Consider the following 140,454-nt stretch of genomic DNA (forward strand, 5'->3'; position numbering starts at 1 on the left):
GCGGCCGGCAGGGCTCACAGACGTGGGGCCACAGGACGGCTGCGGGGCTCGTGGCCGCGGGCAGGGCAGAGACGGGAACAACCGTGCACCCCCCGAGGAGGTGACGGGAACGGCGAGGTCCAGAGAAGCACCGTAACCCACGGAGGACGGTCACTGTGAAAAGGGCAGGAAACACTTGAAACGGCGGCCCTTGTGACACGGTTAGATGGCGATTTTCATACCAGATTAGAAAATGCAACTCCTTTGTCTTCTTCTCTGTGTGTGTTTCTGTATCGCCTAAGACAGACGTCTGAGAGCTAATGACGCGGACAGGTCGCGCGGGGCAAAGGCGTGGGGAGAGTCCTGCCGGACACACGGACGGCCGCTCCCTCCGGGGCCTCCCGTGAGGAGCCAGCAGCGGCGTTAGAGCAGCGAAGGGCTTCATGCGTCCAGAAGGCCTCCCGCTCGGGGACTGTGACCCACCCTGCGGTGCTGGGCAGCTTTTTACATATATAAAGGAAACCTGACAGAAATTCAAGGAGAAATTGGCGAGTCCACAGTGATATTTGAGATATTTTCTCAGAAATCAGGGAATCAAGAACAAAAGGAAAACAGGGCAGGTTTTGAATAACGCAAGCGGTGAGACCGAGGTCCTTCTGTGCCTGCGCACCTTCGCACGCGCGTGTGTCTGTACAGGAACACCCGTGCGCACATCGCAGGACGCACGCGGGCACACCAACATGACATGCGCTGACATAGTGTGGTCACAGAGTGAGGAGCCGTGAGTCTGCGCACAGAGTGCAACACCCATTTGTAGTCGTGCGCGGAGTCGTGTGACGTGTGCGCAGACACAGCGCCCGCACAGGCACGCACTGTTCGCGCTCGTGTGTGTCTGACCGGCAGCGGGAACCAGAGGCCGCGAGGAGACACATGGGACAGGCGTAAAAACCTAGCGTGTGTCACCACATCAAGGACACCTCAGCAGCTCTGCGAAGGCCACCCCAGGACAGAGCCACACTCCCCGGCCATAGCACGGGGACAGGAACGTGAGGGGGCGCCAGGGGGGCTCAGTCGGTGAAACACCTGCCTTCGGCTCAGGCCGTGATCTCGGGGTCCTGGGATCGAGTCCCTCATCGGGCTCTCTGCTCCGCGGGGAGCCTGCTTCTCCCTCTCCCTCTGCCCCCTTCTCCCATTCATGATCTCTCTCTAAATAAATAAATACAATCTTAAAAACAAAACAAAACAGTGATGTTAGAACAAGAACATACGCCAGAAGGGACAGAAACTATATTCAGTGGTTCCCGGGGCCTGCGCTTGGGACGGTGAGTGACCGGTCCCCTGACCAGCTTGGAGGGACAGAAGGTGGCATCCAGGGCTGGGCACTGCTGGGTGATGCTGCCCTCTGCCCTCCACCCTCCCTGGAGGGGCTTCTGTCCCGTTTCCCTGGCAAGAGCACAGTGAGGAAGGCAGTGCCTCTGTCGGGAGAGGAGACGCTGTCCTTCAGGCTCTGGTCAGTGCTCGGTCCCAGGGCCACCCCAGTTGCTCGGGGAAGGACAAGCAAGGACCGTGAGCTGGGCGTTGTCCAGGGAAAGCCCGGGGGGCCACTGTGCCGGCCACCTCCCTGCCTGCCCTTAAGTGGGGAGCGAACCAACGCAAGACAGCGGGGGGGGGGATGTCGCAGTGCGTGGGGAGCGGCTGGACAGTCTCGAGAGAAGCCTGTTCGACCTTAGATGCCCTTATTTGGAGATCAAAGACCGAAAGTGAATTATCCGAGCCTCTAACTGCAGAAGCCGGAGAGCGGCTATGACATAAACGCAGGGCGGGGGAGTCAGGATGTACGGAGGAGGGAAAACAGAGTCGCCACGATGATTACATTAAACAGTGGTTCTTGGAAAAGACAACAAAGCCGTCGGCACGCGGCACCGCGGCTCCTGTTCCGTGTGGTCCCGGTCCTGCCCCTCCGGCTCCCATTAGCCGCCTCGTCCTCTCCCTCTGTGCTGCTCCAGCCCCTCCTGGGCGGGCGTGGGGCTCTGTCTGGGGGTCCCCATGGTTGGGCAGGAGCTGGGGGCGCCCGGGGCCGGTGTGGAGGCCAGGGCAGAGAGGGCGGACCGTGCACCAGGAAGGCGGGGCGGGTTGGCACAGCGTCGAGAGCCGCCCAGACACCCGGAGGAGGGGCAGTCTCCCCGGGGGAGGGCAGCACGCTGGCCTCACCGAGATGTTTTATTCACAGGCCTGGTTTCATCCTGGCCCCTGTGGATGCCACAGGCTTGGCTCCTCTGTGCTGGTCCCCAGAGAGATGCGCTCGGACCTCGCCTTGCAAAACCACCTTCCTGGTGGGGAAGCAATTAGCCTGCCTGAGCAGCTGTCTTGCACCCCTGGGGCCTCCCAGCCTGGGTTCCGGGCAGATAAACGGGTGAGGTAATCGGCCCAGAGCCCAATTCCGGTCGGAAGGGCAGCTACAGCGGGCAGACCACGTGGCCAGAAGGGCCGTAGAAGGCTTCTGGTGTTTCTGCACGCACAGGTCTCATGGTCTGGAGTGGACAGAGAGCCAGACTCTCGCAGGGGTCTGTGGCCTGGGCCTGGCCGGCGGCCAGCGGCCCCCGTGAGACCGGCCATGTGACCGGGGAGACGGCTCACCACACAGCTTTCCACGAGCACTGGGAATCGATCTGTCTGTCCGTGCATCGGTGTGGAATCGCCCGAGAACGGCAAACCTTGCAGCACGTTGCAATTTCCTGTTGTTGAGGCAGAGCACACTCGGCATCCGGGCAAATGGGATCCGCGAGCCGCCAGCGCGCAGACCAGCTCCGCGACCTGCAGCCTGCAGCGCCCCCGCCCCATCCCGTCGCTGCCCTGCGGAGCTTTCCGTGCACAAAACCGCTCCGCGGCAGCTTGGCGCGTCCGCCCTCCCGCTCCGCGCTGTCCGTGGTTGCCCTGCACCGGCGCTGTGGCTCGGGATGGCAACCCCGCCGAGTCCGGTCACTTTGAACATTGAACTATTCCCCAGTCCGGGGGCTCCTTCTGGGCCTCTGTTTGCTTTGTCACGTCCTGACGTGCCCGCAGCTTCAAGGCGCGCGTTATTTTAATCTCTAAAGAGAGAGCTGGCTGTTGAACGCAGTCAGGGTGGTGCGATTCCTGCACCTGAGGATGTACACCCTGGCGCGGTCCTCAAGGACCACTGCAGTCAGCAGCCACAGCGGGAAGATGCCGGAGTCGCACGGTCAAGAGTCACCGCTGGGGGGGCAACTCAGAGCAGAAGGCGGGATCAGAAAAAAAGCACTTGCTCCAAAAGAAGGCAGGGAAGGGGGAGGGGGGCAGAGCCGAGGAAGGCGGACTGGAGCCCAAGAGCGGAGTCGGGGTTCTCACAGCCAGGACCGCACCACCAGCAGACGGTGTGGCCCGGGTCTCATCCCGCAACCACCCCCTGCCCGCCCCCGTGCCTGGGCTTTGTCCATCTGGGACCCACCCGCGGTGAGCCCTGCTGTCTTCCCAGTCAGCTCCGGTCTGCGGCACCGACCCAGCCTTCCCTGAACTGCCCCCATCAGTCCCTTGTAACGGGTCTCTCAGCTTGGGTGTGTCTGAAGAGCTCTCACCACTGGAGTGAGATTATGCGTTTTCGGCAAGAACGGCACAGAAATGCTGCTGGGTGTGTCTCGTGGCATCCAGGGCCAAGGACACTCGTTGCTTATTACGGATGCTATTTGCCTTCGTCCCGTGGGGAGGGTGGTTTCTGCTTGCTCCTCCACTGTAAAATGATAATTTTTCTTATATATTTTATTTATTTATTTGTCAGAGAGACAGACAGAGGGCAAAAGCAGGGGAGCGGCAGGCAGAAGGAGAAGCAGCCTCCCCACAGAGCAGAGAGCCCGATGCGGGACTCGATCCCAGGACCCCGAGATCATGACCTGAGCTGAAGACAGATGCTTCACTGACTGAGCCCCCCAGGCATCCCTCCACTGTAAAATTATCACTTTTCCCTCTGTAGCTAATAAATATATGGAGGAAGATACTCTGGTGCTATGGATACCTGATAAAGACACAAGCGTGCGGAAGGAATTGCACACCCACGCGGATGTAACCGCAAGGCGGCTGCCGCGGCCAAGCTAGCATCAGACAAAACTGAGATCAAAGCAAACTGTCTGGGGGTAAAGAGGGTTATCTCGTAACGATACAGGGCCAATTTATAAAGAAGACATATTAATCTGAATAAAGGACTTCAAAATACAGGAAGCAAAAGCTGATAGAATTGCCAGGAGCAGCAGACAAGTCTACAATCGCAGTCAGAGACATCGACACCCTCTCTCAGTAATTAATAGAGCAACGAGAAGATCAGCGATAATGTAAAATTCTAGACTCACATTGTCAGCAGTCTCGACCTCATCAACGCTTCTAGAACAGTCCACGGAGCAACCGTACAACACATTTAAGTACACACATAACAATTATTCACACAGGTCACTTTATGCACCATGAAATGAGTTCGTAAGTTTAAAAGGACCCAAAGCATACAGAGTATGCTCTCTGACAAGGAATTTAAATTAATCATCAAAACCAGAAAGAGCTCTGGAAAATCCCCAAATATCTGGAAACAACGCAAAACACTTCTAAACCCATGACTCAAAAAAGAAATCAAAAGGTAAATTAGAAAGCATTGCGAACTTGATGAATTTCATCAAGCATGTCTGGGATGCAGTTAAAGCAGGACTGGGAGGGAAAGTTATAGCACGAAAATGCCTGTATGAGGGAAGAAGGAAAGCGTTAAACCAGTGAGCTCAGCTTTCACCTTAAGAAACCAAAACAATGAGGAAAAATTAAACCCAATGTAAGCAAAAGATCAGTTGGGACATGAAAAAAGAAAGGCAATAAAGAAATCAATGGAACTAAAAACTGGCTCTTTGAAGATGTGAGTAAAATTGGTAGACTTCTATCCTGACTCCTCGCAGCAGAAGAAAGAACATGCAGATTACCCACGCCGGGAACGAACTGACATCACTCCCCATTCCCTATTGAAAAGATAACTGGCAGACATTATGGATAACTTTATACTGATAAATTCAACAGTTTAAATGAGACGGACAATTTCCTTTTTTATTTATTTAAATTCAATTAGCTAACACACAGTGTATTGTTAGTCTCAGAGGTAGAGGTCAGGGATTCACCAGCCTCATGTGACACTCAGTGTTCATCCCATCATGTGCCCTCCTGAATGCCCGGCCCCCAGTTCCAACCCCCCAACCCCCTTCCCTCCAGCAACCCTCAGTTCATTTCCTATGAATAAGAGTCTCTTATGGTTTGTCTCGCTCTCTGATTTCATCCTGTTTTATGTTTCCCTCCCTTCCCCTATGCTCCTCTGCTATGTACGAGTGATAACATGATCATTGTCTTTCTCTGACTGACTTATTTCACTTGGCATAATACCCTCCAGCTCCAGCTGCCTCGTTGCAAATGGCAAGATTTCATCCTTTCTGATGGCTGAGTCATATTCCATTGTGTGTGTGTGTGTGTGTGTGTGTGTGTACATACACAGTCTGGCTATTGTGGACATTGCTGCTATAAACATTTGGGTGCACGTGCCCCTCGGATCACTACGTTTGTATCTTTAGGGTAAAAACCCAGTAGTGCAATTGCTGGGTCATAGGGTAGTTCTATTTGTAACATTTTGAGGAACCTCCATGCTGTTTCTAGAGTGGCTGCACCAGCTTGCATTCCCACCAACCGTGCACAAGGTCTCCCCTTTCTCCACATCTTCACCAACACCAGTTATTTCCAGACTTGTTAATTGTAGCCATTCTGACTGGTGTGAGGTGGGATCTCATTGTGGTTTTGATTTGTATTTCCCTGATGTCGAGTGACGTGGAGCACTTTTTCATGTGTCTGTTGGCCATGTGGATGTCTTCTTTGCAGAAATGTCTGTTCATATCCTCTGCCCATTTCTTGATTGGATTATTTGTTTTTTGGGTCTTGAGTTTGATAACCTCTTTATAGATCTTGGATACTAGCCCTTTATCTGATATGTCGTTTGCAAACATCCTCTCCCATTCTGTTGGTTGTCTTTGGCTTTGTCAACTGTTTCCTTTGCTGTACAGAAGCTTTTTATCTTGATGAAGCCCCAGTAGTTCATTTTTGCCTTTGCTTCTCTTGCCTTTGAAGGTATGTCCAGCAAGAAGTTGCTGCGGCTGAGGTCACAGGGGTTGCTGCCTGTGTTTTCCTCTAGGATTTTGATGGATTTCTGTCTCACATTTAGGTCTTTCATCCATTTTGAGCTTATTTTTGTGTGTGGTGTAAGAAAATGGTATTTCATTCTTCTGTATGTGGCTGTCCAATTTTCCCAACATCATTTGTTGAGAGACTGTCTTTTTCCCATTGGCTATTCTTTTCTATTTTGTTTAAGATTTGTTGATCATAGAGTTGAGGGTCCATTTCTGGGTTCTCTATTCTGTTCCATTGATCTATGTGGAAACAGACATTTCCTTGAGAGAGATGAACTATCAACATTCAGTCAAGGAAAAAATATAACCTCAGTAGCTCTATCTCTTTAAATAATGTAACAACATATAAAAATGATGATACATCATAACCAAGTGGGATTTATTCCAAGGACACAAGGTTAATTCAAAATTTGCCAATCAGTTAATATAATCTTCCATAGGACATATTAATTTTTTAAAAGTTCTCAATGGGTGAAAAGACATTTGACCAAATCCAAAACACTTCCTGATTTAAAAAAAAAAACTCTCAGCAAACTAGAAATAGAAGATATCAACCTTAAAAATAAAACAACCAACTATTTTACTAGCAAAATGAGTTTATTCAGGAATAGCAGAGGAATTGCAATCTGGAGTGAGGCAAATTAAGGTGAGCCACAGGCAGTTCCAAAGAGACAAAGGGAAGGTCAGTCCTTATTTGGTTTCAGGAGAAAGTTGAGAAGGGCTGTTTTGAAGAGTTTATTGGAGAAAGCAAGAGTTCACGCTTGTGGCATTTCCTCATTGGCGGTAAGTGGTGGTTCGTTGTGTGTCATTGCTAGGGCAGGGAGGGATCTTCCTTCCTTCTTTTAAGAGCAGGAGATTAAATTCCTATGGGAAAAATGTCCTCCTTCTTCAAGATAACTCTTACCTTCTTCTCCCTGGTGGTGATGCAGGCTGCAAGGAGCGGGACGTGCGTGAGTGTGCTTCTTTGGGGCTTCCTGACTCCATTTTCAAGAGGTTTCCTCTATTTTCACAAGGAAATGTCCTCTTACTGATAAGAACAGCTACCAAAAAAAAAAAAAAAAAACCTACCACTAACATTATTTTTAAAAGACTGGACGCTCTCCAAGATTGGGATGAACAAGGAGATATGCTCTCAGTCTTCCTGTTCAGTATTGAACTAGAGGGCCTAGCCAAAGAAATTAGATAGAGATTGAAGTAAAAGTCATCCAGTCTGGGGAAAAAGAATACACTTTTTATTTACAGATAGCATGATTGTATATGCAGAAAATCCTCAGGTATCTATAGAAAAGTTACTAGAACAGATAAGCGATTTTAGCAAAGTTAAGATCAGTATACAAAAATCAGTTTTATTTCTATATATTAGCATTTAGCAAGTGGAAACTGAAATAAAGATACCATTAACATAACATGAAATTATGAGAAATAAATCTGACGGGAGATGCAAAACCACAAAACTGGGCTGAAAGAAACAAAAGCAGGTCTAAATGAATGGGAAGGTATACCATGTTCATGGAATGAAGGACTCCGGATCCTCAAGGTACCAACTCTTTCAAACTGACATTCGGATTCAGTGGGATCCCCAACAAAACGCACCAGGCTTTTTTGCTGGAAGCTGGCAAGCTGTTCTAACCCTCATGAGGAAGTGCACAGCATCTAGGATAACGAAAAAGAACTTTATGAAGGAACAAAAGTGGAGGGTTGTACTACCTGACTCGAGAACCACAAAGCTACAGCAAGGAAGACGGCTTGGAAAATTGGCATAAAAGGGGCAGATGGGGGGGCGCCCGAGTGGCTCAGTCGACTGAGCGCCTGACTGTTGATTTCTGCTCAGGTCCTGGTCTCAGGCTGGGGAGACGGAGGCCCTGGTCCAGCTCCGCGCTCAGTGGGGGTCTGCTTGGGATTCTCTCCCTCCGTCCACCCTCCCTCCCCCCACGCTCTAAATAAATGAATAAAATCCTTTAAACGACAAGCAAACAGACCAATGAAAGAGGGCGCAGAGAGAGGCGCACACAGGACCGGGCATTTTAACAGAGGCACAAAGGCCGCCCCCAGAGAAGGGTCAGTGCTGGAGCAAACAGCCGGAAACAGGGTCCCCGCAGGCAGAAACGAGCCACCGTGAGCTGCATCTCACGTGGGATCCCAAACCGACCCCAGCTGCGTGGTCAGCCGAGACGCGCAGGCACAGACCCTCGCACAGCGCGTCCGGCCGCGTCGCGCCCCGGGGCAGGTGCGGACCGACAGCGAAGCGGGACAGGACCGGACTCCGGACCTGCGAGCCGGGCGCAGTGACCCGCAGTGACCCGAGCCGCGCTCGCCTGGTCCGGGGCTGCTGGAAGGGGCCCCCGCCTGCGGCTGACCGCGGTGCCGGCCTTCGGGCGCACGGATGTCGGACGCGGCCAACGTCAGCGGGGCTTTGGGGTCACCACACCACGCGGCTCCCTGAAACCCCGAAGACGGCTCTGGCCCCGCTGAAACGCGAGAGGCCCGTCACTCCCTCCCCGCAGCGGCGGTCGGCGCCGGACGCAGCCCCGCGCCCCAACCGCACCCACCAGCCCGGGCCGGCCAGGGCAGCGGACCGCGGGGAGGCTCCGCCCCCAGCCCTTGCCGGAGGCGCACGGGCAGGGGCGGGGTCTGTGGCCGCACGGCCCGCCCTCAGCCCCGCCCACAGCCCCTGTGATCTCCACCCCGGTCCCCACCCCGCTCCCGTCCCACAGACCCCACACTTCCCCCCGGCCCCGCCCCAGGCCCGGCCCCGGGTCTTCCCGCACCGTCCTGGCCACGCCCATCCCAGACCCCGCCCACTCCCCCCGCTCCACCGCTTCAGGCCCCGCCCCATCTTGCCTCACAGCTCCGCCTCGCGCCGCGCCCCGTCCCAGATTCCGCCTCAAGCCCCGCCCCGCCCTCGCAGCCCCGCCCCCGGGCCCCGCCCCCGCCCCGCGGAGCCGCAGGCGGAGCCGCGTGTGTCCCGAGCGGCCGCCGCGGTGGGCTCAGGCCCGGGGTCGCCTCCGCTGGGGTGTGGCTCCGGTCGGGCTCCGAGTGCCGGGAGCCCCGCGCACAGCGGCCTCCGGACGCGACCGCGCAGGTAAAGCTCCCGCCGCGCCCACCCGCCGCCCGGGTCGCGGGGTCGCGGGGTCGCGGGGTCTGGGGTCTGGGGTCTGGGGTCTCGGCCCCGCCCTGCAGGCCCCGCGCGCGGCGCCGCCACTCCACGCCCCAGCGCGGCCGCGCGCCCACGGCTTGGCTCTTCTCCTTTCCCTTCCTGCTCCGGCACAACCGAGAGGCTGGGCGCCGCCCCCGGCCGCGTGCTCGCCCCCGCGGTGACAAAGAAGGGCTCAGGGTGCCGGCGGGGCAAGCGCAGGTCCCCGACAGCCGCCGCCCCGGCCACCGCCGCCCGCCCGGCCCCGAGCGCGCCCCGCGGGTCTGCGGGTCCCGCAGCCCGCGCCCCGGAGAACCCTGCGGCCTCTTCCGATTCCGGCCCGGGGCTCGAGCGGCGGCCCCTGGCCCGGGCCGGCGGCCCCTGCTCCCCTAGGTGTGCCCTGGGTGTGTCCAGCGTTCCTGGACCCAGCCGGCGGTCAGCGCGCCGGCCCCTGCTCCTCTGGGAGGCCTTGGGAATCTCTGGAAATAAGTTAGAGACCCCCCAACCCGCTGGCCAGACGCCTCAGGGTGCCCGTGACCCCCCCCCAAGTCAGAGTGTGCCCTGGGGCTCCCTGCGGGACCGCGGCCGGCGATGCTGATGGCCGCTCTCTTTTAGAGCCAGAGAACACGGAGAACACCGCTTTCCCTCCTGTGGACCGGGGGAGTGTTGATGCCTGCCCGACGGTCACCTGCACAGTGGGGCTGCGGGAGTGAGCAGGAACGCAGGTCTGCAGCCCCCAGAGGGAGGAGCCTGCCCTCTGGCCGCAGGTGTGGTCGGCATGGGCCCCGTGGGCAAGCAGAGCCCCTCATCTCTGCCGGCCCCCGCGGGAGGGTCCTGCCTCATCCTCCTGTTCTGCCTGCGCCTGGGCGCGTCCTGCCCGCAGAGCTGCCAGTGCCCCGAGCACGCGGGGGCCGTGGCCGTCCACTGCAGCGCGAGGGGCCTGCAGGAGGTCCCCAAGGACATCCCCGCCAACGCCGTGCTCCTGAAGCTTGATGCCAACCAGCTCAGCCACGTCCCCAACGGAGCCTTCCAGCACCTGCACCAGCTGAGGGAGCTGGACTTGTCCCAGAACATCATCGAGACCATCGGCCCCGCCGCCTTCTCGGGCCTGGCCGGGGGCCTGCGGCTGCTGGACCTGTCCCGTAACCGCATCCGCAGGATTCCCAAGGACGCCCTGGGCAAGCTCAGCGCCAAGATCCGCCTTTCCCACAACCCCCTGCACTGCGAGTGTGCCCTGCAGGAGGCCCTGTGGGAGCTCAAGCTGGACCCCGAGTCCGTGGACGAGATCGCCTGCCACACGGCCGCGCAGGAGGAGTTCGTGGGGCAGCCGCTGATCCAGGCTCTGGACTCCGGGGTCAGCTTCTGCAGCACCCACCGCAGGACCACGGACGTGGCCATGCTGGTCACCATGTTCGGCTGGTTCGCCATGGTGACCACCTACGTCGTGTACTATGTGCGCCAGAACCAGGAGGACGCCAGGCGGCACCTGGAGTACCTGAAGTCCCTGCCCAGCGCCCCCGTGTCCAAGGACCCCACCGGTCCCGCGCCCTAGTGCCCGCTGGACAAAGCAGAGCAGCAGCCACCTGTCCCCCGTCACTTCCGTAGCAGGTGACGGCTGACCCACGCTTTTTGGGCCCCGAGCGGTGGGTCCTCACAGCCCCCCCCCACAGAGCCCTCCCCTGTATTGCACTGAAGTCACCGCGCCCCACGGCAAGTCCAAAACGTGACCATCGGGGCCTTGCACGGGCCAGGAAGCCAGAGCTCGGAGAAGCGGCGTTGCCCACAGCCACAGTCAGGCAGTGACCCCGTAGGGACTTGAAACCAGGCCGTCTGTCGATGACATTCCACGTCCCTTGCGCTCTGCTGGCCTCATCCGTGTGGCGCCTGGAGGGTGTGAATTGCACTCTGAGAAGCAAGGCTCCGGTCCACGCGCGTGAGGTCAGCCCGCAGACGGCGGGGTGTAGACTCGTCTGCGGAAGGCAGGGCTGACTTAGCTTGTCCCCCGGGTAGTACTTCCGGAACGCATGTGACCGCAGAACTCTTTCTGGAGCAGAGTAGTAGAGACCAGGTCTTTCTCGAGAGGTAAGTGCAAAGAGCAGTTCGAACTAACCTTTGAACAACTTTGTTTGTTCTCAGAGTGTTGCCAAGAGGAACACGTGTGCCGAGATTCCAGCCCGGGGAGGGGGGCTCCCAAACCAAGGAAACCACGGATAGAGACCTGAGAAGGGTCCAGAGTGGGTCTCCGGGGAGGGAGGGGGTGTCCCTGCTCCGAGTGCCGCCGCTGTCTGTGCCTGGTCTGGGGGGAGGCCTGTCGTCCTGGGTCTGGAGCGTGCCTCCCCCTGTACTCACGGACTCGGAAAGCTGCTGCTTCTCCAGGACAGGAGGACAGCTGTTCGGCGTGTCCGGGCCGGTCAGCGGGACGCTGCCTTTCCTCCAGCAACGGGAAGTCTCTGCCTAGCTCCCTGCCCGCCTCCTCGCCTCCGTCCGTCTTCGCCTCGGCCGCCGGGAGCCTCAGAGCTAACTCACACTCCCTCCGCCGTGCCCCGTGACGCTCAGGGTACGTGTTACCTGCGCTGACGTAACGTGACCCGTCTTTTAGTTTCATTTTTTGATGTCTTTTGTAAGAGCACTTATTTTTAAATTGCTTCAGGTATGTGGGGGTAGCGCAAATCGGGATAAATTGCTTATGAACTGAAGGTATGTGCAGGTTCTGAGCCTCATGAAGCAGGTGCTTCGAAGGAATCACAAGAGAGGGTGGTTTGCACCCGGAGAGCGTCCCGTGACCTCAAGCGGGTCTTGAACGCGGATCCCATGGTGCCACGATCCAGAGATCCAGACCGCACGGCTGACGCCCAGAAGGCCCATCCACGCGAGGTCCTGGTTTTTCCAGTGATGCCCCCAAATGCCTCCCACAGGCTAGCACCCTGCTTCTGCGCCCACCCCCCAAGCCGGGGGTGCAGGGATGGAAGGCGGGGCCTTAGCTCTGGGGTGGGGGCACCTGTCCCGCTGCCTGGAAGCTCGCCATTTCCTCTGACGCCGGAATCAGCCCAGAGCCTGGGTTCCACCCCAATACGGGTTCTTCGTGGTGGGCGGGTATATGGGGAGTGGGGTGGCTCTGCGCCTTTCTGAGGACCCCGGACACACCAGGGCTGCGGGGCCCTCCTGGCCTTTCTGGGATCATCCTTCATGGGGAGGCATCCAGAGCGGACACCTCCCTCCAGGGAACCCCAGCAGGTCCCTAAACTCCAGGACCACGGAGCTCCTTCCTGCTCGTGGGAGCTCACAGCCCTGGTACGGGGGAGCCCTCTGCTCTCTCCCCTTTTCCCCTCCCTTTCTCTCCCCTTGAGGGACGCCTCAGGACAACACCCCAGCCGGGCCCAGCCCCTTCCTCACTGCCGTGTGTGGGCGCATATCCCTGGATGCCCTCGCGGGCCCTACAGCCGCCTCAGCCCGCACCCCGCCTGAAAGCTGTAGAGACTGGGGGGGCGGCCAAGCTGGCCTCGTTGACAGAATCAGTGTTGACGTGTCAGGTACAGGACAAAGGGGGTTCCCGTCTGTCGGGGTGGGGGGGTCACAGCCCTATGGGACACGGGTGGCCCCTGACTCTCACTGTGACCCGAATGGGGACTCTCAGAGCACTTTATACAGACACGCGGCCTGGGCTGCTGATGCCCTGGCCATGGGAGGTAACGCTTCACAGGTCAGGGGTCAGGGCAGCGTGACTTTGGGGCTTCCCATGGGGCAGAGAGCTGGAACAGCCACCCCTGCTTGGGGGTGACAGGGCCTCCCTTCCTTCCCATGGGGGTTGGTGGTGGCACTCTGGCTTCGAGGGAGACCTCAGGGCTGGGGGGAGGGGAAGAGGGCCGGGGAGGGGCTGGTGGAACCCGGTGGGGGCCTGGTCGCCCAGCCCAGCTGGTCTGGTTGGGCTGCTCCCTCGGTCCCCAGTCTTTCCACCGGTGCTCCTGGTATCAAGAGCCCCAACCCTGACCCTGACCCTAGGAGGGTGCCTCCTGGCACCCCAGCCTCCCTCCTCTTTGGGTTTTGGGGTCACTCCCTCGGGTGGCCTAGCGGTAGGGATGGGCCATCCTGGCACTCAGGGGCTCTCCGTGCTGGGGTGGGGGGGGCTCCCAGCTCTGGTCCTGAAGCCCTTCCCAGGCCACTCCCGGGAGCTGCCTGCGGGCTGTAGGGGGCAGGATGGGCCCCCCAGGACGGCTGCGGGGCCAGGAACAGCCCCCGCGGACATGGAACAGCTTCCCTTGTTCACCCCGACCTACAGCCTGGGACCCAGGGGCCGCCTCCCCCCGCGGGGCTGCCAGTCCCCAGCTTGGCCTGCAGCGGGGCAGGGGGGACAGTTTTAAAGTGGACGTGGGTTTGGGGAAGCCTGGCCTGGATGTGTTTCCTAGTGGACAGAGGCTGCGCGTCGGAGATGAGGGGGTTCAGGGGTTAAAGGGAGGTCGGCCACAGGCACAGCCCGGGGCGGCTTGCATTCCCACAGGGGTCTAAGGCCTGTGTACAGGGGCTGGAGTGGGGCTGGCCCGACTGCAGAGCTCCGCCAGGGCCAGCAGAAGGCCATCGGCAAAGCCAAGCCAGGGTGCAAGGCGTGCTCTCCTGGGAGTTCTGAGGGGCACAGCGGGGCCCTGGCCATGGGCACTGGGAGCCCCTCGGTGTAGCATGCACTGGCCCTGCCCCGCTGGGTGGCTCCCGGGACTCCAGCAGCATGCTCCCCACGACGCATGTACGCGAGGCTTTGATCCTGGACGGGTCCCCTGGGGAGGAGGCGGGGCTGCTCCGGCCGTGTCCCTGGCAGAGATGGAACGTTCTGGAGTGGGGGGAGCTCCTGGCGCGAGCAGGAGCCTGGCATGGTTTCTGGGGCCATCTTTCCGCAAGCTGGGTCTCCAGTCTGACCCGCTGTCCTCCCCACTGCCCCTGAGCTCTCAGTAAACCTCGTTGTGCTTAAGTTCTCTGGAGTGGACTCTGTTATCGCTCCCCCGTGGCCCGCCCGACCCAGATCCCCTCCCCCACCCGCTTCACGGCCCAACTCGCCACCTCGCAGAGCGGCCACACCCGTCAGACCCGGGAGCCCACGCGTGGAGGAGCCCTGTCGGCAGGCGGCTGCGGTGGGCCTGGGACCGGCTCGTACGGGCTCGATCCAGTCCTGGCGGCCAGTAGGTAAACCTGGGGGGGTGGAGAGGAGCCGCTTGACACCCTGATGGCCGGGGAGGTCGCTCACGGCCATCGGTAGCCGGACTCCCCTCGCCGGCCCCAGGACACTGCGCCAGGGCGCCGCGCTCCGCTGCTGGCGGAGGGCTTTCCGTCCAGCCGCGCCCGGGCTGGTGCGAGGGTCACCTGAGGTCACCGCAGTCGGTGGTAAATCTGTGACCCCAACAGCCTGTCCACCCCAGGCCCTGCCTGTGCCCGCCCACCTTCTGCCCTGGGCTGCCCAGGCCAGGTCTCGTGTTCTGGGCCCTACCTCCTGCTCTCTGCGCTGGCCCTGCCCCATAGCTCCTGGAGAGGGGGTTGGGGGAGTCTCTCTGCCGCCCGCAGGAACTGCCCCTGCCCTGCGCCCTGCCATTCCCGAAGAGCTCCCTGGTGCAAGAACCAGCGCTCTGTCCCGGTCAGTGCGGTTCTCCCTGCGGGAATGGTGCCTTTTTTTTTTTCACGTAGAAACTCGTTTTTCTGTAGTTTTACCTTTTCTAGAAGTTTCGTGTAAGTGGAATCCTTTGAACACAAAACTATTATCGCACCGAGAAATTACTGCCGCTCTCCAATGGCATTCAGCGGCCACACGTGCCTGACCGTCTAAGTTTTGGGGTTGGTTTGGGTCGGGCGCTCCATCAAGGACGGACAGCGCACCCGCCTGGCCCGGGCCGCTGGGCTCGTTGCACAGAAGGCTCCTCACCCGCCGCCTTCCCCCCCACCTCATCCCCACAGTTCCGTGGCCGTCCCGGGACCTGCCCCCATGTCTGCACTTTGCTGGGTGTCCTGCGGTGGCGTTAATTTGCTCCTCTGTCCCCCGTTCCTAGGAACCTGGTGGTTCTGTTTGCTTTTCCTGGCAAGGCCACGCCGGGGGAGGTGGTGTTCCTCCCGCGCGGGTGTGGCGTTAGCCGCCTCCACGATCAACGCCGAGGGTGGCTAACGTCCTGGGGCCACTGCCCACCGATTCTCAGCTCTGTGGTTCCTTCCCCATCTGTCAGCCGCGGCAGCCTCCCGTCACCCACTGGCTCTCGGGTGGCCGTGTTGTGTAGCAATGACAGCGTGAAAGTGCGGTTCCTTCTCAGTTTTCAAAGCAAAGCGCCGGTTCCTCAAAATGATCAGTAGTTTGGAAAGCCTCGTGATGCATGAGTTTCAACACACAGACTGGGTTTCGAACCGCTTGGCTTCCTTTCCTGGGTGAAGCTCGAATCAGCCGCCGGGCAGGCGGGACCCTCCCCATGTGGGCCAGTCTGGTGGGCTGCCCCCAGCCGGGACGGCGAGTGCTCGCCCCGCACCTCCCCCGTCCCACCCTGGGCTCAGCCGCTGCTCGGGTCATTTCTGCGTGGAAACGTTGCTAGACCCCTGTGCCCAGCGGGTCCTTGTGCCCGGGCCTGTCGGGTGGACAGAGCTGTTTGAGAGAAAGTCAGCCCTGGTTCAGACGGACGCTTCCAGCTCAAGCCGGGTGGCAAGGTCGCCCTCAATGCCTGACCCTGTGCCCCGCCCCAGCGAGCCTGCTCTGCCTTCCCCTCCTCTCCCCTCCTCGTGCAGCCACAGAGATGGCCTGCGAGGATGGAAGACGGGGCCAGGAGCTGAGGAGAGCCCGAGGGGACGCAGGCGCCTCGGGGAGCTGGAGAGGGGAAGGGGCAGACCCCCCCCCCCCCCCCCGCCGGAACCTCCAGGAGGAACCGTTCCTGCCCGCCCGGTGTTTAGCCCCGTGGAGCCCGTTCCGGACTTCTGGCCTCCAGAACTGCATCGTCTAGGCGAGTAGGTGGGGGGCACTTTGTAGAGCAGACTGGGCATGGACACAGCCCTCACTTTGAGAGGGGCCGGCGTGGCCAGAGCAGATGGCCGCCTGTGCCCGGTGGCCGCCCTACTCGCCATCTCCCCCTGGGAGTTCTCGGGGCCGGTGTGCCCTTCAGCCTGTGGCCAGGTGACCCCGGGAGCTCACGTCACCTGTTGGCCTCACTCCCTTTCCAGAGGAAGGGCCCCCAGGGAGCAGGCGGGTGGCCCCACAGACACCACACACACGACCTCACGTGTGCACCCCACGACGCAGGCACACGACGCAAACACGTTCACACACACAGTCCTACACTGCCACGTGCACGCACTCAGCTCCCTACACACACACGCCAGGCAAACACTCAGGGCGTGGTTGCACGCACAGTCCCGCGGGGTCCCGCAGCCCTCTCTCACGCACTCACCCCCGACAGGTGCGCCGTTTCCCAGAGGCCCCTCTGCCTCGGGCACACAGGCTGGAGAGAAGGGGCGCCTTGCCCCCGTCTAACCTGGGGCATCTGGGCAGATGCTGGGGACTCGGTGAGCTGGGCTCGGAGTGGGGCGGGGGGCAGGGCGGGCACACTAGCAGGGACCAGGGATTTGACCCCCCTTTGGGGCAGGCCTGGGGGCGGGAGCTGAGGACCAGAGTCAGGAGGGTGCCCAGCCTTGCAGAAAGTGGGCAGGACAGGTGCAGCAGCCCTCAGGCCCCGGTGGGCCCGGCACGAGGCTGCCTGCCAGGCGGGGGCAGCAGCGGCACGGGCACCGGCCAGCCTGCTCCCCAGCACGCCCCGCGGATTCTCCCAGGGGCCCCGCGCGGCCGAGAGCATTTCCATTTTCAGCCGGGAAACTGAGACTCCCAGGTCTGGAGGAGACCAGTGCCCAACTCGGGAGCCGCCGGGCGGGGGCCAGGCTGCGCAGGAATCTGGGCCTGGATCTGGGCCTGCCCGGGCCTGGAACTTCTCACTTGGGAGGCTGTCCACACAGAGGGGGGCCTGGGTTTCCCCTGGGGTCAAAGCACGGCGCGGGGGGAGCGGCGAGGAGAGCAGCGCCCCATCCAGGGGCCCAGCGAGGCCGGCATGCGGGGTGGCCGGAGGGAGCGCCCAGCCAGCCCCGGGGCTGGTGAGGAGGCTCAGGGAGCCCCACTGCCCCCCCTCCTCACCCTGCCCCCTCCCCTCCTCACCCTCTTCCCCTCCTTTCCTCACCCTGCCCCCTCCTAAAACAGATGCTTTCGTCAGGACAGCGAGGAGGACACCGGGCGTCTCTGAGCAGCGGTCGTCTCGGTGCTGGACTTCCCTGAGGGCCAGTTGTCCGAGCCCGTGTGGGGGGTGAGTCCCCCTGGCAGAGCTCTGAGGTGCTGCGCTGGCCAGGCCCCACGGGGCGTCCCTCCACCCACACGGGAGCTGCAACGGCCCCCTTGCGGGGGGGCACACACTGTCCGTCTCTCCTGAGCCCTCAGCCCTCCCGCGGCCTCATGCTCAGCCCGCAGCCCCTCTGCACCCACTGCGGGCCCCAGCCAGGGCGGGCCGAGCTTGGCCGGGGGCCGGGCCCTGCTGTGTCTGCGGGTTAGCGGTGTTGACCAGCGGGCGGCCGTGCGTGCCGTCGGCCCGAGCCAGGTCCCCACCAGCCTACCCTGCTCTGGGGTCTCTCCGGAGTCGGTCGCTGGAACCGCTGGGGCGAGGGCTGGGAACGGACGCCAGACCTCCTGTCCTTGCCCTGGACCGAGAATCAGAGCCCAGCGGTCGATGTCATAATAATTAGGACACTGAGCCTGAGTTTTCCAAGCCAGTAGCTCGCGTCGCCAACAGACAGGAACCACTCTGCTGAGTTTTAGCAGTGCGGCAGCCAGACGGACCGGGCAGATCCTGTCACCACGACGGGCCCCGGAGCACCTGCCCCTGGGACGCCCACGGTGACCTGGGCTGTAACTCCCCAGAATTCAAGCCTGTTTTCCTCTGCTGGGAATGTTTGCTCACGCCCTTTGCTCTGGTTCTCGCTGGGCCTCGCGTGGGCACTGGCGTGTGAGCTCCCTCCAGGCCTCGGGGAGCGAGTCAAGCCCCGCGTGGACCAGCGGGCTGGTATTTCAACTGCACGGTTCGGTATTTTTAGAAAGCGCAACATTACCTATTTGACAAATACGTACTCGTCCCTTTTCACTTACTGCCATTGTGTTTACGTCTAGAAAGTTTCCATCCAAATAGAAAACAATCTTCTGGAGTTTTTATTTCTGACATCTGTAACTTTAATGTTTCCGAATTTGTGCCAAGACCAAATCGAATTGGTCTAGTATAACTTAGTACATTCCAGAACGTTCTGTGGATCACCCATTCACCCTCACAAGTGGTAGCTTTGGGACCTGGTCGCGGCGCACGACACCCCGCAGTGACTTGGGAAACCGAGGCGGTGCTAGATGTCATGGGAGGGTCCGTCCAGATCCTGACTCACCTCCCAGAGCCTGACTTGGGGTTTCCTCAGACTTCATCTCTAAGGGGTTGGGACGGTTCCAACCGGGCTCTGTCTGCGCATGGGCGACCGTCCGTCTCTGCGTATGTCATGCTCTGTTGGGTGAGACCTCGAGGGTCCTGACTGGACACAGCCCTGCCCCTCCCCCTGCACGGGAGCCCTCTCGGGGGACACACCGGGGTCTGGGACCCAGGCAGAGGGGTCTCAGCTGTTCGTACAGTGGAAGTGGGGAGGGATCAAAGCCCCAGGGAGTGCTGTGCCCTCAAAGATGAAGCCCCAGAACCTGTCACTATGTTAGGTCCCACAGCAAGGTGGGGTTCGGGTTGCTGGCCAGGGGCCTTGGGAAAGGGACACTATCCTCTGTCGTCCAGATGGGCCTCGCGATGGTTGCCGGTGGAAGGGGGAGGCAGAAGAAAGTGATCCGGGCAGAGGGCGGCGAGCCCCCGCTGCTGGCCGTGAAGGCGGAGGAGGAGCCCCGCATGACGAAAGCAGGCGGCTTCTAGAAGCTGGAGGAGACAGGAAGGGTCTCCCTGGGGCCCCCAGAGGAGTGACGCTGCCGCCCACCCCTTGACCTTGGCCTCTAAGACCCAGCTGGGCCCTCTGAGCCCCGGCGCTGAATAATAATAATACATTCTTGTTGCTTTAGGCCACTAGTGTGTGACCGTTAGCGACAGTGGCCACAGGAGGCCACCACGGGGCCAGCCCGCTGTTCCGTGGACGTAGCAGGCAGTGCCTGTCTTTCTGGCACTCTGCTGTCCTCCCTCCATGGAAGCCGACAAGCTGGGCTTCAGCCCTTGTACGCACTTCCGGGCCAACTGAACCTGTGAAATTCTCTCACTGTTTCCACCAGGTTCCCACTGACCCCTCATGTTTTTTCCCGGGCAAAGGGCAGACTGCCTGGGCTCTGGGTACACGGCGACACGGGAGTCCCCGCCGGCCGCCAGGCTGAGCGCTCTCTCTGTTATCACGGGAACGAAAGACTTGAAAACGGCCTGGCCTTTGGAGAGCGGCTGGTGAGAAAGCTCTGCCCCTGGGCGCGCGGTTCCAGAAGTGACACCAGGTGCCATGCACGGGGCTCCGAGATGTCTGCTGCAGCCCCGGTGGGGAAACCACCCAGAGGCCGGTCGGATGGAGAACAGATACACGAGGGCCGGACTTGTCATAGGAGGGAATAAAGCAACCACAGTGAGCTGTAAAATCAGCAGTAGGAGGGCACTGGGGGGCTCCGTTGGGGAAGCGTCTGCCTTCGGCTCCGGTCAGGGTCCCGGGGTCCTAGGATCGAGTTCCGCGTCGGGCTCCCTGCTCGGCGGGAGCTTGCTTCTCCCTCTCCCTCTCCTCCTGTGCACTCTCTCTCCCCAATAAATAGGTAAAATCTTTAACGAAGTAAAATCAAGTTAGCAGTAAGAACAAAGATGTCACAACACGGACGAGTGTCCAGCTGAGGACAGAGAGCCGGGGGCCCCGGGGAGCCTGCGCCGCGGGGACCGCTCGGAGCCCGTAGTGAATGGGCCCCACACACCCACGGGCAGAGCTAGACACGAAGGAGCAAACCCGCGTGTTCCGAACCTCTCTGACTTCTGTGGTGAAGTGCCAGCAGGTGAGAGAGACGGTGTCCTGGGTGCGGTGGAGGTTCGGGCGGGGCTTCTGTTGACCTGAGTCGGGGAGGGCCTCTCGCAGGGGCCGGGTGAGGGAGAGCTGAGACAGGGACGGGACAATGCCAGCCTGGAGGGGAGCAGGCGAATGACCCGGGGGCAGGGAGGCGGGGCAGCCTGCGGGACCAGGTGGGGCCGGAGGAGAGGGGGAGACGGCGGGGTCCTGTGGGGCCTTGAGGCTCACCCTGAGGAATCCGGGTTTTAACCCCAGGAGAGTTTAGTGGTGGCTGGGCTGTGTGGTCATGTGCGTGTCCCCAGGCCCGGCAGGACAGCGGGCACATAGTGGGCCCTCAGTGCGAGCAGACGGCCGTCGCCACCCAGGCCGTCAGCCAGCAGCGGAGCCAGGCCCCGGGGTCTGCCCAAGACACAGCCCTTGGCTAGGAGGGACCGGAAGACTGTGCACACCTGTGTGTCTGTGTGTGTGCAGGCGTGGGGCATGCGTTCTTGTGCACATGTGAGCGTGTGTACGTCTGCGGGTGTGTGCGTGTGTGTGCGTAGGTGTGTGTGAGTGGGTGTGTGGAGCTGTGTGAGAGATGGGAGCTGGTGAAAGTGTGTACACGTGTGCGTGGGCACGCCTGAGCGAGTGTGTGTATGGGAGGTGTGCGTGTGTCTGTGGGTATGTCTGTAAGTGTGTGTTCAAGGGGTGCCCTTGTGTACGGGTGTGGGAGGCGTGTGCATGCGTGTGCGTGTGTGTGCATGAACGGGTGTGTTTATAGGTATGTGTGTCTGTGCGTGTGTGTGGCAGACGCTGGGGTCCGTGTTGGTGGTGGGGAGTCAAGAGGCGTCTGGAAGAGGAGCCCATCGCGCTGGGAGCGATGACCGTGGTGGACGAGGCACGTGGCCCGCAGCCCTCCCCTTCCCGACCTGACGGACTGTGAGGTCAGTCCCCTCCTGGCCAGACCGGTGGGACTGGTCGTGCTGAGCCTTGTTCCGGGGGGAGCCTGGGCCTGAGCAGGACCTGGAGAAGCTGCCACGGACAGGATTTCTCCAGGAAAGCCCGACTTCAAGACACGACCTTCTTTATCCCAGTGAAGACCCTTGGAGAGAATCCCGTGGCTTCACCGACGGTGTCCGCCCGGCAAACCCCGGAACGCCGCCCAGAGGAAGCAGCGTGGCTGCCCACGTGACAAGCTCGTGGCCCCACAGGTCACACGCAGATTCACGCGGAGCCGCCCGCCGCCCGGCAAACCTTCATCAACTGGACAGAAACCAGAGCACTCACTGGAGAAGATGTAAATATTTTAACGTTCTGCCCGTTTCCCCTCTTGTTTGCGTTCGTAACTTAAACAAACCTGGACTCACGCGGGAGCACAGGGATCCGACACCGGGCCAAGGACGCCGCGGCGCTGTTCGCTGGCAGAGCCCTGGGCGGGGACGCGGTCGCTCCCGCTGCGTGTGCTGCTGCGTCCCCGGCCGCCTTCCTCCCTGGGGGGCCGCCCTCCGGCCCCGGCCCCCGCCCCCTGGCGAGCCCCACGCCACAGCGACACCCGCCGGGCCGAGAGGAAGCTGGCTCACGTCTGTCCGGGTCTCTCCAGGGAGAGGGAAGTTGTGGGACGGCGCCAGCAGGCCCTTCCCCCACGGGTAAACCGAGGCTGGGTGACTGGGTCGTGGCACGTGGAACCAAACCCGAGGCGTCCTGGCTCCTGAGCGCTGTGTCCGTCAGCCCACTGTGCCGCCGGGCTCTGCAGAACATCGGCCCCGATGGGACGGGGCGGGAGGGACAAGGGCCTTGGCACAAGGACAAGGCGCAGAGGGTCTCGGAGGCTGTGATGGCTGCTGGCCTGGGGGACGCTGGGCAGGGCCGAAGGTGCAGCTCCCGTCTGGGGAATCCCCCTTCTCAGGAAGCCTGCTCTGTCCTTCCGACCCTGCCTCCCCCTGACTGGGGCGGGGGCTGCTTTGCGGCCAGCCCTCTGCTTTACCCGCGGTCCTCCGAGTGGGTTAGCGTCACCCCGAAGCACCCTCTGAGTCGACACACAGAGTCATCGCAGGGCGGCTGCCCTGGCCCGTCATTGCCCCTGATTTTCTTCCTTGTGTCAAATCTCAGAAAAATCAGAGCCGCCCCCAGCAGACCCTAAGAGGGGCTCGTCCGCCACCACCGCTCCGCGGGGCGCAGACAGAGGGAGCGACCGAAGCCGGACACCCACCGCGATCTGAACTTCCCGCAAAGCACAGACGTGCTCTACGGCCCGCTGCCCCGGACCTGTGGACCCACGGCCATCACCACGGCCACGTGGCCCAGACACCCTGGGGCCCCAGGACACCCCCCACCCCGCCCTTGCTGTTCTCCCTGGGAAGGGTCAGCCCCCAGTCCTCGCGGAGGCACGTGGCCGCGTATGGGCCCGAAGGGGCTCTAGAAACCCAGCTTCTGGAAATGAGGGCTCAGGTCTCCTGCAGTCCCCGTCTGGCCCAGCCTGAGATGCTGCAGACCCCTCTTTCCTTCCTGGGAGTGGGGACGCGCCCTCAGGTCTCACACGGACGTGGTCCGGGGAGCCAGACTCCGGCCGGCTGGAGTGGCACCATGTGCCTTGCTCTGGGATCCTCGGCGAAGATCACTGAGAATTTCAAGACGGAAGTGACGGAGCATTGAACCGAGTGTGGGCCCCTGAGCAGCCTGGCCCCGTGTCCCCTCCCAGGCCTTCGCTCTCCCAGAGTTGGTGGTCGTGGGTAATGGAGCAGGCCTGGCTCGACCCCACCCCTGCTCTCCCGGCCGTGTGCGGACTCCCTGGACTCCACGGGGCTCCCCAGCAGAGCTTCTGGCAAGCAGCTCTGATTTCCATCCAGGAGGCCTGCCTGGTGGTGGTGGTGCCTCCCCGCCCTCCCCGGTTCCCAGAGCAGAGGCCCTGCTGGCTGTAGGGCTGGGGCAGCAGACATGGGGGAGCTGAGTGAGTGCTGGCCCCGAGGCGGCCCTCCAGGTCCAGCCTGCATGCCCACGAGGCCAGCCGTGGTGACCAGGGAGCCAGCGGCGTGCACAGAACCGCGGGCCCCAGGGACGGGCCCTGTCCCCCACGGGTGGGACACCTGACCCGCACCCCTTGCCGTTCCTTGCCTCAACCTACCCCCACTGCCTTCCTGGGGAAACTGAGGCCAGAGGCACCAGCTCCCTGTAGAGGACAGGTGCCCTCCAGCGGGGCGACTAGAGCTTCAGGGTCACACCCCACCGCGGTGGCGGGCGCGTCCTGCCCCGTGACCTGTCCACGAAGAGCTGTCCCCCCGGACACACGCAGACACTGCCACGCTTTGGGTAGAAGCACCATAAATATATTTCTGTGTAGATAGGACACGATAAATAGTTGGTAGAAAACGACATCCGCAAGGAGCCCGCTCCGCCAGGGCTGGCCAGGGCCGCGGACGGGGGCCCCGCGGGCGCTGAGGTAAGGTCTGGTGGGAACTTTCCTCTCAAAGAGAAATCCCCGCGACCCACCTGCCAGCCGCCTGGTCCGACGCTGCGGTGCCCAGGGCAGGGGGTGGGCGGCTGTCCCCACTGGGTGTGGGCTGGGGACAGGGACCACGGGCTTCCCCAGGCCTCTGGGGGGTGCAGGGGGCCGTCAGCCCGTCCTCAGCTTCAGGACGCGGGAGCGCGGTTCCTTGGCGCTGGAGTAGACGAGGTAGGAGCCGGCCGCCGTGCGGAACGCCTCCCAGTCCCTGCAGCCGAAGGTCGGGAGGCTGTGCACGGCCACGAAGCCCTCGTAGCCCTGCCACCTGCGGAGACACAGCGTCAGCCTCCCCCCTGCACACCACCCTCGCAGCCCTGCCTCCTGCGGGAGACACAACACCAGCCTCACCCCTGCAGGTACCCTCAGAGCCCTGCCACCTGCGGAGACACAGCGTCAGCCTCCCCCCTACAGGTGTTGCCCTCCCTAGGCCTGCACCTGCCCCTCCAGCCCCGGGTGTCCCTGGGCTGTGCCATCTCCCTGTGCCATATTCAGCCTACGAGGAGGGAAACCGAGGCCCGGAAGGGGCCCCCTACCCTGTCCAACACCCCGTAGCTCCTCATGTCCAGCCTGGGCCCTGCCAGCCCAGAGTGCCCGCAGACACCCCTGTGGGCGGGGGACGTGGACGGGATCCTGGCCGTGCAGGAGGTGGGTTGTTGGGGCTGAGCTGGGACCTCGCCCTCCTGCTGGGGCCGGTGTGACCGTGAGCGTGCCCCCCACGCACGCCTGTCACCACACAGGCGTGGAGCCCCTCTGTTTTCAAAGGACGTAGCAGCTCCTGGCACAGCACCGCGGGACCCGGCCCTGACCCTGACCCCATCCGTCGGGCCACCGCAGAGTCAGGGGTTCTGGGCTCTGCCCCAACAAGGATCCGCGGGCAGGTGGAGTCCCCAGGGCAGGGCACTGGGGTCATGCGCAGGAGGGTTTTCATCTGGATACTCGTGCGGGTGACATCGCAGGGAGGCCAGGCGGCTCCTGTCCCCATGGCCCTGGGCGCCGCCCGCCAGCCCCTCCGGCTCACACGCAATCTGCATTTTCTTCCCGTCATTCCCACGCATGTCCTTGTCCCTGATCCAAATTAACACGGTCTTTTACCAACTTTTCTTTGATTCTGACTGCGATGCTTCTTCCGCAGAAACCTCGAAGGCTGGTGAGTCGCCCCGGCGGCCTCGTGTGTGGAGGCCCCCACGGCCTCCTGAGGAACCGCGCGGCCGAAGTCGTCTAAGCATTTCCGCCAGTGTTCCGTTGTTTACGTTTTTGCGTTTGGATGTTTAATCCCCGTGAAGGTTATTTCTCTCCACGACATGAGGCAGACTACGGCTTCGCACTCCTCCAGATGGACAGGAAACTACCTACAATGGCTTTGTTAAGTAACACGTCGCGCGTTCTTGTCCCGTGGACGAGGAGCACGACCCTGGTCACGTCACGTGACTGTAAGCCGCTGGCTGTCCTCTGGGCCGTGAGCCCCCCCGCGGGCCTACTTCTGGCAGAACGGCCGGCCGCCTCCACGCTGCAGGACACTCCTTCGTGAGTCTCCTTTTTTCAGAATTTTCTGGGCCACCATCGAAATCTATTCTTCCACATGAATTTAAATCTCTTTTGTCCTCTTGAAAATTCCACTTTCTAGTAAGTCTAACGAAAATCGGTGATTTTTCTAGCAAGATACGGATGGCCCGACTATCTGGAGAGGAGGTGAAAAGACGGGTTGCACCAGTTGCCGTGGGGGAAATCAGGGAAGGAGCTCGAGAGACACCCCTGAAAAGAGCCACCCAGGCGGCCTTATCGCAGGATTTAGGCTGGTCGCAGGCAGAACGGTCAGACCCTGCTGTGTGAACTAGCCCAGCCCGCGAGTGGCGGTGCAGAGCTCGGCCTGTGTGTTTACCGAGCTACGCTCCAGGTCAGACGGGGTAACGGTAAGTCCCCACGAGAAATGCGCTATCATGGACGCGAGCACTTGAAGTCAGCCCTGTGCGCTGGTAAGACCATGGCGTCCCGAGCCACGGTGCAACACGGTTCAGGGACGCTCGCGCATCGCAGGAAAGCCCGGAGATCCTCCCTGAATCGTTATGTCGGCAGGTGGGACCGGGCCACGATGGGCCACATCAGAACCACCTGGGACACTCGGACTGCTCCTATCAGACTGCGCGCAGAGCTGCAGCCGTGGCGCCCCTGGCCGAGACTGTCCTGGGATTTCTAGCTACTTCGGCAAACCAGGGAGGAGCATAAACATTAGAAATCGGGGCAAAGCTGCTTGTACTCCCGGGTGCAATTATACCCCAAGAAACTCCACGAGACTCTTCTCAAGAAAAACTAGCAGACCGGGGATGCTAATTCAGTCGGGCGTCCGGACACGGTGGTTAGATCCTGACCCACAGCTGGAAACGGGAAGAAAAGGAGCCCAGGGGTTGTGCTCACAAAACTTGAAAGCCGCCCAGAGCGGACTGCATGCTGAGGCCCCGCCCCATGTGAGGACACGCCAACCTGTGCGGACGGGGTAAAGGGGAGTCCCGCCACCGTCCCGCACGGAGCTGCTCACAGCGTAAAACACCATGACCTCTCCCGCGACGCGGTCGGAAGGCTGTGGCTCCGGCCAGAAGCCCGAGGTGCGAGCGTGACCCACGGGCCACCTGCCCTACAAGAGAGGTGAGGCCCCAGCCCCGCAGGTAGACTCAGGGGGAGGAAGGGGGCAGCCTTTGGAGGGTCTTTACCTGTAAATAATACTGTTCACAGAGAAGGTGTTTCCATCAAAGGAGTTTGCCACCACCAGGAAGTAGTCTTCTCCCACCGAGAAGAACTCCCAGTCCAGGGCGCTGCGGAGACAGGGGGGCAGGCGTGAGCAAACCCGGGCACGGGCTCTGAGCCGGCTCTCCCAATCCCGGAGCCCAGGGGCCCCATAGCCCCCCGAGATCCGGAGCAGTCTTCCTGCGCGGTGAACTGAGTGTGTTCTGGGGAAGTATGAATCAGCTGTTTGCTTTTTAAAACATTTTTAAATTTATAAACTACAACTAACATAAACTGCGTCACCTTCACCGTTTTCCGTGGTCTGAGGACGTTAATAACTCCGTGCAACCATCACCAGCGGCCGTCTCTGGGGCTCTTGCTTTCCCAAACCCAACCTCCGTCCCCGTTAGCCCTAACGGGTTCCCTGAGCCCCGGCGGCCCCATCACTCTGCGCCTCGGAGTTCGAGTGCCCGGGGGTGGCTGGAGTCACACTGTGTTTGTCCTTTGGAGGTGGCCCATCTCCCTGAGCACGATGTCCCCCAGGTCTGTGTGTGGTGGCCTGTGTCACTGTCCCTCCTTTAAGGCCGGATGGTACCGTACTACATGGAGGGCCTGCGAGCTCATCCATTCATTCGTCCGTGGCCGGTGGGCTTGCACTGTGCTGCGGTCGAATGTGGGACGGATCTTTCACTTTAAATCGGTAGAAAGAATCGGAGAAAAGGTCCCAAGCCTGTGATCATTCCAGGGGGGCGTGCAGGACTGCCCCCCGCCCCGAGGCAGGTGTTGAGGACCCTGGCCATGAGGTCACCCATTTGGCCCGTGGCTCCTTGCCTGACACCGGTTTGGGGACTGACAGAGACATGTCCTCCTACGTTCGGAAGCTGTATTTCTTACTACAGACCCACAGGCTGCATTCTTCATTCTTCTTAGACGGGGAGGCCGAGCCCCCCGTGAGCAGCAGCGGGACTCAGCCGGACGCTGGAGGCCAGGCCAGCCTGTCCGTGTCCACTGGCTCAGAGTTGCGGCCAGTCATGACTCTGCGATTCAGCCCGTGCTGTGCTCCATGAGGCATGGCCACGGGTGGCAGATGTGGGGCACTGTGGTCATCTGTCCTCCGCCGGGTCGGGGAGAAGCGAGTGGACTCACACCATGGGTACCGTGGCTCCTACCAGACGCCAGGTTTGCTCGAGTGCGGCGGAAAGCGAGCCGTCTAGCAGTACTCCCCTGCTGGGCCCCCAGAGCAGGCGTATTTCCACTCTCTGGAGCTATGGCATTTGGTCAAATGTTCCTCAGTGGGCGGTGGACGGGGCCAACAGGATGGACCCATGAGCAGGATGGAACGTCGCTGGGCCGTGAAAAGCCGTGAAACTGAGGAACCTTGAGGACCAGACCCAGGGAGGGCGGCAGGCACCAGGGGTCACCTCCCACGTGATTCCACGTGGACGAAACGTCCAGGATCGGGAACTCCGTGGAGAAAGCAGATGGCAGGTTGCCGGGACTGGGGAGGGGGAGTGACAGCTGAATGGTAGGGGTTTCCTCTTGGGGTGATGAAAATATGCTAAAACCACCTGGTGATGGTTGCACGGATCTGCGAATTTAATAAAAACCATGGAACCGCGGCAAACAAACAAGCAAAGTGCGCGGTTGGAAAGCCGTAGGGCCAAGGTGAGAGTCTGGGCCCATAGTCACTCAGCTGCCCTGGACGAGCCCCGAGAGGCCACGGCACGGCCCCACAGACGCAGACACGCTTGCGCACCAGGAGCCGCGGCGTGCCCTGCTCCGACCGTGCTGCCGGCGAGGGCAGCGTCATCACGTAAGTGATGCGGGACCTGCCCCTGCCCCTGCCCCCCGCTCCCCGCCCGGGCGCACCTGCAGGTGGGAATCTCCTGGAACTTGACGAAGGTCTGCGCGGTGACGTTCAGTTCGTAGATGACCGAGTTGATGACGTAGGAGTCGTTGCTCACGCGCATCGCCACGTCGTAGCTGTGGCTGTTGGCGACGGCGAGGAAGACCCTCTCTCCAATGTGGAAAACCTCCCAGTCCGCGGCGCCGAACGTCTGGGCAGGGCGAGAAGGTGAAGAGAGCGCCCTCTGCAGCGTCCAGGCTGGCCCCCGGACACGGCGCGGGCACCCACGGCGCAGGCACCGGACGGGCGCGCCCCCCCCAGCTTTGCTCACGCGCCCACACCCGGAGAGATCACCTGTGCCAAGTGCTTCTTAGCCTTCCGCGTCTCCTGCTCCCCCAGCCCGTGCTGCCCGTCCTGCAAGTTCCAGCCACTAAAACACCTCTTCCGGGGAGCCCTCCCTGCTTCCTCCAGTCCCCGCGCTGACCTCCGAAGCAACCTCTAGGCACTTGTGTTTCTCACGACATGCTGTCCCAGGCCTGAGGCTTTCCGTGGGTCCGATCAACAGCCCCACCTCTGGGCCTCCGTGCCTGCTGTTCCTCCATAAGTCCCTCATCGGCCTTGAGGTTGAGGTGTGCGGGGAAATGGGGCGGGCCTGGTACGCGGATGGTGCGCTGCGTAGCCTCTGCCCAGAGCTCGCGCTGCATGAGCTGACTTGCACGGGGGCCCACGAGGAGGACCTTTCTGCCCCGTTTGTGGCCAGCGTCTCGGGGATTATGGTGCCGGTGCACAAGGAAGGACGGGGCCGGAGGAGCCCAGATGCGGGCTCTGAGCCCTGAGGAGAGAGGAATGGGAGCATTTTCCTGGGGTGACGAGGGGTCCGTGCAGGGAGGGGCCCTTTGGCAACCGCATAGGAAGACTGCAGATGCAGGGGGTCAAGCCGGAGAGGGCGAGCGTGGCTCCCCGTGGCTCCCCGTGGCTCCCCATGGCTCCCGTGGCGGGTCTGTGGTGGATGGAAGAGCCCTCGGGGAGCCTAAGCCACAGCGAGTGGTCGCCGCCGGGCTCTCGGTGCCCGTGTCAGCACAACGGGGTTCCATTGACCCCGTCTGTCCCCGTGGGCCACAGAAGCTGGCATTTGCATGGACGGACTTCCCGCTCCTGGTGCAGAACGCACTGTCCCTGCTGACCAGGCGCAGACACCGCTGAGCCCGCCTCACGTGGAGGCTCTGGACAGGGCCAAGGGCAGGCCCACCCCACAGGGGCCGTGACCCCAGAACGAAGGGAATCCTGTGCACATGGCGCGCATTTGCCTGACTCCCCCTCTGAGGACCCCTCAGTCAGGGACAGGGCCCTCGGTGGTGCAGCAGGCTGGCTGGCTGGGGGTCCCCAGGGAAGAGTCTGAGCTTCTGGAGCGGCTAGAAATGAAAGGGAAAACCTGGGAGAGGAGGGAGCCCAGAAGGGGGAGCCCCAATGTCGCCACATCGACCTCTCCGGTTTTCGGGTTCTCATCCACCTCCTGAGCTCACACCTGGGGCCGGTGTCCAGGGACTCAGGGCCAGCCATCGGGAGGCTGGAGGCTTCCGCAGAAGGCAAGAGCGATGCATAATCGAGAGAAACACTGATCGGAAACGCAGCAACAGCGCAAACACCGCCGCTGCCCATGCAGACTCCGCGTGGACTCCGGGGAGAGCCGGCGGGAAACGCACACGCAGCGAGCGTGGAAGCGGACGTTCGGCGGCGTGAAGCCCGCGGGAGCTGTAGGAGCCGTGAAAACCGCGGGAGCCGAGGCGCCGTGAAAACCACGGTTGCCGAGGCGCCGTCTCTAACAGAAACGTCGTGTCTCGATTGCTCGCTCGCGGGACGGGTGGGGAAGCGCACGAAGGGGAAAAGAGGTTCTAAGACACGGACAGAGCCCATGTCCCGCGGGACCGTGTGATGTGGTCTGGCGCCTGTGAGAGGGCAAGAGGAGGAGACAGAACATTCGGAAGCACGAGGGCTGAACCGTTTCCAGACTGGATTAAAAGCACCAACCACCGATCCAAGATCAGAGACCGGCGCAGAGTAAGTGAGAGACCCGCGCCTGGACACGCCGTGTCCTGGGAGCTGACGCAGAAGACAGGCTGAGAAGCTCGAAGGCGGCGGGAGATGACACGTCCTGGACCGCAGGGCGCGGGGACAGTGGGGCAGCGACACCAGGGACGAGGGGAGCTCGGCGTCCACGGGAAAACATCCTCCGCGTCATCGAGTGGAAACAAGGGTGGGAAGGTGAGGGTGTGCGGGCGGACGCGCAGCCCCAAGGAGTGAGCTCCCTGGAACATCTGTCACGTGCTTGGGTGCCGCCGTCCCCACACGCAAATTCGGGTTGTGCGGCCCAGCCTGCCTGCTTGTCCCCTGTCCAACCCCAGCCACAGGACCAAGACCAAACTCGGTGGCTCGAGGCGGCATTCTCTCCGTGCCCAGCAGAGGGGGCCATTGTCTCCTGCTGTCCCCGAACAGGCCTTGTCCAGCGGCTCCAGAAACGGGTCTGGACCTGCCCTGAGGAGCGGAAACAGGTGAGTTTCAGCTGAAACAGTAAGACTCCTCAGGACAAGGACAAGGGGACCCGGACCCCCCGGGGGTCACTGGCTCGGTGCGGGCGCGGGGACCTGGGCTCAGGCCCTTCTGAATGAGCGAGTCTGTGGCTCCACGAGGGGCCCGGGTTCTGTCCCTGGGGTCACCTCATCCCAGCAGGTCACAGACTCCTGGGGCCGCGGAGCCGTCAGCACGGTCCCCAGGACACCTGCTGGGGGCCCACACCCGCGCGGAGAGTCTCACGGGCAGTCCTGCGGGTGCTCAGACGCGAACGGGAGCATCGGTCCGCCGGACCACAGGCCGCCTCCAGCCCCGCGCTGGGGAAGCCACACCACTGGGAGATGCACGTGTGCAAATGCACGAGCCTGCGTGCACACCCACACCGCGTGCTCCCGCGTGCACACCCGCACGTGCCTGCACACACTACACCCCCACAGCCACGCGCGCCCACACCCACACCCACACTCACGCAGGCACGCGCACACCTCCAGAACATGTGGCCAGCGGGTGGTTTAACCCCCCCCCGGGCACCAAGGCTTCTCCCCGGCTCCCAGACGCGTGACCTCAGCCCGCTCCCGCGCCTTCAGGGCCAGCAGGGAGGCGGGTACAGATGGGGGTCCGAGGGGGGCTGTGGGAGGCTCCCGGAGCGCGGGCAGAGGAGGAGCCGGGGCGCGGCGGGTGGCCGAGGGGGTGGCTGGCAGCAGAAGGCAGGGAGGAGCCCTCGGTGCGTGAGCGGTTTGGAGGGTGTCGCCTGCCCCTGGTCCACGCCCCCACACAGCAAGGACTGGGGCGCCTCATACACTTCCAAGTCAGGTAAGCAGGGGTTTTTCAGTCTGTGTGTCCTCTGCACTGCTGGGGACGGACTTTACTGAAGTTATTCATGGTTTACCCGGAACCTAAGTTGAGCTCGGCATCTGGGGCTTTATCTGGGCACAGGGAGACCAAGACCCCCAGAAGGCCTCCCGGGGCCACAGCCACTGGCCGTCGATGACGCCTTCCTCCCCACACAGGGCCGCTGGAGCCCCTTGCAGAACAAGGCCAACCCCGCACCCTCGGCTCGAAGCCAGAGTGGGGGTTGTCTCTGCCCACGGCTGCGCCGGCCTGGACGCGGGGAGCAGGGGCCTCGGGCCTGCTGTCAGGCGGCTCCTGGATCCTAGGCGCATTAGGGACTCATCCGAGACAGAAGGAATTCCCACATCAAACAGGCCTGCCAACCCCTGCCTGGCACCTGGCGAGGTGGCCGGCACCTGCTGGGCTGGGCAGGCCCCTCCCGCCATCCCTCTGCGCGGAATTCCCCTGGGCCTGTCCCGACCGCCCCCGGCATGGTGCCTGGCAGGCTGCCCGAGCGCCTTGCCAGGATGATGGGTTTTCAGGGACTTGGCAGCCAGCCGCACCTGGAGCCCCCAACGGCCTCCCTCCCGGTGGTCAGAGGGTCCGGCTGGGCCAGGAGGCCCTTGGGTTCTGGCTTCGATGGAGCGAAGAGTCAAGGTCGGGAGTGCCCGGGGGCAGGGCAGGGAGGCAGGTGTGCTGCCGAGGGAAGGCCGGAGGCCCCCAACGGGCCCCGGGGCGGGGCTGCTGCTAACCTCACGGAAGGCAGTCGGCCAGGGTGGGTGAACCCCAGTTCCGGGGTCTCCGGGGGAGCAGCACCCTCCCTGGCTGATCTCTGGGTCTCCCCGAGGCCGTCTGCCCCCGGAGCAAACAGAAGGCGCCAGGAGGCAGCCCGCGTCCCAGGGCCACCCCACGTCCCAGGGCCACCCCGCAGTGCCGACCCCAAGGGGCACCGCCACCACCCAGCTCACAGGGACGGCTCTCGACCCCGCGTTCGTGTCCGCCTCCCAGCTGCTTCTGGACTCTCACGCGCTTGGTGCGAACGGAGCCTCGGGCGAGCCCCAGCTTCACCCACCGCCCCCACACGCTAGCTGACTGCCGGCAGCCCCTCTGCCCGTCCCTCCCTCACCGGCTGCCCCGTCCCTGGCACCTGAGACTCTCCCCAGGGGGTCCTGTGGGCACTCTGCCGGCCCTCACACCCATCAGCCGTCTGCCGGGCCACAAACCCCACGTGGTCAGTTGCTCCCTCCCCTCCCCCATGCTGGGTCCACATCCGATGACCGTGACTGCCGGCCGCACAGCCCGTGAGCGCAGGAGGCTGGATTTCCCGCGGACAGAGCTGCTGCCATCCTGGACACACCCGGCCCCCGGGCTCTAAATGGGGAGGCCCGGTCATCGGAGCCCAGTGTCTGCCGCCAGCAGGAAGATTCTGGAGTTCCTGGGGGTGCTGTGAGCCGCTGGCCTCATTCACACTGGCCACCAGCCCCGCACGGCCAGGGCCTTCCTTGCGAGCTGACCTCGGGTGCCCAGCGCCCCCCAGCTCCTTGCCAGCACCGTCCGTGTGGGACGTCCGTAGACATCGTTGCCCCACGCCCCGCCCCGCCCTCTGGGAAAGGGCCCGTGACGTCTTTCAAAGCTCCGGGCCTTGCCTGCTTCAAAGCGTACGGTCACGAAAGATGTTGTAAAACTTCAAACAGGAAACACTCAGGCAATGCCAGGACCTAAGAGGATTTAAACACAATGGGGGAAACGCTGGCAAACCATGAAAGTGGGCTGCTGCGGGATTTGAGGGCTCTTGACGTGTGAGGAGATGGGGCGGGTAAGGGAAGGCCTTGGGGCAGGGCGCGAAGCCGCTGGACCCCCGGGGCCTCCCTCGGTGGCCTGCAGGGTCAGGGGACAGTGATGTCCCCAGAGTTCTGGCTCCTGGGACTCCCCGCAGACTGGGTCGGGCGCTCAGAGGCCGCCCAAAAATGCAGAACAGCGGCCGCCGTCGGCGCTGGCTGTCGACCAGAGTCGCCGGGGTTGGGGTCCTGAAACCACAGGTCGGGAGCGTCTCCCAGCTGCCTTCAGCGCAGGCTAAGACCCTGGGAGGGTCTGCCCATCAACACTCAGCCTCTCGTCCCAACCTCCGGCGGACAGAGAGCTCTCAGAGGGACGAGCCACGCTCACAGGTGCAGGCAGGACACGCATGGCCCCAGGGACCCCTCCCAGGGCCCCAGGCCAGACCCCAGGCTCCCCCGCAATGATGGGGCCTCGTTAGGATGGACGGCCCCTTCACACCACACCTGTGCCCCAGCTGGGTTCCCTCACTTCCCGCCGCAGTGTTCTCATCTGTGAACTGGGCTGAGCGAGGGCGACCGCAGATCTGCCTTCAACTCTCTACCAACAGAGGAAAGGCTTTCCGGAGGGGGAGCAAGAAAGGTTGGCCCCGTGGGAATCCCAGCGTTTCTGTCCCGAGGCCTTCAGAAACAGGAAAAACCATGCCCCAAGCACAGGGCGGGGCCCACGGGCGTCCGGGCTTGCCGGGTGGGGCGCCCGGCCTGTCGTCTGGGGCCTGGGCAGGGGCCTGGGGGCCGTGGGCGACTGTGCCTGTTAAGGGGTCCCGGGAAACACCTCTGACTCCTGGAGCTCTAGGAGGAACACATGGGCCCCCTACCGTCCTTCACCACCCCTTCGCCTTGTCCCTCTACCAAGGAGCCCCAGCAGACACTCAGTGTCGGACCCCAGACCGAGGCTGCGGGCTCTGTCCACAGGGCGACTCCAGGATCAAGATGTCCCTGTCGGCCCTTACGGTGTCCAGACCGCCTCCCAGTGTCACTCCCGCCGAGCCTTGCCCTTCTCCAGGGTTTCAGTGGTGGGAGGGGCTCCGTGCCACCCCGGGGACGGTCCCCACATGCAGGTCAAGCCGACTCTGTGGAACAGTGACCACCCTGCCTGTGGCTCCTCGCACACAGACCCGGAGTGTTGCCCGCGGCGGCTGTCCGATGAGCTGGGGATTGCCGCTGCAACCCCAACCGCCCCCGCTCCCCTCTTTTTCCTTTTCGGGGAAGAAAATCCCCATCTCTGCCATGACCTTGTGTTCCAGCCTCTCACGGGTCCTGCTCCTCCCTGGGAGCTGCTCTGTCCTGCTCTGTGACACGGGTAGCGCTCTGGGGTCGCCGCGTCCACAAGCCCCTCCCGGGGGCGTCTGCTGCGCGTCCGTCCCTCCGTCCTGTCTTCACGCCAGCCACCGCGTGTCCATGCTGTCCTCCTCTTCCCCAGCTGGCCTCCTGGACTTTCCCCGCAGGCCATCGGGACTGTCCTCACCCTGGAACTTGCCTTCACCACCATCTGGGCGGAGCCGCAGCTCCCACTCTGATTGCCGGTGTCCGGCGACTCCGGGGCATACAGGTGCGCACGTCGTGGACAGCACCCTCCACCCGGCTCCCGTGTCCCACGCAGCTGCGCCCGCCAGCCGGCGCCGACACTGGGTGGGGGCTGACGGCCGGTGGGGGCTTCCCGCCTCTCCTCGGACGGAGAGGCCACGTGGCAGAGGAGGCCCAGGGGCCCTCGTCACACTTCACCGGGTGGGGACTAACCCTCGGTGGTGGCCTGGGTTCCTTCTCCCGCCCACGGCACAGAACACAGAATTCCTACTGGAAGTGGTGTCATTCGGAACCCGGGGAGAAACCCGCGGTGTGGCAGTCTGAGCCTTGCGGATCTGGTGTCCGGGGCCAGCGTCCCCCAGCGGCCGGCACGGTCCCGGGTCCGGGAACCCCTCGTTGGCCCCATTGCTCTCCACTCCCACGTCGCTCCTTCTGGATCTCCCGGGTGGATCCCTTGGTCTATCTCGTCTTCTCATCCTGCATCTAGACGTTCCCCTGCCTCGACTTTCCAGTCTGGTTGACGAGTATCTTCCTGCAGGGCCAGCAACCGTCTTTTTAATGCCCGGAACTGTCCCTTCATGGCATTTGGTACAGACTTTGCCAAGGGGATGTCTCCTGGAGTTCTTCTGAAGGTAATTAGAATTTAAAGGGCAATTAGGGTAATTACAATTTCCCAAATCCCTCGTGTTCCTCGAGTTAGCTGGGTTTGGTCCAGCGCGGGTGCACGTCTACACGTGAGCTCGACTGTTTCGTGTCTCGGTCCTTTACCAACACCCAGAGGCCCCTCACTGTCCGTTCGTGGTCCTGGGGAGGACGGCGGCGGGTGGCTCTGTCCCTGCCAGGCGGTGGCTCCGGGAGAAGCCCTTGATGAAGAACAGGGCTCCACCGGGGCCTTCGGTTCAAGTGCAAAGAGTTGGGATCCCGGTGTTGGTAGCCATAGGACGACCATCTCCCGGACGCCCTCCCAGCCTGGCCGGAGCCTGAGTCCTACAAACGCCTGGTTTGTCGGTTCTGCTCAAGACCCGGCCAGGGTGACCACGTGGCCGCAGGCGGCTCCCTCCACGCTCATTACGGGACCCTGTTCTCGGGACACCCTGGGGCCTGCTCCCCGCCCCTGCCTGTCCGCTCCCTGGAAGCACTCATCCCGCATCACCCTTCAGAATGAAGCCTTCCGTTCCCGCGGTCGCCCCCCCACCGCTGGCTCCCGATGCACGGGCACGTGGACCCCCTCCCTCAGCTGGGCCTCCACGTGACCCCGGTGCCCTGGGAGCTCGTTTACAGCCTGCACGGTTCCCCACGAGCTGCCGTGTGCCTGTCACTGCGCACGCCCTTCCACAGTGGCTCTGGGGCCCGTCGCATCCAGGCCTCCCCTCGAGTCCCCACATGGCCGCCCAGGGTCGGCTCCCAGACACTCCGGCACCTTCCGTCTCACGGGCTGGGCTCTAGCTCCACGGGGCATGCGACGGGCAGACCCCATGCCAGCCCGTCGCTGAATGCTTTCCAAATTGGCAAACCCACGCCCAGTCCCGTTGCTGGGAACAGCTCTGCCCCCGGCCGGCCCAGCTGTCTTCTGGGGTCCTGGCCTCATGGCGATGGCGGGTACCGTGGAACTTGCTCATGCTCAACGACCCGTCCACCGCTGGACCGAGCGACGGAACCGCTGGGGCTCCCATCCCGGCTCGGCCAGGTGTCGGTCCTGGGACGCCTGTGCCTCGGCGTCCCTGGGCGTGAAGGAGACCGCGGGCAGCACTCAGCTCGCAGGGCAGCGGTGAATACGGCCGGGAGGGGGCGGGCGGAGCTCCTGGCTCCCCTACTGTCTGCCAGCCCGGCCCCGCGCTCAGCCCCTGAGGCCCGCATGGAGGCCGGTGGCTGCGATGACTCCTGCCTGCCGCCGGCCCGCTTCTTCCGGGCGCCCCGTCTCCGGAGTCGCAGCCCCAGGAACCACCTCCTCCTGCCAGGAGACTTGGGCCGTCCTCGTGCTCACCCCAGGCCGCCTTAACCCCCAGGAGCTTCAGTGTCCCTCTGCGGTTGCCCCGGACACCCCCGCGCTGGGCACACGGCCCAGCCACCACCCCCCCTGCCTGTGGCCACGGGGGCCACTCTCTTGGCTCTTCTCCGCGGCCTCCTGCGTACACATGGCAGACCGGCCGCCCTCCTGCAGCGCCCCCCCCCACCCCGTCGCGTGTCCTCACGTCCCTCCCCGAGGGAGTCGCACTGACTGCCAGACAGACAAGCAGAGGGATGTTCCGGAAGGATCAGGGAGGGAGGAGTCCTGTTGGCGGTGACGGCTGTCCATGGTGATTGCGGCGAGGAGAGGACGGGGGCCCACAGCTCCATCGGGAGCGGGGAAGGCAGCCAGCACCCCCCGGTGTCCCAAGATGGGCGGCGTGCATCCCCACCCCGTCCCGGTCCCTGCTTCCCAAGACCCTTGGTCAGCCCCGGAGCCTGGACGATGGCGTCCCAATAAATCCATGCAGCCCCTCGTTCCTCTGCACTTGGCCAGACTGCCATGGAGCGTGCAACCTGCTGAGGGACTTCACGGTCTGAAGGGACAGTGTGCAGTGTGGTCCCTGCCCCCACACTCGGGCCGGCCGGGGACCTGCTGTCCGGCTGCCCCGGGACAGGAGTCTGACGCCCACGGGCCCTTCAGACGGCTGGGGTCTGGCCAGGGGCCACGAGGCCCGCTGAGCACCCCGCGCTGCCCGGGAAACTCCGTGCCAGAGGGAGGGCAGGGCCCCCTCCCGCCTCAGTGTCGGGCTCATCTCGGGGCGGCCCGGGCTCAGCCTGAGCCTCCCACGGGGGACGGTGCCTGGCGAGGGCCTGCAGCCGGGCGCGGGTCCCGGCTCTCCGGGTCCCCTGTCTCTGGCTGCCACGCGGCAGAAGCCGGGTGACCTGACGGAGGCGGGACTCGGGGCTCCCACGGCGCCTTACCAGGAAGGCCTGGAAGAGCTGGAAGGAGCCCAGGACCCAGACGTACAGACACGAGTGCAGCCTCGTGGACGTGCCGTTGAAGGCGTTGGCCACCACCAGGAACGAGTAGGGCCCCACGGTGAAGAACTCCCAGTCGTAGGCACCGGACGTGGCGATGGTCTGGTTGGCCTCGAAGAGGCGCGTCCTTGGGTTCCACTTGTAGATGACGCTGTCGATGTTGTGGTTGTCGCCTGCGAGCCAGCGGCCGCCGTGAGGGACGCCAGGCAGACGTCCCCCCGCCGCGGTCGCTCAGGCCACCACCGCCCCAGAAACCAGGCCCCCAGCCCCGGCCAGGCCTGGCCCCCACTCTGCACCTGCTGCGTCTCAGGGTTTGTGCCCCGAAGGCACGCAGCAACGTCCCGCATCCCTCCAGCGACTGGCCGCACCGCCGTCCCTCTGCCAGCCCAGCAGCTGAGCCTCCCACCTCCCCACGAGCAGGTTCGTTAGTTGGTTAGTTAGCTGGTTAGTTCGCCGCTTAGTTTCAAATGCGGTGGTCGGGCCGCACCCCCGCACCCGCCGTGCGGACCCCCACGCGGACGGTGCACCTGTCTGTCCTCCTGCCTGGGCGGGAAGGAGGAGCTCAGGTGTGTTTGCCCAGATGTCACCGGGCCAGGTGTGATTCGTCGCGATTTGTTAACCAGGTGGAAACAGACCGGCAGGTGAGTCAGCCTCCCCCCCCCACCCCGTGGGTTCCGTCCCTGTGCGTGGCCACGGCCTACCTTCCCGGTGGTTGGCCACGGCCAGGAAGTACTCCCCAGCCACCTCGAAGGCCTCCCAGTCCCGGGCGCTGTGGGTGGGGACCCTCTGGTAAGGCGTGAACCGCAGCTTCCTCTGACTCCATTTGTAAATGACAGAGAACTCCTGACCCTTCTCATTCGGTTCGAAATTAGCCACGGCCAGGAAGACCTGAAAGAGAAAGCCCGGGACGCTGGCTCTTGCCGGGTGTGCGAGGGGCCTGGCGCTGTGGCTGCCGAGCGCCTGTGCCTCCGTGGGTCCGTCCGTCACGTCTGTGTGTCCGTCAGCCGGTTGTCCCCATTTCCACCCCCAGACTTGGGAACGGCTTCATGCGCAGACTGTCCCTCATGCCCGGCCCTCCTCCCTCCCGGAAGCGCACGCTTGTCACGTAGCGGGGTCAGACACAGGTGCTGGGCCTGTGACAGACCCGGAGGCAAGCTGGCTGGGTGTGGGGGGCTCGTCTGCTGAGCCCGGGAGCCAGCGTGCATCCAGGGAGCCCTGCGCCTGCATCAGTGACGGGACAGACCTTTCCCCCTGGTCTTTGCTGAATTTTCTGGTATTTCTTTGAGGCAAAGTTAACATCTTTTATATGAAAATGTCACCAACCCAAAGGCCAGAGCACTAGTCAGCCATTCGCCACACAGGACGGGGAGCGCGGGGATCGAGGCTAGTCTGGGGCGGACTGCGGGGACAGGAGCGCAGAGCCCTGTTCATCTTGCTCCCTGGCCCGTCTGGGGGCGGGCTGAAGTGAGGGCAGGTTGTGCCTGGCGCACAGGAGCTGTGAGTGAGCCATTCGGGGTGGGGGCAGGGCAGTGGCCCCAGGACATTGCCCCTGGAGCCAAGGGTGTAGACGGAGCTGGTAAGACAAGGCGTCGTGCTGAGGGCATCCCTCAGACCCACCGTCCGGGCCCCTGCCCACTCCGGGCCCGGCAACGAAGGAACTGCCCACGAGGGTCTCACCCCCAGCTCTGGCCCGTCCCCGGCCGGGAGTCTGGCCCCTTCCCCAGAGACTCCCACCTCATTGACCGGCTCGTCAAATGGGCCAACGAGCTTTTAGCTCAGCCCCGATGGGTCTACGTCCAGCCGGACCGCAGGGTGGGCGCGGTCGGGCCTCGGTTCTGCAAGAAGCCGAACAGACTTCACGCGCTGGGATTAGAGACGCCGCCAACTGCCCGGCAGTGAAAGCCGCGGAGAACCCAGGTAGGACTCTGAAACCACGAGGAACACTTTCCCGGATCATCAACACGAGCCGTCCCAGCCTTTGGGTTTTCCCACGAGAAGGACTGAGACGGTCTCCGGGCGCGCACTCGCCTTTTTCCCGATGGTGAAGTGTCTCCAGGACTGGGCTTGGTGCGTGCGGATGTTCTGGTACGAGGAGAACTTGCCGTCCGTCCACTTGTAGATGGCGGACGTGGCTTTGCGGTTGGCGGCCGCCACGAAGAGCCCGGCCTCGGGGATGGCGAAGACCTCCAGGCCCAGCGTCTCGGAGCCGGTGAGCAGGCTCTGGTGCTCCTCCACATAGTCCAGCTTCTCTCCGGCGGCTGCGGCGGTCGGGCCTGTTGGGGCCTCCCCGAGCGGGAGTGCGACCCCAAGGCCCCACGCCCAGACACCCTGCGTCTGCCGCCGTCGGGCATTCTGGGTGCTCTGGGCAACCTCGACTTCTCACCCCCACGAGGGAAGGCCCCGCCGGGAGCGCTTGGGGGAACCGCACGCCTCCAGGGTCCGGCATTGCCGCCTGGTGTCTGTGATCCGAGGGGCAGACAGGGCACAAGGAGGCTGCCCCCTGGGGCCACGGGGACTAGACGCGGAGGGGTGACGAGCCCAGCTCACACGACACAGGCAGGCCTGCTGGCCTGGGGGGTCGCTGCCCGCTCCCGAGTAGCGCTGGCTCGAGAAGAGCCCCAAGTCCCAGAGCCGCCTCACCTGCTAACACGGAGACCCACTCGCTGCCCACACACAGGAACAGTCCCTTCCGGCTGGCGTCGAACCAGAACTGGGCGTCCTCCTTTTCGGTGCACGGAGGCCGGGAGCCCAGGGTCACCTTCAGGTTGGTTTCTGGGGGAGACAGGGAAGGGGAGCGTCCGGGCACAGGTTCCTTGGAGGAAGACGGAGCTGGGAGGTTGCCCCCGACCCAGGCAGTCCTGCCTTTGCCTCTGCACACACGCGGGGACCATGAGGACACAGGGGTCTCCCACACAGCCCCGGGGAGGAAGTGAGGTCCCACGGCAGGACGGAGGCCGCGAGGCTCCCCAGCTGGCCTCCCTGCCCGCTGCAGAGGCCGGTCCACCGTCCTCTGGAAAAGCCTCCGTCATCACGGCCTAAGGCTAGTTTTGCTTCGTTCCCCAGCATTTGACCCCATCACTTCCGATGGCTACACCTCAGCTCGGGCCAAGTCACATGGTCCTGATGACGCTGCGAGACCGATTCACAGCGACGTGGGCGCTGCTGCCTGCGCTGGGGGCAGCTGGGCTCACATGCCTGCCTCCTGCCTCTTGTTCCGAGCTGGAACCGGACAGAAGTGAGAAATTTCCACTGGGCAGGGAAATCATTTTCCTCTGTGTCTCTTCTTCTACAATAAAAATTATTCAAAATTATACTGTTACTATAAAATTATTCAAAATGTCATGGCAATAAATGGCATCAATATGTAGACTATTTTTTCGAAAGATTTATTTATTTTAGAGCAAGAGACAGCAGCAGTGGATGGGGAGGGGCGAAGGGGGGGGAAGGAGGCTCCCTGCTGAGCACGGAGCCCAATGCGGGGCTCGATCCCATGACCCTGAGATCACGACCTGAGCTGAAATCCAGAGCCGGATGCTGAACCGACTGCGCCGCCAGGGACCCCAGTTGGTAGACTATTAAAGTGCTCCACGACGTGAACAAATAAAAAGCAGCCGGGGTGGGGGGGCGCCTGGGCGGCTCCGTCGGTGGAGTCCAGCTCTTGGTTTCCGCCCAGGTGACGGTCCCAGCGTCCTGGGATCGAGCCCCGTATCGGGCTCCCTGGTCAGCAGGAATCTGCTTCTCCCTCTGCCCGCCCTCACTCTCTCTCTCTCATTCCCTCTCTCAAACAAATAAATAACATCTTTAAAACAATGGCAGCCGACCAGCCTGTGTTGCTGGGACTTGGGAAACCCAGGCCAGGACTGGATTGTGGGGGTGATGTGCCCGGGGCTCCCCCGACTGCTGGAGTGTGACCCTGAGGCTCAGGAGGGGCGGGGCTGTCTCCCTGGCGGAGGGTGGTGGGAGGGGACGCGGCAGCTCCAGGGCAGGCGTGTGGCTTACACAAACCGCCCAGACCGGACCTTCACACCTGGAGAGCACACACGCACACACGCACACACGCACACACTAAAGAGAGCAGGGCGGGGCGGGGTCTGAGGTGTAGATGGCTGCCAGAGGCAGTCGCGGATGAAGACCCCGCATACTGGTGGGGGCAAAGCAGGAAGCAGATGGAAGTCAGAAGGCTCAAGGGAAGGAACATGACGTTAGGGAACAGCTGCCGGTGTCCCAAGCAGGACCAGTGGGACACCATCCAAGTGGGGTTTGGTGGCCACTGGGCAAGCCTCCTGGAGGAAAGGTGGATGATGCTGGCTGGTTTGACGGAGACAGTCCTCTGTTAATTTGATAATCACCCTCCTGTCTGCTCCCAGGGGACGTGGGAAAGCGACGAGGCTCGTGGGGCCACCATTGGTGAAGGAGAGTGGGTGGTGTTGACCTACTAACCATAGGGATATTTTAGCACCTCATTATCTTCTGGCTTCCCTGTGACACCCTGCAGGACAGGAGGGATGGACAGCACGGCCAGCTCGGCACTCCTGCAGGGACAGAGCCGTGGGGTGGCATCTGAGCCAGGCAGCAGGACCAGCTGCCTCACCAAGCCCTGTGGAGAGATGGATGGTGCGTTCAGAACCTCGTCACCAGAATGCCAGGACCCCTGGTCTCAGCCTGTCTGGACCCTGGGGGAGGGGTGGGAATGGGGGATGGTAGGTCCATCGACCACTAGAGCTAGGAGACAAGAGTCTGCTGATTGGCTGGGGGGCTGGGGAGCGCTGAGAGCAATGGTGGGGAATTCTATATCATTCTAAGGTAATTGAGTCATGGAAGGGGTTTTTCCTGTGAACTAACCTAGGGTGACTGGGCTGTATTGCTCATCCAACCATCTGTCCTTTTGTCTGTCCATCCACCCACCCATCCATCCATTCACCATGTGTCCATCCATCACTCAACCAACCATCCATCCATCTACACATCCACTCATCCATCCACCATCCATCCATCGCTTCCTCATCCATCCCTCCATATGTCCATCCATCACTCATCCATCCATCCATCACTCATCCATCCATCCATCTACACATCCATTCACCCATCCACCATCCATCCATCACTCCCTCATCTATCCATCCATCCATCCATCACTCGCTCATCCATCCATCCATCCATCCTTATGTCCATCCATCACTCGCTCATCCATCCATCCATCCATCCATCCATCCATCACTCATCCAACCATCCACCTACCATCCATTCATCCATCTACCATCCATCCATCACTCACTCATCCATCCATGCATCCATCCACTATGTCCATCCACCCACCCATCCATTCATCCGTCCACCCATCCACCGAAGCATGCCATCCATAAATATTCATCAAGCACCTGTCGTGTATCCGACATGGGTCTAGACACCACGCAGCACAGAACAAATCCCTTGCACTCACGGAACGAGCTCGCCGGCTGCAGTCTAGGGGAGAGGCAGGTAATGAGCACCCAGTTGGCCTGAGGGCGGTCAGGGCTGCAGGGGGTGGGTACAAGGCCCATCTTCTCTGAGGGGTGGGGGAAGGCTTCCACAGAAGAGGACACGGAGCAGGGCCCTGAGGGTAGAGGGTGTGAGCTGTGGTGGCCGTGCGGATGTGTGTGTCAGGAAGAGGGAACGCGGCAAAATGTGCCCGGCCGGTAAGGGGAACCAGTGTAGCCCTGGGCTCCCTGATCCACGTGGCACACACCCCAACCTGTCAATCGGAGCATGAGGACAGCAGGCCTGCGGGGACGGACCCTCTGTGAGCACTGGGGTTGGGAGCGGGGCGGGAAGCCGCTACCTTACTTACCGTGAACAGGCCTTTGGTCCTCTTCCTGCTGCCGATGAAGAACCGGGCTCCTCGCACTGACAGGCCGGCCGGGAAGGGCACGTCGGCCATTCTGAAAACATTGGAGGGCGGTTTTAGGGCCACGGGGTGGGGGGGGCGGTGCTACAGCCCATTTATGGAGAAAAGGGCAGGGGGAAGCCGCGCAGGTGAGACATTGGCTTCCCGGGGCGGCTGTCACAAACACCACGCACGGCTTCAACAGCAGAAGATCCCCGGCTCTGAGGCCGGAAGGGGGTTCCTCTAGCCTCTTCCAGCTGCTGGGGGCTTCTGGTATCCCTGGCTTGTAGCCCCTGCACCCCTCAGCCTCTGTCTTCGGGTGGCCTTCTCTGTGCCTCTTCTCCTCTTCTTAGAAGGACACTAGACTCTGGGCGGGAGGTTGTCCAGGACAACCGCAATTGAACTCGATCGCACCTGCAAAGACGCTGTCTCCAGGCAAGGTCCTATTCCGGGGTTCTGGCGGGCCTCCGTTGGAGGCCTTTGCCCTGGAACAAGAGTCGTCCGCAAGTGTGGCTGCAGAGTTGTCCACACAGTGGCTCCTATATCTCTCGGGAACCTACCATGGCTCCCACTGGCATTGGTCCCCAGCTTGCCCAGGCTCCCCCAAGCCTATGGGGGAGAAGATGGTGTCTGGTGGGGAGGGGTCCTTGCTGGTGACCTGGGAGATGTTGGAAACGTGGCCAGAGCTGGACTTGGATGTGGATGTGGCAGGTGAAGCTTGGGATTGGGAGGGGGAGGTGGGTGCCTGCTGGAGGGGAAGGTCTGGCTGAGCCTGCCGGGTGGACGGGTCAGGCATTCGCGCTCTCCACACTGCCTCCTGCATCTCGATGCCGTACCCTCCCTTAACACACCTGCCCCTTCCAGGCTTGCATCCGGCTACCGCGGGCCATGGTGCGGCCAGTTCCTGAGCGCCATCCCAGAACGCGCCCTGCTCCCGTCGCAGCTCCGATCACAGCGCGCCCTCCACGCACCCGCGAGGCCTGTGAGGCCCGATCCCAGGGCCCCGATTCCTCCTCGGGCACCATCGCTGCAGCCCCGGTTCCTTCTGCCCCCTTCCTTGGCCCACGCTCCTCCCCGTCACCGAGCTGTCCCCACCGCTGGGTCCCCACCGTCATTGCCCAGTAAAGGCGCTGCTCCACCTGGGGGGCGCGCGGGCCACCGGTAGTAGAGATGTATGTAAACCACGGGTGTGAATGCAGGGTTCCTTGCCTTACGGACTCAGTGTCCTCTAACAAAGCAGCGTGAGTCGACCTTTGCAAGTCATATTTGCAATAATGATAGATTTAATGCAAACAGCACAATTTATGATTAAAAAAAAAGAGTGCCCAGCGCCCCTGAGCCCTTCTGGAAGCGGAGGGTGACGGGCGTGGTCAGCAGCTGGCAGGGCTGTGGGGCCCCCTGCCTCCCTCCTTGGTCCGGCCCAGCACCCAGGGGACGGCGGGACAGGGAAGGCGCGCTGGCCTGCGAGGGCCTGGGGCCCGGGTGGCGTGGGCAGAGGGTCCGACCGCGTGTTTAGCTGGAGCTGTAGTGGCCGCACACTCCCTCGGCCCCAACCAGCAAACCGGGTCTTGGGTCGAACCATGTGCTGAGACCACAGAGCCAGAGCTGGGCTCGAGTCGGGTGCCGGAGCTCCTGGTGGGTTTGCTCTGTGGGCTTTCGCAACGGGGACATGCTCGGCAGGCGCGCCCGTCCCCCAATGCCTGCCCGGTCCAGCATACCCGGCCTGGGCTCCTGGGTCCGCCCCACCCACGCCCCCTTTCCGGGGGACGGGTTTGGTCTCCGACCCCCGATGACCCTGGGTTCCTGCCCCAGGGCGTGGTTCCCAGAGGCTGTTTGCCCACAAGCCCAAGCGCCCACGGTGCGCACTGCACAATGCCGGTGGTGCCTGGGACAGCCGCCCCGCCCCGCTGCCCTGGGCGTGTCTGGGCAGGCGGCACACAGCCCCCTCCCCGGGTGTCCTGCTACCTACACGTCCACCGGGAGGCCGCAGTCCGTGGTGAGCGAAAAGGATCCTTCGGACACCGCCAAGACCAGCGTGTGCCACTGGCTGTCCATCAGAGCGGGACTGCGGAAGGTGACCCGGGTTTGCCAGGCGCCTGCCGTGTCCTGGCTGAGGAAGAGGAAGTGCAGCCGGGTGGGCGAGTAGCGCAGGCCGAGCAGCAGCGCGTCCGGCTCCTCGGCCAGCACAGTGAGCAGGTACTCGTTCTTCTGAAAGACAGGGTGGAGCCGGCAGGTAGGACGGGGGAGTGTGGGGCGGGGGAGGCTGGACAGGAGAGGATGGGGCAGGGGAGGGGAGGGGAGGGCAGGCCAGGGGAGGGCGGTGACCAGGTCTGGGATAAAACCGAACAGCCCGGCTCCCACCTATCAGGACGGCGACTCTCGAACACGCAGGACACGTGCTGGCAAGGTGGCCGGAGACGAGAGATTGGAACGGGGAGTGCAGGCGCGCCCTGGGGGCGGGGGGTTGCCATTCACTCCCTGGAAACGCAGGACCCAGCAAGCCATCTCCGGGCCAGAGCGCGGATGGAGGGGTGAGTCCCGGGGAGAGACATGATGCGGACTGCATCGTCCACAGGCGCTCACGTGCAGAAGCGGCCCAGGGGACCCGTGGTCTGCCCGTGCGAGGCATGGTTACTCAGCCTTGGACACGTCCCAGCGTTCACACAGACGACCCCAGAGGCCGTCACACTAAGTGGAGTCAGCCTGTCCTGCAGGACACGGGTCACACGGGTCCCACTTCCCTGAGGGCCCTGAGCCGCCACGTGCAGAGACAGAGCTTAGAACGGGGCGGGGGCTGGGGGAGGCGTGGCCGTGGGGCTCCGTGGGGAGACGGGACAGTGGCACCTGGACAGGGGGACGGCCGCATGGCAGTCTGAGGGCCACATCTCGCCTCCCAGCTCCGACCACTCACACCTGAACACCCGTCCGAGGCGCTCAGGGGCCCCGGCTCCGAGGCCACCGCAGCGGGCGGCCCCAAGCTGGGCGCTCGAGCGGGCGTGGAAGCCAGACTGCGTGCTTCCCCCAAGCCTCCGTCTCCTAAAACCACGACCCCCGCCCAGGCCACGAAGCCGCGGACATAGTACAAGCCGCCACGGTCCCCATCTTCGACCTAACACCTCACCCAGGAAAATCCACTTGCCACATGTGGGTCACACGGCCTGTGGTGCTGAGGGGACATGGAGGCCCCATCGCTTTCCAGGCTGGGACGTGGCATCCGGATACCTCCACGGCAGGGGAGCCCTCTCCCATGTGGCAACTCTTAGGGAGGGGGAGGTGAAACGTGGAAGCCAAGAACCACGTCAGGACGAAATCCTCACAGTGGGGCTGGGGACATGAGACAAGGGGTCGGGAAGGGGCATTGGCGGCACAGCCACGGTCCTGCTGGGACAGGAATCACCACGTCCCTGGATTCTGACTTTGGGCATGCAGGGTCCAGCAGCCCTGACCTTCCTGGGCCGGGGCGTGCCTCCCACCCCGGGTCCCTGCCCTGCGGGATTTCTCAGTCCCCCATTCCGAGAAATGTTCCCAGATGGAGGAGACCAATGTCTGGTCAGACCCCTGGACTGCCCTCCCCCATGAGGGTCAGAGGAAAGGAAGCAGGTGCGCTGGTGAGAGTTTATTGGGGTGTCTGAGCAGGCACTGAGAGGTCGGCAGGTGAGGCCGGGGGACACGAGCCGAGAAACTGGGAGGGAAGGATGGGGACCCAGCAGCAGTGGAGGCCCCTCCTGGGAGCAGGAGCCCTGGGGAGCAGCGGGGTCAGCGTTCTGGGGAGCTTTTAGGTCAAGGTCAGGTCAGCAGAGTGGACGCATGGAAGACCTGGGTGTGGGCAGCCACCGAGCACAGGTCAGGACCAGACTGAGGGGGGCTGGGAGGACCACCATCACCGGGTGGGTCCTAGCCCAGCTGGCCCCACGGGAGACAGCCCCGTCAGCAGCAGGACGTCTGGGCCGAGGCGGGCACACAGCAGGCCTGGCGGGAGCCCACGGGGCGGCAGAGCAGGGACACGCAGGAGGCCCGGCGGCAGCAACTGGGCTGGCAGGAGGAGGCGGGGGCACAGCAGGGGGAGGCGGGCACGCAGCAGGCGGGCCTGCACACGGGGCGGCAGAGCAGGGACACGCAGGAGGACGGTCTGCAGCAGGACGAGGAGCAGGGGCTGGGCTGGCAGCAGGAGGAGGCTGAGCAGGGGGAGGGCCCAGAGCAGACAGGGGTGCAGCAGGCAGGCTTGCAGCAGACAGGGGTGCAGCAGACGGGCTTGCAGCAGACAGGGGTGCAGCAGACGGGCTTGCAGCAGACAGGGGTGCAGCAGACGGGCTTGCAGCAGACAGGGGTGCAGCAGACGGGCTTGCAGCAGACAGGGGTGCAGCAGACGGGCTTGCAGCAGACAGGGGTGCAGCAGACGGGCTTGCAGCAGACAGGGGTGCAGCAGACGGGCTGGCAGCAGACAGACACACAGCAGTCTTCCTGGCAGGGGGAGGAGCTGCAGCAGGAGGGCTGGCAGGAGCTGGTGCAGGCTGACTGGCAGGGGCTGGACCCGCAGCTCACAGGGGTGCAGATGAAGGTCAGGCAGGAGGGGGCACAGCAGGGGGGGGCGCAGCAGGGGGGCTCGCAGCAGCTCTCTGGGCAGTCGTCCACCTGCCAGGAGTCGGGGCAGGCGTCACAGGAGCCGGGCAGGCAGACGCGGCTGCTGTAGCTGCAGTCGCTGGAGCAGACGGACAGGGTGGACGCGGCCATGGTGGGGGCAGTGAGGCTGGAGGAGGCTGAGAGTGTGAGTGTGAGTGTGAGTGTGTGTGTGAGGTGCTGGGCTGTCTGTCGGCTTTTATACCCGCCGAGGTGTGTGTTGTCCAGCAAGAGGCTCGGTGAGACTTCCCCTTCCTCGTTGCTGTTTTGGCTGAGTCCTGGGAGTGCTTATTACCGCCAGTTTGTTTACCCGAGAGTGTCTGCTTGTAAAATGCCTGTTGTGGTCTAGGATGGGGTTGGCCCCTGACTTTGTTCAGGTCTTTAAGCAAACAGCATGGGGACCACCTAGTGTCCTGCAGCCCCGGGCCGGACAGCCTGCCCACCGCATCCTGCTTTCAGCTGTGGTTTGCTGGGGTGGGGGGTTGTTGGGGTGGGGCTGTGAATCCCAGTCCCGGGGAGCAGGCAGGACGCAAACCCAGGACAGGTGTGCGCGTCAGCTGCCGGTGTCCCCCACACGGAGGGCTGCATGGTGGTGATCAGGGATGAGTGGGAAGGCAGACAACATGTCTCAGCCCGGAATGACCAGCAGGAACGTGGTGAACTTCAGAGGAATGAGGATGACCTCAAGATCCCGTGTTCACCACACGAGATGTCCAGAAAGACGGATCAGCCACCGGGAACGTTTCTCAGAGCAGAGGGCAGTGGGCTCTGCCTATGTGGGATTCTGACACCGTGTGGGAGGAGATGGACAGAAATCGGTGCACGTGTCGGCGCACGGGCGAGCTCTCTCACCGACCTCAACACCCTAGATGTTTCCGGAGAGACTGGCACCGGCCTGCTGCTCAGCGCAGACGTGCGACCGGATCTCTAGAGTTGCAGGGGGAGGGGTCGGACCACGGCCTCTGTGAAACCGCCCGGTGAGCGGAAGGTACAGCCCTTCCCTCGTTAGAGCTGTTCTGGAAAACTGCCGCCCGAACACCGCCCGCGGAAGCATCCCCAGACCAGCTGGTCCAGCAGAGTCGACGCAGAAACAAAGAGAAGGAGAATGTAGAAAATAACAGGGGGAGCCTGGGGGCTCAGTGGGTGAAGCCTCTGAGCCTCTTCGGCTCAGGTCATGATCACAGGGTCCTGGAATTCAAGGATGGTTCCACTTATGAACATCAGTCAATATAAACCCCACGCTACCAGCATAAGGAGAACAGTACAGGCTCATCTCCATCAATACCGAAAAACCGTTTGACGACATTCCATGGTGAACCACTCAACAGACGAGGAAACGCAGGAACCACCACAGCATCATCAAATATCTGCGTGAAAACCCCTCAGCAAACATCGTACTCAACAGGGGAAGACTGGGAGCTTTTCCTCTAAGATCAGGAACGGGACAGGGATGCCCCCTTTGGCCACTTCTATTCATGCCGCTACTGGGGTTCCCGGAGAGCAGCTGGACAATGAAATAGGTAGAAACAGTCTTTTGCACTGTTTTGGATTGGGTTGGATTCGGACTGGAAAGGGAGAAGTAAAATCACGCCTGTTCACAGGTGTCATGACCTTATATATAGAAAATCCTAAAGACGTGTTAGCACTAGTAAACGAATTCAGAAAAATGGCAGGAGACAAGGTCAACACACAAAAATCAGTTGCGTTTCTATACACAAACAATGGACAACCTCGACAGGAAATGATAAAAATAATTCCATTCACGATTCCTTCAAGAAAGAATGAAATACAAGGAATTGGCCAAGGAGGGGGAAGTCCCGTACAACGAAAACTATGAAACGTTGGTGAAAGACGGTAAAGAAGACATAAATAGTGGAAAGGCAGTCCACGTTCACGGGCGGGAAGGCTCAGTGTTGTTAAGATGTCCAGACCACCCAAAGCAATCTACAGACGAAATGCGATCCTGGTGGAAATCACAATGACGGTGTCCCTTTGCAAGGACGTGGATGGAACTGGAGGGTATCACGCTGAGCGAAATAAGTCAGTCAGAGAAAGACAATTATCATATGACCTCTCTGATTTGAGGAATTTGAGAAACAAGACAGAGGATCACAGGGGAAGGGAGGGAAAAATTGAACAAGACGAAACCAGAGAGGGAGACAAACCCTAAGAGACTCTTAATCTCAGGAAACAAACTGAGGGTTGCTGGAGGGGAGGGGTGTGGGGGGACGGGGTGGCTGGGGGACGGACACTGGGGAGGGTAAGTGAATTGTGTGAGACTGATGGATCACAGACCTGCGCCCCTGAAGCAAATGATACATTGTATGTTAATTAGAAACAATCACAATGACGTTTTCACAGGAAGATCAAACCACTCACACTCAGTTAGAATCTTAAGGGACCTGAATAGCCGAAACAATCCCAAAAATACAAAGCTGGAGAACTCACACCTCCTGATTTTGCAAGCACAAAGCTACAGTAATCAAAGCAGGATGGTGCCCACGTGAAAACGGGGTCGGGGGACGTATAGACCAATGGAACAGACCGGAGTCCGGGAACAAACCTTCACCTTATAGGTCAGATCAGCTTTCACAAGGACACCAAGTCCATTCAACAGAGAAAGGACAGTCGTGTCTCGTCTTGTCTTTTAAAGATTTTATTTATTTATTTGGGAAGAGAATGAGTGAGATCACAAAAGGGGAGAGGTCAGAGGGAGAAGCAGACACCCCACTGCGTGGGGATCCTGATGCGGGACTCCATCCGGGGACTCCAGGATCACCACCTGAGCCGAAGGCAGTTGCTTAACCCACTGAGTCCCCAGGTGCCCCAGGGCAGTCTGTCCCACAAATGGTGCTGGGAAAACTGATGACCCACGTGCAACTGACTGAAGGGGACCCCCGACGTCACACGACACACAAAAATGAACTCAAAATGGATCCAGAACCTAAATGGAAGACCTAAAACTACAAAACTCTTGGAAGAAAACACAGGAGGAAAGATTCGCAACACTGGATTTCACGAGGATTTCCTGGATACGATACCAGCGGCACAGGCAACATAAAAAACAAAACAAAACAAAACAAAAATTGGACTTCATGTAAATTCTAAATATTTTTGCATCAAAAGACAATACCAATGGAGAATCAAAGGTAACCCAAAGACATGGGAGGAAACATGTGAGAATCACGTTCTGATCAGGGATTAATATCTGAAAGGCAAAAGAACTCCCAAACTCAGTAACAAAAAGCCAAACAACCCAATTAAAAATGAGCAAAGGATGTGAACAGACACAGAAGATGTACAAATGCTGTGACCAACGAGCACATGAAAAGATGCTCAGCGTCACTCATTATTAGGGAAACCAAATCCAGCTACAATGACAAGCGCCTTACACCCATTAGGATAGATACACAATGTATATAATACTTACGTAAAAGGAAACACAATGTGGAGATCACATACACAATGCACCTGTGCATTGTAGACATGTGTGTACATGGATATTATGTCTAATTGATATACTGTAACCAGGAGAAGATAGCGCACGTTGATGACAATGCGGCGAACTTGAAGCCCTCGTGCGTAGTGAGCGGGAGCAGGCACTGGTACAGCCGCTGTGGACGTCAATAGGCTGGTTCTTCAAAAAATCCACAGGGGAGTTACCGTACGATCCAGTAAATCTACAGGTATACGTTCAAAAGAACCGAAAGCAGGCATTTGAAGAGACACGTGTCCGGCTGCGTTCACAGCAGCGATATTCACGAGAGCAGAGTGCAGGGGCCCACCGAGGGACAGACGGACAAGCCAAACGGGGGCCGTCCACGCAGGGAGCCGCGGTCAGCGCTAAAAGGGCAGCAGGTCTGCCTTCAGCATCACTGAAGCGTGACGAGGACATCGGTCAGAGAAAGACAGCCACTCCACGATGCCACTGACGTGAGGTATTTCGGAGACAGGAGATGGAAGGGCGGGTGTGAGGCCGAGGGCAGGGGCTGGCGAGGCCATGCTCGTGGGGACAGGGATTCACCTTCCCGGGAATGAGAGGAGTCCTGGAGAGGGACGGCAGGGACGGCGGCAAGACACTGAGGATGTACTAAGCGCCGATGAACAGTGCGCTTGAAACTGGTTAGGGCGGTAGACGAGGTTATGTGTCTTTGCAATCAAGAAAAACAAACGGAAAAAAGAAAAAAGAAGAAGAAGAGGGAGCGATCAGGCCATGAAGAGACCGGGAGGAAATTCACACGCCTGTGAGTGACTGACAACAGCCAGTCTGAGAAGTCTCCGTGCTCTGTGCACGAGGAAGGACCCAGCTAGGGGACAGGAGACCAGCAGGAGCCACGGCCGCAGGGGAGGGGCAGACGGAGCACGGGGGGCTTTCAGGGTAGAGAGACCCACTGTGACGGGGTCTCTTCTCACCGCTCTGACCCCAAGCCCAGCCCCTGGCTGCCTGGGCCTCCTTCCATCTCCCAGGCCATCTGGGACGCTCGGGTGCCTAGCGTGCCACTGGGTTCCCTCCGTCGTGGGGGCTGGACACATTCTCCCACGGGTGGGAAGGCCCCCTGGGACGTGCACCTTGCTCCTTCCCCTCCCCCCACACTTCTGGGATCCTCAGGCCAGGACCTGACAGCCTGACTTCACGGTCTTAGGGCTCTCAGTGGACCTGGGGGGGAAGGTATCCAGTCCCTGTTTCCCATCTTGACCGGAGCAGTGCCTCCCCCACACACCACCTTTCTGCTAAACGGGTGTCACCCGCGGGAGGCCCCCAGGGGGACCCCGGGCCCATAGGGGCTGTGCTGCTGCAGCCCGCAGGCCGGCTCGTTGGGGGCCGGTTTGCCCAGCTGGGGCCTGGGTGGAAACGGGCCAGGGGCTGAGAACCCCCAGACCACGACCCGTGTGCAGGCAGCCAGCTTCGGGAAGCCCAGGGCACGCAGGGTCCAGCAGCCCTGACCTTCCTGGGCCAGGGCGTGCCTCCCACCCCGGGGCCCTGCCCTGCGGGATTTCTCAGTCCCCCATTCCGAGAAATATTCCCGGATGGAGGAGACCAATGTCTGGTCAGACCCCTGGACCCCCCCGCCCCCATGACGGTCGGATGAAAGGAAGCAGGTGCGCTGGTGAGAGTTTATTGGGGTGTCTGAGCAGGCGCTGAGAGGTCGGCAGGTGAGGCCGGGGGACCCGAGCCGAGAAACTGGGAGGGAAGGACGGGGACCCAGCAGCGGTGGAGGCCCCTCCTGGGAGCAGGAGCCCTGGGGAGCAGCGGGGTCAGCGTTCTGGGGAGCTTTTAGGTCAAGGTCAGGTCAGCAGAGTGGACGCATGGAAGACCTGGGTGTGGGCAGCCACCGAGCACAGGTCAGGACCAGACTGAGGGGGGCTGGGAGGACCACCATCACCGGGTGGGTCCTAGCCCAGCAGGCCCCGCGGGAGACGGCACCGTCAGCAGCAGGACTTCTGGGCCGAGGCGGGCACGCAGCAGGCCTGGCGGGAGCCCACGGGGCGGCAGAGCAGGGACACGCAGGAGGCCCGGCGGCAGCAGCTGGGCTGGCAGGAGGAGGCGGGGGCACAGCAGGGGGAGACGGGCACGCAGCAGGCAGACCTGCACACGGGGCGGCAGAGCAGGGACACGCAGGAGGACGGTCTGCAGCAGGACGAGGAGCAGGGGCTGGGCTGGCAGCAGGAGGAGGCTGAGCAGGGGGAGGGCCCAGAGCAGACAGGGGTGCAGCAGACGGGCTTGCAGCAGACAGGGGTGCAGCAGGCGGGCTTGCAGCAGACAGACACACAGCAGTCTTCCTGGCAGGGGGAGGAGCTGCAGCAGGAGGGCTGGCAGCTAGACTGCTGGCAGCATGAGGACCCTGTGCAGGGGGAGGCCTGGCAGCAGACAGGGGTGCAGCAGGCGGGCTTGCAGCAGACAGACACACAGCAGTCTTCCTGGCAGGGGGAGGAGCTGCAGCAGGAGGGCTGGCAGCTAGACTGCTGGCAGCATGAGGAGCCTGCACAGGGGGAGGCCTGGCAGCAGACAGGGGTGCAGCAGACGGGCCTGTACATGGGGCGGCAGAGCAGGGACATGCAGGAGGACGGTCTGCAGTAGGACGAGGAGCAGGGGCTGGGCTGGCCGCAGGAGGAGGGCCCAGAGCAGACAGGGGTGCAGCAGACAGGGGTGCAGCAGACGGGCTTGCAGCAGACAGGGGTGCAGCAGACGGGCTGGCAGCAGACAGACACACAGCAGTCTTCCTGGCAGGGGGAGGAGCTGCAGCAGGAGGGCTGGCAGGAGCTGGTGCAGGCTGACTGGCAGGGGCTGGACCCGCAGCTCGCAGGGGTGCAGATGAGGGTCAGGCAGGAGGGGGCACAGCAGGGGGGGGCGCAGCAGGGGGGCTCGCAGCAGCTCTCTGGGCAGTCGTCCACCTGCCAGGAGTCAGGGCAGGCGTTATAGGAGCCGGGCAGGCAGACGCGGCTGCCGTAGCTGCGGTCGCTGGAGCAGACGGACAGGGTGGACGCGGCCATGGCGGGGGTGGTGGGGCTGGAGGAGGCTGTGAGTGTGAGTGTGTGTGAGTGTGAGTGCGTGACTGTGGGAGGTGCTCAGGCTGCTGACTTTTATACCCACCGTGATGTGTATGTTGTCCCAACCGTAGGCTTAGCGAAGCCTTCCCTTCCTTGTTGGTGCTTAGTGTTGTGATGTGTTCCTGGTGCTGGTTCCCTGTGAGGCTGCTGGCCTGTGAGGCTCCTGAGTGGAGTTCAAGCCTATCCTGACCTGTGTTTGTCCCCAGAGGAAAGACAGTAGAAATGCTTTGATGCTTTTGTAGAGACCAAAGAAATCAGGTGGTTTCCTTAAAATGACCCCTTAAAATGACAAGGGGTTGCCCTTCTACCCCAAGGGAAGAGATGAGGATGGGGCGCCCTAGAGTTTGGGCTTTGAGCAAAGGGAGAGACGCTCAGCTGGGCTGGCTGTGGGGCAGGGGCACTTTGTGGGTTGGTGCTGCTGGCTGTAGCGGGTGTTGATGGGGCATGTGTCTCCCAGGAGTGAGCCCTGAGGCAGGTATGAGGAAAGTGCCCTGGGGACAGAGATGGGCTCCCAGAAGGTGCCACGATAAAGGATGCAGGCTAGCACAGTAGGAAGGACCACGGCAGGCAGTGGGTTTGCTTCACTGCTTCATGCCCCAGTACTGAGACCTGAGTACTGCGGTGGGTACACAGCTTCTGGCATGGCCCTCACGTCCTCATGGACACTTGGTCACTCTCTCCTGCCAAGTCTCTGAAGGCGCAAGGGCAGGACCCTTGGTGATGCTCTGAGCTGCGGGGCTCCATCCAGGGCTTGTTGGGGGTCAGTGGGCTGCAGGGTTGAAAGTGTCCCTGACCTCTGAGGGGTGGGGCTGGCGGCTGTCCCTGGGGCCACAGGATAATCAGTCCTCAGTGGAGCCATGTTATTCTCTCAAAGACATAATGCGTTTAAACCTTCCACATCTGTCTAAAAACTATAATGCATAGATCTGGAGAGCACAATGAACTCCAAATAAGATACACACAAAAGACCGACAAGAGTGCTCAAGGGAAAAAAAAAAAGTCAATCAAGAATCCTCCATCTGGGGCGCCTGGGTGGCTCAGTGGGTTAAGGCCTCTGCCTTTGGCTCGGGTCATGATCCCAGGGTTCCGGGATCGAGCCCCTCATCGGGCTCTCCGCTCGGCGGGGAGCCTGCTTCCTCCTCTCTCTCTGCCTGCCTCTCTGCCTACTTGTCATTCATCTCTCTGTCAGATGAATGGATAGAATCTTTTAAAAAAAAAAAAAGAATCCTCCATCCAACAAAGCTATGTTTACAAATGAGCCCGAATACAATCCCAGATAAAAAAACACTGAGGGAATTTGATGCTGGCAGTCCCACCTTATAAGACACACTGTGGGGAGTCCCTTGGGTTGGGAACTCTGACCTGCTGGGGGACTCGGAGCCCGCCAGTCAAGGTGGTGACCGATTACAACAGACGGGTGGCCCCGAGCTTTCCTCCTTTACTGAGTGTCCTGTGGTTTGCTTCTCCGACTAAAGCAGCTGCCTGCAGCAGGACGCCCAGACTGCATTGCGGGGTCTGGGGTGTGAGGAGACGAATTCAACAACAACAAAGGAGGCAGGTGGGAGCAAAGCTGCAGTGGGTGGAGGAAATGACCGCAGATGGCACCTTGGACCCACAGGGAAATGTCAAGGGAACAAGAGATGATGAAAAGGCTAGGAGAACCAAAGCTGTAAATACAACCCTTGCTTTCCTGTCTTCTCCCAGCTTCTTAGGAGTCGTAAAAGCATATTACGTAATAATTATACCAATATATCGAGAGGTTTTTAACATTGGCAGGCGGAGTGTATGTAACAGCAAGACCACGAAGGGACAAGAAGGGACGGAGCACTGTATGAAAAGGAGCCTGTGTTTACATCACTGGAATTGACTTAGTGTGAGTCGGAAGCTGAATCTGCCACGTTAAAGTAAATATATGGACGCCCCAGAGCAAAACTAGGAAAAACTAACAAAACAAAACAAAACAAACAAACAAAAAAAAACAGTGAAAAATCATTAAAGAAATAAAAACGCTGCATGCAAAAATATCTGCGAAGCACAAAAGAGCACACCAAAGAAGGACGAGAGGAACACACACATAACAGACGCGAGACACAGAGGAGGCAAGACAGAGACGTGGCTGGCAAGATCCAGCCACAGCCCATTCGCACCACTAATGGCGACATGTTACGGAACATCACTGCACGTGCTGGGTTAGCAAATATTGACCATCACTCCTAGGGGCTCTAGAGGTAGCTTCCTGTGGGCCTGGTCCCATTTTCGTCAACTGATCGATGTGTGTGCCTGGGAAAAACGCAGTGTCGTCCTTCACGCACGTGTAATGCTTCTGACACCGGGTGTGTGGGTTTTTCCCATGGACCAGCTCTCTAACACCTTCTGGGAGTCCTCAGTTCAGTTCCGTTCTGACAGTGGTGCAGAACCCCAGGTTAAGAGCCCAGACTCATGAGACCACCCGCACTTCTGAGGCCAACAGTAGAGGCCCAGTGACCCACAACCTGTGACTTGGCTACAAGGCAGAGGTTTCTATGACCTCCTCCGTGGGTTCAACACGTTGCTAGAGGAGCTCACAAAACCCTGGAAAAGAACTGACTTCCTACTGCTGACTTATTGCAAGGAATATTTTTAGGATAGAGACAAACAGCCACATGGAAGGATAGCGAGGGCGAGGTCTGCAGGGGTCCTGAGTAAAGGAGCTTCTCTCCCGGTGGAACTGGACTGTGCCAACCTCCTGGCACGTGGACACATTCAGCAAACTGGAAGTTTTCAGAGTTCCCTGCATTTGGGATTTCTATGGAGGTTTCATCATGCACACATGGTTGATTATTAACTCAATTTCTAGTTCCTCTCCTCTTTCCTGACGTTGGGGATGGGGCTGAAAGCACCAAGCTTCTAATCTAAGCTTGGTCTTTCTGGTGACTAGACCCATCCTGAGGCCAATTAAGAATCACTTCATTATAACAGAAATTGTTTCAACCACCCAAGAAATTCTAAGGGATTTAGGAGCTCAGTGTCAGAAACTGGAGTCAAAGACCAAAGGACAGCCAGAATGAGGGACAGAGACATTTATATTTTATTACACACATATATGTTGATATACATTATCATTTCACAAGGAATATTTATTATTTGTTGCTGGCCCTAACACTGAAGTCACTCCCAATAGCAATATAGCTCACCCCTGAATGAAGCTTATCTAACACAAGCATTTTCCCTGTGAGGCACATCACAGCCTTCTTGCACTTAGGAGGCCATTTCAAATCGTGACGTCACCAATAAGAAGCACAAGAGCCTGGAGAACGTGGCTTAAATAGACGCCCAGGATACTTGTTTGCAGCATGAACTGAAGCAAGAGGTGGAGTTGTTTGACCTCAGCTGGAAACATGCATGTGGGGACACCCAATATTTTGCTGACCTGTGCATGTCCAGGAATGACTGTGAAGGCACCATGAGTACTGACTTTGAGGTTACAAATCCATGTTAGTGAGTAGGTGAAGTTGCAATTGCAAAAATCCGTGAATAATGAGGATCAACTATTATCAATAAGAACATTATATGTGAATTAACTCATACAATCAAAGGGAAGATTGTTAGGATCAAATTGAGATTAAACCATACACTCATTACAGGAACACATTTACGAGTAAAAGATACAGCTAGATTGAAAGCAAAAGGACAGGAAAAGATATATCATGGAAACAGCATCCGTAAGAAAATATTCATGGTTTACTAACATCAGATAAAGTGGACGTAAAACGAAAATTGTTACTGGACACAAAGACATTTTTAATGATAAAAAGGTCAATCCATGGAGAATATATAAGAATTGTAAACATATATGCAAACAACAACAACACTGAAATACACAAAGCAAAAGCTGACAGACATAAAGGAAAAAAAAAGAATATTAGTTCAAGACCTCACTATCCCAACTTCAACAATGGATAGAACAACTGCAGAGAAGATCCACAAGGACACAAAGAACAGCGCGATAAACCGGCAAGACCGAACAGATCTGCCAGACACCTCGGCCAACAACAGCAGAATATCCTTCTTCAGAAATGCACACGGCACACCCTCTAGGATAGGACATAGGCTGTGCCATCACACAAACCCCAATACATTAAAATGGGTGGAACACAGTGGAGTGAAATTAGAATTTAGTAACAGGAAACAGATTGGGGGGATTCATAAGTTAAACAGTGCACTCCTTAATAACTATAAGGTCGAAGAAGAATCAAAAGGGAGATCATAAGATACTTTTAAATGAAAGTAAAGAACAAAATACCAGAACTTACAGGAGGCAGTTAAAACACTTCTTAGAGATTTATCGCTAATAAGTACATATATTAAGAAAGGTTTATCGCTAATAAGTACATATATTAAGAAAGGAGAAACGTCTCAAATAAATAACCTGAACTTCCACTTTAAGACACAGCAGACAAGCAGAAGGAAGGAAATAATAAGAGTTGGGCATAAATAAGTGAAATAGAGAATAGAAAAATAATAAAGAAAAATCAATAAAACAGTCTCTTTGAAAAGATGGCAAAATTGACACCACTTTAGCTACACTGATCATAAAAAAGAGAAGAAGAGAAGGAGAAAGCTCAAATGATGAGAATCAGAAACAAAGGGGTCACGGCGGTCAGCCTTACAGAAATAAAAAGAATTACAGAGAATTACTATGAACAAGTGTATGCCGATAACTAACATAAATTAGGTAAAATGAATAAATACTTAGGAACAAGATAACTGTAAAACTCGTGCTCTGAAAGCCATACAACATCATTTTTATTTCGTTAAAGAAAATCTAACTCCGTGGGAAAACATCCCTGTTCCAGGATGAGAAGAGCTGACGCTGTGAGTATGGCAGTATTCCCCCACTTATGTATTTATGTAATCCCTATCAGAATCCAAGCTGACTTCTTAGTACAAGTTGACAAACTGATGATAAAATTCATATGGAATTACCAGGAATGCAGAATAAGCCAAAGCAATCTTGAATAAGAACAAATTTGGAAGACTCACATTTCCCAATTTCAAAATTTACTACAAAGCTATAGTCATCGAGATGATGCGGTACTGGCATAAGGATAGACAGTATTGGTATTTATTCATTTATCAGTGCAATACAATTGAGAATCAAGAAATAAACCCATACCTCTATAGTCAATTGATTTCAAAAAGGGATTAGGGCCACTCAAATGGAAAGTATAGTGTCTCTTCAACAAAAGGTGCTGGGACCACTAGACATGAACATGCAAAAGAAGGCAGTGGACCCCTCTCAACATGTACAAAAATGAACTCACATGGACCAAACACCAAAATAAAATCACTAAAGCTATAATACTCTTAGAAGTGAACACTGGGGTAGATTTTCACGACCTCAGATTTGGCAATGGATTCTAAGATATGACACTAGAAGTGGAAGCAAGAAAAGAAAAAAAAAAAGATAATCTGACTTCATCAAAACTAAAAGGTTTTCTGCTTCAAAGGACACTGCCAAAATGAAAAGACAACCTACAGAATGGGAGAAAAATATTTGCAAATCACCTACGTGATAAGGGACTTCTATTTAAAATACACAGAAAATTTATAACTCCACAATAAAAAAGGAAATAATCCAATTAAAGCTGGGCAAAGAACTTGAATAGATATTTCTCCAAGAAGGTAGACAAACAGCCAAGACACAGGAAAAAACACACAACATCGCTATTCATCAGGGACTGCAAATCAAGGCCCCAGTGAGATGCCACTTGTTGCCCATGTAGACGGCTAGCATAAAAAAAATCAGGTCATACCAAGTGTTGACAAGATGTGGAGAAACTGCAAGATGGAGCAGCATAGGGGATCATCTGGGTGCCTGAGTCAGCTAAGTGTCCGACTCTTGATTTCAGCTCAGGTCATGCTCGCAGGGTTGTGAGATTGAGCCTCGTGTTGGGCTCTGTGCTGGGCACGGAGCCTGCTTAAGATTCCCTCTCCCTTTCTCTCTGCCCCCTGCTTAAAAAAGGAGCTAATCCTACAGTTACCATACAACCCAGCAATTCCAAACCTAAGTATATACCCAAGGGAATTAAAAAATATATGTCCATACCAAATCGTGTACATGAATATTTATAGCAGCACTATTCACTGTACCCAAAGGGTAGAAATGACCCAAACATCCATCAGCCGACAAATGGATGAACAAATTGTGGTTTGTCCATACAGTCGAACATTATTTAGCCATGGAAAGGAGTGAAGTGCTGATGAGCACTTTCACACAGATGAAGCCTGAAGACACATTACACAAAAGAAACCAGGAGCAAGACCATATATTTGTGAGTGCATTCCATTTATATTAAATGTCCAGAGTAGGCAAACAAATAGGACAGAAAGTAAACTAGTTGTTCCTGGTAGGAGTGTGGTAGCTTAAGGGTGCAGGGCTTTAGCCCAAAGTGATGGCAATTGCAAACTCCCCATGATGAGGGCTGCACAGAAGCTGGATACACCAAACATCACTTAATTGCACACTTCAAATAGGGAATTGTGTGGTATGTTCATTGCAGCTTAACAAAGCTCTTAGAAAATCACTGAGTGCTGCCTACAAGAGATCCACTGTAGACATAAAAACACCTGCAGAAAATGAAGGGATGGAGAAACATCCATCATGCAAATGGACGTCAAAAGAAAGTGGAGTAGCAATACTTAGGTGGGACAAGATAGGCTTTAAAACAAAGACTCAACAAGAGATGAAGAAGGACACTATGTCGTAAGAAAGGGGATGATCCATCAAGAAGATCCAGCAACTGTAAATATCTATCCCCCTAAATTGGGAGCCTCCCAATATAAACAACAATTAATAATAAACATAGGAGAGACCAGTCAAGATGGCAGAGGAGTAGGAGACTGAGAGGACATCAGGTCGAAGGAGTCCAGCAAGATAGTTATCAAACCATTCCAAACACCTGCAAACCCAAAAGGAGATCGAAGAGAAGAAGAGCAGCAATTCCAGGAACAGAAAAGCGGCCACTCTCTGAAAGGTAGGACCTGCGGGGAAGTGAATCTGAAGTGACGGGAAGATAGACTGCAGGGGGAGTGGCCGGCTCCTGGCAAGTGGTACAGCAGCAGAGCAAGAAATCCGAACTTTTAGAATCCTGCTCTACTGAAGGACATCACTTGAGAGGCTAAGTGGGGTAGCCCTCACAGAGACAGTGTGGTCTCAGGTCCCACAGATTCACCGAAGGATCGGGGGTGTCTGAGTGTAGCAGAGCCTGCAGGTATCAGCAGGGAAGCCAGCTACAAAGATGGAACCAAGGAGTGAGCTTTCAGCTCGGGGTAACCTTAAACCGGGATCTGCGGCATAGTCAGTCCAATGCTCTTTGAGCAGGGATCCCACAAGTGGCAGATCCAGGGAGATCCACTTTCCTCTGCCAGAAGAGGAGCACAGCAGTGATCTGCTTGGATTGGAAACTCCAAACGGGGCCATGCACCAGAGACAGAAAGGCTTGGTCACAGGTGGGTGAGCTTGGAGCGTGGCAGGAGACCAGGAACATGGGAGGGACTGACTGCTTTTCTCCAAGGGCGCACTGAGGAGTGGGGCTCCGAGCTCTTAGCTCCTCCTGGCTGGAGATTGGGAGGCCACCATATTCATTCCCGCCTTCCAGAGCTCTACAGAAAGTGCTCAGGGAACAAAAGCTCCCCAGCGGGAACCCAAGCAGATTACTCAGCCAGCCCCTGGCAAGGGTGATGCAATTCTGCTTCGGGCAAAGATATTTGAGAATCACTGCAACAGGCCCTTCCCTCAGAAGATCAACAAGAACTTCCAGCCAAGACCAAGCTCACTGATCAAGAAGCATAGCAGAATTCCAGAACTAGCAGAAAGCAAAGCATGGAATTCATGGCTTTCTCCCCATGATTCTTTAGTCTTGCAAAGTTAATTAACTTTAAAAAAAATTTTTTTTATAAACATATAATGTATTTTTATACCCAGGAATACTGGTCTGTGAATCGCCAGGTTTACACACTTCACAGCACTCACCATAGCACATACCCTCCCCAATGTCCATAACCCCACTCCCCATCTCCCAACCCCACCTCCCCCCAGCAACCCCCAGTTAGCTTTGTGAGATTAAGAGTCACTTATGGTTTGTCTCCCTCCCAATCCCATCTAGTTTCATTTATTCTTCTCCTATCCCCCTAATGGATGGAGATGTTGGATCTCCATGTCCTCATATCAGGGAGATCATATGATAGTTGTCTTTCTCCGATTGACTTATTTCACTAAGCATGATTCCCTCTAGTTCCATCCATGTCGTCGCAAGTGGCAAGATTTCATTTCTTTTGATGGCTGCATAGTATTCCATTGTGTATATACACCACACCCTCTTTATCCATTCATCTGTTGATGGACATCTAGGTTCTTTCCATAGTTTGGCGATTGTGGACATTGCTGCTATAAACATTCGGGTTTATATGTGCCCCTTCGGATCGCTACGTTTCTATCTGTAGGGTAAATACCTAGTAGTGCAATTGCTGGGTCATAGGGTAGTTCTATTTTCAACATTTTGAAGAACCTCCATGCTGTTTTCCAGAGTGGTTGCACCAGCTTGCATTCCCACCAACAGTGTAGGAGGGTTCCCCTTTCTCCGCATCCTCACCAGCATCTCTCATTTCCTGACTTGTTAATTTTCGCCATTCTGACTGGTGTGAGGTGATATCTCATTGTGGTTTTGATTTGTATTTCCCTAATGCCGAGTGATGTGGAGCATGTTTTCATGTGTCTGTTGGCCACCTGGAGGTCTTCTTTGCAGAAATGTCTGTTCATGTCCTCTGCCCATTTCTTGATTGGATTGTTTGTTCTTTGGGTGTTGAGTTTGCTAAGTTCCTTATAGATTTTGGACACTAGCCCTTTATCTGATATGTCGTTTGCAAATATCTTCTCCCATTCTGTCAGTTGTCTTTTGGTTTTGTTAACTGTTTCCTTTGCTGTACAAAAGCTTTTGATCTTGATGAAATCCCAATAGTTCATTTTTGCTCTTGCTTCCCTTGCCTTTGGCGATGTTCCTAGGAAGATGTTGCTGCGGCTGAGGTCGAAGAGGTTGCTGCCTGTGTTCTCCTCAAGGATGTTGATGGATTCCTTTCTCACATTGAGGTCCTTCATCCATTTTGTGTCCATTTTCGTGTGTGGTGTAACGAAGTGGACCAATTTCATTTTTCTGTATGTGGCTGTCCAATTTTCCCAGCACCATTTATTAAAGAGACTGTCTTTTTTCCATTGGATGTTCTTTCCTGCTTTGTCGAAGATTAGTTGACCATAGAGTTGAGGGTGGATTTCTGGGCTCTCTATTCTGTTCCACTGATCTATGTGTCTGTTTTTGTGCCAGTACCATGCTGTCTAGATGATGACAGCTTTGTAATAGAGTTGAAGTCCGGAATTGTGATACCACCAACTTTGGCTTTCATTTTCAATATTCCATTGGCTATTCAAAGTCTTCTCTGGTTCCATATAAATTTTAGGATTATTTGTTCCATTTCTTTGAAAAAAATGGATGGTATTTTGATAGGGATTGCATTAAATGTGTAGATTGCTTTAGGTAGCATAGACATTTTCACAATATTTATTCTTCCAATCCAGGAGCATGGAACATTTTCCCATTTCTTTGTGTCTCCCTCAATTTCTTTCCTGAGTACTTTATAGTTTTCTGCATATAGATTCTTAGCCTCTTTGGTTAGGTTTATTCCTAGGTATCTTATAGTTTTGGGTACAATTGTAAATGGGATTGACTCCTTAATTTCTCTGTCTTCTGTCTTGTTGTTGGTGTACAGAAATGCAACTGATTTCTGTGCATTGATTTTATATCCTGACACTTTACTGAATTCCTGTACAAGTTCTAGCAGTTTTGGAGTAGAGTCTTTTGGGTTTTCCACATAGAGTATCATATCATCTGCAAAGAGTGATAGTTTGACTTCTTTGCTGACTTGGAGGCCTTTAATTTCCTTTTGTTGTCTGATTGCTGAGGCTAACACTTCTAGTGCTATGTTGAACAGCAGTGGTGATAATGGACATCCCTGCCGTGTTCCTGACCTTAGCGGAAAAGCTTTCAGTTTTTCTCCATTGAAAATGATATTTGTGGTGGGTTTTGCATAGATGACTATTTCAATCTCCTTACTGGTTATGGGCCTGTTCAGGTTTTTCTTTCTTCTGGGTTCAGTTGTGGTAGTTTATATGTCTCTAGGAATGCATCCATTTCTCCCAGATTGTCAAATTTGTTGGCGTGGAGTTGCTCATAGTATGTTCTTATAATTGTCTGTATTTCTTTGGTGTTAGTTGTGATCTCTCCTCTTTCATTCATGATTTTATTTTTTTGGGTCCTTTCTCTTTTCTTTTTGATATTCTGGCCAGGGGTTTATCAATCTTATTGATTCTTTCAAAGAACCAGCTCCTACTTTCATTGATTTTTTCTATTGTTTTTTTCATTTCTATTTCATTGATTTCTTTTTTTTTTTTTTCAGACCACCTTGCTTAAGAATGCTTGGATCAACCAGGAGATCAAAGACGAACTTAAACAATTCATGGAAACCAATGAGAATGAAGACACCTCGGTCCAAAACCTATGGGATACAGCAAAGGCGGTTCTAAGGGGGAAATACATAGCCATCCAAGCCTCCCTCAAAAACATTGAAAAATCCAGAATACACCAGCTGTCTCTACACCTTAAAGAACTGGAGAATCAACAACAAATCAAACCAACTCCACATGCAAGAAGGGAAATAATCAAGATTAGAGCAGAGATCAATGAGGTAGAAACGAGAGATACAGTAGAACGTATCAATGAAACTAGAAGCTGGTTTTTTGAAAGAATCAATAAGATCGATAAACCATTGGCCACACTAATCCAAAAGAAAAGAGAGAAAGCCCAAATTAATAAAATTATGAATGAAAAGGGAGAGATCACAACTAACACCAAGGAAATAGAAACAATCATCAGAAATTATTACCAACAGTTATATGCCAATAAGCTAAGCAACCTAGAAGAAATGGATGCATTCCTGGAAAGTTACAAACTCCCAAAATTGAACCAGGAAGAAATTGACAACCTGAATAGACCGATATCTAGTAATGAGATTGAAGCAGTGATCAAAAACCTCCCAAAAAACAAGAGCCCAGGACCTGACGGATTCCCTGGGGAATTCTACCAAACTTTCAAAGGAGAAATAACACCAATTTTCCTGAAGCTGTTCCAAAAAATTGAAGCAGAAGGAAAACTTCCAGACTCTTTCTATGAAGCCAGCATTACCCTGATCCCCAAACCAGGCAAAGACCCTACCAAAAAGGAGAATTTCAGACCAATATCACTGATGAATATGGATGCAAAGATTCTCAACAAGATCCTAGCAAACAGGATCCAGCAGCACATTAAAAAGATTATCCACCATGACCAGGTGGGATTCATCCCTGGGTTGCAAGGTTGGTTCAACATTCGCAAATCAATCAGTGTGATAGAACACATCAATAAGAGAAGAGAGAAGAACCACATGGTCCTCTCAATTGATGCAGAAAAAGCATTTGACAAAATCCAGCATCCGTTCCTGATGAAAACGCTTCAAAGTATAGGGATAGAGGGAACATTCCTGAACTTCATAAAATCTATCTATGAAAGACCCACAGCAAATATCATCTTCAATGGGAAAAAGCTTGCAGCCTTCCCGTTGAGATCAGGAACACGACAAGGATGCCCACTCTCACCACTCTTGTTCAACATAGTATTAGAAGTTCTAGCAACGGCAATCAGACAACAAAGAGAAATAAAAGGTATCCAAATTGGCAAGGAAGAAGTCAAACTCTCTCTCTTCGCAGATGACATGATCCTTTATTTCATTGATTTCTGCTCTGATCTTTATGATTTCTCTTCTCCTGCTGGGTTTAGGGTTTCTTTCTTGTTCTTTCTCCAGCTCCTTTAGGTGTAGGGTTAGGTTGTGTACTTGAGACCTTTTTTGTTTCTTGAGAAAGACTTGTACCGCTAAATATTTTCCTCTCAGGACTGCCTTTGCTGTGTCCCACAGATTTTGAACCGTTGTGTTTTCATTATCATTTGTTTCCATGAATTTTTTCAATTCTTCTTTAATTTCCTGGTTGACCCATTCATTCCATAGAAGGATGCTGTTTAGTCTCCATGTATTTGGGTTCTTTCCAGCTTTCCTCTTGTGATTGAGTTCTAGCTTCAGAGCATTGTGGTCTGAAAATATGCAGGGAATGATCCCATTCTTTTGGTACCGGTTGATACCTGATTTGTGACCCAGGATGTGATCTATTCTGGAAAATGTTCCAGGTGCACTAGAGAAGAATGTGTATTCATGGGATGAAATGTTCTGAATATATCGGTGATGTCCATCTGGTCCAGTGTGAATTATAGTAGAGAATTACCCTAATAGGGCCATGGGAACAAGCATCAAAATCCAAGAGGCACAGAAACCCCCCTCAAAATCAATAAAAATAGGTCCATACCCCGTCTTCTAATATTAAAACTTACTAGTCTTAGAGACAAAGGGAAAACCCTGAGCAGCCCAGGACAAGAAGTCTGTAACCTACAGTGTTAAAAATATTAGATTGGCAGCAGACCATCCGCAGAGACCTGGCAGGCCAGAAAGAACTGGCATGATATATTCAGAGCACTAAACGAGAAAAACATGCAGCCAAGAATACTATATCCAGCTAGGCTGTCATTGAAAATAGAAGGAGAGATAAAAAGCTTCCAGGACAAACAAAAACTAAAAGAATTTGTAAACACCAAACCAGCCATACAGGAAATACTGAAAGTGGTCCTCTAAGCGAAGAGAGAGCCTAAAAGTAGTAGATCAGAAAGGAACAGAGACAATATACAGTAACAGTCACCTTACAGGCAATATAATGGCACTAAATTCATATCTCTCTATAGTTACCCTGAATGCAAATGGGCTAAATGCCCCAATCAAAAGACACAGGGTATCAGAATGGATTAAAAAACAAATCCCATTTATATGCTGTCTACAGGAAATTCATTTCAAACCCAAAGACACCTCCAGATTTAAAGTGAGGGGGTGGAAAAGAATTTACCATGCTAATGGGCATCAGAAGAAAGCTGGGGTGGCAATCCTTATATCAGATCAATTAGATTTTAAACCGAAGACTATAATAAGAGATGAGGAATGACCCTATATCATACTCAAAGTGTCTTTCCACCAAGAAGATCTAACAATTTTAAATATCTATGCCCCTAACATGGGAGCAGTCAACTATATAAACCAATTAATAACAAAATCAAAGAAACACATCAATAATAATACAATAATAGTAGGGGACTTTAACACTCCCCTCACTGTAATGGACAGATCATCCAAGCAAAAGATCAACAAGGAAATAAAGGCCTTAAATGACACACTGGACCAGATGGACATCACAGATATATTCAGAACATTCCATCCCAAAGCAACAGAATACACATTCTTCTCTAGTGCACATGGAACATTCTCCAGAATAGATCACATCCTGGGTCACAAATCAGGTCTCAACTGGTATCAAAAGATTAGGATCATTTCCTGCATATTTTCAGACCACAATGCTCTGAATCTAGAGCTCAACCACAAGAGGAAAGTTGTAAAGAATGGAGGCTAAAGAGCATCCTACTAAAGAATGAACAGGTCAACCAGGAAATTGAAGAAGAATTAGGAAGATGTGGTCCATATACACAATGGAGTATTATGCCTCCATCAGAAAGGACGAATACCCAACTTTTGTAGCAACATGGACAGGACTGGAAGAAATTATGCTGAGCGAAATAAGTCAAGCAGAGAGAGTCAAGTATCATATGGTCTCACTTATTTGTGGAGCATAACAAATAACATGGAGGACATGGGGAGATGGAGAGGAGAGGGAGTTGAGGGAAACTGGAAGGGGAGATGAACCATGAGAGACTGTGGACTCTGAAAAACAACCAGAGGGTTATGAAGGGGCGGCGGGAGGGGGTGGGGTGTGGTGGGAGGTTGAGGAACCAGGTGGTGGGTAATAGGGAGGGCACGTACTGCATGGAGCACTGGGTGTGATGCCAGAACAATGAACACTGTTATGCTGTAAATAAGCAAATAAAAATAAATAAATTAAAATAAAAAAAAATTCATGGAAACAAATGAAAAGGAAAATGCAACTGTTCAAAATCTGTGAGACACAGCAAAGGCAGTTCTGAGGAAATTATATAGCAATACAAGCCTTTCTCAAGAAACAAGAAATGTCTCAAATACACAACGTAACCCTACATCTAAAGGAGCTGGAGAAAGCAAATAAATCTAAACGCAGCAGGTGAAGAGAAATAATAAAGAGCAGAGCAGAAATCAATGAAATAGAACCCAATAAAACAGTAGAACACATCAGTGAAACTAGGAGCTGGTTCTTTGAAAGAATTAATAAGACTGATGAACCCCTGGCCAGACTTATCAAAAAGAAAAGAGAAAGGACCCAAATAAATAAAATCAGGAATGAAAGAGGAGAGATCACAGCCAACACCAACATAATACAATCCTAAGAACATATTTTTTTAAATATTTTATTTATTTAACAGAGAGAAATCACAACTAGGCAGAGAGGCATGCAGAGAGAGAGGAGGAAACAGGCTCCCTGCGGAGCAGAGAGCCTGATGTGGGGCTCGATCCCAGGACCCTGAGATCATGACCTGAGCCGAAGGCAGTGGCTTAATCCACTGAGCCACCCAGGCGCCCCCTAAGAACATATTATGAGCAACTCTATGCCAGCAAATTTGACAATCTGGAAGAAATGGATGCATTCCTAGAGACATATAAACTCCCACAACTGAACCAAGAAGAAATAGAAAATGTAAACAGACCCATCACCAGTAAGGAGATTGAAACAGTCATCAAAAATCTCCAAACAAACAAGAGCTCAGGGCCAGACGGCTTCCCAGGGGAATTCTACCAAACATTTAAAGAATAACCAATTCCTATTCTCCTGAAACTGTTCCAAAAAATAGAAATAGAAGGAAAACTTCCAAACTCATTTTATGATACCAGCATTACCTTGATCCCAAAACCAGACAAAGACTCCATCAAAAAGAAGAATTACAGACCAATATCCTTGATGAACATGGATGCGAAAATTCTCACCAAAATACTAGCCAATAGGATCCAACAGCACAGTAAAAGGATTATTCACCACGGTCAAGTGGGATTTATTCCAGGGCTGCAAGTTTAGTTCAACATCTGCAAATCAATCAATGTGATAGAACACATTAATAAAAGAAAGAACAAGAACCATATGATACTCTCAATAGATGCTGAAAAAGCATTTGACAAAGTACAGCATCCCTTCATGATCAAAACTCTTCAAAGTGTAGGGATAGAGGACACATTCCTCAATATTATCCACTCCGGCTCCGCCTTGACACCATCACACGGTGTGTCTCCAGGGCAGGGGCTCTGCGGGCTTTCGGGGGCTCTGCAGGGCTGTGTGCGGAGCAGGGCTGCTGGGAGGAGGGGGAGAACCCAGACAGGCAGGGCTCCCAGGTGGCCCCAGGCAGGGCAGGAGAGGGTGAGTCAGAAGATGACTTGGCTGGGGCAGGGCAGAGGAGGGCAGAGGCCAGGCCTATGCGTGTGGCCATTCGCGGCTCCAGCTCTCAGGAGGATGGTGCGGCTGCGGAACCAGGTTGGAGGGACAGGACACGCCTTGTACCACACCCGGGGAGCACTGTTCCATCCACCAGGACCCTGGGCCACTGGCCAGCCGGCTACACTGCAGTCACCCTGGAGCCAAGGCTCCGGGCCAGGAAACACTCGCCACCGACTCCTGGTCCTTCTGACCTTGGCTTCCTCCGGCACAGTGTTGCGAGGCATGGTTTCCCTTTAATGTGGGTGTGTGAGGCCTCCCGGACATGGCTCTTCCTCACTGGGGCCATCCATGGCCCAGACAAGGCCTGCACCCTCCAGGGGAGGCACCTGGGGCCAGCGGGAATGCCTCCTCCCTGTTTCCTCCAGTACTTGATTTCCAGAGCGGAGTCCCAAAGAGACCCACCATTCCCAACCCCCCGCCCCCTGGCCGTTGGTCCCTGGGACAGTTAACTTTGTATGTCATCGTGGCCAGGACATCGGGCTCTGTTTTTTGGTCAAACGCACACAGACGTTGCTGTGAAGATCGTTTTTAGGTGAAATTAGCATTTAAATCAGCTGACTGAGTGAAGCGGCCATCTGCCACTTGGGTGTGCAGGTGGCCAGCCCTGCCCCGGGTACAGTGGCCCTGGACACAGCCCTGCCCTGTGCAGCATCAGGGCCCTTCCCTGTGATTTGCCCAAGCACGCATTCAAGGCCTTTGGAGAAGGATGACAATGACTTTATTGATCAACAGACAGGTCACTCACAGGTCACTCACATTGAGCAGGACAAAGTGCCCTCAATCCAGCCAGAATGAAGAGGAGGAGGCTGGGAGGGACACGGCCCGGAGGGAGCTTGGAGATGCCCAAGAGCCAGCTAGACAGTAACGGCCGGCCTTGCTTGCTGAGGTGGGTGTATTGGGACAGAAGGAGGCCCCAGACCGGAGCTCAAGGTTTCAGATATTTCAGGTGGAAGTGGGAGCTGGCCCAGTAGCGGTGGAAGGATGGGCCCATCAGCAGCAGGACTTCTGGGCCGAGGCGGGCATGCAGCAGGCCTGGCGGGAGCCCACAGGGCGGCAGAGCAGGGACACGCAGGAGGCTTGGCGGCAGCAGCTGGGCTGGCAGGAGGGGGTGGGGGCACAGCAGGAGGAAGCCGAGCAGGGGGAGGGTCCAGAGCAGACGGGCTTGCAGCAGACAGGCTTGCAGCAGACAGGGGTGCAGCAGACGGGCTTGCAGCAGACAGGGGTGCAGCAGACGGGCTTGCAGCAGACAGGGGTGCAGCAGACGGGCTTGCAGCAGACAGGGGTGCAGCAGACGGGCTTGCAGCAGACAGGGGTGCAGCAGACGGGCTTGCAGCAGACAGGGGTGCAGCAGTCTTCCTGGCAGGGGGAGGAGCTGCAGCAAGAGGCCTGGCAGCTAGACTGCTGGCAGCATGAAGAGCCTGCGCAGGGGGAGGCCTGGCAGCAGACAGGGGTGCAGCAGACGGGCTTGCAGCAGACAGGGGTGCAGCAGACGGGCTTGCAGCAGACAGGGGTGCAGCAGACGGGCTTGCAGCAGACAGGGGTGCAGCAGACGGGCTGGCAGCAGACAGACACACAGCAGTCTTCCTGGCAGGGGGAGGAGCTGCAGCAGGAGGGCTGGCAGGAGCTGGTGCAGGCTGACTGGCAGGGGCTGGACCCACAGCTCGCAGGGGTGCAGATGAGGGTCAGGCAGGAGGGGGCACAGCAGGGGGGGGCGCAGCAGGGGGGCTCGCAGCAGCTCTCTGGGCAGTCGTCCACCTGCCAGGAGTCAGGGCAGGCGTCATAGGAGCCGGGCAGGCAGACGCGGCTGCCGTAGCTGCAGTCGCTGGAGCAGACGGACAGGGTGGACGCGGCCATGGCGGGGGCGGTGGGGCTGGAGGAGGCTGTGAGTGTGAGTGTGTGTGAGTGTGAGTGCGTGACTGTGGGAGGTGCTCAGGCTGCTGACTTTTATACCCACCGTGATGTGTATGTTGTCCCAACCGTAGGCTTAGCGAAGCCTTCCCTTCCTTGTTGGTGCTTAGTGTTGTGATGTGTTCCTGGTGCTGGTTCCCTGTGAGGCTGCTGGCCTGTGAGGCTCCTGAGTGGAGTTCAAGCCTATCCTGACCTGTGTTTGTCCCCAGAGGAAAGACAGTAGAAATGCTTTGATGCTTTTGTAGAGACCAAAGAAATCAGGTGGTTTCCTTAAAATGACCCCTTAAAATGACAAGGGGTTGCCCTTCTACCCCAAGGAAGAGATGAGGATGGGGCGCCCTAGAGTTTGGGCTTTGAGCAAAGGGAGAGACGCTCAGCTGGGCTGGTTGTGGGGCAGGGGGCACTTTGTGGGTTGGTGCTGCTGGCTGTAGCGGGTGTTGATGGGGCATGTGTCTCCCAGGAGTGAGCCCTGAGGCAGGTATGAGGAAAGTGCCCTGGGGACAGAGATGGGCTCCCAGAAGGTGCCACGATAAAGGATGCAGGCTAGCACAGTAGGAAGGACCACGGCAGGCAGTGGGTTTGCTTCACTGCTTCATGCCCCAGTACTGAGACCTGAGTACTGCGGTGGGTACACAGCTTCTGGCATGGCCCTTACGTCCTCATGGACACTTGGTCACTCTCTTCTGTCAAGTCTCTGAAGGTGCAAGGCAGGACCCTTGGTGATGCTCTGAGCTGCGGGGCTCCATCCAGGGCTTGTTGGGGGTCAGTGGGCTGCAGGGTTGAAAGTGTCCCTGACCTCTGAGGGGTGGGGCTGGCGGCTGTCCCTGGGGCCACAGGATAATCAGTCCTCAGTGGAGCCATGTTATTCTCTCAAAGACATCATGCGTTTAAACCTTCCACATCTGTCTAAAAACTATAATGCATAGATCTGGAGAGCACAATGAACTCCAAATAAGATACACACAAAAGACCGACAAGAGTGCTCAAGGGAAAAAAAAAAAGTCAATCAAGAATCCTCCATCTGGGGCGCCTGGGTGGCTCAGTGGGTTAAGGCCTCTGCCTTTGGCTCGGGTCATGATCCCAGGGTTCCGGGATCGAGCCCCTCATCGGGCTCTCCGCTCGGCGGGGAGCCTGCTTCCTCCTCTCTCTCTGCCTGCCTCTCTGCCTACTTGTCATTCATCTCTCTGTCAGATGAATGGATAGAATCTTTTAAAAAAAAAAAAAGAATCCTCCATCCAACAAAGCTATGTTTACAAATGAGCCCGAATACAATCCCAGATAAGAAAACACTGAGGGAATTTGATGCTGGCAGTCCCACCTTATAAGACACACTGTGGGGAGTCCCTTGGGTTGGGAACTCTGACCTGCTGGGGGACTCCGAGCCGCCAGTCAAGGTGGTGACCGATTACAACAGACGGGTGGCCCCGAGCTTTCCTCCTTTACTGAGTGTCCTGTGGTTTGCTTCTCCGACTAAAGCAGCTGCCTGCAGCAGGACGCCCAGACTGCATTGCGGGGTCTGGGGTGTGAGGAGATGAATTCAACAACAACAAAGGAGGCAGGTGGGAGCAAAGCTGCAGTGGGTGGAGGAAATGACCGCAGATGGCACCTTGGACCCACAGGGAAATGTCAAGGGAACAAGAGATGATGAAAAGGCTAGGAGAACCAAAGCTGTAAATACAACCCTTGCTTTCCTGTCTTCTCGCAGCTTCTTAGGAGTCGTAAAAGCATATTACGTAATAATTATACCAATATATCGAGAGGTTTTTAACATTGGCAGGCGGAGTGTATGTAACAGCAAGACCACGAAGGGACAAGAAGGGACGGAGCACTGTATGAAAAAGAGCCTGTGTTTACGTCACTGGAATTGACTTAGTGTGAGTCGGAAGCTGAATCTGCCACGTTAAAGTAAACATATGGACGCCCCAGAGCAAAACTCGGAAAAACTAAAAAAACAAAACAAAACAAACAAACAAACAAACAAAACAGTGAAAAATCATTAAAGAAATAAAAACGCTGCATGCAAAAATATCTGCGAAGCACAAAAGAGCACACCAAAGAAGGACAAGAGGAACACACACGTAAGAGACGCGAGACACAGAGGAGGCAAGACAGAGACGTGGCCGGCAAGATCCAGCCACAGCCCATTCGCGCCACTAACGGCGATGTGTTACGGAACATCACTGCACGTGCTGGGTTAGCAAATATTGACCATCACTCCTAGGGGCTCTAGATGTAGCTTCCTGTGGGCCTGGTCCCATTTTCGTCAACTGATCGATGTGTGTGCCTGGGAAAAACGCAGTGTCGTCCTTCACGCACGTGTAACGCTTCTGACACCGGGTGTGTGGGTTTTTCCCGAGGACCAGCTCTCTAACACCTTCTGGGAATCCTCAGTTCAGTTCCGTACTGACAGTGGTGCAGAACCCCAGGTTAAGAGCCCAGACTCATGAGACCACCCGCACTTCGGAGGCCAACAGTAGAGGCCCAGTGACCCACAACCTGTGACTTGGCTACAAGGCAGAGGTTTCTATGACCTCCTCCGTGGGTTCAACACGTTGCTAGAGGAGCTCACAAAACCCTGGAAAAGAACTGACTTCCTACTGCTGACTTATTGCAAGGAATATTTTTAGGATAGAGACAAACAGCCACATGGAAGGATAGCAAGGGCGAGGTCTGCAGGGGTCCTGAGTAAAGGAGCTTCTCTCCCGGTGGAACTGGACTGTGCCAACCTCCTGGCACGTGGACACATTCAGCAAACTGGAAGTTTTCAGAGTTCCCTGCATTTGGGATTTCTATGGAGGTTTCATCATGCACACATGGTTGATTATTAACTCAATTTCTAGTTCCTCTCCTCTTTCCTGACGTTGGGGATGGGGCTGAAAGCACCAAGCTTCTAATCTAAGCTTGGTCTTTCTGGTGACTAGACCCATCCTGAGGCCAATTAAGAATCACTTCATTATAACAGAAATTGTTTCAACCACCCAGGAAATTCTAAGGGATTTAGGAGCTCAGTGTCAGAAACTGGAGTCAAAGACCAAAGGACAGCCAGAATGAGGGACAGAGACATTTATATTTTATTACACACATATATGTTGATATACATTATCATTTCACAAGGAATATTTATTATTTGTTGCTGGCCCTAACACTGAAGTCACTCCCAATAGCAATATAGCTCACCCCTGAATGAAGCTTATCTAACACAAGCATTTTCCCTGTGAGGCACATCACAGCCTTCTTGCACTTAGGAGGCCATTTCAAATCGTGACGTCACCAATAAGAAGCACAAGAGCCTGGAGAACGTGGCTTAAATAGACGCCCAGGATACTTGTTTGCAGCATGAACTGAAGCAAGAGGTGGAGTTGTTTGACCTCAGCTGGAAACATGCATGTGGGGACACCCAATATTTTGCTGACCTGTGCATGTCCAGGAATGACTGTGAAGGCACCATGAGTACTGACTTTGAGGTTACAAATCCATGTTAGTGAGTAGGTGAAGTTGCAATTGCAAAACTCCGTGAATAATGAGGATCAACTATTATCAATAAGAACATTATATGTGAATTAACTCATACAATCAAAGGGAAGATTGTTAGGATCAAATTGAGATTAAACCATACACTCATTACAGGAACACATTTACGAGTAAAAGATACAGCTAGATTGAAAGCAAAAGGACAGGAAAAGATATATCATGGAAACAGCATCCGTAAGAAAATATTCATGGTTTACTAACATCAGATAAAGTGGACGTAAAACGAAAATTGTTACTGGACACAAAGACATTTTTAATGATAAAAAGGTCAATCCATGGAGAATATATAAGAATTGTAAACATATATGCAAACAACAACAACACTGAAATACACAAAGCAAAAGCTGACAGACATAAAGGAAAAAAAAGAATATTAGTTCAAGACCTCACTATCCCAACTTCAACAATGGATAGAACAACTGCAGAGAAGATCCACAAGGACACAAAGAACAGCGCGATAAACCGGCAAGACCGAACAGATCTGCCAGACACCTCGGCCAACAACAGCAGAATATCCTTCTTCAGAAATGCACACGGCACACCCTCTAGGATAGAACATAGGCTGTGCCATCACACAAACCCCAATACATTAAAATGGGTGGAACACAGTGGAGTGAAATTAGAATTTAGTAACAGGAAACAGATTGGGGGGATTCATAAGTTAAACAGTGCACTCCTTAATAACTATAAGGTCGAAGAAGAATCAAAAGGGAGATCATAAGATACTTTTAAATGAAAGTAAAGAACAAAATACCAGAACTTACAGGAGGCAGTTAAAACACTTCTTAGAGATTTATCGCTAATAAGTACATATATTAAGAAAGGTTTATCGCTAATAAGTACATATATTAAGAAAGGAGAAACGTCTCAAATAAATAACCTGAACTTTCACTTTAAGACACAGCAGACAAGCAGAAGGAAGGAAATAATAAGAGTTGGGCATAAATAAGTGAAATAGAGAATAGAAAAATAATAAAGAAAAATCAATAAAACAGTCTCTTCGAAAAGATGGCAAATTGACACCACTTTAGCTACACTGATCATAAAAAAGAGAAGAAGAGAAGGAGAAAGCTCAAATGATGAGAATCAGAAACAAAGGGGTCACGGCGGTCAGCCTTACAGAAATAAAAAGAATTACAGAGAATTACTATGAACAAGTGTATGCTGATAACTAACATAAATTAGGTAAAATGAATAAATACTTAGGAACAAGATAACTGCAAAACTCGTGCTCTGAAAGCCATACAACATCATTTTTATTTCGTTAAAGAAAATCTAACTCCGTGGGAAAACATCCCTGTTCCAGGATGAGAAGAGCTGACGCTGTGAGTATGGCAGTATTCCCCCACTTATGTATTTATGTAATCCCTATCAGAATCCAAGCTGACTTCTTAGTACAAGTTGACAAACTGATGATAAAATTCATATGGAATTACCAGGAATGCAGAATAAGCCAAAGCAATCTTGAATAAGAACAAATTTGGAAGACTCACATTTCCCAATTTCAAAATTTACTACAAAGCTATAGTCATCGAGATGATGCGGTACTGGCATAAGGATAGACAGTATTGGTATTTATTCATTTATCAGTACAATACAATTGAGAATCAAGAAATAAACCCATACCTCTGGGTATCTTATAGTTTTGGGTGCAATTGTAAATAGGATTGACTCCTTAATTTCTCTTTCTTCTATCTTGTTGTTAGTGTACAGAAATGCAACTGATTTCTGTGCATTGATTTTATATCCTGACACTTCACTGAATTCCTGTACAAGTTCTAGCAGTTTTGGAGTGGAGTCTTTTGGGTTTTCCACATATAGTATCATATTATCTGCAAAGAGTCATTGTTTGACTTCTTCTTTGTCGATTTAGATGCCTTTATTTTCCTTCTGTTTTCTGATTGTTGAGGCTAGCACTTCTAGTACTATGTTGAATAGCAGTGGTGATAATGGACATCCCTGCCGTGTTCCTGACTTTACCGGAAAAGCTTTCAGTTTTTCTCCATTGAGAATGATATTTGCAGTGGGTTTTTCATAGATGGCTTTGATAATATTGAGGAATGTGTCCTCTATCCCTACACTTTGAAGAGTTTTGATCAGGAAGGGATGCTGTACTTTGTCAAATGCTTTTTCAGCATCTATTGAGAGTATCATATTGATCTTGTTCTTTCTTTTATTAATGTGCTGTATCACATTGATTGTTTTGCGGATGTTGAACCAAACTTGCAGCTCTGGAATAAATCCCACTTGGTCGTGGTGAATAATCCTTTTAATGTACTGTTGAATCCTATTGACTAGTATTTTGGTGAGAATTTTTGCATCTGTGATCATCAAGGATATTGGTCTGTAGTTCTCTTTTTTGGTGGGATCCTTGTCTGGTTTTGGGATCAAGGTGATGCTTGCCTCATAAAATGAGTTTGGAAGTTTTCCTTCCATTTCTTTTTTTTGGAACAGTTTCAGGAGAATAGGAATTAGTTCTTCTTTAAATGTTTGGTAGAATTCCCCTGGGAAGCCGTCTGGCCCTGGGCTTTTGTTTGTTTGGAGATTTTTGATGACTGTTTCAATCTCCTTACTGGTTATGGGCCTGTTCAGGTTTTTTCTATCTTCCGGGTTCAGTTGTGGTAGTTTATATGTCTCTAGCAATGCATCCATTTCTTCCAGATTGTCAAATTTGTTGGCGTGGAGTTGCTCATAGTATGGTCTTATAATTGTCTGTATTTCTTTGTTGTTAGTTGTGATCTCTCCTCTTTCATTTATGATTTTATTTTTTTGGGTCCTTTCTCTTTTCTTTTTGATAAGTCTGGCCAGGGGTTTATCAACCTTATTAATTCTTTCAAAGAACCAGCTCCTACTTTCATTGATTTGTTGCATTGTATTTTTGGTTTCTATTTCACTGATTTCTGCTCTGATCTTTATGATTTCTCTTCTACTGCTGGGTTTAGGGCTTCTTTCTTGTTCTTTCTCCAGCTCCTTTAGGTGTAGGGTTAGGTTGTGTACTTGAGACCTTTCTTGTTTCTTGAGAAAGGCTTGTACCGCTATATATTTTCCTCTCAGGACTGCCTTTGCTGTGTCCCACAGATTTTGAACCATTGTGTTTTCATTATCATTTGTTTCCATGAATTTTTTCAATTCTTCTTTAATTTCCTGGTTGACCCATTCATTCTTTAGAAGGATGCTGTTTAGTCTCCATGTATTTGGATTCTTTCCAAATTTCCTCTTGTGATTGAGTTCTAGCTTCAGAGCATTGTGGTCTGAAAATATGCAGGGATTGATCCCAATCTTTTCATACCAGTTGAGACCTGATTTGTGACCCAGGATGTGATCTATTCTGGAGAATGTTCCATGTGAACTAGAGAAGAATGTGTATTCATGGGATGAAATGTTCTGAATATATCTGTGATGTCCATCTGGTCCATTGTGTCATTTAAGGCCTTAATTTCCTTGTTGATCTTTTGCTTTGATGATCTGTCCATTTCGGTGAGGGGAGTGTTAAAGTCCCCTACTATTATTGTATTATTATTGATGTGTTTCTTTGATTTTGTTATTAATTGGTTTATATAGTTGGCTGCTCCCATGTTGGGGGCATAGATATTTAAAATTGTTAGATCTTCTTGTTGGACAGACCCTTTGAGTATGATATAGTGTCCTTCCTCATCTCTTGTTAAAGTCTTTGGCTTAAAATCTAATTGATCTGATATAAGGATTGCCACCCCAGCTTTCTTTTGATGCCCATTAGCATGGTAAATTCTTTTCCACCCCCTCACTTTAAATCTGGAGGTGTCTTCGTGTCTAAAATGAGTTTCTTGTAGGCAACATATAGATGGGTTTTGTTTTTTTATCCATTCTGATAGCCTGTGTCTTCTGATTGGGGCATTTAGCCCATTAATATTGAGGGTACTTATTGAGAGATATGAATTTAGTGACATTGTATTGCCTGTAAAGTGACTGTTACTGTATATTGTCTCTGTTCCTTTCTGATCTACTACTCTTAGGGTCTCTCTTTGCTTAGAGGACCCCTTTCAATATTTCCTGTAGAGCTGGTTTGGTGTTTGCAAATTCTTTCAGTTTTTGTTTTCGCATTTACAATTGCACCCAATACCATGAGATACCTAAGAATATACCTAACCAAAGAGGCAAAGAATCTGTATCCAGAAAACTATAAAGTACTCATAAAAGAAACTGAGGAAGACACAAAGAAATGGGAAAACAGTCCATGCTCCTGGATTGGAAGAACAAATATTGTGAAAATGTCCATGCTACCTAAAGTAATCTACACGTTTAATGCAATCCCTATCAAAATACCATCATTTTTTTTCTTGAAATAAATGGAACAAATAATCCTAAAATTTATATGGAACCAGAAAAGACCTCGAATAGCCGGAAGAATGTTGAAAAAGAAAGCCAAAGTTGGTGGCATCACAATTCCAGACTTGAAGCTCTATTACAAAGCTGTCATCATCAAGACAGCATGGTACTGGCACAAAAACAGACACAGAGATCAGTGGAACAGAATAGAGAGCCCAGAAATAGACGCTCAACTCTATGGTCAACTAATCTTTGAAAAGACGGAAAGAAGGTCCAATAGGAAAAAGGCAGTCTCTTCAACAAATGGTGTTGGTAAAATTGGACAGTCACATGCAGAAAAATGAAGTTGGACCACTTCCTTACACCACACACAAAAATAGACTTAAAATGGTTGAAAGACCTCACTGTGAGAAAGAAATCCATCAAAATCCTTGAGGAGAACACAGGCAGCAACCTCTTTGACCTCAGCCACAACAATTTCTTCCTAGAAACTTCACCAGAGGCAAGGGAAGCAAGGGCAAAAATGAACTATTGGAACTTCATCAAGATCAAAAGCTTTTGCACAGCAAAGGAAACAGTCAACAAAACCAAAAGACAACTGACAGAATGGGAGAAGATATTTGCAAACGACATATCAGATAAAGGGCTAGTGTCCAAAATCTATAAGGAACTTAGCAAACTCAACACCCAAAGAACAAACAATCCAATCAAGAAATGGGCAGAGGACATGAACAGACATTTCTGCAAAGAAGACATCCAGATGGACAACAGACACATGAAAAAGTGCTCCACATCACTTGGCATCAGGGAAATACAAATCAAAACCACAATGAGATATCACCTCACACCAGTCAGAATGGCTGGAAGTCAGGAAATGAGAGATGCTGGTGAGGATGCGGAGAAAGGGGAACCCTCCTACACTGTTGGTGGGAATGCAAGCTGGTGTAGCCACTCTGGAAAACAGCATGGAGGTTCCTCAAAAAGTTGAAAATAGAACTACCCTATGACCCAGCAATTGCACTACTGGGTATTTACCCTAAAGATACAAATGTAGGGATCCAAAGGGGCACGTGTACCTGAATGTTTATAGCAGCAATGTCCACAATAGCCAAACCATGGAAAGAACCTAGATGTCCATCCACAGATGAATGGATAGAGAAGATGTGGTATATATACAATGGAACACTATGCTGCCATCAAAAGAAATGAAATCTTGCCAATTGCAATGACGTGGATGGAACTAGAGGGTATTATGCTGAGTGAAGTAAGTCAACCAGAGAAAAACAATTATCATATGATCTCCTGATATGAGGAATTTGAGAGGCAAAGGGGGGGATTTGGGGGGTAGGGAAGGAAAAAAATAAATAAGATGGGACTGGGAGGGAGACAAACATAAGAGACCCTTAATCTCACAAAACAAACTGAGGCTTGCCAGTGAGAGGGGTGTATGGAGAGGGTGGTTGGACATTGGGGAAGGTATGTGCTATGTTGAGTGCTATGAAGTGTGTAAACCTCGCAATTCACACACCTGTACCCCTGGGGCAAATAATACATTATGTGTTAATTTTTAAAAATGATGTACAAAAATAATAATAATTAACATAAAGAAACTCATTGATAATAATACAGCAATAGTAAGGGACTCTAACATCTCACTCATAGCAATGGGCACATCATCTAAGCAGAAGATCAACAAGGAAACAAGGGCTTTGAACAATACACTGGACCAGATTGACTTAATGATACACTCAGAGCATTCCATCCTAAAGCAGCATAACACACACTCTTCTTGAGCCCACATGGAACATTCTCCAGAATAGATCACACACTGGGTCACAAATCACGTCTCAACTGTTCCAAAAGATTGAGATCATACCATGCATATTATCAGACCACAGCACTATGAAACTTGAAGTCAAACACAAGAAAAAATTTGGAAAGATCACAAATACATGGAGATTAAAGAACATCCTACTAAGGAATGAACAAGTTAACCAGAAAATTAAAAGGAAATAAAAAAAAATACATGGAAACAAATGAAAATGAAAAAGCAATAGCTCAGAATCTTTGGGCTGCAGCAAAGGCAGTTCTAAGAGGGAAGTATACAGCAACACAGGCCTTTCTCTAGAAACAAGAAAAGTCTCAAATACACAACCTAACCTTACACCTAAAGGAGCTAGAGAAGGAGTAGCAAATAAAGCCCAAGCCAGCAGAAGACGGGAAATAATAAAGTTTAGAGCAGAAATTGGGGTGCCTGGGTGGCACAGTCAGTTAAGCATCTGTTCAGGTCATGATCTCAGGGACCTGGGTGCTTGTCAGGGAGTCTGCTTCTCCCTTTCCCTCTGATCCTCCCTCCTTCTCATTCTCTCTCTCTCTCTCTCTCTCTCTCTCAAATAAATAAATAAATGAAACTGTTTTTTAAAAAGATTAGAGCAGGGGCGCCTGGGTGGCTCAGTGGATTAAGCCGCTGCCTTCGGCTCAGGTCATGATCTCAGGGTCCTGGGATCGAGCCCCGCATCGGGCTCTCTGCTCCGCAGGGAGCCTGCTTCCTCCTCTCTCTCTGCCTGCCTCTCTGCCTACTTGTGACCTCTCTCTCTGTCAAATAAATAAATAAAATCTTTAAAAAAAAAAGATTAGAGCAGAAATAAATAACACAGAAACAAACAAACAAAAACCCCAGTAGAACAGATCAATGAAACTAAGAGCTGGTTCTTTGAAAGAATTGATAAAATTGATAGACCAGACCTCCTGCCAGACATATCAAAAACAAAAGAGAAAGGATAAGGCACCTTGGTGGCTCAGTCAGTTAAGCCTCTGTCTTCAGCTCAGGTAATAATTTCCAGGGTCCTGGGATCAAGTCCCACAATGGACTCCCTGCTCAGCAGGGAGTCTGCTTGTTCCCCTCTGCTCAGCAGAGAGTCTGCTTGTCCCTCCCCCTCTACCTGCTGCTTCCCATGCTTGTTCTCTCCCCCTCTTTCTCTCTGGAAAATAAATAAATAAAATCTTGAAAAGAAAAGAAAAGAGAAAGGACCAAAATAAATAAAATCACGAATGAAAGAGGAGAGATCATAACCAACACCATAGAAATTCAATCATAAGAGAATAAAATGTTCATCATCACTAGCCATCAGGGAGATTCAAATTAAAACCACATTGAGATATCACCTTACACCAGTTAGAATGGCCAAAATTAGCAAGACAGGAAACAACATGTGGGAGGGGATGTGGAGAAAGGGGAACCCTCTTACACTGTTGATGGGAATGCAAGTTGGTGCAGCCACTTTGGAGAACAGTGTGGAGATTTCTGAAGAAATTAAAAATAGAGCTTCCCTATGACCCTGCAATTGCACGACTGGATATTTACCCCAAAGATACAGATGTAGTGAAAAGAAGGGCCATCTGTACCCCAATGTTTATAGCAGCAATGGCCACGGTCACCAAACTGTGGAAGGAATCAAGATGCCCTTCAATGGATGAATGGATAAGGAAGATGTGATCCATATACACGATGGAGTACTATGCCTCCATCAGAAAGGATGAATACCCAACTTTTGTAGCAACATGGATGGGACTGGAAGAGATTATGCTGAGCAAAATAAGTCAAGCAGAGAGAGTCAAGTATCATATGGTTTCACTTATTTGTGGAGCATAACAAGTGGGGAGATGGAGAGGAGAAGGGAATTGAGGGAAAATGGAAGGGGAGATGAACCATGAGAGACTATGGACTCTGAAAAACAACCTGAGGGTTTTGAAGGGGTGGGGGGGTGGGAGGTTGGGGAACCAGGTGATGGGTAATAGGGAGGGCATGTATTGCATGGAGCACTGGGTGTGGTGCAAAAACAATGAATACTGTTATGCTGAAAATAAATAAAAAATAAAATAAAAAATAAAATAAAAAAATAAATTTCAAAAAACAACCCCCCCAAAAAACCATATGCCAACAAATTAACAACCCAGAAAAAATAGATAAATTCCTAGAAACATATAAACTACCAAAACCAAAACAGGAATAGAAAACTTGAACAAACCCATAACCAGCAAAGAATTTGAATCAATAATCAAACAACTCCCAACAAACAAAAGTCCAAGACCAGATGGTTTCCCGGGGGAACTCAACCAGACATTTAAAGAGTTAATAGCCATTCATCTCAAACTATTTTAAAAATAGAAAAGGAAGGAAAACTTCCAAATTCATTCTATGAGGCCAGCAATTACTCTGATACCAAAACCAGGTAAAGGCACTGCTAATAAAAGAGAACTATAGGCCAATATTCCTGACAAACACGGATGCAAAAATTCCATAAGATACTACCAAACTGAATCCAACAATACATTTAAAAACATTCACCACAACTGAGTGGGATTTATTCAATATAAAGGGTGTTTCAGTATTCGCAAATCAATCAGCGTGACACACCACATCAACACGAGAAAGGATAAGGACCGTATGGTCATTTCAGTAGACACAGTGAAAGTATTTGACAAAGTACAACATCCATTCATGACAAAGTCCTGAACAAAGTAGGGATAGAGGGAACATACCTCAACACAGTAAGAGCCATATAAGAAAATCCACAGTGAACATCATCTTCAATGGGGAAAAACTGAGAGCTCTTCCCCTAAGGTCAGGAACAAGACAGACATGTCCACTCTCACCACTCTTATTCAACATAGTGCTGGAAGTCCTAGCCTTAGTAATCAGACAACAAAAAGAAATAAAAGATATCTGAATTGGCAAAGAAAAAGTCAAACTACCACGATTTGCAGACAACATGATATTCTAGAATATCCAAAAGACCCTACCAAAAAACTGCTAGAACTGGTTCATGAATTCAGCAAAGTGGCAGAATACAAAATCAGTGTACAGGTCTGTTGCATTACTACACACTGATAGTGAAGTAGCAGAAAGGGAAAACAAGGAATCAATCCCATTTACAATTGCACCAAAACCAGTAAGATACCTAGGAATAAACCTAACCAAAGAGGTAACATATCTGAAAACTATAGAATACTTATGAAAGCAATTGAGGAGGACACATGGAAAGGCATACCATGCTCATGGATTGGAAGAATGAATATCAATGATATGTCTATACTCCCCAAAGCCATCTACACATTTTACACAATCTCTATCAAAATACCAAAAACATTTTTCACAGAGCTGGAGCAAACAATCCTGACATTTGTTTGGAGCCAAAAAAAAACCCTGAATAGCCAAAGCAACCCTAAAAAAGAAAACCAAAGCTGGGGGCATCACAATTCTGGATTTCAAGCTGTCGTCATCAAGATGTCATCATCAAGACTGCTTGGTACTGGCACAAAACAGACACATAGATCAGTGGAACAGAATAGAAAACCCTGAAATAACCCATAACTCTGTGGTCAACTAATCTTTGACAAAGCAGAAAAGTACATCCAGTGGAAGAAAGACAGTCTCTTCAACAAATGGTGCCCGGAACACTGGACAGCCACATGCAGGAGAACGAAACTGAATCATTTCCTCACACCACACACAAAAATAAATTCAAAATGAATGAAAGACCTAAATGTGAGACCTGAAACCATAAAAATCCTGGAAGAGAACACTGGCAGTAATTTCTGTGACATCAGCCATAACAACATGTTTCTAGACATGTCTCCTGAGGCAAGGGAAGCAGAAGCAAATATTAACTATTGGGACTTCACCAAAATGACAAGCTTCCGCACAGTGATGGAAACAACCAACAAAACTAAAACACAACCTACGGAACGGGAGAAGATATTTGCAAATGACATACCTGATAAAGGGTGAGTATCCAAAATCTATAAAGACCTTGTAAAACTCAACACTCAAAAAAACAAACAATTCAATCAAAAAACGGGCAGAAGACATGAACAGACATTTATCCAGAGAAGACACCCAAATGGCCCACAGACACATGAAAAGAAGCTCACCATCACGCATCATCAGGGAAATACAAATCCAAACCATGATCAGATCCCACCTCACACCAGTCAGAATGGCTAAAATCAACAACACAAGAAACAGCAGGTGTTGGCGAGGGTGTGGAGAAAGGGGAACCTCATGCACTGTTGGTGGGAATGCAAGCTGGGGCAGCCACTCTGGAAAACAGTGTGGAGGGTCCTCAAAAGGTTAAAAATAGAGCTGCCCTATGACCCAGCAATAGCACTACCAGGTATTTAACTCCCCCCCAAAACAAAAACACTAATTTGAAGGGACACAGGCATGCTGATATTTATAGCAGCATTATCCGCAATGGCCAAACTATGGAAACAGCCAGGTGTCCTTCGACAGGTGAATGGATAAAGAAGATGTGGTACATCCACAATGGGACGTCACTCAGCCATAATAAAGGATGACATCTCGCCATTTGCAACGATATGGATGGAGCTAGAGGGTATTATGCTGAGCAAAATCAGTCAGAGAAAGACAAATGATATCACTGACATATGGAATTTAAGAAACAAAACACACGAGCAGAGGAACAAAAAAAAGAGAAAGAGAGCGAGAGGCAAACTGAGAAAGACTCAACTCGACAGAACTCACTGATGGCGACCACAGGGAGGTGGGCGGGGGCTGGGGGAAGTAGGGGGGATGGGGAGTCGGGGGCGCCTGTCCTGAGGAGCACTGGGTGATGGACGCGGTGTTGAGTCACTGTATTGTTCATCTGAAACGGATCCGACTCTCTATGTAACTACCTGGAATTTAAGTAAAAACTTTAAAAATATACTCCTTAGCGGCCCATGTATAGAAACGTTTCTCAGAACGGCCCTCATATACAAGCAAAACCCCGTGTGTCATTTACAAGCTTGAGGGCTTCATTTAATACACTTTGTAAGTGCACGGGTATAAAATAGGTTTCTAAAATTATCGTACATGGGACGCCTGGGGGGCTCAGTGGGTTGAGCATGTGCCTTCGGCTCAGGTCATGATTCAGGAGCCCCGGGATCGAGTCCCTCACTGGGTTCCCTGCTCAGCGGGGAGTCTGCTTCTCCCTCTGACCTTCCCCATCTCATGCTCTCTCTCTCTCTCTCTCATTCTCTCCCTCTCAAATAAATAAATGAAATCTTTAAAATAAATAAATAAAATTATCGTACATTTATTGAACTAAGCTCAGTGTTATTTCATTGACAGAACGTGTTCAAAACAACATAAATAAAGCCACGTGTATAAAAGATGCTTGCAGAGTGACACAATTTGAGTCCCCCAGGCAGTGTCCCCTCAGGGACAGAATGTGCTCCCCACACACGCTGCCCTTAGTACCCTCTATGGAGGCCCTGGGGTAAAAGATGGTCCTGAAACACTGGCTCCGCATAAACGCCACTGAGCACGGTGGAAAATAAAAAGAGGACGAGGACAGCAGAGCCAGCCACGCAGGAACTGTCCACGCGGGAACTGTCCACGCGGGAATTGTCCACGCGGGAACTGTCCACGCGGGGACTATCCACGCAGGAATTGTCCACGCGGGAATTGTCCACGGAACGGAGTTCACACACCCAAATACTGGACTCGTGCTCAGGACGGTAGTGGACAAGACGAGAAGTGGAATTTATATAAAACAGAAGAAAATGGAAAGTATAGGACAGGGAAGACACGATGACTGGCAGAGAAAACCCAGCAGTGGGCACCTGGGTGGCTCAGCAGGTTGAGCTTCTGCCTTCGGCTCAGGTCATGATCTCAGGGTCCTAGGATCAAGCCCTGCATCGGGCTCTCTGCTCGGCGGGGAACCTGCTTCCCTTCCTCTCTCTCTGCCTACTTGTGATCTGTCTTTCTGTGAAATAAACAAAATCTAAAAGAAAGAAAGAAAGAAAGAAAACTCAGCACAGCCGAAGGCACGAACGAGAGGACTTTCATGAGCGACGTCCACAGAGCACAGTGGGCAGCATCGCCTTCCCCGGAGCAAACCAACAAGGAGGGTCAGGCTTAGGGCTGAAGGGCTTTCCTTCCTTAGCTGAGGATTCTGACTCGGTCACAGACCTTTGACAGGCACCGTCCCGGCCCCGTGGGGGAGCAGCAATGGGCACCGTGGGCCCTCACCTTTGGGGGTGTCCAGCCGAGTGCGGGGACAGGAATGTCAGCTGCACTGGGGTGGACAGGACTGCAAAGCACAGGTAATCGGACCCCAAAGGACACCCTCTTGTTATTTGATCGCCTGATTTCCCGAGGAAAGACATCAAACTAGGAACTCCAAGCCTCATCCCTAGCCTTTGACAGGTCAGCCCGCCAGAAAATACGGTTGCAGGAATTACCGGTAGAAACGCCTAGCAACAGTCCCACGGCTCTGCTTGCACAGTTGCTGTGACAGGGATCTCGCTACCTATCGGGATGGCCACCCTTGACCCCAAAGCTATCCTGGAGCCTGGGAGCAGTGCCTGGCCGCAGTCCAGGTCAGCCGTGCCCGCCGCGTGCTCGGGCGGTGAGGACGTAGTGCAGGAGCATGAGGAGTAAAGAGCTTCACTGACCTTCGGGGGGAGATTGGGAACTTTCAAGGTTATGACGATCGAAAATTCTTCAGGGAAGAGGTCACATCGGAAGAAAATCCTTGATGCAGGGAAGCTGGCGGCGTGGGGGGCGGCGGCCGAAAGCTGGAGTCCTTGCACGCCGTGGGCCTGTATCACCCTGACTCCGCCCGCGGCGCCGTGTCTGGGGACGGCCTCTGCCAGGATGTCCAGGGGGCGCAGGTCTGTGTCGGGGAAACCACAGGTGGGTTATGCAGGCCCCACAAGTCTCCCCTTTACCAGCAGGGAAACAGGCCCCGAGGGTCAACAACGCACCTGTAGTACCCCCCACCCCGCGTTTTGCCCAGAAGGAGCCACGCATGTGCATTTCGTGGCAAGCTGTTTCCCAGTCAGTGGCCATGTGCTGTGTTGAGCATGCGAGGGGAACAGAGGATGGATGGGTCCCTGGAATGGCCCCAGGGAGTGCCTGTCCTGCAGGAGCCAGGCTCCATCAGTCCAGGGACCACCAAGTGTGGAATGCCCTGTGCTCCAGCGGGCTCCATGACGCATGTCCCCACGTGCTGTGGAAGGGGGTGGCTTCCTGCAAGCCGCCCTGGGACTGGGCCCCACTCCTCGTGCCCTCCTTAGAGAGACAGATATGCCCCTGGAGAACCTCTGCCCTACAGTTCAAGGTCATCAGAACATAGCTGATGGGCTGGCCTGGCCTCAGCTGAGGCCAGATGATAGGAAAGGAAAATAGGGAACCCAGAGAGTATCTGTGGCCAGAGGAGGCGTTTCTGGACCAGCTCGAGGGGCCCAGCCTCTAGAAAGGAGGTGCTGGCTTGGGGCAGAGCCCACGGCTACTGCTTGGACCCTGCCCGACCTGGCCACTGCATGCCTGGCCGTGGCCTGGGGTAAATGACCAGGCACGCAGGAATGAAGTAGGCATTCCCGAAGCCATTCCCCTCGGACACAGGGACCCTGCTAGGGCCTGGGTCAGACACGGGGGTGCTGGGCCCAGAGCCTACACTCAGTCCACTCTACGGCTGGGTCAGCAAGGCCGGCAGGCCCTGCGGCCGTGACAGTGGAGGCTGACCTGCGGTCCAGTGTGGTCCATCACGGACGCCCCACCCTTCCTCCCAACAGGAGCCACAGTCCTCAACACGAGGAGTCCTTCTAGGAGGAAGCAGCCTCCCTGGACAAGAGACCGGCGACTGGGGCCCGCGAGGGCCCCCCCTGCTGTGACACAGGCCACGCTGCACTGGTCTGGGGCATAGTGGCCTGTGTCCTCTCCCGAGTGTGTGGCCTGTAAGGGATGGACACTACGGCATCTCCATGTTCCCAGAAGTGTATGGCCAGCCCCTGGTATACAGTAGTTGCTAACTAAATATGACAGACGGCTAATATTTGGGGGTGTTTGCCAGCTTGCAGGTGCCCCTGTGGGCTAAGTTCATCCCCTCTATGCCCTTGCCCAGGCTGGTGTGGCTCAGGGGATGGGACTGAGTCCCTGCCCCCGGGAAGATCCCTAAGGCCTTCATCAGTGGACAGAGTAAGGGCACCAGCCCTCTGCTGTCCACATGTGGGCATGGACAACAGGTGACCAGGCAGGGTGGGGAGCTCCTTCTCAGCGAGGCAGGGGAGCACTGCTCCCCCTCAGGGGCCTGGGTCACATGGCTGCCCACAACAGTCACGCTGAACCAGACCCCAGGGGCTGGGGCAAACACACCCACAGCTCTCGGGCAGCCCACAGAAGAATCCAGAAATCCCAGGAACACCCTCCATTAGGGGTCAACCCAGTGATCTTCCTTGAAGCAACAAGGGCTGTGGCCCCGGCGGGTGTGGGGGCGACATGAGGACAACAACCCGATTTTTGCAGAAAGTGGAGTCAGGCTGAGGCATGAGAACGGCGGGTGGCCATCCCTGCGGCAGAGGTGCCTCTGAGACAGAGGGCCCTTGCTGGTCCGCAGATGCTCCCCACCATTCCCGGGGGACAGGCCGGGCTGAGCTGGGAGCCCCTGCCCTCCCCCCTCGGCCAGGCCTGCCCTTCAGCACTGCTGGCTGCAGGGAGAAGGCAGCGGAGGCAGCCAGCTGGGCTGAGGCGGGCGAGGACAAGCGAGTCACCGCGCAGAGGGTAGAGCCCATTTCCCCTCCCTGAAATCAAGGGAATTTAAGAAGGAAAACTGTCTCTGAAACGAGTGCGGAGGACCGGCCCCAGTGCAAAGAAGAAATAACGAGACAGCATAGAAAGGGAGCGGCTGGTGTGGGGTCGGGGAGGGCTGGGAGGGGGGGCATCCTGAGCGGGGCTGCAAGGGCTGCGCCAGGGAAGGGGCTGGCCGAGCACCGTCAGGACGCGGGCAGGGCGGAGGACTCAGAATGACCCACACCGCTACCTAACAAACACCCCCAGCAGGAACCGGGCAGGACTGCGTCCCCAGGGACTCTCAGGAAAAGATCCAGGGGCAGCGAGCGCCCTGGAGACCGCAGACCGGCCCAGCCTCGCCAACCGCAGGCAAGGAGCGCCGCCGAGATCACAGCTGCCAATCCCAGTGACTGGCTGTGGGGTACGGAGAGGGTCACCAGCAAGCCTTGGGTACAGCGGGGGACACTGAGGTCCTTCGGGAGAGGGGCGGCGACAAGGACGGGACCTGTCCGCGTGTGCCCTGCGCCCTGTGCGGTGGAGGAACAGCTCGGGGAGGGAGGTGAGCGGCCCCCTGCTGATCTCAGCTGGAAGCCTGGCGGGGGCCGGGGGTGGGAGTGGGGGCCGGGAGGACACCTCCGATGACCTCTGGGAGGGCTGAGAGGAGACGGCGCATATTCGCGTTGCCATCATTACTTACGCGTTACAAAGCGCAAGCAGGGAGCGCGGAGAGGGGACCACGGGAGCGCGCGTGGAACGCGGCGGCTCCCTGGAGCAGCTGGTGGGGGGGGTCGCACTCGCTGGAGAAGGGTCTGTGCCCGCCAAAGTCAAGGGCGCCCCGGGGCAGCGGTGTGTGTCGGCACAGGTCCCAGACCGACTCTAGAGAGGAAATGGGCATCTCGCGGGAAGCCTGTGCTCCGGGACCTGACTCGGTCGGGGCCCCTGGGTGGGATTCCGAGTGCTGCGGGGTCGTGTCTGGTCGGGGTCCCTGGAGCGTGTGAGGCTCTAAGGAAACACTGGGTCCTAAATTCACCCTCGAAACGCTGAGAGGCCCTGGGACCGGCGGGCCGTTTCAGCTGAGGCCGCAGCAGGGTCCGGCCCCTCATCCAGGACGCGCGAGTCCACCCCCAGCCACTGGCAAGCGCCCAGAGGTGCCGCAGCCTGGCTGAGCCCCGGGGCACGGGGGCACTAGCGGCAGGGGAACCCGAATCTGGCTAATCCCGGGAGAGCCTCTCCCTCCATTGTTCGACTGAACAGCGCCTTCCAGGTTGTCCTCGCCCGGCCCCACCCCTGCCTTGCAGCCCATGCAGATGAGCCGGCTTTGCTCTGACAGGGGCTCGGTCGTCAGCATCCGGCTCCCCTCCTACGCCTCGTCTGCGGGCTGCACACACAGCTGGAGGGTTTCCCAGGTTAACATGGGCGGAGAGGTGTGCACCTCCCTGGAAACGCTCCTGCTGGATGCAGGGATGAGGGGTGACCGAGTCTACAAAATCAGAGCCACCGCGAGAAGGTCAGACGGTGATGAAGCCCTGCAGGTTCATTCTAACCAGCTAGACACGGAGTCACTGCAGCGGCTGTATTCAGCTGAGAGGCTGCATGCACGAGCAGAGCCTGGCCGGGCCACCTACCAGCTGGCCTCCGCGCCAGCCAGCCTGGAAGCCATCGGCCCCAAACAGCCGGCACTTGGCCAATGAGGGACCCCTTCCCTCACCCCAACCAATCACGTGGAGGGGGCCGCCTCGAGGTAGCTACCTGCAGCTTCCCCACACCACAGTCCCCGTGGGGCCCATAGGAGCCTCTCTCTTTCCACTAGAAGTTCTCTCCCTTCCCCGCTTTGAGCCTCTGGCAAACCCCGTGCTAGTGGGGTACCCCCGTTAGAGCCAGCTTGGAACGAACAGCCTTTGCTTCTCATATCGGTGGTCCCTGTTTATTCTACAAAGGCTTTTTGAAAGGGCAGCTTCAGAAACTCCTTTTGTCCTCAAGGTCCTTATAGTTCAGCAGAAAGATGTGGGGCCAACCACAAATACACAAACTGGAAACTGGCTACATGATACGTCCTAAAACAGCCTCAGGGTCTTAAGGTCTGGGCCACAACCTCAGAGGTGTGAGTAAACAGACCTCTCAGAGCCTCCGCTGACTCATTTGTAAGATGGGATGGGGTGACGTCCGCCGTCAGGGACCCAGCTGAGGTGCCAGGTGTTGCGGGAGCCAATGACAGCAGCAAGCAAACTGGCAGAAGCAGTGAAGACGTCAATCACCCACTGCAGTGGTGTGAGCAAGAGGCTAAAGCCACAGGCAGCACTGACCTCCCACCCGCCCTGTGGTGGGGGTCATGCCTGGGAGCCCAGGACAAAAGCTTCCCATGGGTTGATGAGCCCTGGGGCCCAGGAAAGAGGAGGAGGGAAGGCTGGGCATGGAAAAGTACCGGGTACTGAGTCAGAGTGGGGAGGGGAGGAAAGTAGCTTCCAGGCGCCCCACAAGGAGGTCTCTGAAGGAGGTGCCAGGGCCACAAATGCAGATGGTCCTCCAAGGGGGGCTGGCAGACCTGGGTCCCCACTGCAGTTCCCCGAGGAAGGCAGTGCCTTGGCTGTGTCCCAAGCGTGGTGTGTGGTGGGGCATCCTGTGCCCCCCGCTGGTTGACGCCTTTGTGATTGCCCGTGGCTGGGCCTGATAGATCACGCATAGGATTTTTGACTGGGAGCCAGGCTTTTTGTGCCCCAGAACTGTTCCCTGGAAAGGCTTTCTATACTGAAACCCATCAAGACCCAAGTTATTTGGAAGAAGCCACCTGCATTGGCTGAAAGTGAAGGTGTGAGGCACAGCCCCTAAGCCAGGTGGACTGCACTCTAGATGGTCTCCAAGAAGGGGTTCTTCCACTGGGGTGGGAAGGGAGGCAGAAGTAAATGGCCAAGAAAATCCTCCTTACTCTGTGGATTTCACTGATTTCAGTTGTGTTCCCAAGGCCCAGGAGGAGTTTATTTCCAGGAATTTAGGTTAGGATAGGTTAGGTTGCCCTGTGGGACAGTAAGACTAAATGTATAGCCATCATCACAAAACACGCAAGTTCAGGCCCAAGAAGAAGCAGGTGGACCCATGGAGAGAAGAGATGGAGAACTTGAATGCCCACAGTCAGTAAGTAGTTCATGCAGATCAGTGGGGAGGGACAGGTCATTGAGAGAAAATGATGGAAAAGCTGGCTGTCTGTGGGGAAAAAACCAGGCTGAACTCCTCCCCAAACAGGATATACAGTTTACCCGTCCAGGAGGGGTGAATGGTACAACTTCCAAGTTAGAGGGAGGGTTGGGAGCCATCTTTGTGACCTTGGGGTGATTCCCCAGACAAGCTCAACAAACACAAATAATGAGAAAGAAGCCAGAACACTTGCTCACATCATAACAAGAACTTCTGGTTAAGAAGGACACAATGGGTAAAGCCAGTAATCGCAGGGCAGAATGAGAAAGGTGTTTGCCATACCATGAAAGGTACAGAAGGAACAGGGAGCCCCTGAAAACCAACAAGGAAAATATAGGAACAATCCTCAGAGGAAAGAAAGAAACAAAGAAAGAAAGAAAGAAAGAAAATGAAAAAAAAAGGCAACCTAAAAAAGAAGAAACCCAAAGGGTTCACATAAGACAAAATGCTCAAGTCAATATGAGTCAGAGAAATGCAAACCAAAACAGTAATGAGACACCACTTTTCTCCTGCTACACTGGTTAAAAAAGGGAAATAGGAAAACAATGTGGAGACAGAGCATACATGGGAAAATAACTCATGTCCCTTTTGTGTGTTCTTTCCTGCTTTTCTTAACTTGTTTTAAAGGAAGTCATGGAATGTGAACAGACCGGCACACTGGGCTTTGAGCGGGACTCCTGGACGCTCTGGGGCTGCAGCATGGATGCGTCTGAAGCTTGGGAGGCAAAGGCATTGGGCGATCAAGCCACCGAAGCCTCAGGGAGGCCCCAAAATGGCAGTGACACCAAGAATCACCTCGCAAAGGCGTAATAGAGTGCTCTGTGGCCCACCTGTGCTGTGCTTCTACACACATCAATATTTTTAAATTCATACTTGTCCATCTCAGTCATCTGTCAAAGTCAAAGTGTTCTCAGGGTGTACAACACTCCCCAAAGGGTCAAGCAGACAGTATAGCAAGGACCGTGGCCTTGACGCCCAGCTCTCCTGGGATGTGCTGTGTCCTGCAGCTTCTGTCATGGGCCTTCCTGAGGCTCAGTCTCCTCATCAGCAATAGGGGATGGTATCTTCCTTTCTTGTAGGGCTCCAGGAGGGACTGAAAATACTGTCTGGCAGGCAGAAGTTGCTCCCCAGAAATGGAGAGCCTCACAATAACTGACTTGGAAATGAACGGCCCAGCCTCATGATGCAGTCAGCTCTGTGCCAGGCCACGTTTTAGGTCAACTATTAACTTCCCAATGAGCTTGTGGGAGGATATATGTTTGCCTGCAGGAACGTAGGCTGCCAGGGCTGGCTTAGCAGGACCCTTGAATAAGATCCATGTGGCTAGTACACAGCTGATGTTAAGTTTACTTTACGTAAATCAGCAAAAGGGCATCTGGCGGTGTGCCTTAATCAGCTGGCACAGAAAACTCCACACACAGTCTGGGAATAAGTCCACTTACTGGACTCACACTTGCCAGCCCAAAACCAGAACCTTCCTTTCTCACCTTTCTTGAATGCTGTCCACTATGTATAAGAAGTGCCTGACCTCACTGGGCACATGGACATTCAGGAGGCAAAAGACAGTGCATGCGTCTGCAGACCACAGGGCTGGCATGGGGACAAGGGGGCTTAATCTGAGCTCTTCCCAGGACAGGATGCTCAGCTGCCCTCGGGGTCCCGCCCACAGAACTTGTCTCTAATGATCCAAAATGCCACCGCTTAGTCTCCTCTGCCAGGAGCTGAGGTGGGGGGAGAGGAGAAGATGAAGCACTAGTCCCTATCCCCAGGGGATCTTTGTAATAAAAACATGACTCTCTCCTGCCAGGCATGATTATCTCTGCAATCCAGCCAGCTTTCCATGTTCCCTTATCTCACGTCCTCCTGGCGAGTGAGAACAGGAACAGAGGATGAATCCGGCTGTAGTAGCCTCGGGCTGCAGGATGTGGAAGTCCAAATGCTCAGCACCTAGAGGTTTGCCTGCCTGCCAACCCCATCGTGTGAGAGTCCTCATCAACTCTATTGCCCTTCAAATATGTTCACTGAATCCAGGAATTATGGAATCTAAGCCAGCAAGGGCCAATAGATCAGGCTGGTGGGGGCAGTTAATGGAGAGGAAGTTGATTTATTTTTTTTTTAAGATTTTATTTATTTATTTGACAGAGAGAGATCACAAGTAAACAGAGAGGCAGGCAGAGAGAGAGAGAGAGAGAGAGGGAAGCAGTCTCCCCGCTGAGCAGAGAGCCCGATGCGGGACTCGATCCCAGGACCCTGAGATCATGACCTGAGCCGAAGGCAGCGGCTTAACACACTGAGCCACCCAGGCGCCCCGGAGAGGAAGTTTATAGTAGTAAGTGCTTCCATTAGAAGAGAAGATGGGTATCAGATCAGCCATCTAAGCTTTAACTTAATAAACTTGAAAATGGAAGGATAAGTCAGTGTAATTGTATGTAGTATATAACTCAATGTAACCAGAAAACAAGAAAAACAGAGGAGATCAATTGAAACTGAAGTTGATTCTTTGAGAAGATGAATAAAATTCATAAAATTCCAGCCAGATTGACTGGGGGGGGGGAACAAGAAGAAATAATTTACCAATATCAAGAACAAAAGATGGGATATTACCAAATATTTTTCACAAATTAAAGAATAATGAGGGACTTCCACAAGCAACATTATGCCTTATATTCAAAACCTTGTGTGAAATGGACCAACTCCTCAGTAGGCACTATATTAAAGAAGAAACAGTTGACCAGAAAGTCTTATATCTATTAAGGAAAACTCCAGTTTCTCAGGAGATTCTCCCAAATATTTAAAGAAGACCAAATATGGACTCAGCCGATCTTTTCTAGAAAATAGAAGAGAAGGAGATACTTGGCAACTTTTGTCAAAACTGAAGACATTGCAATAAAAAAAAAGACTATAGACCAATAGCCTCGTAAAAATAGACATACAGATCCCAAACAACATCTTACAAACCAAATCCAACAACATGTAAAAAGGAAAATACATCGCAACCAAGTGGGGTTTATCTGGGACTTCAGGACTGGTTGAACATTTTAAAATTTTTATTTATTTATTTGACAGAAACAGCAAGAGCAGGAACAAAAGCAGGGGGAGAAGCAGGCAGAAGGAGCAGCAGGCTTCCTGCTGAGCAGGAAGCCTGATGTGGGGCTCGATCCCAGGACCCTGGGATCATGATCTGAGCTGAAAGTAGATGCTTAATGACTGAGCCACCCAGGCGCCCCTGGGTGAATATTTTAAAAAATCAATTAATGTAAGTACATGGCACCTCTCTGTACTGGCTTTGTGATTTCCTGTACGTGTCTAATTATTTCAAAATAAAAGGCTTTAAGAAATCAATTAATGTAATTCACCATATTAACAGACTAAAAAAGAAAACTGTATAATCATCTCAATAAATGCATAAAAGCATTCCATGAAATCCAATGTCCATTTATGATATAATCTCTCAGTAATAAGAGGCAGCTTTTCATCCTGAGAAAGGATCTGGACAAAACCTCAGCTACTACCATCCAGCAAGCCCAAAGATTGAATGTCTCCCCCTGAGTTCAGGCACTGTAAGCACACACACAAGCATGTCCTTGCTCCACCCACTAAAGAAGGGACACCCCAGCAGCCTGAGCACTCCTCGCTCCATATTGTGGTTTCTAAATACCATCATCCACTGAAAGGAGCAGGGCTCCCTGGAGAAGTGGCTGAATCCAGGAATGGGAAGGGGAGATTTCCAGGGCAGCTGGAACCGAATGTGAGGTGTGGGGGAGTTGCAAGCACGCTGAAAGTACAGGAGCCAAGTGAAGGAGGTCCCAAGGCTCAAAGCCAGAACTAAGGGAATAAGAAAATAATGATAACACTGGATTATGATTCAAATAATAAAACAAATTAGTCTGGAATGAAATAAAATAAACCAGAACAGGTAAATACATGGAGGAAAAGGGGCATCTCCTCCTTGTAGAAGAATTTCAGTTAATGAGTGGAGGTGGAGTGGGGAACTAGAAACTCACCATCAGAACACCACAGTGAGTCTGGTGTCTAACATAACATGCTAAAGGTAAAAAACAAAAACTGAAAAAGAACATCACAGTGACCTTGCTGCAGGCATGGCCCCCAGAGGGATGCTAAAACCATTAGACAAACATGACAGCAGAAACAGGATACTTGCAAAGTCTCGTAGAACCTCCCCTCACCACAAATATTTATTCATTACAAAGGGGACAAATAACCATATCCCCAGTGACAAGGCACAGCAACAACATGTGCCCCTGATTCACTGGGCAAGTTACTTCTGTGGGATTCGCCCCCCAACATAAGAACTTCACTCTAATTGTGAGGAAACCTCGGACAACCCCAAATTTCTCAACACGCATGACCAAGGCTTTTCAAAAGTGTCAAGACACAAAGGATAGGAAAAACCAAGAAACTTCTCAGATTAGAGAAGAGTGAGGAAACCTTACAATGCACATGGGGACCTGGACCAGAGAGGGGACATTTGTGGGCAATGGGTCTGCCCTTTGGTGAACAGGAATGTGCCAATGTTGATTTCTAAGATTTGTCACTGATCTACGGATAGGTAAGATATTCCTACAGGAAGCTGGGTGAGGGCATGTGTAAACACTGTACTCCTTACAATTATTCTGTAAATAATGTAAATAATGTAAATTTAAATATAATGTAAATAATGTAAATAAAGGCTCCTCCCCCTGCCAGGAAGACTGCTGTGTGTCTGTCTGCTGCCTTGTCAATGACACAGTGTCCCATGAGCTCAGCCATGCCGGGACAAGCAGAAGATGTGCAGGTGTGACTCGTCTGTCATGCCACGTGCCGCCTGCGCCCCGTCTTTCACCATCTGTGGACTGCAGTCCCCAAGAAAGGAGGCCTGCTCCACCTTTCTTCCATCCCAGATCCTGGCCTTGAGTCTGCTTCAGAGCAGGTGCTTGCTGAGAGTCGAATTGTGTCCCAGCCCCGGTACCTGCAGAAGTGACCTTACCTAAAAGATGGTCATCACAGATGACAAGATACAATGAGGTCATTGGGGGAGAGGAGTCCCAACCCAGTACTACTGGCATCCTTGTGAAATGAGAAAACATGGACGCAGACAGGCACACAGGGAGGATGGATGAAGGCAGAGATGGGGAGATGCTTGTACAAACCAAAGAACCCCAAGATAGCCAGAAAACCCCCAAAGCTGAGAGAATATGGAACAGATTCTCCATCACGGCCCCACGATGAAACAACCCTGCCAATCCTTGATCTCAGACATCCAGCCTCCAAACGACAGACCTCTGCTGTTGAAGCCCCATCTGCGGTTAGCCACAGGCCACTGGCGCAGCACAGCATACAAATCATGACTCATCACCGTTACACAGAAACCAAGTAAGCCTCCAAGCACAGAGGCACTTGATGGTGCTGGGCCGGCAGAACAGTCCACCACAGTGCTCGCCCGGACCTCGGCCTGGGACCCAGCCCCCAACACCGGGGTATGCCACCTGGGCCCCCAATGGCCCCACTAAAACAGCAAGAAACCTGCATGCTACCCCCAAGCTTGCCTTCTAGGACTAAAAGCAGTTAGAAATCCCAGATCAGTTTCCAGAGTGTTGTGAGCTAAGCAGGGACTCCAGGAAGGGAAAGAGCTGGGGCTAGTTCTGCCGGGATCTGGCTCTTGGCACCAATCAGGGGAGCGCCTGGGGAGACTAATGCCAGATAGCACAAGCCAGAAGGGTATGAGGAGAAGGTCAGGGCACCTGGCACACACTCACTTTCACACACTCGCTCTCACACTCACACTCACACTCACACCCTCTTCTAGTGACACTGCCCCCACCATGGCCCATCTACTCTGTCCGTCTGCTCCAGCGACCCGAGCTACGGCAGCTGCGTCTGCCTGCCCGGCTCCTGTGACGCCTGCCCCGACTCCTGGCAGGTGGACGACTGCCCAGAGAGCTGCTGCGAGCCCCCCTGCTGTGCCCCCCCTTGCTGTGCCCCCTCCTGCCTGACCCTCATCTGCACCCCTGTGAGCTGCGGGTCCAGCCCCTGTCAGTCAGCCTGCACCAGCTCCTGCCAGCCCTCCTGCTGCAGCTCCTCCCCCTGCCAGGAAGACTGCTGTGTGTCTGTCTGCTGCACCCCTGTCTGCTGCAAGCCCGTCTGCTGCACCCCTGTCTGCTGCCAGCCCTCCTGCTGCAGCTCCTCCCCCTGCCAGGAAGACTGCTGTGTGTCTGTCTGCTGCACCCCTGTTTGCTGCAAGCCCGTATGCTCTGGGCCCTCCCCCTGCTCAGTTCTCTCCTGCCACAATTCCAGCCTCTGTTCCCTGTCCTGCTGCAGACCCTCCTCCTGCGTGTCCATACTCTGCTGCCCCATGTGCCCAGCCTGCCCCAGGCCCACCTTAGCCCAGAAGTCCTGCTGCAGGTGAGACACATCCCCCCCACCCCAGAGCCAGCTGAGCTCAGGTCCTACCCAGTGACTCTGTCCTCCAAGCCCCCCCGCCCAATCCGTTCTTGATCCGTCATAAGGGGCTGCCCCATGGAGGACAGGGGCAGGTCCCACCTCAAAGCTGATCACCATGTCCTGAATTGCTCCAGCACGTGGACCATTCCTCGTGTCTGCTGGTCCAGTCTGCTGTTGAGTTGCAGACATAGACAAACCAAACATCCACACTCAGTGCTGTAGCCCTAGAAAGGTGTCCTAGAAAGTCCCTCGGCAGTGGCCTCCCTCCATATCTCTCACCCTGCATGAGGGCCAGCCCAGCCTGCATCCACCTGTCTCTGTGTCCTCAGCTCAGTGACCCATCCGCTGTCTCTGGACGCACTTAAGGAAACTGACCAATAAACACCCAAGACCAACCAGAGCTCTGGCACCATGTGTCATGATTCCCAACCACATGTCCACTTCCACCCTCTGTGCATGAAACTGCAGTCCTGCAGGACCCTGTGTGGCTTCCTGTGGCTGCCTGGGGTCCCAGCTGGGCAGCAGAGGGTGGGGATGGGTGTTACAGCCCTTTGGCCCTTGGGGCCATCCTGGGCTCATCCTTCACCCTCTTCTACTTTTCCTTGACTTGGCCCTGCCACTCCTCACAATGGCCTTTCAATCGGGATTAGGATCTGCTAGATCCATGTTTTCCCAGAGCATGTCTAAATGCCCTCCTAACTTCAAAATTGGCAACTTTCATCTCTGTATTGCCTAAAATCTTCTCACATGCCCCACTGATATCCCTGGCGTGGTGTCAGCAGCACGTGCTGTGGGGGTAATCTGTTACACAGTACAGATCCCAGAAGTCACATATTAATGGTCGTGCTAAACCTGCCTGAGAACACAGCCTTCTCTCGATCAGCCATAACAAGACATAAAAGCAAGCACAGAAGCATCACAATTATCAAGTCAATCCACAGGTGGCAAGTGCCAGGCAGAGCAAGGCCCGTCACTCCTTAAAGAAAGGAAACAACATACAACATTCGCCAGTGTTACACTATTATTTTATTGAAACCCAGCATCCAATAAAACATTGGTGGACACATTTTTTTAAAGATTTTATTAATTTGGGGACTGGAGGAGATTATGCTAAGTGAAATAAGTCAAGCAGAGAGAGTCAATTATCATATGGTTTCACTTATTTGTGGAGCATAAGGAATAACACGGAGGACATGGGGAGATGGAGAGAAGTGAGCTGGGGGAAACCATAGGGGGAGACGAACCGTGAGAGACTGTGGACTCTGAGAAACAAATGAGGATTTTAGAGGGGAGGGGGTAGGGGATAAGTTAGCACAGTATTTGGTATTAAGGAAGTCATAGATTGCATGGAGCACTGGATGTTATATGCAAACAATGAATCTTGGAACACTACATCAAAAACTAATGATGTACTGTATGGTGACTAACATAACATGATTAAAAAAAGATTTTACTGGGGTGCCTAGGTGGCTCAGTGGGTTAAAGCCTCTGCCTTCAGCTCAGGTCATGATCCGGGGGTCCTGGGATCGAGCCCCACATCGGGCCCTCTGCTCAGCAGGGAGCCTGCTTCCTCCTCTCTCTCTGCTTGCTTCTCTGCCTGCTTGTGATCTCTGTCAAATAAATAAATAAATAAATCTTTAAAAATAAAAATGAAAAATAAAAAAAGATTTTACTTATTTGAGAATACCCATGCACACATGCATGCACACAAGTGGGGGCAGGGCAGAGGGGAAGGGAGAGGGAGAGAGAATCTCAAGCAGACTCTGCACTAAGTGTGGAGCCCAACACAGAGCTCCATCCCATGACCCTGACATCATGACCTGAGCCAAAAGCAAGAGTTGGGATGCCCAACTGACTGAGCCACCCAGGTGCCCCAAAATTACTAGACACATTAAGAGGAAAAAATCTAACTCATAATCCAGAGGCAAAACAGATTATACAAACAAACTCAGAAACGACAATTGCTGGAATTAGCAGACAAGGTAGTTAAAACAACGACAATAAATGTATTCATGGATTTCAAGGAAAACATGAACACAAAGAAGGAGAAGAGTAAGATACAAAAGAGAAGTGTAAGATACAAAATGGAACTCCAAGAGCCAAGAAACTTAACAATAAAAAAAATTAAAGGATGTGGGATCGGGAGGGAGACAAACCATAAGAGACTTTTTTTTTTAATATTTTATTTATTTGACAGACAGAAATCACAAGCAGACAGAGAGGCAGGCAGAGAGGCAGGCAGAGAGAGAGGAGGAAGCAGGCTCCCTGCGGAGCAGAGAGCCCGATGCGGGGCTCAATCCCAGGACCCTGAGATCATGACCTGAGCTGAAGGCAGAGGCCTTAACCCACTGAGCCACCCAGGCGCCCCCCATAAGAGACTTTTAATTTCACAAAACAAACTGGGGGTTGCTGGGGGGAGGTGGGGTTGGGAGAGGGTGGTGGGGTTATAGACATTGGGGAGGGTATGTGCTATGGTGACTGCTGTGAAGTGTGTAAACCTGGCAATTCACACACCTGTACCCCTGGGGCAAATAATACATTATATGTTAATAAAAATAATTTTTAAAAATTAAAGGATGAATTTAAAAGTAGAATCGAGACTGCAAATGACCTAGGAGACATAATCACAGAAATTACCCAAACTGAAAAACAGTAAGAAAAAAAATTAAATTAACAGAGTTTCAGGGATCTGAGGAACAATATTAAATGGTCTAACATAAATATAATTGGCGTCCCTGAGGAGAAAAAGTCAGGGGTGGGAGAGACAGAAAAATATTTAAAGGGATAATGGCCAAATGTTTTCCAAATTGGATGAAATTGAGAAGTATATAGAAAACTTGAGAAACACTATACACTAACCTGACCTTACTGGTATGTATACAATATTCCATCCAACAACAGTGAAGTCGAATTCACATTTTTTTTTCAAGTGTACATGGAACATTCACCAAAATAAATCATATCCTGGGTCATAAAACCAGCCTTAATATATTTAATAGGATTGAAATCATACTGAGAATGTTGTTTGACCACAACATTGTGGTCAGAAATCAAAATCCAAATCAGAAATCATGAACAGAAAGATATCTGGAAAATCAAAAACTATTTGGATATTAAATAACACTCTTCAAAATAATCCATGAGTCAAAGAAGGAATCACAATGGAAAATTGGAAATATTAATAAAACAAAAATAAACTTTATAGAATGCAACTAACACAGTATATAGGGGAAAATCTATAGCTTTAATAATTCATAATAATAAAGAAGGAATCCATCAATTATCTGAGGTTCTACCTTCAGAAGCTGCAAAAAGAAGCACACGTTGAATCCAAAATAGGTAGAGGGAAGGAAATAAGACGTGTAGAAATCTACCAGCCAGAGAACACACAAATGAGAGAATTAATAAAACCAATTCTAATTTTTTAAAAGATCACCAAAATTAATAAATTTCTACATTAACTAGTCAAGAAAAAGAAATGGAAAGGAAATAAATAGACAACATCAGGAATAGTGAAAGGGCTATTGTCCCAGATTCTACAGACATTAGAAGAACAATAAAAGAAGAAGGCAAGTCTTGATGCTGCCACATTCAGCAACTTAGGTGAAACAGACAAGTATTGGAAAGATAGATTCATATAAAAACTCGTACAAGAAGAAATAGAAAACCAAAATAGCCCTCTATCAATCGAAGTAACAGAATTATAGTTAAGATCCTTCCCACTGAGAAAATCCCATGACCAGTCCTAATATGTAAAAATGCTAAATGCCCAACTTTTGTATCAACATGAATGGGACTGGAGGAGACTATGCTGAGTGAAATAAGTGAAGCAGAGAGAGTCAACTATCATATGGTTTCACTTATTTGTGGAGCATAACAACATGGAGGACATGGGGAGATGGAGAGGAGAAGGGAGTTGGGGGAAACTGGAGGGAGAGATGAACCATGAGAGACTGTGGACTCTGAGAAACAATCTGAGGGTTTTGGAGGAGTGGGGGGTGGGAGGTTGGGTGAGCCTGGTGGTGGGTATTAAGGAGGGCACCTACTGCATGGAGCACTGGGTGTGGTGCATAAACAATGATTTCTCAAGCACAGAAAAGAAATAAAAATAAATAAATAAATAAATAAAATTTTAAAAAATTCCTAAGTGCAGTTAGGAAGGTCACAGGATACAAGGTCAACACACAAAAACTGATTAAATTTCTACATAGTAGCAGTGAGCACTTGGAAATGAAATAAACACACCATTAACTAAAACATTGAAAAATAAAATAATAGAGAAGCTGCTTATATGTACAAGGTCTATGTATTAAAAATGATAAAGTATTGAAAAAAGTAATCCAAATGATTAGAAATAGATTTATAATTATGAACTGAAAGACTCAATATTGTTAGGATGTTAATTCTTCCCAAATTTACCAGCAAGGTTAATGCAATTCCAAGAAAAATCCCAGCAAGTTCTTCTTTAGAAAATGATGAGCTGATTCTAAAATCGATACAGAATGTAAAGGATCTAGAATAGCCAACGACTTTGAAGAAGAAAAGGGGGTCACCTGGGGGGCTCAGTTGTTAAGCGTCTGCCTTTGACTCAGGTCATGATCCCAGGGTCCTGGGATCAAGTCCTGCATTGGGCTCCCTGCTTAGCAGGGAGTCTGCTTCTCCCTCTCCCACTCCCCCTGCTTGTGTTCCCTCTCTATCTCTCTCTCTCTGTGTCAAATAAATAAATAAAATCTTTAAAAAAGAAACAGAAACAGAAAAATGGAATCGGATGACTAGCTGCTTGGTTTCAAGACTTCATGTAAAGCTGTGTTGGTGGAGACTGTGTGTTATTGGTATGAGAATAAAGGCTGAAGACAGGACACAGCAGGGTGTAGAAATAGACGCACACATATACAGTCAATAGATTTTTTGGCAAGGGTCATGCAGTGGAAAAAGGATAGTCCTCTTACTAAATGATTCTGGAACAACCAACAATGGATTCAAAAATTAACTAGAAAGGGATCCTAGAACTTAACATAAAAGTTAAAGCCATAGGATATTTAGAGGTACGCATAGGACAAAGGCAGCGTGACCCCGGGTTTAGGCGGATTTCTTAGCACCACTAAAGAAAGGGAATTCATTGAATTTAATCAAAATTAGAGATATCAGCTACTGAAAAAATGCTGCCAAGAAACTGAAAGTCTGGGCACAGGTGGGGAAATTCGCAGTGTACACATAAGCAACGGGCCCTGGAATGCATGAAGAACCTTACAGTGAACAGGAAGACAGGCGATCTGACTGTGGGGCAGTGGGCAGAGGACCTGAGCAGACGAGCGGGGATCTGGCACCAGAAGCTGAAATGCCCCACACAGCAGCCGGCAGGGAGGCCAGTATCACCACGCACGGTGCTTGCACATGACCCAGCAAGCCCACCCCCTGGTGTTCGCGCAAGAGCAAGGGCAGCACGTGGAGTACAGGTGTTCACAGCAGCTTCCTTCATAACCACTAAAACCTGGAGATACCCCAGATGGACTTCAACAGGTGAGGCAACAGCTGTGATCCCCTGTGCGATAAAACACCTCTCAGCAATTAAGAAGGAATTCACTATGAAGCTATGCAATAGAAGAGGCAAGTGGACAAAGCCGGTCACTAAGCGTGCCTGTTGCATGCTTCCTTCCCTGGGATGCTCCAGAAAAGTTCAACCTCGGCAGCACCATGGAGCCCCTGCTGCCAGGTGGCAGGTGGGCGTGGAGTCTAGGGACACAGGGAAACCTCTGGCAGGAGGGGAAGCTGATAGCTCCTGACCCCAGGGAGATAGCAAGATGCAGACCCTTCTCAAAACTCATCAAAGGAGGAGGAGTCAAGATGGTGGAGAAGTAGCAGGCTGAGACTAACAATTTTAAATATCTATGCCCCTAACATGGGAGCAGCCAACTATATAAACCAATTAATAACAAAATCAAAGAAACACATCAATAATAATACAATAATAGTAGGGGACTTTAACACTCCCCTCTCTGAAATGGACAGATCATCCAAGCAAAAGATCAACAAGGAAATAAAGGCCTTAAATGACACACTGGACCAGATGGACATCACAGATATATTCAGAACATTTCATCCCAAAGCAACAGAATACACATTCTTCTCTAGTGCATGGAACATTCTCCAGAATAGAGCACATCCTGGGTTGTAAATCAGGTCTCAACCAGTATCAGAAGATTAGGATCATTCCCTGCATATTTTCAGACCACAATGCTCTGAAGCTAGAACTCAATCACAAGAGGAAATTTGGAAAGAATCCAAATACATGGAGACTAAACAGCATCCTTCTAAAGAATGAATGGGTCAACCAGGAAATTAAAGAAGAATTGAAAAAATTCATGGAAACAAATGATAATGAAAACACAATGGTTCAAAATCTGTGGGACACAGCAAAGGCAGTCCTGAGAGGAAAATATATAGCGGTACAAGCCTTTCTCAAGAAATAAGAAAGGTCTCAAATACACAACCTAACCCTACACCTAAAGCAGATAGAGAGAGAACAGGAAAGAAACCCTAAACCAACCAGGAGAAGAGAAATAGAAACCAAAAAAACAATAGAAAAAATCAATGAAACCAGGAGCTGGTTCTTTGAAAGAATTAATAAGATTGATAAAACCCTGGCCAGACTTATCAAAAAGAAAAGAGAAAGGACCCCCCAAAAAAATAAAATCATGAATGAAAGAGGAGAGATCACAACTAACACCAAAGAAATACAGACAATTATAAGAACATACTATGAGCAACTCTACACCAACAAATTTGACAATCTGGAAGAAATGGATGCATTCCTAGAGACATATAAACTACCACAACTGAACCAGGAAGAAATAGAAAACCTGAACAGGCCCATAACCAGTAAGGAGATTGAAACAGTCATCAAAAATCTCCAAACAAACAAAAGCCCAGGGCCAGGCAGCTTCCCAGGGGAATTCTACCAAACATTTAAAGAAGAACCAATTCCTATTCTCCTGAAACTGTTCCAAAAAATAGAAATGGAAGGAAAACTTCCAAACTCATTTTATGAGGCCAGCATCACCTTGACCCCAAAACCAGACAAGGATCCCATCAAAAAAGAGAACTACAGACCAATATCCTTGATGAACACAGATGCAAAAATTCTCACCAAAATATTAGCCAATAGGATTCAACAGTACATTAAAAGGATTATTCACCACGACCAAGTGGGATTTATTCCAGGGCTGCAAGGTTGGTTCAACATCTGCAAATCAATCAATGTGATACAACACATTAATAAAAGAAAGAACAAGAACCACATGATACTCTCAATAGATGCTGAAAAAGCATTTGACAAATTACAGCATCCTTTCCTGATCAAAACTCTTCAAAGTGTAGGGATAGAGGGCACCTACCTCAATATTATCAAAGCCATCTATGAAAAATCCCACCACAAATATCATTCTCAATGGAGAAAAACTGAAAGTTTTCTGCTAAGGTCAGGAACACGGCAGGGATGTCCATTATCACCACTGCTGTTCAACATAGTACTAGAAGTCCTAGCCTCAGCAATCAGACAACAAAAAGAAATTAAAGGTATCCAAATAGGCAAAGAAGAAGTCAAACTATCACTCTTCGCAGATGATATGATACTATATGTAGAAAACCCAAAAGACTCCACTCCAAAACTGCTAGAACTTGTACAGGAATTCAGTGAAGTGTCAGGATATAAAATCAATGCACAGAAATCAGTTGCATTTCTGTACACTAACAACAAGACAGAAGACAGAGAAATTAAGGAGTCAATCCCATTTACAATTGCACCCAAAACTATAAGATACCTAGGAATAAACCTAACCAAAGAGGTTAAGAATCTATACGCAGAAAACTATAAAGTACTCAGGAAAGAGATTGAGGAAGACACAAAGAAATGAAAAAATGTTCCATGCTCCTGGATTGGAAGAATAAATGTTGTGAAAATGTCTATGCTACCTAAAGCAATCTACACATTTAATGCAATCCCTATCAAAATACCATCCATTTTTTTCAAAGAAATGGAACAAATAATCCTAAAATTTATATGGAACAAGAAAAGACCTCGAATAGCCAAAGGAATATTGAAAAAGAAAGCCAACGTTGGTGGCATCACAATTCCGGACTTCAAGCTCTATTACAAAGCTGTCATCATCAAGACAGCATGGTGCTGGCACAAAAACAGACACAATAGCCAAACTATGGAAAGAACCTAGATGTCCATCAACTGATGAATGGATAAAGAAGATGTGGAATATATACACAATGGAATACTATGCAGCCATCAAGAGAAATGAAATCTTGCCATTTGCGATGACGTGGATGGAACTAGAGGGTATCATGCTGAGTGAAATAAGTCAATCGGAGAAAGACAACTATCATATGATCTCCCTGATATGAGGATATGGAGATGCAACATGGGGGGTTGGAGGGGAGGAGAAGAATAAATGAAACAAGATGGGATTGGGAGGGAGACAAACCAGAAGTGACTCTTAATGTCACAAAACAAACTGAGGGTTGCTGGGGGGAGGGGGGTCAGTAGAGGGGGTTGGGGTTATGGACATTGGGGAGGGTATGTGGTATGGTGAGTGCTGTGAAGTGTGTAACCTGGTGATTCACAGACCTGTACCCCTTGGGATAAAAATACATTATATATTTATAAAAAAATAAATTTTTAAAAAAAGTTTTGAAGCAAGGAAAAAAAAAAACTCATCAAACGGTACAGTGAGACAAGGCGCGTCTGACTGTATGGACATTGGACCCAGAAAGCAGATTTTAAACTAAGGAGTTAGTTAAAATACTGCTGGGATGGGGAAGGGTTTGGGCAAGGAGCTTGTAGCAGGTGGGGAGTGTGGTGTGGTCGCTGGGGTTGCCGGGAAGGAGACGGAGAGCCAGGGGAGAACATGGGTTCCCTTTGTGGGTTCTGGCTGTGGACACAGCCATGGGGAGAGTGGGGCTCACGGGCAGGGAGGGGAGTGTTCTGGAGGGGCAGGCGGGGCCACTGGGCCTCTGCTTGCAACAGTTCTGGAACCCTGTAGGGGTGCTCTTGCTGGATGCCCCGCCCCTGTCCATCAGTGCCCTCACGCGACATCACTGTCATCCTGACATCTGAGCAGCCGGCTGTTCATGGTAATTCAAGGCCCGACGGTTTCTCAGTTAACAGGGAAGGCACCATACCAGGTCTCTGTGTCCCTCAAGCTCCCAGGCGGAGTCCAGACCTATCAGATGATGGCCTTCAGAGTCCCGCCCAGGACGGGATCCTGGGGGTCCTGTCACTGACCCATAATATTTTGTTTCAAACCTAGTTGCTGTCTTTGGGACCTTGGAGCAGTGCTTCCCTCCCCCACGCCACCACCTTTCTGCTAAATGGGTACCACCCTTGGGAGGACCCCAGGGGGACCCCGGGCCCATAGGGGCTGTGCTGCTGCAGCCCCCAGGCCGGATCGTCGGGGCCGGTTTGCCCAGCTGGGGCGTGGGTGGAAACGGGCCAGGGGCTGAGAACCCCCAGACCACGACCCGTGTGCAGGCAGCCAGCCTCGGGAAGCCCAGGGCACGCAGGGTCCAGCAGCCCTGACCTTCCTGGGCCGGGGCGTGCCTCCCACCCCCGGGCCCTGCCTTGCGGGATTTCTCAGTCTCCCATTCCGAGAAATGTTCCCGGATGGAGGAGACCAATGTCTGGTCAGACCCCTGGACTCCCCGCCCCCATGAGGGTCGGATGAAAGGAAGCAGGTGCGCTGGTGAGAGTTTATTGGGGTGTCTGAGCAGGCGCTGAGAGGTCGGCAGGTGAGGCCGGGGGACCCGAGCCGAGAAACTGGGAGGGAAGGACGGGGACCCAGCAGCGGTGGAGGCCCCTCCTGGGAGCAGGAGCCCTGGGGAGCAGCGGGGTCAGCGTTCTGGGGAGCTTTTAGGTCAAGGTCAGGTCAGCAGAGTGGACGCATGGAAGACCTGGGTGTGGGCAGCCACCGAGCACAGGTCAGGACCAGACTGAGGGGGGCTGGGAGGACCACCATCACCGGGTGGGTCCTAGCCCAGCTGGCCCCGGGGGAGACGGCCCCGTCAGCAGCAGGACGTCTGGGCTGAGGCGGGCACACAGCAGGCCTGGCGGGAGCCCACGGGGCGGCAGAGCAGGGACACGCAGGAGGCCCGGCGGCAGCAGCTGGGCTGGCAGGAGGAGGCGGGGGCACAGCAGGGGGAGGCGGGCACGCAGCAGGCGGGCCCGCACACGGGGCGGCAGAGCAGGGACACGCAGGAGGACGGTCTGCAGCAGGACGAGGAGCAGGGGCTGGGCTGGCAGCAGGAGGAGGCTGAGCAGGGGGAGGGCCCAGAGCAGACAGGGGTGCAGCAGACGGGCTTGCAGCAGACAGGGGTGCAGCAGACGGGCTTGCAGCAGACAGGGGTGCAGCAGACGGGCTGGCAGCAGACAGACACACAGCAGTCTTCCTGGCAGGGGGAGGAGCTGCAGCAGGAGGGCTGGCAGCTAGACTGCTGGCAGCATGAGGACCCTGTGCAGGGGGAGGCCTGGCAGCAGACAGGGGTGCAGCAGACGGGTTTGCAACAGACAGGGGTGCAGCAGACGGGCTTGCAGCAGACAGGGGTGCAGCAGACGGGCTTGCAGCAGACAGGGGTGCAGCAGACGGGCTGGCAGCAGACAGACACACAGCAGTCTTCCTGGCAGGGGGAGGAGCTGCAGCAGGAGGGCTGGCAGGAGCTGGTGCAGGCTGACTGGCAGGGGCTGGATCCGCAGCTCGCAGGGGTGCAGATGAGGGTCAGGCAGGAAGGGGCACAGCAGGGGGGGGCGCAGCAGGGGGGCTCGCAGCAGCTCTCTGGGCAGTCGTCCACCTGCCAGGAGTCGGGGCAGGCGTCACAGGAGCCGGGCAGGCAGACGCGGCTGCCGTAGCTGCGGTCACTGGAGCAGACGGACAGGGTGGACGTGGCCATGGTCGGGGCGGTGGGGCTGGAGGAGGCTATGAGTGTGTGTGAGTGTGAGTGAGTGTGTGAGTGTGTGGTGCTTGAGGCTAACAGCTTTTATACCCTCCTGGATGTTGTCTCCCAGGCCCCAGCAGGCTCTAGTTCCGGCTCCCAGGCCACGTTGGTGTTTATTTACCGGGATATTGTCTGACTCAAAAAACTCCTGGAGCAGCTGACTCCGGAGTGTCTCATTGTGTCCCGGGGAGCAGGAGTCCCAGCCCTGGTTATCAGAGCAGGGGATGGCGGGTAGAGGGCAAGTGTCCCTCAGCCCTGAGTACCAGCACCCCGGCCTCCTCTCAGGAAGCAGCTCCATTCCCCGCTTTATCCCTGTGCCCGTCTTGCGGTCTCATTGCCCCTTACTCTCTCTGCACACACACGTGCACACACAGTGCATTCTTGTTACACAGTCACTAGGTTCTAGAAAGTCACCAAAAACACTGGATTCGCAAATCTGGGAACACGGGACCATCGCTCCCAGGTGAATACGGGGCTGGGTCCCTGCAAGCCCTGGTCAGATTTTCAGCAACCGGCAATACACGGTGGGTTAGATGTGTGTTTCTGTTTCAAGCAACTTATTTAATAAACACTTGAGATACATTTTATTTACCCGTGGACTCCCTGCCAAGAGCACCTTCAGTCACTCCTGAGCAAGGCTTATCAGTTGCGGGTTTTCTCCAAAAGGCATGTGAGCCCTCTTAAGCTCAGAACTCTAGACCTCCAGCACTACGCCTGGGGCCACTGTCACCAGCAAAATCACAGCATAAAGCACAAAAAGCTACATGAAGTGGGCGGACAGGCTGACAGTCCGGGGGCCGACTCGGGAGGCAGAGCCTCATTCCACCTCAGCTGGAGACACGTGTCTGCTTCTTAAATTTGGAGCAGTCCGCACATGTCCACGAGTGACCATGCACACACTGTGAGTATTGATTTGTGGTTACAAAGAAATTTTAGTGAGTAGGTGAATCACAGATAAAGAATCCATGAACAATGAAGATTGACTTTGTCATCTTTCTCTGCACACGTACCTAAATGTGTATAATGTACATTTTTAAATACACATTGTATCATAATCTACCCACTCTTTTTTGGTAACTTAATGTAACAATGGATCTCCTTTCCCATGAATACATAAAGATTTCTCTTTCTTTTTTAGGGATTCACAGAATCTCACGTTGTCCTCTGTATTGGTCTGTATGGTCCCTGTCTTTGTGCTTCCAGACTTCCTGTGCCCTTATATTTGGGATCTGGTTCTTAGAGTTAATATGCAGGCCTTCCATTTCTGTCGGACTCTATTTTATTTATTTGTAAGTGGAAATATTTTATTTGATACTTGACATTTAATTTCAGTATTGATAGTTGGGTTTATATCTGAGATCTGGTTGTATGTTTTCTGTTTGTCTAAAATGTCTTATGTTCCTTTTACCGTTTCCTGACTACTTTGGGGTATTTTTATTATTTATCTGCCTGGTCCCATTCATCAGTCGTTGTCTGCGGTTTCGTAATTGTCTCAGAGGTCAGCCCAGAGGCTACAGCGTGCCTTCCTAAGATGGTCAAGTCTGATGGGTAAGGGCCCGTCCGCTGCATGGGCCGCTTCTGGAGCAGCCCTGCGACCCCAGCACACCTCAGCTCCTCCCCTGCTTGTGCTGCACCGTTCATCTCTACTACAGTGTAGAGCCCACAGGAAAGTGTAAATATATAGTATAACATTGCGAAGGGACACGTGGGCCGGTTTCCACTCTACTTGTACTAGTGTCTGTCCTTTCAGGTTCTCCTCCATTTTCCTGTGCTTCTGCCCTCCAGTCATCCTACCTGAAAGCTTCTTGCGGCAGTGACTTTGAAGTGCATCCTCTGGAGAGGACTCTGCTCCGCGCTTGCTGGTCTGGTGATGTTTGTGGCACCTTCACCTCTGATCGGCATTCTTGGGGAGCTCTATTCCAGTTCTGCAGTCATTTCATTGGGCCCCTTAAAGATGCCATCCTATTGTTCTGTTCCTGCTGTCCGCCCCCCACGCTGCTATGACAGCCACTGATCAGTTCATAAATGTCAGTCCTGTGTTCTCTTCAGTTAACATTTCTACTTGTTTCTTCATCTATGTTTCAGTTTTACAATAAAGGTCTCCCTCCTTACACCTATTTCCCTGAGCACTTTCAACACAATTCTCTCGAGAGTCTGTGTCTGATTAACTCCAACACTGTCATCTCAGGCTTGTTTCTATCATCTGTTTGTCTCTTGACATGACTGTAATTCTTGATTGAATGTTTGACATTGCGAAAAAGTCTCGCAGCTCTGGATGAGTTTCTCTCCTCCCAAAGAGTTTCACTCTGGCTGGCAGCCTGGGTGGGGTAGAGGACTCATACCGATGTGAGGGTTCTCCCCTCCAGGGGCCAAGCTGTCCTGGGGTCTCACCTGAGAGTGGCTCCTCCTTGGCCAGTCATCAGGGTTATGAGTCTCCCTGGCAATGAGGCTGCCGAAGCTCTGCTTGGGTTTTAAGGGCTTTCTGCTGGCTTTCTTAGCACCTTTCCCGCGTAGCATAAAAAAATGCCTTAAGATTCAGCCTGCAGCTCTGGAATTCCTCTTGGGGACTGCCATCTCCCTGGGGTCTTGACCCCTTGGGTCCATGTTGCCTCTGCAGTTGCAGACTCCTGTGGACTTCTCTCCACCCTCCCTGAGGTTTCCCAAAGCTCTGCCACCCTCTCTACATGCCAGTTACTTCCCCGCACACCCCACAGTAGGATTCATCAGCTGCATTTCAGGAAAAGCTGTTCCGAGATGCCAGCCTGCCTCTCTGACGTTGCTCCTCTCCATGTGTTGGCCCTCAACACTCAGTCTCATCAGCAGCCTTCAAAAGCTCTGCACAGACGTTTTTGTATCTTATCCAGGTTTGGGGGCCATCCTCAGCCGGCATACCTATATCTAACAGAGGCCGCCATCATAGACAGCAAATATCACCCTCTCCCCACCCCTGCCAAGCACTTATAGCTTACAGATTAGTTCCTGTATCTCCAGAAGGGCCAGAAGCTAAACCAGGCTCAGATCTACACCAGTTTTATAACTCAAGACATACAGAAAGACAACTCAGCCACAGTTTAGTTGAATTCCTAGGACTCCTTTCTTCCCCAGCATGGACGTCCTTGTAGGTGAGAGGCCTGGGGTGAGAACCTCTTCTGGAAACAGAATGGCCAGGAAGGGTGAGAATCAGAGGCCACAGATGCAGCAGGGGCTGCCTGCACGCTACCCGCACGCCCCCAGAGCCCTCCCACTGGGGTGTGATGCCTCTCCTCCGGGCCCCATGCTGCTGAACCCATTCTCCACCATCATCACGGGGCACCAAGCACCCACCTCTCCTGGCTGACAGGCCTCCATGGGGTCGTGACCCATGCATTCTCCAGCTCTACACTGTTTCCAGCACATGGGGGGCTGGCTCCATAGTGAATACATTCATGCTTGGAAGGTAGAAGGACCAGGGAGGATGGAAATTTATTTAGCAGAGGGAACCAAAACCACTTGGTGGCCACTTAGATAGTCTTCGCAGAAGAAAGGAAGGGGTTTGGATGACCTTCAGGTTTCTGGCTGGGGTGACCCAAGGAATTTTTCAGTTAATAGTCAAGAAAATCAACAGGAGACACAAAAAACCATTGCTTTTTCTCTGAAGGCTTTGTGGGAGCTGCACTTCCTGCAGGTGGGAAATAGGGCCCTCCGGTTTGTACTCAAGGTTTTCAGGGTTTGGGTGTTATAAGGCCATGAACTTGGGCTTGGTGAGTGGTCAGGCAGAAGTGGCCCGCATGGCCCCCCAAGGACTTGGAAAGTGTGGCCACCTGACTGCCTCACCTTCCCCTGCTTGCCACCTGCACGTGCCCTCAGGGGAACTCCCCACACCAGAGAGAGGACCAGGGAGTCACAACCAGAACACGTCCGTCTGGCTCTGCACTCTCTCTGACGGGCAGCTGTGCCACGCTGACAAGCAGGGGCTCCCAGTGTGCACAAGATCCACCCAGGTGTCCACAAAAGGGCAGTTAGGATTGGAATAGACGGACTCTTGTGCAGCCAACTTGGCCCCATGACATGCTATTTGCAGACTCACTTTTCCAGCTCAATGCACGTTCTAGACTGCAGATCGCTTAGGATGAGTCAACAGACCCCAAAACACACTAGGAGTTTTATAGCTAAGCAAACACCTCATAGAACCAAACACACAGCTGTCGCTAATGAGAGTCCCTGGGGCTCCAAACAGCAACAAGGAAGGGAAGCGAGCAGGGTTGCTGCTGGGACAAACACACACCCAGGAGGGTATAAAAGCTGACAGACAACTCAGTACCTCACACACACTCACACACTCACACTCACACTACACTCACACCCTCCTCCAGCCCCACCGCCCCCACCATGGCCGCGTCCACCCTGTCCGTCTGCTCCAGCGACTGCAGCTACGGCAGCCGCGTCTGCCTGCCCGGCTCCTGTGACTCCTGCCCTGACTCCTGGCAGGTGGACGACTGCCCAGAGAGCTGCTGCGAGCCCCCCTGCTGCGCCCCCCCTTGCTGTGCCCCCTCCTGCCTGACCCTCATCTGCACCCCTGCGAGCTGCGGGTCCAGCCACTGCCAGTCAGCCTGCACCAGCTCCTGCCAGCCCTCCTGCTGCAGCTCCTCCCCCTGCCAGGAAGACTGCTGTGTGTCTGTCTGCTGCCAGCCCATCTGCTGCACCCCTGTCTGCTGCAAGCCCGTCTGCTGCACCCCTGTCTGCTGCAAGCCCGTCTGCTGCACCCCTGTCTGCTGCCAGACCTCCCCCTGCTCAGCCTCTTCATGTTGCCAGCAGTCTAGCTGCCAGGCCTCTTGCTGCAGCTCCTCCCCCTGCCAGGAAGACTGCTGCACCCCTGTCTGCTGCAAGCCCGTCTGCTGCACCCCTGTCTGCTGCACCCCTGTCTGCTGTGAGGCCTCCCCCTGCTCAGTCTCTTCATGCTGTCAGCAGTCTAGCTGCCAACCCTCCTGCTGCAGCTCCTCCCCCTGCCAGGAAGACTGCTGCAAGCCCGTTTGCTGCACCCCTGTCTGCTGCAAGCCCGTCTGCTGCACCCCTGTCTGCTGCAAGCCTGTCTGCTGCACCCCTGTCTGCTGCAAGCCTGTCTGCTGCACCCCTGTCTGCTGCAAGCCCGTTTGCTGCACCCCTGTCTGCTGCAAGCCCGTCTGCTGCACCCCTGTCTGCTGCAAGCCCGTCTGCTGCACCCCTGTCTGCTCTGGGCCCTCCCCCTGCTCAGCCTCCTCCTGCTGCCAGCCCAGCCCCTGCTCCTCGTCCTGCTGCAGACCGTCCTCCTGTGTGTCCCTGCTCTGCCGCCCCGTGTGCAGGCCCGCCTGCTGCATGCCCGCCTCCCCCTGCTGTGCCCCCGCCTCCTCCTGCCAGCCCAGCTGCTGCCGCCGGGCCTCCTGCGTGTCCCTGCTCTGCCGCCCTGTGGGCTCCCGCCAGGCCTGCTGTGTGCCCGCCTCGGCCCAGAAGTCCTGCTGCTGAGTGATCTTCTATGGCCACTCCAAACCTGAGGAGCTCCTGTGCACAGCCTGGATTCTTCACTGAGCACCAAGGCAGCTGTTCAGCCCCCTTCGCTGGGCCCCATGGTGGACAGTGGTCACCTGTTCCCCACTCTGCATTTGTCCCACTGACTTTCCTCAAGTAGCAACTTTTCCCAAGTCAATATGCCCTGCCTCCTCCACCTGGGGTTGGCAGTGACCCCAACATGGCCAGCTGGGATCCCCCAAGCCTTTGAACCCCATGTGCCGCGAAAGGAGAGGAGATCCAATACCTTCTCCAGAGCTGTGTCTCACCACTGCCACAGGACCTGTATGTCCCTGGCTCCTGCACTGATTCCTGAGCTGGTTTCTGCATCACCCCTCATTCTGTGAGCTGTCGATCCCCAATAAATTCCTGTTTTGATCAGCTTCACCAGAATTCTTGTCTGTGATTTCCAAGAAAGACCTCCATCCGACATCCTCCCTCCCCGGCGTATGTGCTTGTCGCCCCGGCCGCCAGGATCCCGCCCTTCAGCAGGGTCTAGGAGGTGCCTCTGGTGACATGTATGTCCAGGGCATGGACCCTCTTTCAAGGACACACAGGCTGAGTTGTCTGGTGGCAGTGCCTGGGGAAGAGCCACCCTCAGGTGGCTTCCCTGAACCCAGACTGTCTCCAGCCCCTGCACTCCAGAAGGATGGACTCCACAGGCCCATGTAGTTAGGAGCCAGCACCACCGGCCTGGGACAGCTGTCCTTAGGCCTGCTGACAACGTGGGCCCTTGGGTGGTGTCTGGGAATGTGGATTTGGGGGGGATTTCCACCCATGTGAAAGGGCCTCATTGGCCGTAAACTGTACAAATACTATGGCTTGTGCTGAACACCTACTCTTCCTGGGGGTCTTGAATTCTGGTACAAACCAGGCAGAGGCTGCCCACATGGCGTGGCCCCAATAAAAACTCTGGGTGCTGACCTCTGACGAGCTCCCTGGGGAGGAGGGGGTGATGCCTCATGCATGTTGTCACTGCTCCTGGATGGGGAGTTGGGCAAATCCTGTATGACCCCATTGGGCAGGGCTCTGGAAATGTGTGCCCATAGCCCCTGGCTTCTCCCCACGCACCTTTGCCCTGGGCTGATTTTTGCTCTGTGTGCTAAGTCCTGGGAGGTCCTCCAGCAAATCTCCAAATCCTGGGGAGCCCACACCCAACAGCCTGGCAGAAGTGTTCGAGTCTGATGACGACATGCATGGCCAGGACGGTAGGAAAAAAGGTCTGCTCTGTGCCTCAGGTGAGAGTTTCCAAGCAAGTTGGTAACATCTGGAAAAGCTGACCCTGTGCACACCCTACACCCCGGGGTGGCTCTCCTGGAGAAGACCTCATGTGTATGCACATGAGACATGCGCATTATCTCACCATGGAGTTTGGAGGGCCTAAGTGTTAAACACTACAAAACGCCCCGCAGTAGGAGAATGGACAAGCAGACAACAGCACAAAAAGAAGGCAGCCAACTGGGTGTCTAATGGGGAGACAAACTTTGCCTTCTTCCTCACATCATACACAAAATTAATGAAGGGAAGGCAAGAATATTAGAACTTAATGCAGAAGGTAAAATAGTGGTGGTCCAAAAGGATAGGCAAGAGAATATCTTCACAACGTGTCGTAGGCAAAGACATCAAAACCACTAAACATAAAAAGGAAGAGTCAGGGGCACCTGGGTGCCTCACTTGGTTCAGTGTCCAACTCCTGGTTTCAACTCAGGTTGTGATCTCAGGGATCATGGGATTGAGCCCTGCATTGGGCTCCTTGCTCAGTGGGACGTCTGCCTGAAGGTTCTATCCCTCTACCCTTCCCCCCACTCATGTGTTCTCACTCATTCTCTCTCTCTCTCTATCTCAAATAAATAAATCTTTAAAAAAGAAAGAAAAATAGTCATTATACTGGACTTCATTAAAATTAGGAACTTCTGGGGCACCTGGGTGGCTCAGTGGGTTAAAGTCTCTACCTTCGGCTCAGGTCATGATCCCAGGGTTCTGGGATCGAGCCCTGCATCGGGCTCTCTGCTCAGTGGGGAGCCTGCTTCCTCCTCTCTCTCTGCCTGCCTCTCTGCCTACTTGTGATCTCTGTCAAATAAATAAATTAAATTAAGTTAAAAAAAATAGGAACTTCTATGCATCAAAGGACACCATGAAAACCACACATCCACTAGGACACCTCAAGTTAGAAAGTCTAACTACCCTGAGTGTCAGCAAGGATGTGGAAGAACTGAGAAATATACATTTGCTGCAGGGAATGTAAACGGGTATGGTCACTTTGGAACCAGTGTGGCAGTCTCTCAATCATCGCCAATCATGTGGCCCAGACTTTGCACTCTTGGTTGTTTACCTAAGAGAAGTGGCAACACAAGTCCACACAAAGAATTGTTCATGAATATTCACACCAGCTATACACGCATCAGATGAGCACATGAGCAGATGAACACATTGTATTATATCCACACAATGGAATATGACTCAGCACAAAAAGAAGGCAACCGTATACATATTTATATACCTCAATACCCTCAGGGAAGAAGACAGTCCCTAAGAGTTCATACAATATAATTTAATATACATGAAACTGTAGAGAACACAAATCTAACCTACATAGGAAGGAGTTCTGTAGTTCCCTGGAGCCAGGGTCCAATGCGGTGGGATTGAGAACACATAGGAAATTTTCAGGATGATGAAGTTCTGTATCTTGCCTGTGACAGTGGTCACTCTGGTGCATATCTTTCCAAAACTAAGCAAATAGAAACGTTAGATGTACACGTTATGGTATGTGAATCATACCTCAATTAAGTCAACTTTTTAAAAAGAACACCATGAAGAGGATGAACAAAACACATCCCTGACTTGGAAGAGTTGTGTGTAATGCTCATACCCAGTGCAGTGCTGGAAGGTCTCGTACCAGTTCTTCCCGCTTCTGGGTTCAGAACACCAGCGAAAGCTGTGGTGTATTTATACCATGGGAACTGGCACAAACGACAAATCAGGGATTTTTTGTTTTGCTTTATAGAGAGCTAGTTATTAAACATTTATCACACACCACTGTATATATACAACAATTAACTCACATTTGAAATATATAATAAATTTTTATAAGCCAATGAGAAATACAAATAATCCTGCTTTTAAAAAACCAAGCAAATGATTTGAACATGCACCTCAGAAGAAAAGATATCCAAATGCTTAATGAGCAGTTTTAGTAATCAGGGAATGCAAATTAATGCAATGATGTGGTATTACTACACCCTTCCCAAAATGGGTAAAATTTTAGAAGACCGACAGAACCTCATCTTATAAAGGATATAGGGTGACTAAAAGTCATAAGATTGGCCAGTGGGAATGTAAATGTCTTTAGAAAACCACTGGACAGAATATAAGCTAAACTGTACACGTGCCTATCATTCAACCCAAAAATTCCATTTGTGGATGCACATTGAAAAAAGGTTGGCAAACATGTCCACCAAAAATAAAATCCACAAGAATTTTTATAGCAGCATCATGAATAGTAGCCAAAATCTGGAAATAATCTAAATCTTTATTTTGGGGGAAGATAATGAGGCAATATGCATAGCAAGGCTTAATGTAGCAACTTGTAGCACAGAAAAAAAAAAAAAGAACAAACTACTGAATCTGAGGACACATGTGTGCTTATCATGGACATTCTGTTGAACAAAGGGAGCCATAAACTAAGGAGTAGATAGAAGAGGCAAAACCAATCCATGGGGAAAGAAGGTGGAATAGAGAATCCTTGTGGGTGGGGGGTTAACTGAAAAACAGCACAGGGGAACATTTGAAATTCTGGAAACATTCTATGTCTTCAACAAAATATTCTAAGGGATAACTCTTCCAATCCAGAAGATTATACCCAGCTAAATTATCAACCAAGAATAAGGACAGAATAATGCTATTTTTAGATAAGCTATGCTCAAAATATATCTCCCATGCACCCATTTTCAGAAAGCTACCAGAAAGTATGCTCCACCCAAATAAAGGTATAAACTCAGAAAGGAAAGGACACCACATTCAGGAAAATAAGAGGCTCATCGTAAGAGAGAGATGGAGAAAAATCCAAAGACAATGCTGAGAGGAGATCCTTGGATGACACCTATGCCCTGCGCAGCCAAGGGAACAGACAGCAAACATCAGCCCACAAACACAGGGAGCTCCTGGAGAGACATTTCCACCAAATAAAGGAAGCTAGTAGATGACCCGATTATGCTCACCCTCTTGAGTGGAGCTTGGGAAAAAATTAGTCAGAGGATTTGAAAATGATTTAATGATAGGTACACAGAGAAAGAAACAAATAAACATAAGAAACAACTGTTAACTCTAAAAAAGGAAAAACACAAGCAAAAACAAACATGTACCAGTGAGGAAATTAAATCTGACCCCATTAAATAGACCTGGCTATGAATAAAATGCCCTGGTTAAAATGATACAGGTTTGACAAGGATTTAACAAAATATTGGGGTATTACTGCCTTCTGAGGCTGGGAAGAAGAACTTTTCATGGGGTTTGGGGGGAAATAAGAGAAAGTGCCTTCCTCTAAAACAGAAAACCACATCATACCTAAAGCTGAAAATTTAAGGTGGTGTGGGGATAATGGCAGTGGACTAGGAGGGCCCTAGGCTCACTTCCTCCTACAAATATAATTAGATAATTCATCCCAAATACCCCAGAAATTGATCTGAAGACTGGCAGAACAATCACAACTAACGGGAGAGAAGAAGTCGCATCAAAGAAGGTAAGAAGTTCAGAGATGTGGCTTGGGAGAGAAATGGATCATGTCCACTGCAGTGAAGAGGGACTTGTGGTCATGGAGAGTGGCAACAGACAAACCAGCACACAGGGGAGCACATGGGGAAAATGAATCCCCAGAGCAATTGGCATGGAAAGCAAGAAGGTCAGAATTTCACGAGTTCTACAACCAAGTGCCATGGGCCCCTTCCTCCAGACCAACCCAAATGTCTACTCACACTGCATCTCCCAAAATGGGAATCTCATGGAGCCTCAGTTCTGGTGGTGGTGGTAACAGGTCTCACTTCACAAGCCATATTTAGGACAGAGACCAAACATGTAGCCCAACAGGTAAAGAAAGTCTAGAGATGACCGGCCTGAGGGCTAAAGTGGCCAGGACACGACAAGAGAGAACACGCAGCACACACAGGAGAGAGTCCCTGAAGCACCAATCCCTGCAGAACAGGAGACACCACATGGCAGAGTGCTACAAGACCTCCTCTTCATAAAGTATTACCTTCAAAAACAGGCGACATAACACAGAGAAACAGGCACAGAAAGTTAGACAAAATGAGAAGACAGAGGAATTTGTCCCAATTGGAAGAACAGGAAAAGGCCATAGCCAGAGATCTAAGTGAAACAGATAAAATGGAAATTTTTAAAAATATTTATTTATTTATTTATTTATTTATTTATTTATTTTGAGAGAGAGAGAGCATGAGTTGGAGGGAGGTGTAGAGGGAAAAGGACAGACTATGTGCTGAACATGGAGCCTGATGTGGGGTTTGATCCAATGACCCTGAGATCATGACATGAGCCAAAATCACGAGTCAGACTCTTAACTGACTGAGCTATCCAGACACCCTGTCTGATTGAAAATTTAAAGCAATGATCATGGGCATCTGGGTGCCTCAGTCATTTAAGTGGCTACCTTTGGATTAGGTCATAATCCGAGGGTCCTAGGATCAAGCCCTGCATCAGGCTCCTTGCTCAGCAGGGAGTCTGCATTTCCTTCCTCCCCACCCCTGCTCATTCTCTCTCATTCTCATAAATAAATAAATAACTTTTTTATTTTATTATTATTTTTTAAAAGATTTTATTTATTTATTTGACTGAGAGAGAGAGAGAGATCACAAGCAAGCAGACAGACAAGCAGAGAGAGAGGGAAGCAGGCTCCCCGATTAGCAGATAGCCCAATGTGGGGCTCGATCCCAGGACCCTGAGATCATGACCCAAGCCGAAGGCAGAGGCTTAACCCACTGAGCCACGCGGGTGCCCCTTTATTTTTTATTAAGATTTTATTTATTTATTTGACAGAGAGAGAGAGAGCACAAGTAGGCAAAGTGGCAGGCAGAGGGAGAGGGAGAAAGAGGCTCCCCACCGAGTGGGAGCCAGATGCAGATCTCGATCCCAGGATCCTGGGATCATGACCTGGGCCAAAGGCAGCTGCTTAATTGACTAAGCCACCCAGATACCCCAATAAATCTTTCTTTAACAAAGGTATAATAGCTGAAAACTTCTTTCATTTGAGGAAGGAAACAGACATTCAGATCCAGAGAGTACAGAGAACTCCCACCAAAATCAAGAAATAGTGTAATTAAAATGACAAAACATAGTGATAAAGAAAAAATATTTAAAGCAGCAAGACAAAAGAAGACCATAAACCACAAGGGAAAACACATAAGACAAGCAGGAGATTTTTCTGCAGAAATTTTGCAGTCAGAAGGGAGGGGCATGATGTATTCAAAGTGCTGAATGGCAAAAATCTGCAGCCAAGAATACTCTGTCCAGCAAGGCTGTCATTCAGAGTAGAAGTAAAGATGGCGTTTCCCAAGCAAACAAAAACTAAACCAGCCCTTCAAGAAATATTCAAGAGGACTCTTTGAGTAGGAAATAAAGACCAGAAAGATAGTATGAAGGCAGGAAGCACAAAAGCAGTGGAAGTTAATATTTCTATTTAAAAAAATCAGTCAAGGAACACACAAAATAAAAGGATGCAAAACATAACAACATATTGCTAAAATGTGGGGAGGACAGGAATAAAGCACGGGTTCAAACTTAAGTGACCATCAACTTAATATAGATTGTTATGGGCAGAAAAGGATATATACAATCTAAACCATATATCAAAACTACTAACAAATATGCAAAGAATAAAGGAAAGAAATCCAAATATATCACTAAAGAAAACCAGCAAATCATGAAAGAGAGAAAGAAAAAAAAAGGATCAGAGAAAAACTTCAGGAACAACCACAAAACATTAAAATGGCACTAAATACATATATGTCAATAATTACTCTGAATGTAAATGGACTAAACACTCCAATCAAAAGACACATGATGTCAGAATGGATTAAAAAAAAAGATCCATCCATATGCTGCCTACAAGAGATTCATTGTAAATGTAACGATACCTGCAGATTGAAAGTGAGGGGATAGAGAAACATCTATCATGTAAATGGATGTCAAAAGAAAGCCATTATGTCAAACTATATTTTAAACCAAAAACTGTAACAAGAGAGGAAGAAGGGCATTATATCATAATAAAGGGGATAATCCAACAAGAAGAGCAGAAGATCTAACAATGGGAAATATTTATGCCCCTAATTTGGGAGCACCCAAACATATACAACAGTTAATAACGAACATAAAGGAACTCACAGGTAATAATAGGAAGGGACTTTACTACCCCACTAACAACAATGGACACATCATCTCAGCAAAAAGTCAAGAAGGAAACAGTGGCTTTGAATGACACAGTGGGCCAGATGGACTTAACAGAATATTCAGAACATTTCCCTCCAAAGCAGCAGAGCACACATTCTTCTGGAGTGCACATGGAACGTTCTCCAGAACAGATCACACACTGGGTCACAAGTCAGCCCTCGATAAGTACAAGAACAGTGAGACACCATGCGTATTCTCAGACTACAACACTGTGAAACTTGCAGTCAAATACAAGAAAAAAATTGGAAAGACACAAATACACAGAGGTTAAAGAACATCCTACTAAAGAATGAATGGACATCAAGGAGGGTGCATAGTGCATGGAGCACTGGGTGTTGTACACAAACAATGAATCTTGGAACACTGTATCAAAGACTAATGATGTATTTTATAATAACTAACATAACACAATTAAAAAATGAAGAATGAATGGGTTAACCAGGAAATTAAAGAAGAAACAAGAAAATACATGGAAGCAAATGAAAACGAAAACACAGTGGTCCAAACCTTTGGGATGCAGCAAGGCCGTTCTAAGAGAGAAGTATATCGCAATACAGGCCTACCTCAAGAAGCAAAAAGTCTCAAATACACAACCTAACCTTACACCTGAAGGAGCTAGAAAAGGAACAACAAATGAACCATAAAGCTGGCAGAGGAAGGTAAATAATAAAGATCAGAGCACAAATAAATGATACAAAAACTAAAAACAAAACAAAACAAAACAAAAAATCCCAGAGAACAGATCATTGAAACCAGGAGCTGATTCTTTGTGAAAAAAATCAATAAAATTGACAAATCCCTAGCCAGACTCATCAAAAAAGGATGTGTGAGAGAGGAACACAAAAATGAGAGAACAGAAATAATAATAAACCCCACAGAAATACAATTATAAGAGAATATCATGAAAAATTACATGCCAACCAGGTAACAACCAGGAAGAAATAGATAAATTCCTTAAAACATACGAACTATCAAAACTGAAACAGGAAGGAGTAGAAAACTTGAACAGACCCATAACCAGCAAAAGAATTGAATCAATAATCAAAAAACTCCCAAAAAACAAAAGTCCGGGACCAGATGACTTCCCAGGGGAATTCTACCATTTAAAGAGCTAATAGTTTTTTGTCTCAAATATTTCAAAAAATAGAAAAGGAAGGAAAACTTCCAAATTCATTCTGAGACCAGCATTACCCTGATACCAAAACCATATAAAGACACTGCTAAAAAAAAAAAAGAGAGAGAGAGAGAGAGAGACAGAGAGCTACAGGCCAATATCCCTGATGAACACGATGCAAAAATTCTCAATAAGATACTACCAAACTGAATCCAACAATACATTAAAGAAAATTCACCATGATTGAGTGGGATTTATTCAATATAAAGGATGGTTCAATATTTGCAAATCAATCCATGTGATAAATCACATCAATAAGAGAAAGGCTAAGAAACACATGATCATTTCAACAGATGCAGAAAAAGATTGTCAGAGTACAACATCCATTTATGATAAAGCCTTCAACAAGGTAGGGATAGAGGGACCACACCTCAACATAATAAAGTCCATGTAATAAAATGCACAGTGAACATCATCTTCAATGGGGAAAAACAGAGCTCTTCCCCTAAGGTCAGGAACACGACAGGGATGTCTTCTCTCACCACTGCCACTCAACTTAGTGTAGGAAGTCCTAGCCTTGGTAATCAGACAGCAAAAAGAAAGAAAAGGCATCCAGATTGGCAAAGAAGATGTCAAACTTCCACTATTTGTAGACAACATGATACTCTATATAGAAAACCTGAAAGATGTCATCAAAAAAACTGCTAGAACTGGTTCATGAAATCAGTAAAGTGGCAGGATACAAAATCAATGTACAGAAATCTGTTGTATTTCTACTCATCAGTAATGAAGCAGCAGAAAGAGAAATTAGGGAATCAATCACATTTATAATGGCATCAAAAATAATAAGATACAGGGGTGCCTGGGTGGCTCAGTCAGTTAAGCATCCAATGCTTGATTTTGGCTCAGGTCATGATCTCAGAGGGGTAAGATCAAGCCCTGAGTCGGGCTCCCCGTGCAGCAGGGAGTCTGCTTCAGATTCCCCCTCTCTCTCTTTCCTGTCCCTCCACACTGCTCATGCACTGTCTTTCCCTCTCAAATAAATAAATAAATAAATAAATAAATAAATAAATAAATGTTTTTAAAAACAATAAGGTACTTAGGAATAAACCTAGCCGAAGAGTTGAAAGACCTGTAATCTGAAAACTGTAAAATGCTGATGAAAGAAATTAAGAAGACACAAAGAAATGGAAAAACATTCCATGTTCATGGACTGGAAATCAAACATCTTTAAAATGTCTATGCTCTCCAAAGCGATCTACACATTCAGTAAATGCCTATCAAAGTACCCCCAGCATTTTCACAGAGCTGGAACAAACAATCCTAACATTTCCTTGGAACCACAAAAGACCCTGAATAGCCAAAGCAATCTTGAAAGAGAAAGCCAAAGTTGGCGGCATCACAATTCCAGACTTCAAGCCCTATTACAAAGCTGTCATCAACAAGACAGCATGGTACTGGCACAAAACAGACACATAAATTAATGGAACAGAATAGAAAACCCAGAAATGGACCCTCACCTATATGGTCAACTCATCTTCGACCAAGCAGGAAAGAATATCTAATGGAAAAAGACAGTCTCTTCAACAAATTGTATTGGGAAAACTAGACAGCCACATGCAGAGGAACAAAACTGAATCATTTCCTCACACCACACACAAAAATAAATTCAAAATGAATGAAAGACCTAAATGTGAGACCTGAAACCATAAAAATCCTGGAAGAGAACATTGGCAGTAATTTCTGTGACATCAGCCATTGTTATAGAAACAACATGTTTCTAGACATGTCTCCTGAGGCAAGGGAAACAGAAGCAAATATTAACGATTGGGACGTCACCAAAATAACAAGCTTCCGCACAGTGATGGAAACAGCCAACAAAACTAAAACACAACCTACGGAACGGGAGAAGATATTTGTGAATGACATACCTGATAAAGGGTGAGTATCCAAAATCTATAAAGACCTTGTAAAACTCAACACTCAAAAAACAAACAATTCAATCAAAAAATGGGCAGAAGACATGAACAGACATTTATCCAGAGAAGACACCCAAATGGCCCACAGACACATGAAAAGAAGCTCACCATCACTCATAATCAGGGAAATACAAATCCAAACCATGATCAGATCCCACCTCACACCAGTCAGAATGGCTAAAATCAACAACACAAGAAACAGCAGGTGTTGGCGAGGGTGTGGAGAAAGGGGAACCTTGTGCACTGTTGGTGGGAATGCAAGCTGGGGCAGCCACTCTGGAAAACAGTGTGGAGGGTCCTCAGAAAGTTGAAAATAGAGCTGCCCTATGACCCAGCAATTGTACTACTGAGTATTTACCCAAATGATACAAACTTACTAGTTCAAAGGGATACATGCACACTGATGTTTATAGCAGCATTATCTACAGTAGCCAAACTATGGAAACATCCCAAATGTCCATGGACTGATGCATGGATAAAGAAGATGCCGTGTATATGGACAATGGAATATTACACAGTCATAAAAAAGAATGACGTCTTGCCATTTGCAATGACACGGATGGAGCTAGAGAGTATTATGCTAAACGAAATAAGTCAGAGAAAGACAAATAACATATGATCTCACTTGTATGTGGAATTTAAGAGACAAACAAATGAGCAAAGGGGGAAAAAGAAAAGACAAACCAAGAAACAGACTCTTAACTCTAGAGAACACACTGTGGTCACCGGAGGGGAGGAAGGGAGTAGATGGGGGAAATAGGTGATGGGGATTAGAGAGAGCATTTGTTGTGATGAGCACCAGGTGATAAAAATAAAAACTTTAAGAAATTAAAATTTTAAAAATAAATAAATAATAAAACTGAAAGCTCAAGAACAGAATATGCACATCATTTGGTAATCATGAGATGAATGGGGGAACAAGAACGGTGTCTGGGATGGACTGTGGGAGTCGCCCCACCGGGGTCTGAGTCTGCAGGTAGAGCAGGAGAGGGGGCAGTCCCCCGAGCCAACACACCCTTGTTTGGTGAGGTGCATCTGAGCCCTGTGTAGAGCAGACCAGAATTCACACCAAAGATACACAAGCAAAAATGGCAAGAGGAGGCCATGTTTTAGACACACCTGACCATGAGCCAATCAGCCAACATCTGCATCTCAGCGTTTGCTTTCCGGACACAAGCCAGCAGCCTTCATCAGACACACTCAGCGTCTTGGGGATGGTGTACAAATATCTTCAGCAAATAAATTAGTGAGGGTGTCAGGAAACACTCAGAGCAATAACAAGGAAAAGGAAGGCTGGGGAGACTCATGTGAGGCTCAGCACCCCAGGGACAGATATAAAAGCCCCGATGCCCAGAGCACCCCACTCACACACTGGTCACACACACCCCTGTCCTGCTCATTTCGCAGCACAAAGCTCCAGCATGGCAGACACCTGCTGCTCCAGGACTTACGTGGTGGCTGCGTCCACCCTGTCCGTCTGCTCCAGTGACCTGAACTGTGGTAGCCGTGTCTGCTCACCCACTGCTTGCACCAGCTCCTCCTGGCAGGTGGATAATTGCCAAGAGAGCTGCTGTGAGCCTCCCTGCTGTGCCCCCAGCTGTTGCCAGTCCAGCAGCTGCGCCCCCACATGCTGTGTCCCGGCCACCTGCCTGACCCTCATCTGCACCCCTGCAAGTTGCGGATCTGGTCCCTGCCAATCAGCCTGCACCAGCTCCTGCCAGCCCTCCTGCTGCAGCTCCTCCCCCTGCCAGGAAGACTGCTGTGTGTCTGTCTGCTGCAAGCCCGTCTGTTGCACCCCCGTCTCCTGCACCCCTGTCTGCTGCACCCCTGTCTGCTGCACCCCTGTCTGCTGCCAGGCCTCCCCCTGCACAGGGTCCTCATGCTGCCAGCAGTCTAGCTGCCAACCCTCCTGCTGCAGCTCCTCCCCCTGCCAGGAAGACTGCTGCACCCCTGTCTGCTGCAAGCCCGTCTGCTGCACCCCTGTCTGCTGCAAGCCCGTCTGCTGCACCCCTGTCTGCTGCAAGCCTGCCTGCTGCACCCCTGTCTGCTCTGGGCCCTCCCCCTGCTCAGCCTCCTCCTGCTGCCAGCCCAGCCCCTGCTCCTCGTCCTGCTGCAGACCGTCCTCCTGCGTGTCCCTGCTCTGCCGCCCCGTGTGCAGGCCCGCCTGCTGCGTGCCCGCCTCCCCCTGCTGTGCCCCCGCCTCCTCCTGCCAGTCCAGCTGCTGCCGCCGGGCCTCCTGCGTGTCCCTGCTCTGCCGCCCCGTGGGCTCCCGCCAGGCCTGCTGCGTGCCCGCCTCGGCCCAGACGTCCTGCTGCTGACGGGGCCGTCTCCCCCGGGGCCAGCTGGGCTAGGACCCACCCGGTGATGGTGGTCCTCCCAGCCCCCCTCAGTCTGGTCCTGACCTGTGCTCGGTGGCTGCCCACACCCAGGTCTTCCATGCGTCCACTCTGCTGACCTGACCTTGACCTAAAAGCTCCCCAGAACGCTGACCCCGCTGCTCCCCAGGGCTCCTGCTCCCAGGAGGGGCCTCCACCGCTGCTGGGTCCCCGTCCTTCCCTCCCAGTTTCTCGGCTCGGGTCCCCCGGCCTCACCTGCCGACCTCTCAGCGCCTGCTCAGACACCCCAATAAACTCTCACCAGCGCACCTGCTTCCTTTCCTCTGACCCTCATGGGGGCGGGGGGTCCAGGGGTCTGACCAGACATTGGTCTCCTCCATCCGGGAACATTTCTCGGAATGGGGGACTGAGAAATCCTGCAGGGCAGGGCCCCGGGGTGGGAGGCACGCCCCGGCCCAGGAAGGTCAGGGCTGCTGGACCCTGCGTGCCCTGGGCTTCCCGAGGCTGGCTGCCTGCACATGGGTCGTGGTCTGGGGGTTCTCAGCCCCTGGCCCCTTTCCACCCACGCCCCAGCTGGACAAACCGGCCCCGACGATCCGGCCTGGGGGCTGCAGCAGCACAGCCCCTATGGGCCCGGGGTCCCCCTGGGGTCCTCCCGCGGGCTGTACCCGTTTAGCAGAAAGGTGGTGCGTGGGGGAGGCACTGCTCCAAGGTCCCAAAGACAGTAACTAGGTTTGAAACAAAATATTACTGGTCAGTGACAGGACCCCCAGGATCCCGTCCTGGGCGGGACCCTGAAGGCCATCATCTGATAGGTCTGGACTCCGCCTGGGAGCCTGAGGGACACCGAGACCTGGTGCGGGGCCTTCCCTGTGAACTGAGAAACCGTCGGGCCTTGAATTGCTGTGAATGCTCAGATGTCAGGATGACAGTGATGTCGCATGAGGACACCGGTGGACAGGGGCGGGGACATCGAGCAAGATCACCCGCCAGCATGGCCAACACTGGCCCATCCACTCCTCAGCCCAGGAACACTGGCCCCGAGCGGTTTGCACAAGTGACCTGTGAATCCCCAGCTTTTCCCCAGTCTCCCGGGCCATGCCACCACTGCTGGTGAAGACCCTTCTGGTTTCGGTCCACACCACCCAGGGCCCTGTCCTCAGCTCAGGCCCCTTGCCTCCGCCCATCTAGCCATGTAGACCCCTTGCAGGGACGCTAATAAACTCCCATGCCCCACTTTGGTGATGGCGCCTGGCGTGTCTGGCACTCGGGCCCCTGAGGTCTGCAGTCACCCCGGTCTGGAGTCTCACTTGCACAGGGCTTGGGCGTTGAGTGCCCCGAGCCCACGTGCTACTCCTTTGATTTGTTCACAGCAAACACCACTGGCCTCACCCAGCCCTAGTCGTTCTCATAGACCTGCACAACTGCAGGAATACAAAGGACGGGGATTTCATCTCACAGCTGCTCTCTGAGGTGTGAACTCCCCATCCCCTCCTTACGAGGAGGAAACTGAGGGATGACATGTTGGGAAAACACAGTAGAGAGCCACCCGTTTGGCTTGTTGCCAGGACGCCATAAAGGCCACCCAGGAAAGGGGCCTCTGACCAGCCCCGAGCTCTACCCTGACCCCGCCCAACCCCAGGCCACCATGAGCTACAGCTTGCTCCACAGGCTGCCAGCCAGCCTGTCCCTGGCCCACCTGCTGCCTCTCCCGGGCTATGGGAGCTCCTGTGGCCACCCAGACCCCTGCATGGCTCTTCTGAGGCAGCTCCTGTGTACCCAGCCAGCTACATGCCCATGAGCTTCCCCTCGAGGTCCTGCCCGGCTCACCTAGACCATCACCTAAAGTACCCCCAATTGCTGCTGTGCCGGGACCTCCCCAACCCCACCCTGACTCAGGAAGAAGCCCCCAAGCCCTGCCCTTCCCTTTCCCACTGAATCTGTCATCATGAAAGTCTTTCCAGGGATGACCCAGCCATCTGCACTCCCCACAGAAAATGCCCCCAAAGCACCCCAAGACACCCTGAAAGGCAGAGACCATGGGCCTGATAGGCAACAGGAGACTCCCTCAGCCCCACATTGCCCCAGGGTCAGTCAGACCATGCAACTCCCTATCTGCTGAGTAACCCCCATGAATACTTTAATGTCTCACACCCTTTCTCTCTGTTTCCTGTGTGGTTTTGTTGACAAAGGGGATTCACAGTTCATCTGGGAACAGGGGACCCGGGGAGACATGTGACCAGTAGCCAGCACCCAAGTGTCTCTGCCACTCCTGTCTGGGGCTTATACTGCTGCCTTTGGGGGCCCAGGAGCTCTTCCAGCCAGCCATGTCTACCTCAGGTCATCACTCCACTGTCTGGCTACCATCACAGGTCTGAAGCTTTGCTCCAGGAAAATCCTGTGGGCTGAGAACAAAGACTCCAACCCACTGAGAGTAGGAGCAGCTCCTCCCCATGCACAGGTGGGGGCTGTCCCAGAGGTCAGCACAGGCCACAGTCTTGCTGGGAGGGGGGGACAGAGGAGACTGGCAGTCAGTTCGTCCAGTGTCCAGAAGGTCTTCTTGGGATAGGTGGGCATCCTGGACTCATGCCTACATTCACAGACAGCAGAATGTTCTCTGTTCTGGCACCAAGCCATCTGCTGGGATGCAGAGGGCAGAGAACAAGACACAGTCTCTGGAGCTCCTGCCTGCTGGGCCGGGTTGGCGGAGAGCAGCTGGGAAAGGAAGATCACAGACAGTGATAGTGGAGAAAGGGCAGAACAGTGTAAGAACGTGTCCAGACCAGAAGGTGGGAGGAAATGTGAATACACGTGTCCAGAAGCAGCCTGATGCATCTTCCCACACGCATGAGTAAATCTGAGAATGAACTCCTGGAAATGCAGAGCAACAGGTCAGATAGTGGAGGTGTGGAAATCGCATTGCCCACAAGAGGGTCTGGGTCCTCTTTTTTTTAATTTAAGTTAAATTAGCTCATATATATAGTACATCATTAGTTTCAGTGATTCATCAGTTGTGTAATAATCCAATCAAGAAATGGGCAGAAAACATGAACAGACAGTTCCAAAGAAGACATACAAATGGCCAGTAGACACATGAAAAAAATGCTCCACATCACTCGACATCAGGGTCTGGATCCTCTTAATGACAGCATAGATTCACAGCAGAGGGGCTTACATTTTTCTATCTTGGCCAACTTGATAAGGAATAATACCTTATCATTGCTCCTTTTGCCTAGATGCATAGTATCCCAAAGGTTTGGTTTATTGATTTATGCAGAAACAGGATGACAGGCATCTAAAGTCTCTCTATTTTTGATTATTACAAACAACACCACTGTGAGGGTCCTCTCCACTTACCTGTGCAGGTAAGTGTGCACCAGTGTGTTTTCACTGGGTCTAAATTCCTAGAAGTGGGAATTCCAGGTCAGAACGTTTGCTGACTTTAAATTCTGAGAGGGATCAACAAAACAAATGCCATCAAAAGGACTTTTAAAAATTGTGCCTACTAAGAGTGATGTCAGAGAATACTGGAAATGGGGAACTCTAAGAGCCCACCTCCTCACCCCCACAGAAACACTGAAGAGACTGGCAAAGCTGCGAGAATCAATTTCATCTGAACTGTGGAATATGGTCAAAGGTTCACAACAACCAAGGGAATGCTTCATCAACACAAAAGTAACTGCAGCCTGGTGGACTGGGTCCCAGTGAGGGCCCTGGTTCTGGAGAGACAGAGTGGGCCCCATTCTCTGAGAAGTGTGGTTGTCTGTGCAGTGGCTCTGGAGGTGCCCATACCAAGGACTTGGCCTTATTTCTCATAATTTGAAACTCCTTCAAGGCCGAGAAGCAGCTACACAGAGAGTGTCAAATGAACCCAATGTTGCCTGGGAAAAGGGTTATCAGTTGTGGGAAATAGAAGACACCCCAAAATGCTGAGGACAGAAAGCTGGGGAATGAAATGTTTGAAGGAATAAGGCTTTCAGGCTTCCACAGGTGGCTGGAAGTCCAGAAGACCCAACATGGCCTCCAAGAGGCCCCTGCTCAGAAAGGACCCAAGAAGACCCTAGGCACTCACCATGGGCTACACATCCAGATCTGACAGGCAGGAAGTGAAGACAAAAGCAGAGCTTTAAACTGCCTGGCCCAGGGTTCTGAGCATGGTCCCATCACACAAGAGCCCAGCCACAAAGACTGGGAAAAAATATTGTTTGGCTCCAGGTGATTAAGGAACTCTCTGTCAAATCACCCTATGACCACTGGCTAATAGAACAGTGACCACACCTGACAAAGAATGCAGTCATTAAATGAAAGTTAACAGAGGTCATTGCTAGTGGATAGACCTGCCCTACAAGAAATGATAATTCAGGCTGAAATAAAAGGGAACTAAATAGAAACACACTGATAGGTCACAACAATCAGCAACAGACTATAGGGAAGGAGAGAATCTGATATTTGGAATTATCACATTATAATATTCAAAACATCCAATTTTCAACAAAACTATGAAGTATACAAAGAAGGAAGAAAGGGTGGTGTATTCAGAGGGAAAAATGCAATTAGCAGAAAATGCCCCTGAGGAAGCCCAAGGATTGAACTTTCTAAGCAAAACCTTTAAATAAACTCTCTTACTATACTCTAAGAATCAGAGAAAACCATAGACAATGAATTAAAAGAAACTAAGAGCATAATGTTCACCAAATTGAGAATATCAATAAAAAACAAAAGTATAAAAAAAGGAACCAACCAAATAAAATTTCTAGGGTTATTGAACCAGTTGCAATAAGCGAAATGATAACCTTGCTAGAGGAGCTCAATAGCACACGTGAGCAGCTGGGAGAAAGAATTAGCAAATATGAAGACAGGACAATTGAACTACTCTAGTCTGAGGAGTAAATGGAATAAGGAATAAGGAAAAATGAGCAGAGATAACAAGACCTGCGGGACACGGTCAAGTAGACCAAAATGCACGTGACAGGAATCTCCAAAAGAGGAAAGGGGGGAAGAAAAAATATTTGAAAATACCCAACTTTTGTAGCAGCATGGACGGGACTGGAAGAGATTATGCTGAGCGAAATAAGTCAAGCAGAGAGAGTCAAGTATCATATGGTCTCACTTATTTGTGGAGCATAACAAAGAACATGGAGGACATGGGGAGATGGAGAGGAGAAGGGAGTTGTGGGAAACTGGAAGGGGAGACGAACCATGAGAGACTATGGACTCTGAAAAACAACCTGAGGGTTTTGAAGGGGTGGGGGGTGGGAGGTTGGGGAACCAGGTGGAGGGTAATAGAGAGGGCACATATAGCATGGAGCACTGGGTGTGGTGCAAAAACAATGAGTACTGTTATGCTGAAAATAAATAAATAAATTTAAAAAAAAAACAATGGCCAAAAACTTCCAAAAAAACAAAGAAACAAACCAACTAACAAACTACATATGATTCTACACATCCAAGAAGCTAAATGAACTCCAAATAGAATAAATCCAGAAACATCCACACAAAGATACATGATAACCAAACTATCCAAAGACAAAGAGAGCATCTTAAAAGCCACAAGAGGGAAGATTGACAGCCAATTCCTCATCAGAAATGTGAGGGCAGGAGGCAGTGGGATGGCGTGTTTAAAATGCTGGAAGAAGGATTGCCAACCAAGAAGTCCCTGCCCAACAAATGTAGGAAGGAAAGATTAAGACACTTCAAGGTAAATGAAAGTTAAAAGAATTCATTGCTAGGGGATAGACCTGCCCTACAAGAAATGATAATTTGGGCTGAAATCAAAGGGCACTAATGACTAATTTAGAGCCATAGTTAGAGCTCAACTCCGGGAAGGGTGCTAGTTTGGGTAGTTTTTGTGTTTATAAGGATTTGTGCATCACATCTAATTATTCATTGCCCAGTTATATTCTCACATAACCTTTTTCACTTATTCAAGGTCAGTAGTGATGTCTGCATTTTTAGTTGAGTCTTCTCTCTATTTTTCTAGTCAGTCTAGGTAAAGGTTTGTCCATTCTGTTGCTCTTTTCAAAGAACCAACGTTGGTTTCATTGATTCTCTCTGTAGTAGTTCTAGTCTCTTTTTTATGAATCGGTGCTTTGTTTCCTTCTTCTGCATGCTTTGTGTTTAGTCTACTCTTTTCTAGTTCCTTAAGATGTAAAGTTAGGTTATGGGTTTAAGCACTTCTTTTTAAATTAAGTATTGACAGCTATTAATCTGCCTCTGAGCACCGTTTTTGCTGCATCCTGTAAGTACTGGTTCATTGTGCTGTCATCTGCTTTCGTCCCAAGGAATTTCCTAACATCTTTTGTGATTTTTTCCTCAACCTGTTGGTTGTTTCAGTATGTGCTGTTTAATTTTGTGAATTTTCCCATTTTTCTTCTGTTACTGGCTTTCTTTTCACTGTGGTCAGAGAACTTTGTATAATTTCAATCTTTAAAAGTTTACTGAGATTTGCTTTGTGGCCTAACTTGTGGTCTAATCTGGAAAGTATTCGATGGGCACTTGAGAAGAACATGCATTCTGCTGTTCTTGAGTTGAATGTTTTATGCACACACTGGGTTTAGTTGGTTTATGGTGATATTCAAGGCTTCTGTTTCGTTACTGCCCTTCGATCTAGTTGTTCTATTATGTCATTTTCTTTTAGTGGAAATGGCTTATTGAAGTCTCCAACTATTATTATAGAACTGAAACTCTTTATTTCTTCAATTCTGTCATTTTTACTTCATACATTTTGGGAGTCTGTTATTTGGTGTATATTTGTTTATAATTGTCATATCTTCTTGATATGTTGACACTTTTATTAATATCTAATGTCATTTTTAGTCTCTTACAACAATATTTGACTCTGAGTCCATTTTGTCTAATTTTATTATAGCCATCCATCTCTCTTTCAGTTATTATTTGCATGAAGTATCTTTTCATCCTTTCACTTTCAATCTGTTTGTATCTTTGAATCTCAGGTGAGTGAACTGACCCAAGAAGAAATGGGCAAAACAAGTAATGAGATCACAGTGTAATCCAAAACCTCCCCCAAAAGTAAAGCCCAGGACCAGATGGTTCCATGCTGAGTTCTGCTAAACATTTATAGAACAGTTAATACTAAACTTTCTCGAATTCTTCCAAAAAACAGAAGATGAGAAAACACTTTCTAAATCATTCTATGAGGTCAGCATTATCCTGATATCAAAGTCAGATGAAGACAAAAGAAAAAAAGAACTACAGACCAAAATCTTTTATAGATTAAGATTTGTAAAACTTCCACAAAATACAATCAAACAAAATCTAGCAGGGTGTTAAGAGAATTATACACCATAACCAAGTGGGTTTATCCCAGGAATGCAAGAATAATTCAGCATGTGAAGACCAATCAGAGTAATGCACCACATTAGTAGAATGAAGGGAGGAAACATGGTCATCTCAACTAAGGCAGAAAAATCATCTGACAAAAGCCAACCTCCTCTCATAATAAAGCCCTCAACGAACTGTGAGAAGAGAACTTCCTTGACATAATAGAGGGTAAATGAAAAACCCACAGGAAACATTAGCCTCCATGGTGAAAGAATGAAAACCTTCCCCTAGGCCAGGAACGGGCAAGAATGCTCACTTCCGCCACTTTCCATGCAATATTGTGTTGGAAGTGCCAGCCAAAGCAATTTGGCAAGAAAAACAAATAAAAGACCTCCAAATTAGGAAGAAGACATAGAACTTACTATAAAGCTATAGTGATCAAAACAGTGGTCCTGGCATAATGATAGACATATAGGTCAGTGGAATAAAATTGAAAGTAGAAAAAAACCCATATATATCTGGTCAAGTGATTTTCAACAAGGGTATCAAGTTCATTTTGTGGGGAAAGTATAGTCTCTTCAACAAATGGCGCTGGGACAACTGGACATCCACGTTCAAAAGAATATAGTCAAACCCTACCTCACACCATACACAAAAGTTAACTCAAACACCAATCAAAGATTTAATATAAGTGCTGAAACTATAAAACTTTTGGAAGGAAACATAGGGGTAAACCTGCATGGCCTGAGATTTGGGAACAATTCTCTTGCTTATGACACCCAACAAAAGAAAACACATAAGTTGGACTTCATCAAATATTAAAGTTTTGTACACTGAAGGATGTTATCAAGAGACTGAAAGGCAACCTGCAGAGTAAGAGAAAAAATTTGCAGAGCATAATTCTGATAAGGGTTTAGTATCCAGAATATACAAAGAACTCCTATAATTCAATAATAAAACTACAGATAATGCAATTAAAAATGGGCAAAGCAGGGGTGCCTGGGTGACTCAGTGGGTTAAAGCCTCTGCCTTTGGCTCAGGTCATGATCCCAGGGTTCTGGGATCGAGCCCTGCATCAGGCTCTCTGCTCAGCAGGGAGTCTGCTTCCTCCTCTCTCTCTCCCTGCCTGACTCTCTGCCTACTTGTGATCTCTATCTGTCTGTCAAATAAATAAATAAAATCTTAAAAAATATATATATATAATATATATAAAAATGGGCAAAGCACTTTGATAGACATTTCTCTAAAGAAAATATTCAAATAGCCAATAAGCACTTGAAAGGAACTCCAATATCATCGGTCTTCAGGGAATGTAAATCAAAACCACAATAAGATGCCACTTCATACCCACAAGGGTGGCCACAATTTTTTTTTTTTAAATGAAAGAACAGAAGCAGTGCTGGAGAGCATGTGGAGAAAATTCTGGAAATGTAAAATGCTGCAGGTGCTGTGGAAAGCAGTCTGGCAGTTCTCAAAAGTTACACGTAGAATTGCCACCTGACCCAGCCATGCCACTGCTGGGCATACACCCAGAAGAACTGAAAAGAGGCATTGAAACAAAAACTTGTACACAAATGTCCATAGCGGCATGATTTGCAAGAGCCTAAAGGTGGAAACGACCCAAATGTCTACTGACCGAGGAACGGAGAGATAAAATGTGGTGAACCCATTTGCTGGAATATTACTGAGCCAGGAACAGGAGTGAAGCACGGGCACGCGCTACAACACGGACGAGCCTGGAAAACATCACGCTCAGTGGCCGGAGTCAGACATAAGAGGCCATGAACTGTGTGATTCCTTACATGTGAAAGGTGTGGAATAGGCAAATCCATAGGGACGGAAAGCAGATTAGTGACTGATGGGGACTGCAGAGGGACTCCTTCAGTTCAGGATTTCCTTCTGGAGGGACGAGAAGGCTCTGGATCTAGCTGGTGATCACGGTTGCACAGCATTGTGGCTTTGCTAGACTTCACCGACTTGTACACTCTAAAATGGACGAAATTATACATTTTATATATTATGGGCTCAATGTTTAAAAATCATGCCTGCTGGGCATTTCCAGGAGTGAGGCCCCCACACTGAGCAGCACTGGAAACTATTAACATGGTAAATTTTGGTTGATCTCACAGGTGAGATATTTATGTTTTAATTTGAGAACAGTTGGTCATTAATGAGCTCAAGTAGCTTTCCATGTGCTTATGGGAATTCTGAGTGTTTTGAATTTTATATTTGATTCTTTTGTACCCTCTCCTGCTTTTAGTTGTGGGGACTTTCATATTTTCATATTAACCTTTCACCCATCACACATATTGCCAATATTTTCTGGCAGTTCAATATTCTCAATTTGTATTCCAAAAAGATCCCCTTTTGGTTTTGAAATAAAACAATGATGGATTGTCCCCACATCACCCTCCTCCATACCCACCTCCTCCACATTAAATCTCAGCCCACCCTTAGACTCCATCAAGGACCTGCCTCTGCCAGGACCACTGACCATAGGCTCCAAGGAAGGAGAACTAGGACCCAAAGGTCAGTCCTTGAAACCAGTCCTCCTAATGACCTAGGGAGTGAGGCCTCACTGGGACATTCTGGCTTCTTCTTGGGGAGGGGACATCCAGTCCTCTCAGTGGGCATCCTTCTCCTTGTCACTGACATTGGCGGACACCGGGACCACAGAAGTTCACTAGCCCGTCCAGGAAGAATCAGCCCCACGTTGCCTGGTGCCCTAAAATACGCACTTCTGTCCTCTGTCCTCCCAATCACAGGCCAGATCAGCTGTTGCAAGTGAGGTCCTGCATGCCCAGGCGGGTACTCACAGAGCAGGCCCATGAGCCCGTGGTCATCACCCAGAGCCCCAGCACAGAACGGCCAGGTGGAAGGCACAGGGGTAGCCACAGGGAGCCCACACCTTCCCAACAACTGTCTGGGGAAACCAGGCTCACACCGCAGACAACCAGCCCTGCCGGAACTGTCCACAGTCCACGAGCTGAGCAAGTCATGTCATGACAG

General features: G+C 52.6%; 9 protein-coding genes across 15 annotated transcripts; 4 read left to right on the forward strand and 5 right to left on the reverse strand.

Annotated features, from left to right (window-relative positions):
• The first annotated feature begins 9,109 nt into the window (after window positions 1-9,109).
• Window positions 9,110-18,253, forward strand: LRRC3 (leucine rich repeat containing 3). 2 transcript variants are annotated; one of them, XM_046003537.1, is made up of 4 exons: window positions 9,110-9,270; window positions 9,937-11,403; window positions 11,698-11,878; window positions 17,516-18,253. In XM_046003537.1, exon 2 carries the CDS (start codon window positions 10,100-10,102, stop codon window positions 10,871-10,873), a length of 774 nt encoding a protein of 257 aa, XP_045859493.1. In that variant the 5' UTR covers window positions 9,110-9,270; window positions 9,937-10,099; the 3' UTR covers window positions 10,874-11,403; window positions 11,698-11,878; window positions 17,516-18,253. The 2 variants fall into 2 exon arrangements, with proteins under 2 accessions (XP_045859493.1, XP_045859494.1); XM_046003538.1 differs by lacking the exon at window positions 17,516-18,253 and having other exon boundaries at window positions 11,703-11,837.
• Window positions 18,254-23,859: 5,606 nt separating this feature from the next.
• TSPEAR (thrombospondin type laminin G domain and EAR repeats) lies at window positions 23,860-91,805 on the reverse strand. The gene is made up of 12 exons (XM_046003721.1): window positions 91,766-91,805; window positions 89,017-89,237; window positions 45,985-46,223; window positions 43,980-44,070; window positions 42,593-42,749; window positions 40,793-40,924; window positions 40,181-40,410; window positions 38,854-39,040; window positions 38,096-38,325; window positions 28,427-28,614; window positions 26,545-26,646; window positions 23,860-24,104 (listed from the first exon to the last, which is right to left on the reverse strand). Exons 1-12 carry the CDS (start codon window positions 91,803-91,805, stop codon window positions 23,951-23,953), a joined length of 1,971 nt encoding a protein of 656 aa, XP_045859677.1. The 3' UTR covers window positions 23,860-23,950.
• On the reverse strand, window positions 47,943-48,746 carry LOC123939659 (keratin-associated protein 10-8-like). Of its 2 annotated transcripts, XM_046001433.1 has the most exons (2): window positions 48,465-48,746; window positions 47,943-48,386 (listed from the first exon to the last, which is right to left on the reverse strand). In XM_046001433.1, the coding sequence occupies exons 1-2, from the start codon at window positions 48,744-48,746 to the stop codon at window positions 47,943-47,945; spliced, it is 726 nt and encodes a 241-aa protein (XP_045857389.1). The 2 variants fall into 2 exon arrangements, with proteins under 2 accessions (XP_045857389.1, XP_045857387.1); XM_046001431.1 differs by having other exon boundaries at window positions 47,943-48,746.
• On the reverse strand, window positions 54,060-55,124 carry LOC123939657 (keratin-associated protein 10-12-like). Of its 2 annotated transcripts, XM_046001428.1 has the most exons (2): window positions 54,878-55,124; window positions 54,060-54,613 (listed from the first exon to the last, which is right to left on the reverse strand). In XM_046001428.1, exons 1-2 carry the CDS (start codon window positions 55,122-55,124, stop codon window positions 54,060-54,062), a joined length of 801 nt encoding a protein of 266 aa, XP_045857384.1. The 2 variants fall into 2 exon arrangements, with proteins under 2 accessions (XP_045857384.1, XP_045857385.1); XM_046001429.1 differs by having other exon boundaries at window positions 54,060-55,124.
• Window positions 71,800-72,663, reverse strand: LOC123939658 (keratin-associated protein 10-4-like). The gene has a single exon (XM_046001430.1). The coding sequence runs from the start codon at window positions 72,661-72,663 to the stop codon at window positions 71,800-71,802; it is 864 nt and encodes a 287-aa protein (XP_045857386.1).
• An 8,349-nt stretch (window positions 91,806-100,154) lies between the features above and the next one.
• Window positions 100,155-100,727, forward strand: LOC123940822 (keratin-associated protein 10-12-like; the record flags this gene model as incomplete). The annotated part of the gene is made up of 1 exon (XM_046003722.1): window positions 100,155-100,727. A coding segment is annotated over one exon (573 nt), but the record flags the coding sequence as incomplete, so codon positions are not given.
• A 10,103-nt stretch (window positions 100,728-110,830) lies between these two features.
• Window positions 110,831-111,712, reverse strand: LOC123940404 (keratin-associated protein 10-12-like). Of its 2 annotated transcripts, none has more exons than XM_046003192.1 (2): window positions 111,335-111,712; window positions 110,831-111,292 (listed from the first exon to the last, which is right to left on the reverse strand). In XM_046003192.1, the coding sequence occupies exons 1-2, from the start codon at window positions 111,710-111,712 to the stop codon at window positions 110,831-110,833; spliced, it is 840 nt and encodes a 279-aa protein (XP_045859148.1). The 2 variants fall into 2 exon arrangements, with proteins under 2 accessions (XP_045859148.1, XP_045859149.1); XM_046003193.1 differs by having other exon boundaries at window positions 110,831-111,276; window positions 111,331-111,712.
• Window positions 111,713-116,125: 4,413 nt separating this feature from the next.
• On the forward strand, window positions 116,126-117,235 carry LOC123940377 (keratin-associated protein 10-12-like). 3 transcript variants are annotated; one of them, XM_046003150.1, is made up of 2 exons: window positions 116,126-116,764; window positions 116,912-117,235. In XM_046003150.1, exons 1-2 carry the CDS (start codon window positions 116,126-116,128, stop codon window positions 117,233-117,235), a joined length of 963 nt encoding a protein of 320 aa, XP_045859106.1. The 3 variants fall into 3 exon arrangements, with proteins under 3 accessions (XP_045859106.1, XP_045859108.1, XP_045859105.1); XM_046003152.1 differs by having other exon boundaries at window positions 116,126-116,729; window positions 117,018-117,235; XM_046003149.1 differs by having other exon boundaries at window positions 116,126-117,235.
• Window positions 117,236-129,249: 12,014 nt separating this feature from the next.
• On the forward strand, window positions 129,250-130,146 carry LOC123940164 (keratin-associated protein 10-8-like). Its single transcript, XM_046002682.1, has one exon. It carries the CDS (start codon window positions 129,250-129,252, stop codon window positions 130,144-130,146), a length of 897 nt encoding a protein of 298 aa, XP_045858638.1.
• Window positions 130,147-140,454: the final 10,308 nt, after the last annotated feature.

This window comes from Meles meles, chromosome 4, assembly GCF_922984935.1.
Source record: "Meles meles chromosome 4, mMelMel3.1 paternal haplotype, whole genome shotgun sequence".
Lineage (NCBI taxonomy): Eukaryota > Metazoa > Chordata > Mammalia > Carnivora > Mustelidae > Meles > Meles meles.

Bases quoted from the DNA above. Each gene is read 5' to 3' on its own strand.
- LRRC3 (XM_046003537.1), top strand. From the start codon at position 10,100: ATGGGCCCCGTGGGCAAGCAGAGCCCCTCATCTCTGCCGGCCCCCGCG.
- LOC123939659 (XM_046001431.1), bottom strand. From the start codon at position 48,746: ATGGCCGCGTCCACCCTGTCCGTCTGCTCCAGCGACTGCAGCTACAGC.
- LOC123939657 (XM_046001429.1), bottom strand. From the start codon at position 55,124: ATGGCCGCGTCCACCCTGTCCGTCTGCTCCAGCGACCGCAGCTACGGC.
- LOC123939658 (XM_046001430.1), bottom strand. From the start codon at position 72,663: ATGGCCGCGTCCACCCTGTCCGTCTGCTCCAGCGACTGCAGCTACGGC.
- TSPEAR (XM_046003721.1), bottom strand. From the start codon at position 91,805: ATGCGCCGTCTCCTCTCAGCCCTCCCAGAGGTCATCGGAG. The intron at 40,411-40,792 runs GTGAGGCGGCTC...CGACCGCCGCAG, and splicing joins GTGGGTCTCCGTGTTAGCAG to CCGCCGGAGAGAAGCTGGAC. The intron at 24,105-26,544 runs GTAAAGACCCTC...GTGTCTCCGCAG, and splicing joins GTGAACAGTATTATTTACAG to GTGGCAGGGCTACGAGGGCT.
- LOC123940404 (XM_046003192.1), bottom strand. From the start codon at position 111,712: ATGGCCACGTCCACCCTGTCCGTCTGCTCCAGTGACCGCAGCTACGGC. The intron at 111,293-111,334 runs GTCTGTTGCAAA...GTCTGCTGCCAG, and splicing joins AGCCCGTCTGCTGCACCCCT to GCCTCCCCCTGCACAGGGTC.
- LOC123940377 (XM_046003149.1), top strand. From the start codon at position 116,126: ATGGCCGCGTCCACCCTGTCCGTCTGCTCCAGCGACTGCAGCTACGGC.
- LOC123940164 (XM_046002682.1), top strand. From the start codon at position 129,250: ATGGCAGACACCTGCTGCTCCAGGACTTACGTGGTGGCTGCGTCCACC.